Raw genomic sequence first — 144,179 nt, 5'->3', positions numbered from 1 at the left:
TTGTTTTTTTTGAGACAGAGTCTTGCTCTGTTGCCCAGGCTGGAGTGCAGTGGCATGATCTTGGCTCACTACAACCTCTGCCTCCCAGGTTCAAGCAATTCTCTGCCTTGGCCTCCCGAGTAGCTGGGATTACAGGCACCCACCACCAAACCTGGCTAATTTTTTTGTATTTTTAGTAGAGATGGAGTTGCACCATCTTGACCAGGCTGGTCTTGAGCTCCTGACCTCATGATCTACCTGCCTCGGCCTCCCAAAGTGCTGGGATTACAGGAGTGGGCCACTTGTACTGCTATTTTTTAGCAATAAAGTTTTTGTTGTTGTTATTTGCTTTTTTAAGAGTCTAAGTCTTGCTCTGTCACCCAGGCTGGAGTGCAGTGGCATGATCATAGCTCAGTGCAGCCTTGAACTTCTGGGCTCAAGTGATCCTCCTGCCTCAACTTCCTGAGTAGCTAGGACTATAGATGTGCACCACCACGCCTGGCTAATATATATATATATATATTTTTAGAAACAGCATCTCACTGTGTTGCCCAGTCTGTCTCCGACTCCTGGCCTCAAGCAATCATGTCACTTCAGCTTCCCAAATTGCTAGGATTACAGATGTGAGTCACCACACCCAGCAAGTATTTTCTAATTAAGATATTTACATTTTTTTTTAGATGCAGTGCTACTGTACACTTGATAGACTACAGTATAGTATAAACATAACTTTTACATGCACTGGGAAACTAAAGCACAGTTGGTGACTCACTTTATTGTGGTATTCTCTTTATTGCAGTGGTCTGGAACTGAACATGCACGATCTCCGAGGTAGGCCTGGGTGGGGATATCTCGCAAGACAGGACTGATCTCCTGTTTAAAGGCATCCTCAAAGCTCCTATTTTTATATTTGGATCGTGCTTTAGACGTGTCAGAGATCATCTCGACCTGTCAGAATGAAGACAGGTATGTTGTTGACCCCGAGCTGAAATGCCTCCTTCCCACTTTTAGGCCCAGAGGATGTGGACTGTAAGTGAAGAGATACCCTAACCCTTCCGAGGTGCCGTACCCAGGCCTTTCGCCTCTGTGCTCCTCAGTCTTTCTGGGGAGGAATGACGTGGCTGCTGAGGCCCCTTCCTTTCAGGCCATCTCTGGCTCTGAAGACCGAGAACTTTGGAAGGAAGTTGAGCACCAGGGATCCAGAGCCTGCCTTCCTCGGAGGGGCTCACTGTCCTCCCGCGAAACCAGATGGTTCACGTGATGGGGAGAGCGGCCGAGATGGTACATGCGACACGGGGGGTGGTCGCCAGCCGTTCAACACAAGGGGAAGGCTGTGGGTGTTAACCAGTCCTTTCTTTTTCAAATTAACTTTGTATTTTTTATTATTATAGGTACATAACAGTTGCTTGTATTCATGGGGTACCTGTGGTGCTTTGATACAGGCATACAATGTACAGTGGTCAAATCAGGGTAATTGGAGTATCCGTCACCTGAAGAATTCATCATTTCTCTGTGTTAGGACATTCTAATTTCACTCTTTTGGTTATTTTAGAAGATACAATAAATTATTGTTACCTATGGTCACTCTACTGTGGTACTGAATACTAGATCTTAATTCTATCTAACTGTAAGTTTTGTACTCATTAACCATCCCCACGTATTCCGCCTGGCCCCCACTACTACCCTTCCTAGCCCCTGGTAAGCATCATTCTCCTCTATCTCCGTGAGTTCCAGTTTTAAACTTTTTATCTCCACATAAGTGAGAAAATGCAAAATTTGTCTTTCTGTGCCTTGCTTATTTCACTTAACGTGACTTGTCTTTTCTCCTTAAAATCTGTCAGAGCCAGAGAACTTCTAGGGATGGCAGGAACCTTGGAGACTATCTAGTCTAGTGACCCCAAAACTTAGTAATGTGCCAGAATCACTACCTGTGGGCTTTATAAAGGTGGATTTCTTACGAAGCAGAGTTCCGGGGATAAAGCCTGGTTCTGACGGCTGAGCCAGGGTGGCCCTGGGCCAGCTGAGTCACTTGGACACCATGGGATTGAGGTGCTTAAAGGCACGAGTTTTACAGCCAGAGTGGATTCACCACTGGCCAGCTAGAACCTAAGACAAGACACTTAGCCGCATGTCCTCATCTGTGACACAGGGAGAACAGCACTTCACACTTCACAGGACTGTGAAGGTGCTGTGTGCATGATGCTTTGTGTGATACTATTTGAGATACTCTGCATGATACTATGTGTGGGATATTAGGTATGAGAGAATATGTGTAACACTGTGAGATGCTCTGTGTGTTACCATATGTGAGACAGATACTAAGTGAGATGCTATGTGAAATAGTCTGTGTGATACTATATGTGTGATACAGCATGTGAGATATTATGTGTGATGCTGTGTATGAGATACTCTGTGTAATACCGTGTGTGCTACTGTGTGTGATGTTGTATGTGAGGTACTCTGTGATATTCTGTGTGATGCTGTGTGTGAGATACTCTGTGTGATGCTGTATATGAGTTACTCTGTGATACTGTGTGTGAAATACTCTGTGATACTGTGCGATACTGTGTGTGAAATACTCTGTGATACTGTGCGATACTGTGTGTGAAATACTCTGTGATACTGTGTGATACTGTGTGTGAAATACTCTGTGATACTGTGTGATACTGTGTGTGAAATACTCTGTGATACTGTGCGATACTGTGTGTGAAATACTCTGTGATACTGTGTGTGAAATACTCTGTGATACTGTGTGATGCTGTGTGTGTGATACTCTGGGATGCTGTGTGTGATGCTGTGTTTGTTACTCTGTGATATTGTGTATGAGATACTCTGTGATACTGTATGTGATATTCTGTGTGAGATACTCTGTGATAGTGTGTGTGATGCTGTGTGTGAGATACTCTGTGATACTGTATGTGATATTCTGTGTGAGATACTCTGTGATAGTGTGTGTGATGCTGTGTGTGAGATACTCTGTGATACTGTATGTGATATTCTGTGTGAGATACTCTGTGATAGTGTGTGTGATGCTGTGTGTGAGATACTCTGTGATACTGTGTGTGGTAATCTGGTGAGATACTCTGTGATACCGTGTGTGATACTCTAGTGAGATACTCTGTGATACCGTGTGTGATACTCTGGTGAGATACTCTGTGGTACTGTGTGTGATACTGTGTGTGAGATACTCTGTGATACTGTGTGTGATGCTGTGTGTGAGATACTCTGTGATACTGTGTGTGATAATCTGGTGAGATACTCTGTGATACCATGTGTGATACTCTGGTGAGATACTCTGTGATACTGTGTGTGATGCTGTATGTGAGATACTCTGTGATACTGTGTGCGATGCTGTATGTGAGATACTCTGTGATACTGTGTGTGATACTCTGGTGAGATACTCTGTGATACTGTGTGTGATACTGTGTGTGAGATACTCTGTGTTACTGTGTGTGATACTCTGTGTGAGAAACTCTGTGATACTGTGTGTGATGCTGTGTGTGAGACACTCTGTGATACTGTGTGTGATGCTGTGTGTGAGACACTCTGGGATACTGTGTGTGATGCTGTGTGTGAGATACTCTGGGATACTGTGTGTGATGTTGTGTGTGAGATACTCTGTGATACTCTGTGTGATGCTGTATGTGAGATACTATGTGATTCTGTGTGTGATGCTGTGTGTGAGATACTCTGTGATACTGTGTGTGATACTGTGTGTGAGATACTCTGTGTTACTGTGTGTGATGCTGTGTGTGAGACACTCTGGGATACTGTGTGTGATACTCTGGTGAGATACTCTGTGATACTGTGTGTGAGATACTCTGTGATACTGTGTGTGATGCTGTGTGTGAGATACTCTGTGATACTGTGTGATGCTGTGTGTGAGATACTTTGTGATACTGTGTGTGATACTCTGGTGAGATACTCTGTGATACTGTGTGTGATATTATGTGTGAGATACTCTGTGATACTGTGTGTGATACTCTGAGATACTCTGTGATACTGTGTGTGATGCTGTGTGTGAGATACTCTGTGATACTGTGTGTGATGCTGCGTGTGAGATACTCTGTGATACTGTGTGTGATACTATGTTTGAGTTACTCTGCGATACTCTGTGTGATGCTGTGTGTGAGAAAGTCTGTGATACTCTGTGCGATACCCTGTGTGAGATGCTCCTTGATTACCGCAGTGTGTGAGCCACAGTGAGTGCACCGTGTGTGAAGGGCTCGGCATGTCGTTTGTGCGTGGTGAAGGTTGTCATCTGCTGCTGCTGCATGGAGAGCGTGTGGGGAAGATGCCATGAAGAGGGACAGGTGCCCTGCTCGTCCTGCGTTCCGTCCTCAGAGGAAAATGAGCTGCTGCAAGAAGTCTTATCATGTGAGTCTGGACACGGAGGGAGTGATTTTGTGTTCCCAGAGGAGCCCTTGCTCTGGATGTATCACTTGAGGAAATGGCCCAGGACTCCTAGTGCTATCAGCGGAGCCACCAGCAGGGCTCAGGGTTATCGGCCCCTCACCTTCAAATGCTGCCAACACAAACGGATGGCTTGTTACCTGGGACAGCAGACTGCATGGTTGATTAGGTGAAACCGGAGCTTTGTGCCCAGGGAGCAGCTGGAGGTGGGAGGCAGGCGGGAGGGAAGGGTTATGTAAATAACGGCTGAATAATGGGCTTGTGCGCTGATTAGATAAGGGCCCAGGACCGCAGCCCACTGAGCAGCACTGTGCCTCCAGGGTGGTCATGGCCCTGTCGGAAAGTCTGGGGCAGGACACTCCTGGCTCGGGGTGAAGGGCAGATTTCCCTGAGGTGTCTGTGGCTGCTGAGATAATGCCTGGTGACAATGGGACCGAAGTGCAGGGACCGGAGTCCACAAGCAGAGGGGCCTCTGCCCTGGCCCTGCTCGGTGGAATACAAAGAAAGTCAGACATGCGCTTTCCCCCGGAGTTTAAAATCCTCGGGAAGCTTAAATCAAGAACTGTAGGTTATCCAAATCCCATGTAAACATTTGTGGGAGTCCCCAAACATGAGCCGGCATTTGCAGGCTTGGAAGTCGCCCTGGGGGAAGAAACAGCGGGGCCCTGGCGCACACTTGCCCCGGCCGGGGTCTTTACACCAGTGACCTTCTCTGGGGCTCACTAAGATACAGGGCATCACCCTCATTTCATGGACAAGGAAATCGAGGCCCAGGAAGATTACGTAGCCTCTCATGCATCCAATCCAGGAGACAGAGCCAGGAGTCAAATCCTGTCTGTCTGAAGTCAGCACCCATGGGAAGGAAGGTGGGCAAGTGGGATATAAAGTCTCCTGAGTGAGTGATCAGGTCCGCTTCTGAGCGCTCCCCCAGTTCCTGACCCCCACGCTCTTGAGCAGTTCTGAGTCACCCAGGGACTCTCCCTGAGGCTCAAGTCAGGGCCTGATGTGCGGGCTCAGTTTTACCCCCCAGAATTCACAGTCCTAACCCCCAGCATGTCAGAATGTATTTGGAGATAGTGTCTTTAAAGAGGTAATTAAAGTGGGCCCTCATCCAAACTGACCGGAGTCTTTGCAATTAGAGGAAATGAGGACACAGACACACATGGGGAAGACCCTGTGAGGACATCGAAGATGGCTGTCTGCAAGCCACAGACAGGCCTCCGCAGGAACTGAGCCTGCCGGCACCTGTGTCTCAGACTTTCCGCCTCCAGAGCTGCAAGGAAATATACTGTGCTTAAGCTGCCCAGTCAGTGGTGCTCGGTTCAGCCTGATCAACTCATTCACCAGCTTGTACCAAAAGGCAGGCAGACGACACCTCCTGGGACTTCTCTCCCCTCTGCCACAGATGCTGATGTTACACTGTTTGGGGGTGGCCTCAGATATGAGCGTGACAGGAATTCAGAGGCGTGGAAGCCACTTGGAATCAGACGCGTGGGAGGAGGTTTTAGAGAGCAGAATGATGAGGGCTGAGTTGAGGAGAGAAGACAGCAAACCTTCCAGCCAGGCGGGGTGTCAGCTTGAGCAAGGGCCCCAAGGGGCCTACGATTGGGGCATGAGAATAAGGGGGTTCGGGCCAGGAGTGTGCAGTGAAGCTGGGCTGATGGAGTCCCCCAGGGGCTGGTGCTGGTGCAGCTGGGAAAGCCATGTTTAGGAGCACACAGCACACAGCAGGGGGTGTCTTAGATCAGTATCCCCAGAAGCAGCCTCTGCGAGGAAGACTCAGGGGTGAGTGACTGATGAAGGCTCAGGTCCCAAGAGGAACCAGCAAGGGATGTTGGAAGTGGGAAGGGAAGGAGGAAACCAAGCAAGGGTTTGCATCCGAAGCTCTAGCTGCTGCGAGCCCACAGAGCAACTTTGGAGTGCAAACCATGTCTCAGTTTTGTTTCCCATCAAGCAAGAGAGCTGGGTCTTTATACTTCTGCACCCGTCAGGCATTGGCTAAGGGTTGCCTCGTGGCGGGTGTGGGTGGGATGTAGGTAAACTCTCCAATAGCTCACAAGCTGCAGGTATGGGCCACTGCAGGCAAGAGCATGCAAAAGCTGTGCAGTGGGCTCACAAACAGTCGGAGGGGTCCCAGGGGACCTGGGCAGAGCACCAGTGGGATCGGCTATAATCCACGTCCTGCAACTGCTCGGCTATGCTTGCATCTCACGCCAAGCTCACTCCTCCCGGTCAGGGCTCCTTCAAGATGGTGGCTTGTCACAAATCCTAGGGAAATACTTAAAAGAGGAAGATTAGTGGGATAAGTTATAGCCTCTGCTGCTGAAATGGCTCCCGGCACTGTTAACTGATATTGATCGTGCCCCACCTCTGCCATCGCTCTAGATTCCCTCCTTGTCCTGCACTTCTGCTGCTCTCCGTGGCTTGCCTGGTGGCCTGACAGACCTTTACCCCCGAGGGGTCTGCACCCCTACTTGCTATGCTCTCTTCAGGCTCTGGTGTGGCGCATGCCCATTCCCAGTCAAAATTAGGTGTGAGAACGCCGAGACATGTCTCTGTGAAACCAGCTCAGTTTTCCAGCAAGCCCACAGAACTGAAGCTTGAGAAACTTACATTTGTACAACGAAAGGCATCTGCTGCTGCTTGACCGACTCTTCTTCCTTGCCCCTCCTGATGTGTAAATCCCTCACTTTAGTTGGGGGGAGGGGGTATGGCAGGATAGATTTGAGGTTTGGCTCCCATCTCTCCAACTGATGTCACCTATAAAATCATAAAGCCTTCTTCCCTGGCTTGTCTCAGTGATTAGTTTTCGGTGTGGCAAGCAACAGGAACACCAGTGGATCCTCTGAGTTCCTTCTCAGTGTGGCACCAGTCCCGTCTCTTCATAGCAATGAGGGCCAATGGTTACCAGGAGATGGTAACTCTTTTATTTGCCTGCTGGTCTTCTGTACAAAGATGCTCTTCTGTCAGCTTATCATAGGACATGCTGTCAAGTCCATAGATACAATCTAAGGTGGACGCTGTGTCTTTAGGTTTAGTGGGACTCTTACTGTGTCCCTGCTCTGGGACTCACCATCTCTAGACTCATAGAACCCAAGTTACAGGGATGAGAAGCACAACTCCCCAAATGGACTACTGGGGGTGACGATGAGTGGGACGACTTCTCCCTCCACCCCTTGGTTCTTGGATGCTAAAGGAGCCTCCATTCTTTTCCCACTTTCAAGTCTATATTCCACACTACTGCTGAAATAATCTATCTAAAGTGTAAATCTGATAATGCCTGTTCCTTTACTTATTGGAAAATAGTAACAGCATCAGACAATGGCCATTGGCTTAAAATATATAACACATCCTGAAAAACCACACACCAGCCTCACAATGTTAGTGCCTCAGCAGCTCCTACAAGAGGCTGATCCAAGGCCCTCTCAGGCTGGCATCTTCTGGAGAAAGCAGGATGTGTCAGGATCAGTGAATATTGTGGTTTTATGCCTTTTCCTATACCTTCTTCACCATAAAGTGGATTTCTTGACCTAAGACGATGTTATGTGGGATCTCAAGTTGGTAAATCAGACACTATGGATCTCTGGATAGTGGTGCTACTGAGGCACTGAGGGCAGGAAAGGCGAATTCACACCTGGAATGCATGCCAATTTAAGACAAAATGAATCACTGCCCTTTCCCAGGTAGAAGTTGTCTTATGTAATCCATTTGCCACCAAGTGGTTGGTTGGTCTCTTCAGGGATGGTATCATCTGGAGGGCTCTGCTGGACTCTGAGGTTGACAGACTGGACATTCAGTGGCAGTCATTAGATCAGCTTTGTGAGGGGCCAGAGCCCATGGTGTTGGGCCCTGTATAACCTCCATCCTTGCCACCATAGCTACTCCATTTATGGGCCCATTGTATAAGCACTAGGGTGGTTAAAGATCAAACTTGTTTGATACCCAGAGGCTGAATGTGCCAGCCCATTTGGTTGCCTAGTGCCTCTTGTATACTGGATGCTTTTCAGTGGACACTAACATGAAACACCAAGATTCTTACACCTTGTGCCCAGTCCCAGAGGTCCATCTACAGCTCCTTACCCAGATCCCCTTGTGCCAATCTTCCAATACTGCTTCTTCCAGGTCCCTGACCAACCAACCAAACCACTTACCATTTCCCAGGAGTTCAGGCATATCCTCATCCCAGGCCATCTCTTTTTCCATCCAGAGTTGCTGACCCATGGTGCTGGCCACTGGGAGAATCTCCTCTCACTGCAGGCTTTTGATATCATCCCTCAGTGTGACTGTGGTAAAGCAATAATCCGTTTTAGGCCCTCACTGACGTGTAAAGTCAATCTGTTTTTGAACCAGGCCTAATTTTCCCCTCTCTTCTGCCAGCTAGTCATAGGACATGCTATTCAAGTCCATAGATATAAGCTAAGGAGGAAGCATTGGTGCATCAGGGACGATTACCTGGGAGCCAGAGCCAACTGTCTGTGCAGCTTACTCATGCCTCATGCCTCTGCACCTGCTTGGGGCCAGTATTTAGATATAGCACTCTCATTGGATGATGGGCTGCTGTTCCACCCTACCTTATGGCTTGGTGGATCTCACAGCACCCAGCTAATGGTGGGCAACTCCATTCACACAGTCACCTGATGTCCCATGATTAGATGCTCTGTCTCTACCCAGGTCCAGCAGCATGCTAGGGGCAGTCTTTTCAGTGGTGCATAATTCTCTGAACATGTTCAGCCTATTTCTCAAGGCTCTTCCAGTTTCTAACCTTTGATGGCCTTTGAGCTGTTCTGAGTCTGCCCAGGGACTGCTCACTGAAGCTAACTCGAAGGCCTAATTTTCGACAAAAAGCAGGCAGAGGCCCCATTCCAGTACTCTAGGGGTCTGTGCTGTGACTGTCCTATTGGAGATTTTCTTAGACTTGACGTGGCATTACTGTCCATCAAAGATACCTTCAGTACAATAGGATCTTCTAGGTTTGGTGGGTTATATGGCCCAAGCAGCCTGGACCTGCTGCAGGGCTCTGTCTTACGCAGTGACCCACTCAAGACTGAGTGCCTTCTGTGTCACCTAATAATGGGCCAGAGAAGTATTTTCAAGTGCCGCGTATGCTGCCTATAAACCCTGAAGAATCCTACCGAGCACTGTGCTTCTTTCTTAGTGGTGGGAGGTGCAAGTTGCAATAACTTGTACCTTACCTTGGGCAGTATTTCCTGAAGACAGATAAATCTGGGGAAAATTATATTGGTCACCCGATCTTCGTAAGTCCCTACTCTACTTGGAGGGTGATGATGGTGCTTCAGTTCTCCTGGTATCAGTATCAGCTCTGACCCATGTCTAATAGTCCTGGAAGGATCTGGCCAGACTCTCTTCCCAGGGCTTGTGATTTTGGCAAATGTTCTCGGATCACGTGGGAAAGAATTGGGGGAATGTTTACTATAGATTATTTGTGATGGTGTTGCCAAGTCTTTCCTCAAAGAAATCTACTCTTCTTCAGTCAGTCGACTCTAGGTCTGTTAAGCATTTTAATCTGAAAATTGAATAAAGGACCAACTCTCAATCTTTTGTATGCAAAGTTGAATACCACCTTAGTTGACTATCCATGTTAGGAGAACACCATGACCTGGCAGCTGTTGGGGCAAAGGGGAAACTTCCCCTGTGCCCACTGAGAGTCCACTGAAAATCACTCGCAAGGTGCAGCTTAATAGGAGAAAAAGCATACAAATTTATTTCATCATAGTTTACATGACACGAGGCCTTCAGAATGAAGACCCAAAGACACAGGGGAAATTGTCCATCTTTAAGCCTAGGTTTAGCAAACTATGGACAACTGTGTAGAAATATGATTGGAGGAAAAGGATATGATCTGACGCTAACAGACCCAGTGGGACACCCAGCAAGATCTGTCTGTCTAGATTCTTCCTGCTGTCTCTATGTGGCATTCCTTTCTTCTGGGTGTGGGGCAGGGCCATCTCTGGAATGGGGGCATCTCATGACCTACATTCAAACAAGGTAGGTCAGATAATTTCTTTAAGGCTAGTTTTTACACAGAAAGGCAGGTGGGTGCAGAGTGGCAGAGGCAGTTAGAGTCGTATTTTTAGGTTTTATGGCTGGCTTTGGCTGTGTGGGAAAAGGGTTCTGGTTTCTATGACCTGCCTTGGGGAAGAGGGATTCTAGTTTCTCTGTCTAACCTTGCGGGCGAATGAGACTGACAGGCAGGAGGGCAGAAGAATGTCAGAGGAAAACTTCTGCTTCTGAGGCCTTCATTTTGGGGAATTGCTTTCTGAGCTCCAACATAGCCAATAGCAATTACCATAGGTGTCCGCAGGTCATGGCACCCTGATGGCTAGTCCAGTCTTGCTGTCCTTTGGGGTAATTACACTCTATTTTCATTTGAGATTTGAGTGTCTCCTAGCCTCGTAATTCTATGATCCCATTATGCTTACTGATATTAGGGAGTCCATTTCTATGATATCATCTTTAACTGTCAGCTCTGCTCTAAAATGGACAATCATCCCTGCCTCCAGAACTGTAAGAAATAAATTTGTTTTTTCATATATTTAAAAAGGTACAACCATCTTCAGGCTTGTAAGAGATATCAGTACAGGCATCACCAGTGCATTCCTTATGATGGTGGAGAAGGGTGTGTCTTCTAGTCTGCCCTGGGGAAATAGACAAGCGTGCTTTCTCAGGTCTGACTTGGTAAATCCACTCTAATAAGCTTATCTGTCTGAGCTCATTGCACTTTCCTTGATGCTATGATAAGGATGGTGATAGCTCTGCTTCATTTCATGTACATTTCCTTTAGGTCAGATCTTCAAGGAGGCATCTCAACAGACTCGTAGGACTGGCTTCAGGTATTTTTACCAGAACATTGGATCCCAAGTTACCTGGGAGGTCTCCCATGTCAATCAATCCTCCCCTATCCAGCCTGATGTTCTCCTTGCTCCGATTTGAAAACCCTCAAAATCTATTTTCCCGTATTTCCCCAGGTCTTGGTAGTGTTTAGTAGCCAGGACTGCAATTCCCTTGCATGTAAACTGTACTCCGGAGCAAGGGCTTTGATTTTCCATTCAGGTGGTGCTGAGACCTTGCCCACGTTTTGGTACTGGAATCAATGAGGGGAAGCAGAAGGGAATCTTGAGGAGGGCCAGCGCCTGCCTCAGGCAAGGCCCCTCGCTGCTCAATTCCAGGCACAGGGGCACTCTTGTCATTTGCGAAGGAGGATGAGGCTGCTTCTGGCGGCACACTGGGTTTTGTACACTATAGGGACTTTAAATTCTTAGGCTTGTCCACTCAAATATTCTTATTACAGTCTCAGGGTTTCACTTTTTTTTTTCCTCACCAGGGCCCTGACTTTAACACAGAAAACCTATGAACATGCAGATTAATCTTCCCTATGGCTCTCACAGCTCTGCCATGCTAAGACTTTGACCCTGGACCTGCTGCCCCATGGCTGCAGGAGACAAATGTCTCCTTAAACGCTGCCGTTGAGGTCTTTTTACTTTCATAGTGTACCAGTGGGCCTGAGTTTGTTATTTTTTAAAAGGATTCCAATGCAGTTAAAAGCAGTCAGCTTCCTCTACAATTCTTATGGTTTTAATTTAAGTATATTTACATAGGGCTTACTAGGCTTCAGGCTCTTGTTCATGGGATATACAAACATTAAATCATTTATTTCTTGCAGCTCCATCAGGGAGATGCTGTTTTCACCCCTGACGACAAATGAGGAAACTGAGCTACAGAGAGTTCGAGAATTTCCTCCACATTCCACAGCTACTCAATGGCAGAGCTGGGATTTGAACCAAGGAGGTTCAGCACCTGGGTCCATACTCTGTCCTCCCCTTCAAAAGGAGCCACCTATTATGTCACCCATTAAAATAGTTTTATTATATTTTGTTTCAGTTGTTGCTAGCCCTGAGTCTTCAGCGAATGAGGGTCATCATCATCTTCTAATGGAAGAGGTAGGAGAGGGAGAGACAGAGACAGGAGGAGTTTCAAAACAGGGGTCTTGCCTAGAAAATAAGGGGGCAATACTACAATGCATCTGGGCCCACTGAGCAAGTCTGTGCCATGAAATGGAGCACACAGGAAACTGGGTTGAATGTAAAAGGATCAATACCTCCACCTCTCTTCACTTGAACACTAGGTCCCACAGCTAGCGGTGGATAGATGCATTTCATCACCTGATAGATGCATTTCAAAGATTTTTCTTTGTTTTACGTCTTTTAAAAGTCACAGGCTAAGATCCCTCTCACATGTGAGAAAAATGCATGCTGCTATGAATTGAATTGTGTCTCCTGAAGAATTATATGTTCATCTATCTCAGATTGTAACCCTGTTTGGAGGCAGGATCATAACAGAGGTAATCGAGTTAAAATGAGGTCATCAGAGTGGACCCTAATCAAATATGATAGATGTCCACATCAGAAAGGGAAATGTGTACACAGAGCCACGCACACAGGGAGTACACCATGTGAAGATGAAGGCAGAGAATGAGTGATGCATCTTCAAGCTAGGGAACACCGAAGACTACCAGTAAACCACAAGGAACAAGGGGTGCGGCGTGGAGCAGATTCTCCCTCACAGACCTCAGGAGGAACCAGTTCTGCTGACACCTTGATCTGGGACTTCTAGCCTCCATATGAAATGTATGACACGATAAACTTCTGTTGTTTAAGTCTCCTGGTCTACAGAACTGTGTTACAGCAGCCGGAGCAAATGAATACGCATACAGAAACATCTTAAATATCCATGAGAAGTGGATATTTACATATCATAGGGAAGTGGATATTTACATATCATGGGGAAGTGGATGTTTACATATCTGTGTAAATATCTATGTCTTCCTATTTTCTTAGTCTCTTTTCTCTCTTATTTTCATTTTCCCTGTTTTCTACACATGTGCTCTCTGACTCTTGCAGTCTCACTGCACCACTAACCCTTGCCATGCAGAGTTTTATACTCTTGGTTGCATGTGGGACTGTCTGTTTCAAGTGCATTGAGGATCCAGGGAGCCATCTCACCTTAGGGACAGATGACTCATCCTTCAGCTCAGTTAACACATTGCCTGGCTTTAAAGAAACACATCAATGGCAGATGCTAATGCGACCACTGGGGCAGGACATGTTTTGAAGTGTGGGTAAAACAAAATGAAACAAAACCTGAATAAACTTGGCCCTTTTGATTTTCAGAACTGCTGTCTGACTTGGAGGTGTACTATTTGTGAGACACTTTGAGCCCACTCACAATGCAGCATGGCTCTGTGCATCTCGCCGGGCCCTCCTTCAGCTCTCTCCTGAAGTAGGCAAGGTGAGGAAAGGCACGGAGAGCCTCTGCCTGTGATCCTGCCTGCTCCAGAGCCCCCATCCTTGCGGGTTCCCAAGGAGAGGAAAGAGGGTCAGGATGTGAGCCCAGAGTCAGCTTTCAGGGTTCCAGCCTGGTTCCACCACTCACCACTGTGGGATTTTTTTTTTTGGGGGAGGGGGGGCATCTTAGTTTTCTCATCTGTGACATGGAGACAACAGTAGACCTCATAAGATGGCTTTGGGCATGAACTGAGATGAGATTCGTAAGTCACTTAGAACATGACCTGGAAGACAGGAGCAGCTAAAAGAAAATTATGTGACCTGTTATTCTTCTCAGCTCTGAAATGGGGGAGGACTCATTTGCCACCAACTGTCCACAACAGGGCAAGGAAGCGCAACCTGTGCCGAGAGGAGAGGGAAGGGAAGGGTGGCAGACCCGGGGTCCACCTCCTGCCGATAGGAGCACGGCATGCTTACGGTCATCAGCGCCGACAGGCAGAAACGTCTCTTGGATATGAGTAGGGTGCTACCATCGGTCAAGGTTCTCTGAGAGAGGTTGGTGCTTGTGACCAAGAACTTGCTCTGCAAGCATGAACCCTCCTCCTGGTTCTCACAGCAGAAGCCGTGCCCTGGGCTGATGGACTCGCTTTGCAGCCCCTGCTGGTAGCAGGCAGCAGGCAAGCCTGGATAGCCTTGTCACAACCCTGTGTCCCCGGGCCTACAATAAAAAACCCAATGGCCACTACTGACCTTAGGGCTGTTTATTTCCAACTGGGCTCACTGCTACCCAGAATTACAAGAGGTGGATGGAAAAAGTCTTGTCCTGAGTCACAAAGTGATGCTGAGACCTCTTCTTCCCCCTATTTCTCTGATCTTGCTTGGGCAAGTTTCTGTCCCATCCCATTTTGTGTCTAACTTTAGCTTTATTTTGATTCTGGCAAATACATTTGCAAAGAATAGTGATTTAGGATAAGAATTCCTTTTCTCCCTGGCATAGTAAACATGTAACCGGAGATGGTTATACCAGTGCATCTGGTTGAGCTGGGAGGAAGGGCTGTGTGGATATTCAGAAGGCTTAGAAGGGTGTGCAGGCAATAAACACCATCCCTGAGTCACAAAGCACAGAGTACTAGGGATGCATTTTGAACTCTTCTCTGTTCCTCCAGAAGGTAGGAGAAGGCAGAACCATCGCTACGTTGGCAGCCTTAGATTTTGGATTTTATTGCTTGAGGGTGGCCGGTGTCAACTCTGCTTCTCAGAGTAAGTCTTCATACTGAATGGACAGTGAACACCTGACAATGAGTGTTCTCATAAAATTGTCAGCTTGTAACATTTCGTGGCCCCCATCCAACTACAGGTTCTGATATCTGGGACCATACTGACCATTCAGTCACGAACTTAGCCCTCTGAGTTTCTAAGACACCCTGATTAGCAGGTGGGCTCTGTGCTACGTCTCCGCAGCAGCTGAGGTCTCAACTGCTTGTTGAGACTCCAGTCTCACACTTGGTCTCAGGACCAGAAGCCACCCCATATGCAAATGGCCCAGGCTCCCGATGGGATCTTGATTCCCTGATTTGCAATCCATATTCAATAACAGTAGCAAACATTTCCCGTGCACCCATTGTGTGCCAGGCATTGTTTGCTCCATACAAAGATGAGTCAGTCACAGATGTTATTTCCAAGGTGCATGTATTCTAGCTGGGCAGGTAGATGGGTACATGGATGATTCCACTGCAGGGTAATAGAAGAAGAGGTGAGAATAGGACACTGCAGGAGGCTTCAATGTGACCCTAACCTAGATATGGGGGAGGGGGAGTAATCCAGGGAGGAGTTCCCAGAGAAAGTGAAATCCTCCCACACTGTTCCTGCCACAGAAGCCCTGATTTAAACCTTGTCCAGAGTAGCTGGGCACAGTGGCTCATGCCTATAATCCCAGCACTTTGAGAGACTGAGGTAGTGGAAGGATCATGGAGCCTAGGAGTTTGAGATCAGCCTGGGCAACATAGTGAGACTTCGTCTCCACAAAAAATTTAAAAATTTAGCCAGGCACGGTGGCATGCACCTGTGGTCTCAGCTACTTGGAAGGTTAAGGTGGGAGGATCACTGAGTATAGGAGGTCAAGGCTTCAGTGAGCCATGATGACACCCCTGCATTCCAGCCTGGGTGACAGAGTGAGACCCTGTCTCTAAAACAATAAAATTAAAAATTAAAAAAAATAACCATTTCCCAGAGGCTACTTCCTGTTCCATTTATGCTGTAGACGGCTGGGCCTTGCACTTCTTGATCAACAGCCCACGTAGACCTAAGATGCACCATTGCATGTGCCCTGCCTAGGACTGCTGGGGCTAGGCTGCAACCCCAGATGCAGCCACCAGCAGGGCCACTTGGGGGCCTGGCCCACAGGTGCTTGTGGCTCTGGGTCCTTCCCTAGTAGCCTTGCTGAGATCCTCCTAACCAAGTGCATTTAAATGAAGGTAGGATCTTTTGTAAATGGTGGGTTCACTTCCATTCTCACTACACCCAAAGAATTCTACATCGTTCCTGGTAATACAGATTTCTGTAATATATCCTAACTATTTTGGCCACTCTCTTCAGCACTAATGATGTCATGTTGGTATTGTTCTACTCTTGACTTGCAGTGGGCTGGTTTTTGAGTACCTCATATATGCTTCCAAGTGCCACAAAAACAGATTTTCAGGAGGCAAAGAGGAACAGCCTTGGCTGGCTGAGGAGATGGCTGGTCCTCTTGCTGCCTTTGAAAAAACCTGTCCTTAAGAGCTCTTAGCCTGCCTCCTGGGGAAGTGTAGTGGCCCAGCCATCCTGACTATGGGGTCCAGATGTTTTTTGAGAACAAAGGGATGTGGATTTTGGTGCAATTTCAGTAGGTTAGGAGTACACAATTAAAATACCTAATTGAAAAACAAACAAACAAACGAATCTTTTTCTTTGATAAGAGCCCATTCAAGACCCATGACAATTGCAACTTCTGCGTCACACTCTATTCTTTCGTTACTTTAATTCTTCACCAAACTGAGACTTGATCTGTTTAACCCACTTGGAAATTGAATCATGGCTTGCTTTGCAGTACTTTTTCAATTTATAAACTCTGTCTCTGTAATAGATGATTGAGGCCTTGAGGGCTGTGTCCTGCTTCTTTTTATTAGCCTTTTCCCACGCCAGCCATCCTTTCCTAGAACTTTGCTAGGCTCATTTGAACCTTGCTCACTAGGCACTGGATGATAGATGCCATCTGTTTTTTCACCTAATTTTTTTTTTTACATGAGTGTATTAGTCCATTCTCATGCTGCTATGAAGTGGCATATCTGAGACTGGGTACCTGAGACTGGGTAATTTATAAAGAGGTTTAATTGACTCACAGTTCCACATGGCTGGGGAGGCCTCAGGAAACTTACAGTCATGGTGGAAGGGAAAGCGAACACATCCCTCTTCACATGACAGCAGGAGAGAGAAGTGCAGAGTGAAGGGGGTAAAGCCCCTTATAAAACCGTCAATTTTTGTGAGAACTCACCATCATGAGAACAGCATGGTGGGGGACCTCCCCCTTGATCTAATTACGTCCCATGAGGTTTCTCCCCCAACATGCGGGGATTACAATTCAGATTACAATTCGAGATGAGATTTGGGTGGGGACACAGAGCCAGACCATATCATTCTGCCCCTGACCCCTCCCAAATCTCATCTTTCTCACATTTCAAAACACAATTATGCCTTCCCAACAGATCCCCAAAGTCTTAACTTGTTTTGGTAGTAACCCAAAAGTTCAAATCCAAAGTCTTTCATCTGAGGCAAGGCAAATCGCTTCCATCTAGGAGCCTGTAAAATCAAAAGCAAGTTAGTTACTTCTTAGATACAATGACAGTACAGGCATTGGGTAAATACACCCATTCCAAATGGGAGAAATTGGTCAAAACAAAGGGACTACAGGCCCTATGCAAGTTTGAAATTAAATGAGGCAGTAATTAAATCTTAAAGCTCTGGAATAATCTCCTTTGACACCATGTCTCACATCCAGGTCATGCTGATGCAAGAGGTGGGATCCCACGGCCTCGTGCAGCTCCACCCCTGTGGTTTTGCAGGCTACAGCTCCTATCCCAGCTGCTCTCATGGGCTGGTGTCGAGTGTCTGTGGCTCTTCCAGAAGCACAGCATAAGCAATAGGTGGATCTACCATTCTGGAGTCTGGAGGATGGTGGCCTTCTCACAGCTCTGCTAGGCAGTGCCAGTGGGGACTCTGTGTGGGGGCTCTGACCTCACATTTCTATTCTGCACTGCCCTTGCAGAGGTTCTCCATAAGGATTCTGCCCCTGCAGCAAACTTCTGCCTGGACATCCAGGCATTTCCATACATCCTCTGAAATCTAGGCAGAGGTTCCCAAACCTCAATTCTTGACTTCTGAAGAACCTGTAGGCTCAACATCACATGGAAGCTGCCAAGGCTTGGGGCTTGCACTCTCTAAAGCCACATCCTGAGCTGTACCTTGGCCCCTTTTAGACACAGCTGGAGCTGACTGGGATGCATGGCGCTAAGTCCCTAGGCTGTACACAGTAGGGGGTCCCTGAGCCCAGCCCACAAAACCATTTTTTCCTCCTAGGCCTCTGGGCCTGTGATTTGAGGGGCTACCTCAAAGGTCTCTGACATGCCCTGGAGACATTTTCCCCATTGTCTTGGGAATTAACATTTGGTTCCTTGTTACTTATGCAAATTTCTGCAGCTGTCTTGACTTTTTCCCCAGAAAATAGATATCTCTTTTCTGTTGCATCATCAGGCTGCCAATTTTCCAACTTTTATGCTCTTCCTGCTCTTGAATGCTTTGCTGCTTAGAAATTTCTTCCACTAGATACCCTAAATCATCTCTCTTAAGTTCAAAGCTTCACAGATCTCTAGGGCAGGGGCAAAATAAAACATAGCAAGAGTCACCTTTTTTCCAGTTCCTAACAAATTCCTCATCTCCATCTGAGACCACCTCAGCCTGGACTTCATTGTCGATATCACTATAAGCATTTTGGCGAAGGCCACTCAACAAGTCTCTAGTAAGTTCCAAACTTTCCCACATTTTCCTGTCTTCTTCTAAGCCCTCCAAACTCTTCTAACCTCTGCCTATTCCCCAGTTCCAAAGTTGTTTCTACATTTTTGGGTATCCTTATAGCAGCACCCCACTACCTCCTGGTTCCAATTTACTGTATTAGTCCATTCTCATGCTGCTATAAGGAACTGCCCAAGACTGGGTAATTTACAAAGGAAAGAGGTTTAATTGACTCACAGTTCCTCACGGCTGGGGAAGCCTCAGGAAACTTACAATCATGGAAGAAGGGGAAGCAAACTTGTCCTTCATCACATGGAGGCAAGAGAGACAAGTACAGAGTGAAGGGGGAAAAGCCCTTGTAAAACCATCAGATCTCACGAGAACTCACTCACTATAGCAAGAACAGCATGGGGGGACCACTCCATGATCTAATCATCTCCCATGAGGTCCCTCCCCTAACACATGGGGATTACAATTCAAGATAAAATTTTGGTGGGGGACACAGAGCCAGACCATATCAGTGAATTATATTTTCAGTTTGAATCATCTTTCAGGTAGTCTGCTTTTGAAACTTATGTAATAGCAGTGAACTATCCTAGGGGGGCACTTTTCCCTTTTGTCCTGATGTTTGAGTGTGCTTTTAGAATTTTCTACAAGACAAATTAAGAGACTCTAGGGACCTGCCACCTCTGGGAACTGTGAATTGTAAAATGTGTGCAAAGAATAAGAATGCCAGCAGAAGAGAGCAGCTGGAATGAGAGGAGCAGGCTGTTCTCATCTTCCATGTGAGGGTACCATGTTCTCTGAGAGGTGGGAAGTTTGGTAGGTTTCCCTGTTCAGAAAATTGATGCCCTGTTGAAACCAGTCTCTGGGCAGGAAATGGTCTTATTTGGCTGTGAGGAGGTGGGAATGTGAACGATTTAAGATGCTGACTTAACTTGGACTCCAGTGGAAGTGATCTCACCTATTCATATCATTCTGTCTCCACTTCCTCATTCCAAGGCACCACCTCTGCCTCGATGTCCCAATGCAGTCCACCACTTAACCTATTTTTCTAGTGATTCTGACCCCAATTGGTATATTGCTATTCAATTTTGGCACTAACTTCCTGGAGTTAGAACCGACCCCAAAGATTAAATAACATGATCCACAACAACAATACCCCTACTTCTGACTGACCAGCCAAAAATCTAGGGGTGCCCTTGATCTCCCTCAGGTTCAATAACTCACTAGAACAACTCACAGAACTTGGGCAAGTGCTATACCTTTGATTACAGCTTTATTATTGAGGTTGAAATTCAGAAACAGCTAAATGAAGGGGTACATATGGTGAGGTATGGGAGGGCCCCATCTACAAAACCTTGATGCCCTTTCCTCATGGAATTAGGATTCTTATCCTCCCAGCACATCAATGTCTTCATCAATGAGAAAGCTCCACTGAGCTTTTGTGTTTAGAGTTTTTATTGGAGTTTCATTACATAGGCATGATTGATTGGCCATGTGACTGAACTCAATCTCTAGCCCCCACTCTCCTCCCTGGAGGATGGGAAGTCAGACTGGTATTCCATGTCTCAAAGTCCCAGCCCTCTTATCACATGGTTGGTCTTTCTAGCATGACCAGCCCCATCCTGAGGTTATCTAGGAACCACCATGGACCACTTCATTAGCATAAAGTCAGGTGTGATCCAATCCAGGGCCTCTTGAAAAAGAAAGACATTCCTATTATGTGGGAAATTCCAAGGATTTAGAGTTGCCCTCCCAGGAGCCTGGGACAAAGGCCAGTCATTAAACAAAAATTATTATTATACAACATTGCCTGTTCGCCTTCCTATTTTATTTTTCAGATTATCTATTTATGAAATAGAAATGGTGTCTTGCTGTGCTGCATAGGCTGGTCTTGAACTCCTGGGCTCAAGCAATACTCCTGCCTTGATCTCCCAAAGTGCTGGTATTACAGGTGTGAGCCACTGTGCCTGACCTACATTTTAGATTCCAATTCATGCATTAGCTTGGGAAAGTAATGATATTCTCTAAAGAAGGAAACAACCAGAGCTGTTCTCCACCTCCTGAATTGCTCGGGACATAGAGCTCCAAGATATGGGTGGCTTTACTGAAATAAAGCATTGTAGTTCACCTGTGCTATGTGGACCTTGTGAGGTGGTACCACTCTGTTACTCAGGCTCATGTGGCAGCCTCCTCAGGAACATGGTCAGTCACAATGGCAGAGGGGAAAAGGATCATGGTGAAGCAGGGACAGGCCCTTGAGGCTCTGCCAGAAGTGACAGACATCACTTTCAATCACATCTCAAAGGAAGGCTTGTGTCAAGGGACAGTTAGAACCCAATCTAAGATGTAGAAAGATGAATAGCATTAGTGGTCACATAGGTTGACAGGAAAGAGACAAGTATGGAAGCTGCAGTTACTGTCTTGGTGAGAAAGGACCAATGAAGAGACAGGAGTAAAGGAGAGCAGGGATGTGAGAGGCAGAGGTCAGGTAAATAAGATGTTATCTGGGGAGAAATTACACAAGGAGGTGAGGGGAAGGAGAAACTAGAGGTTCCTTAGGGTCTAGCTTGGGTAAGGTGGGAGTGCTGCCACCCAGGAAGCAAGGAAGAGTAAATGGAATGTTCTCGGCTTTGCAGGATGGTGCGGGTGGCAATTTTCACTTCCCAGACTCCCAGCCAGTAGTAGAATATAGAGAAAAGATGAGGTTTCTTCATTTCATAAACAATCAACTAATCAATAAGCAGGCAGCCCTCTTCATCTGAATGTCCTGTGTTAATTGAAAACCAGAGGACTTTGATCACTGAGGATTGTGTTGCATAACTGGTTTCAATGCACTATTGTTTTCCTCCCTGTTTTTTTCCATGATGGAAATGATTTGTTTGCCACACTGGGCAGGAGATCATATTTAAATGTTTCTTGGGTTTGATCTCCAAACAGGGGATTAACTAATGCTTGTGCTAAAGTGCAGAGTAGTGGTAAACAGATTTAATAAACTCTAAGTATTTAAGCTGCTGTCGAGGGCAGGGGTAGTCTAAGGTGTGGGCACCTGCTGGTTTCCAGCTTGGTCAACCCCAGAACGTGTCACATTTTGTACTTAAAAACTCAGAGGAGTTTGACAGCAGAAGCAGCCAGGGGTGAAGGTAGAGAGGCTGAGAGCCAGGTGTTTCTAACTTAGTTCTGCTTTTGCCATGAACCTGGGCAAGTGATGATATGTTCTAAAGATCTTCCAAGTGTTCAAGGGCAGAGATGGGGAGGAGGTGGGGGGCCACATTTGCTGAGATTCAGACATTTATGGAGAGCTCCTAAGAAGGATTGTGAAAGCCAAGCTACCTGCTCAAGAGAAGGAGATTCACGTTTCCTCTCTTTGCTATGGGAGCGAACAGAGACCATGATTGTTTGCAATAGGAGCCTTCATAATCCCTCTGCCCTTCACCCACCAAAGTGGATTCTATCTTGGCCAGCTCCATTTCTCAGCTTTTACCATTTATAATCAGGGCAAGGCAGAGAGAGAAAGAGAAATAGAGAATCAAGAAGGCAGGTGGTGTGGAGACAGTTGGGAATTACGGCAGAAGAATCAGGGATTCCCTTGCAGGATAGAATTAAGAGTACAGGTAAAATAAAAGAAATAGAGAAGAAAATCAGGCACCCACATGGGCTGCCAGGAGGCAAGGCTTTGCTGGGAGCAGAGAGTAAGAGAGAAGTTTTGGAGAATCAGTGAGAGAGCTGGAGAAAAAGGCTTGAGAAAAGTTTTGCTACAGGTTAAACTTCACCCTGTGGTGTGCCTTGAAAATCTAAATAGTAATGGAATCGATTCTCATGAACATTTCCAGTAAAACAGCCTTTGAGTGGGTGCATTTTGGAGCCTCTCTGGAACCTGAGATGCTCTGAAGCCTGGATCACTGTGGAAGTAGCCTGCTGGCGGGTGGAGGTCGGCACAGGATGCCAGGCAGGTGGTCACCCCCAGGCCTCAGCTTACCCATCTGTAGCACTGTAAGGACCCTGCTTGTTCCGTTCTGTCTTTGCGCTTCTCAGCTCTAGCTTTCTCATTGGGTGCAAGGTCTTCAAGGCAGGCCTGTGTCCTCGTCCCCTCATCCCTCCCACTCGCTGGTGTGCACAAGAGAAGTCAATCGCTCCAGGTCTGTGGAGCAATAGGGTAAGTGTCATGGCCAGCATGACCCCTTCTTCTCCACGACAGGAACCCTTCAGCCATGTTTCTTTTGAAGCTTTTCTTCCCCCTTTCCCCTTCATGCTTCTCCCCAGATGATGGGCTCACCAACCACATCCTGAGTCCTCTATACAGGAAAGCAAGAAGGGTTGTTTTTACCCCAATGCCCTTCCCTTTCCCTTCCCCCACCACCAGTAGCGCAGAAGCCAAAGGCCTCTGTAAATAGGACTCTTCTTCCTTTGCTAACTTGCGGCTACTGGGGGTACGTGGCATCCACTCCAGCTTCCTCCTCTGTGCTTTCAGTTCTGCAACAGCTGAAAAGCAAGACCGCACTTCCAAGCACCTTTGTGCTAGGGTTCTGGATGTGATGTGGGTTCTGCCAATCAGGTTAGTCCCATCTCTCTGTCATGAGACTAAATTTGAGGCTGGGTTAAGCTGAGACACAGAGGCAGGGAGGGACACACCCATGTAGGGGCAGAGCTCCTAGAAAAAGCACTACAGTTTTAGCCCTGGCTTCCCGGTGTCACTGGGGCCTCCCTCCTTGTAGCAGAAGGCAGGTCCTTCCCCATCCAGCCCTGTGGTATGGCTTTGGGAAGCGAACCTGCCTCCTAATGATTCCGGGAGTCATGTAATTCCCCGTGAGCACTCCCTTTCTGCTTTCAGAAAGACCTGTCTCTCTGCTGCTGAGTCCTGCCTGACACCTGCGAGCACCCCGGTTGGGTGGACAGTTGTAAGAGGCTGGCCCCCATCCAGGGGAGGCTTTATGACGAGGTCCTGGCCATGGGCAGGTCTACAGAAGTTGCTGGTGGGGCTTCTGGGGACGAAGCAGAAACCCCAGTTGGCTGCTCAGCTCCTTAACTGTCTGCCATTTGCCCTCTGGGATGTGGTCGTGATGCCTCAGCTTGAGTGCTAAGAGGCAAGCAGCAGAGGAGAATGTGAGCTCAGGTGTCGGGGCAGGAAGAGGAGCACCTGGGGCTCCGCAGCTAAGCTGCTGCTGCCCTGCACATGTGTGAGGTGCAGGGCACCTCTCTCTGCTTCCACTTCCCTGATGCCCTCTCCAGCCCAGCACTAGGGAATCTTTGCTCGTTGGGCCTTTTATTTTTAGCTATATGGTTCAATGAAAGCCTTTCTGCTTTCTCTGCATTGATTTTGCAGAACAATCCAAGGGTGGGTCTGATGCTTTTATGGCTCAAATGTCCTGGGGTTTATTTTTCACATGAACAAAAATAAATATTAAAACTCCGATTTGTACCTTTAGATAACCAACTTACCATGGTGGTTAAGGTGGGCGGGTAGAGATGAGGGAGACAGAGAGATTTTGGAGTCAGACTGAGTAGCTTTCATCTGGGCTCCATCACTTACTAGCTGTGTGGCCTTGGGGGAATAAATAAGCCTCTCTGAGCTTCAGTTTCCTCATTTATAGATTAATAATGGCAACACTACCCAGCTCATAACCACTCAGGTTGTTTGTGAAATTCAAATAAGGTAATGTTTGTAAAACTGAGAGGCCGGGCGCGGTGGCTCATGCCTGTAATCCCAGCACTTTGGGAGGCTGAGGCGGGCGGATCATGAAGTCAAGAGATTAAGACCATCCTGGCTAACACAGTGAAACCCCGTCTCTACTAAAAATACAAAAATTAGCTGAGCGTGGTGGCAGGCACCTATAGTCCCAGCTACCTGGGAGGCTGAGGCAGGAAAATCACTTGAACCCGGGAGGTGGAGGTTGCACTGAGCTGAGATTGCACCACTGCACTCCAGCCTGGCAACAGAGCAAGACTTCGTCTAAAAAGAAAAAGAGAGAGAGAGAGAGAGAGGTTGGGGGAGAGAATAGTTCATGGTACTTATTAAGAGCTTAATTTTTAAAAGCAAAGTTCTTATTGTAATTACCTTTAGTTTTTTCATTTATAAAGAGGACAGAGAAAATCACCATACACTCACTAATATAGCACTGGCTCTAGCACAGGGAATTCTATATTAGGCAGACCCAAGTGGGCCTTGTCTCTACAAGTCAATAGCAAAATAGAGGGTAAGAGGAGATCTGAATGGTTCTGGGAGCAGGAAAGCAGAAACCAGGATCATTTAGAGAGATGTGGGAGGATGAGCTTCTGTCTCTGGCTGGCCTCTCTTCCTTTCTGGAAGCTTCTTCTGCAGCAGATGGACTATGCAGGATTCCCTCTCACCATGCACAGACCGCAGAGGCTGGCCCAGGACTCCCACTTAGTGTAGATTTTATGTCTGTTAAACACCCATGACCCTTCTTTGGTACAAAGAAATTCTGAGTTTAATAGAAGTTCATCATCAGGCTAAAAACAATCGAGTGAGGCCAGAGTTGGGTGTATGAGGCTCTTCTTGGTCCACAGAAAGAAAGGAAAATTCACTCTGCCCGCTGATTATATAGGCCCCCGAATACTAGAGGTTTGGGTGATCTTTTTGTTTTACAAAAGTGCAGCAGGCCACTTAGAACAAAATCACGGAGTAGTTGAGGGCTGGGGAGAAGAAATACATTTTTGTTCCTCTAAATCTCTTAGAATTGTTTTCTCAGCTTGTTCTAGATCCATATTGATTTCAAACTTGATCTCTAGGTTGAGAATTTTTGAAATTTAGCTGAATCATTTGAATCCATCCCCCATGTCGACCATCTGTAACTCAAAACTTAACTATAACACAAACAAGTGTTTGCAGAGGGGAGGGTCAAGAATGCTGAAAAGTGTAATTGAAGGCTTCGTTCATTGTTCTCAAGTTTGCTCTGGGATTCACTGAGAATAATTAACATTTGCGGATAGTGTGGGCATCAGAGCTGGACCTCTTCTGTACAAGGCTTTGATGCTTCCAGCAAAGGGTGGCTGTCCGTAGTCCACTTGGCTGTGGCTTTGAGTTTGAGGGCTGGCTCCAGGCCTCCCGGGGGCTTCCCCATCCCTCCCTCCACCTTCCCACCAGCCACTTCCTTTGTGGTTTCCAACATGTCATCTCATGTTGAGTGCTGCTCAAATCTGTTTTGATTGGGGTGGTCAGTTCACAAGTTAAGAATGTGTATATTTGATCAAAACTTGCTCTGCTCCCATTTTGAAAACTTCTAAGTTCTGATGTCTGTCATTAAGAATTATGTTCATTGTATTTGACAGTACAGTAGGAAAATTACAGTTAACAGTTGTTTATTGTAAATTTCAAAATGACTAGAAGAGAAGAATTATAATGTTCCCATCACAAAGAAAGGATAAGCATCTGAGCTGAGGAATACCCCAATCACCTGGACTTGAGCATCACACACTGTAGACAAGTATCAGAATCTCACACGTACCCCCAAAATATGCACAACTATTATATATAAATTTGAAAACTGTAATAAAAAAGAATAACGTTTATTGAAATTAATTTTGAGGGGACTTTTGTCCTTGTTGTCTGACTAAATCTGCTTAGTCAAAATATAGCCTATCTTTAAATTCCTTTGCCCACGTATGTTCTTCAGTTAATTTTTCAAACCTCATTTCCCTCCACATCACCTTCCCCCTCCTCTGCTAACTTGTCTTATGTGCGCTACCGCCTCCATCTTTCTTCTGACCTCTTTTAGTGGAGGCATCCTTACGCATTTTGCTTCTCATCTCATATCCGATTTACAAAGAAAACCGGTACTGTCACACCCGCTATGCTTGCCTGAGTTACCACCTAGCGAAAAACATTTGAAAGTAAGTTTGCAGGTTCCTTCAAGGATTATTTTGTCTCTAGTTACAGCACATGGAACCAGATAGCAGATGCAATACATTTATTTTCTTCATACTTAAAAACACTAACCGCGGCTGGGCGAGGTGGCTCATGCCGGTAATCCAGCACTTGGGGAAGCCAAGGCAGGTGGCTTGCTGGAGCTCAGGAGTTCGAGGCCAGCCTAGGTAACATGGTGAAACCTCTTCTCTACAAAAATTACAAAAATTAGCCAGGCGTGGTGGCAAGAGTCTTGTAGTCCCAGATCTTCTGGAGTCTGAGGTAAGAGGATTGCTTGAGCCTGGGAAGCAGAGGTTGCAGTGAGCTATGGTGGCACCACTGCACTCCAGCCCAGATGACAGAGACCCTGTCTCAAAAAACAAAAACACCAAACAATTCCCAGGGTGAAAAAAATTAAAATAAAAACACCAACTGCATCTTTCTTTATTTGATCTTATAGTCGTACTGACCCTCCGTCTAACTTTTTCTGTCCTCCATATCCCACATCTCCTAATTTTGTCTGTCTAAAAACTTCCCACAGGAACATGAAAACTTGAGCTCTCAAGATGTCCATTGGTTTAGGGAGGAGAAACTGGCTGAGAGGATAGGACATGGACGAAGGTGTAGAGAACAGCACCACTTCCAGACTAGGACTTTGGATTCAGGAAAAAAATGCGAGTTCTCCTTCCAATTAGGGCGCATGGCAATGAGCGGGAAATGTGGCTTCTTTAGGGAAGGAGCCAAAGCTTCCTAGCTTTATAGTTTGGATGAGAACTAAAATTAAGATTTCAACTGGGGGCTGTAGTACCCAGGTCTTGGATGCTCAGTGTGGCTTCTTTGAGGGCCAGTTTTCCATTGCACACCATGGGAGTGACCACATTTTGATTTGGGGCTTTAGTAGTCATTTCAGAAACATTTACCAAGTGTGTGTTGTGGATAAACCACACAGTGTTTAATACAAAGTATAGATGTCCTAGCCCTAGTGCCCCTCAGGGAATAATAATTTAGTGAGATGGCGAAGCAAGTTCATCCACAATTATATTCCAGAAAGGACATAACCACCAAGACAGAGATTGCAAGAGGGGAAGTGGGTGTTTGGAAATGTGGCAGATCACATCCTTTTGAGGGCAGAAAGGAAGAGAATTCTAGAGACCCAAGAAAGCAAGATAGGAAGGATTAATTTTCCCAGCATAAATTTTGGTAGTTGGGGAATTTATGGGAGCAACAATAAAGTGTTTAAAAATCCTGGCTGTATAATTCAAGATCGTATTACTTGGGTGTCTATTCTACAATATGTATTTTACTTAAAGAAAAAATGAGTATCTCTATAACTGACTTTAAGAATAATTAACTACAAGGCTATTTTCAATTCTGCTGCTCAAGACAACAGTTTTGTTAGGTCAGCTTTCTCTCCGCTTCCATTAAGAAGTCATTAATAATTTCTCACGAAATCACAATTATTAATAATTTCTTAATGACTGTGAAAAGAAAGCTGCCCAAAGAATGTTGTCTTGGGCAACAGAATCGCAAATAGTACTGCAGGTAATTATTAATGAATCAACCCTTTAATCCTTTCAGAGATTTACCATTAGCCAGGCTTTATCAAACCACCTTCCCACACTGCAGTGCACGTGAAGATGATTTCAATGGAGTAATTGTTCAGCTCTTCCCTCCCGCTCTTGTGTTCAGGCTGGGGAGCCAGTTACTACATGGCATCAATTCTTTCTAAAGAATAGTCACTCCCACTCGGAAAGCTGCCAGGAGCGTTGGGGCCCTTGGATACTCAGAGGCCATGTGCAGGAAAATAATTTTATTCCACGAAGATCAACTTTTCCTGAGGCTTCTCTCAGGGCTTTCCAGGCTGTCCTAACTGGCAGAGTCAGGATTCTGCACTCTGAAACTTGGACTCTGTCCCATTGAGAACATGGTTAGGAAACCAGACTGCAAGCCCCTGCCGTGGAGTGTCCACCTGCTCAGGAGAACCCATCCCCATGTGGGGAGGTACTGCTCCCATGAATGTCACCATGGGGTTCCAGGGGTTCCAGAGCCATCACCTGCCTCCCCGGCTTGCAAGCCATGCTTCCTAATGGTGGTCCACTCTTTAACAGGTGAAGTCCAAGCTCCTGACAGGTCCTGCATAACATTTGCTTGGAAGCCCTTTACCAATGAGTTAGTTCTTTCAGAGCAACAGTGGGAGACAGCAATATTTCTCAGGGAGGAATAAGGATCCTTCGATAGTTCCTTTTTTGCTTCCAAATTAGAGTAGTTTTTAAGAGTCAGTGTATTTAATAGGGGTCAACCTCTTCTTTTCTTAGTTTGCAAACCACGCAATCTTCTCTGTGGCTTTTCACTCATCTGCAGGTCTGGATAAGCAAAGAGGAGCCTCCCTAGCCACTCCCTAGGGAGTGGGCAATCTCTTTGGACTCGAACCACCAGGGAATGAACCAGCAATGCTGGGGTCTGGGGTATAAGCAGTGGAGCAGAAAAACAGAGACAAACAGATGGGCATTAAGGAAGGGGCAAGTGAGAAGGTAGGAAGGCAGCAGCAGCAGCCAGATGACAGGAGGGCTGAGGAATGGAAAGCGAGCCTTTTGCAGAGTGCCACCTGCGGAAGCTGCTTCTGGTCTGCCAGCAAAGGGGATGCCCAGGAGAGGGCAGTGCCTGAAAGAGCTCCACACAAAGGGGCAAGAACCCAGTCTGGCTGCCTTGGTCCACCTGTGTGTCCTTACACATGGCATTTCCTGAGGGGCTGGAGGCTGGGTGGGTCATGTGTACGAGAAGCTCTACCTTTACTACAGCTGCTTTTCATGGACCCAAGGATTTCCCTACTTAAGCCCAGGCAGGGGAAGTTGGGAACAAAGAAAGGTACCTTGGCAGGAGACCTCTTTACCCACCACACGTGGGCCTGATAAGGACCAGGGATTCCAAGTCAGAAAGGCCCAGCACTTCTTCGGAGGGCTGCACATAGATCCTCTCCAAGCCCGTTCCCTCACCTTTTTACAACCTGTAAGCTCCCAAGGTAAGAAGAATGAGTCTCCACAACCAAGCTAAAGAGGTTGCCTCAGGGCTCCTGTACCCTCCCCGGGGCAGGTTTGCCTGCTGCGAAGCGAGTGAGCATAGAGACACTCCCAGGACCTCACAAGTGACCAGCCGCCTCTGTCACCAAAAGTGCCAACAAAAGCACAAGGGGAACACCCTCTGGGGCTCAGTGGGTGAGGAGCTGCCTGGCACAGAGCAGGTGTGCAGTAATACCTGTGACCTGAACCGATGCAGTGATAGCCAGGCTTGAGGCTCAGACTCAAATCACTGGCTGAGAGGATGAGAAGGTCCAGGCCAGCTCAGGGGTGCTCGAGGTATGTGGCCACAGCTGGGCCACTGAGACTGGGCTTGTGGTCAGGTCTTCAGATGGAGGGGATTGGGACTGGGCAATACCTCAGTGCTGGAGGAGCCAGACCGAGGGGATTATCACAATCAGCTCCTAACCCACCTTCTGCCTTCCTTGTCCCTTCTAGCCTCTCTCTCTCATCGGATGGTGAAGATACTTCCCTAAAGCTCCCATCCGACCACATCGTTCCTCTGCTCAGATCCTTTGATGGATGCTTGTAACAGGAAAGATGGTTCCCGTTTATTCACTAGATGGAAGTCCAGGAATGATGCTAGGTGCCTGGTGGAAAGACAAATGTCAAGGAGCCTGCAGGCCACTCAGCACCAAGGCAGGAACGCACTGGGGAGGCAGGACCGTGTTGGGGAGCAGAGGCTGGAGAACAGCTCCGACTCCTCCCAGCACCGATGCTGCCTTCCCATGAGCACCTCTGGATTCCTCCCAGCCCGGCCTCTGCTTTGACTGCAGGATTTGCTCCGTCTCCTCTCCAATGATGCCTCCATTTCTGCTCAGGTCTGAATTCTCATTACACTTCCCTCCAGCCCCCAACTCAGACACGATCTCCTTTCTGGCTTCTCCTGAGCTTTAATAGCTGTCTGTCCCCTCCCTGTCCCCAGACACTTCCCAGGCAGAATTCCCCAGCTCCTCTTCCAGGAGAGAAACTCTGTCAATCCATCATGGTAACCTCTCAGTGCCTCGCACAGCCTGGGCCTCAATTCGTATATGTGGAAATTAGGCAAAAATTGAGAAAGTGCCCGTGGAAAGAGTTATTTGGGAAGGTGACAAAGGAAGGCTTGATACAGTAGAGCTCCCTTTCCCAGGGGATATGTTCCAAGACTCCCCAGTGGATGCCTGGAACCTCAGATAGTACCGAACCTTATTGTCTGAGTCTGTTCGTGTTGCTCTAAAGGAATACAGAAGCCTGGCAATTTAAGAAAAGTGGCTTCTTTGGCTCATGATTCTGATGGCTGGAAAATGTCCAGATGGGGCATCAGCATGTGGTAAGGACCATGGGCTGCTTGCACTCTCAGCAGAAGGTGAAGGGAGCTGGTGAGTGCAGAAGTCACGCTCGAGAGAGGAGGTGAGGGAGAGAGGAGAGGTGCCAGGCTCTTTTAAACAGCCAGCTCTCAAGGGAACTGACAGAGCAAGAACTCCCCACTCTCTCAGGGGAGGGCATTAATCTATTCCTGAGGGATCCGCCCCCACGACCCAAGCACCTCCCATTAGGCTCCACCTCCAACACTGGGGATCAAATTTCAGCATGCGGTTTGCAGGACAAATATCCTAACAATAGCGCCTATAGGCCTCTACGTTGCTGTTTCCTTTGCACATACATACCTAATACGAAGTTTAGTTTATAAATTGGGCTCAGTAAGAGATTAACAATAATCATAAAATAGAACAATTTATGACAATATATTGTAACAAAGTTACGTGAATGTGATTTCCCTTTCTCTCGACATATCTGACTGTACCATACCGACCTGTCTTTGGACCATGGTTCATTCAGCCGCAGATTGGTGGCTGCTGCTGTATCTTCCAGGGATAAATGGGTCAGATTTATGTGGAGCAGGGGCCTGAGGGGTGGGAACAGAATTGGTGAAGTGAGAAAGTGTGGTGCGGGGGCTTCACCAGTGGGGTCTGCCTATTGAATCTGGGTGGTCTAGGGCTGGCTCAGCCACGAGCAGGATCTTAGGCAACAGGTTAGCGGGGGCCACCTGACAGCGAGGACCAGGCATACGGTGTCACCAGCTCATCCAGAATGTTCTCTCAGGTGCCAAGGCTACCCTGGCGTCTGAGGTGCCAGGCCCAGGAGAGTCATTTCAGGTGAGGCGTCATGTCTTGGAACGAAGTCTTGGGAATTTGAGGGGTTGATGAAAGCACACGTATAGAGAGCAGGGAGGCTGTTCTGTGGCTCCCCAGAACGAGCACAGCGGGGCTCCCGTGGCTCCAAGGTGCAGCCTCGGTCTCGGGGAAGGCTCGGCGTGTGATTTCTATTAACTGGGAAGGTTTTATCAGGGTACTTGGAGTCCCTGTAACTGACTTTGCCCTACTTTATAAATCCTTTCTCTAAATACTTCTGGGAGGTTTGGCTTGGCTTGGAGTGTGTGGGAATTAAAAACAATCTGTTTCTCGGCCTCTAGAGTGGGTTCCATTTTCCTCAGCAGCCCTCCAACGTACCCAAGAAAAGGGGGTGGGTTTGTAGGGACTTAATTGGCTCACCTGACCGTTCTGGGCTACAGTTAGACTCGCATGGCTGTGAGGTGGCCTGGTCTGCACACACCGGCTGACACCAGCCTCTCAAATGGAAAACCCACTCAGGCAGAGAGATCGTCTCTTTCTAAATCTGCAAACAAGCCTCCGCTATTTCTGTTTAGGATTTCCCAGGTTCTCCACCCTCACTTCAAAAAGATTTCACTTTCCTCATCAAGGCAATTTCCCTTCTTCCTCTCAGAGTGGTCTGACTGGCCCACACGAGGCACAGAAGCTGTAGGTGGCTTACAGGCCTCTGTCTCCCCTGCAGAAATGCAGCCCAGGGTCTGGGTCATGGGCAGGCCAGGACAAGCTCCGTGCCCAGGACACCCTTCCTACTGGGAGACAAGGCCAGGGACAAAGGCAAGGCTTGGAGGAAGTGGAACCTGATGCAGATCCCAGCTGATTCGTGGATCTCTGGGCCCAGAGGCACTGTGCCTGCGAGCTCCAGTCCTCAGCAGCGGGGACTGAGCTTAAAAACAGGACCCACCTTACACACATTCCACACACTCCATCTCTCGAGAGGAGCCAGGCAGCTGGGACACCTGACTGAGGCAGCCAGCCATTAGCGTAAGGCCTCAGACTGAGTCTGGGCCCACACTCAGGGGAGTGTTTTACCTGCTGGGTTTCATTTGTAAGAGCCCTCATTCCTAGAAGGTGCACATTGACAGGACACGGACCAGCTCATTACTACTGCCCTGGAGGCAGCACAAGCTGTTTGTCCCACGGCCTGAACTCCCACCCCATCCTTCTTTTCTCCACTGCCATCGACATCAACGTCTATACCCCTCAGAGTGCCCCCATGGCGCCGCCGGAGCACGAGGTAATGAGCAATGGAAAGCGTGTCTCTGGCCCATGCGAGGGCAGCAGCTTGTGGGTGGCAGGTCGCAGGCCATGGTGGCCACCCTGACCCTTCTCCTCCTAGACTTCACTCACTGCTCAGGACAACTATCAGTGACTGGGAGTCGAGGGCAAGAGAGAGAAGCAGGCAGGTGTCCATTGCCCAGGTCTGGGTGCGGCTCTGACTTAACGTACCTTGTGGCCGTAGAGGCTCCTCTTCATCTCTCAGCCTCGGTTTTTCATCTGCAAAATATTCAAAATTGTTGGCCCATGTGGTTGTATATGAATAAGTGTGTTCATGAATGTAAGTGTGTGGGTGTGAGTGTGTGTGTGAATGTGAATGTATGCCTGTGTGTCTTAATCCATTCAGGCAGCTGTAATAAAATGCCTGAAACGGAGTCATTCACAAACAATATAAATTGATTTCTCACAGTTCTGCAGGCTGGGAGTTTTGGTGTCTGGGGAGGGTCAGGGGCCTCTGATTCCAAGATGGCGCCATGTTGCTGCAGTCCCTGGAAAGGAGGGCGCTGTGTCCTCTTGTGGGGGAATGAACCCACTTCCTTTAGCCCTTTTATAAGGCCTCCAACCCCACGCAGGAGGGCTCTGTCCTGGTAACTTCATCACCTCCTAAAGACCTCATTTCTTCATTCTATCACATTGGCTACTAAGTTTCAATGCACGAATCTGGGTGGACAGTCAGCCCCATAGCACTGTGTGAGTGAGATAGCGTGAACACGCGTGTGGGTGAGAGTATATACGAGGGCGTATGAGCGCGGGTGTGTGTGGCTGCAGGAGCGTCAGTGTGTGGTGAGAATCATTTTTGCATCTCCTTTTTGTTCTACATTTCACCGGGTGTCTTGAGGGCAGATGTGGGGCGTCTGCCTCCTTCTCCCAGAACAGAGGTAGCCAGAAGGTGGGAGTGTAGGCGATGTCTCTGCCTACCTATCCTGGCTGCCCCAGGTCTTTCAGCCATGAGGAGCGGCTGGCACAGCTTCCCTGACCACGTGGCCTTCTCCTCCTCATCCCACCCATGCCCTTCCTCCAAGCCCGGACCCTTCTGACTCACAGGTCCTGCCAGCCACCTGGGCAGCTCCTCGGACCACTCAGCCTCCCTGACTCTCCTTTGCCCAAAATTTCTGGGGTGAAAAGGGCCTTAGGAACTGAGCCCTTGACACTGAACCTGGGCCAAAGCCCCTTCCAAGGGCTCTTCCTTCTGCACCTGAGCACATCTGGGTGACAGCTCATCCGTTTTGACTGTTGTGCCTGGCTGCCTTGAGCTGAGCTCTGGGTCCCCAGGAAGTCTCCACCTCCCCTCCTGGTTCTGACCAGAGGCCATCGAGCAGAGCAGGAAGATGATTTTCTCAGGACAGTCCTGTGGCTCTCTCCAGTCCCTCCTGAAACTCTGCCCCAGACCTGGCATCTGATGCCACAGGCTCAGCCACCTGTCGGCTGCACTGTGCAATCTAACAGCACTGAGCAGAAGAGACACTTGAGCTTGGAGTTGAGAAGGTCCGAGTTTAAACCCCCAACTCTGCCAGTTTCACCTGCAAACTGGGGACTGAAACCTCACAAATTCTCAAGAGGATCCAGTTAAAAGGCATGTGAATGCAGTTTGTGAAGTATTAACTATTTTACAATTAGATCATAAGACTCCTTTCTGAGAGAGTGCTTCAAATTATTTCCTGAGTGTTCCTTTTGTCTCTGTGATTTTGTTAAGTTGTAAAATTAGTATTAATGTAATCGAAATTTAATTGAATCTTAATATTTAACATTTAAAAATAAGTTTGGCTGGGTGCGGTGGCTCATGCCTGTAATCCCAGCACTTTGGCAGGCCTCACCTGAGGTCAGGAGTTCAAGACCAGCCTGCCCAACATGGCGAAATCCCGTCTCTACTAAAAATATAAAAAATTAGCTGGGCATGGTGGCAGGCACTGGTAATCCCAGCTACTCAGGAGGTTGAGGCAGGAGAATCGCTTGAACCCAGGAGGCAGATGTTGCAGTGAGCTGAGGTCGCACCACTGCACTCCAGCCTGGGCAACTAAAGCAAAAGTCCGTCTCAAAAAAAAAAAAAAAAGAAAAGTTTTCTGCTTCTTCTGGCATGGAAGCTGCCGTCCTGGCCCCAGGGCGAGGGCTGGTGCACCTGGCTCCTTTCCCAGGCTGGCCTCCTCTCTCAGTCACTGCCCCCTGGGTCTCCTTGACAAGTCAGGTGGCTGACGCTCTTGGTCAGCTCCCCCGAGCTGTCCCCACCCATTTCCCCGCTTGCTCATTTCTCACAACGGAAGCCGAGACTGCACCTCACCTTGCCACTGAGGATGGCACATGGAGTGCAAGGCCAGGGTGCCGGGCAGCGAGGAGGACATTGGGGTCCCTCTCAGCCTCCTGTCCATTCCACCTTGGAGCCTGGGGAGGAAGGACGGGAAACTGCAGAGGTGCCTGAGTCACAGTTACCCAGCCAGTCCTGGGATCTTGCCAGGGATTTCTGTTAAGTAAACAATGAATGTTTTCATGGCTTAAACCATGTGGGCCAAACCCAGACTGCTGCCTGGTTTTGCGAATTGTGTTTTATTGGCACACAGCTACCCCCGTGCTTATATTTCATCAGTGGTGTTTTTGCGCTTCAGGGATAGGCATGAGTTGTCGTGACAAAGGCTGTGTGCCCGGAAGCCTCAAATATTTATGTTCTAGCCCCCTGCAGAAAAAGCTTGCCATCTCCTGATTTAAATCATTGGCTAGTTGGTGTTTTGCTGACTGTCAGCCAAATACATCCTAACTGGTCCAGTAACAGAAAAAGCAACCCCCAAGAGCTCAGCCAAGGAGGTGAAAGCATCATCTCCAAGAACATGCGGCGAGAGCTCGTGGGCCGGTTGGCTTCGAGGCTCCACCACATCGTCGAGCCCCATCTTCATCCTGCATCTTTGTCGCAGGCCCACTGCATGGTTGTAGCGTAAATGCCACAGTTCAGGACCCCTTATTCTACAAGAACGTTCAGTGGAAGAAGACGTTGATTTCCTGCCAAGCATTTTTTTTTCTTTTTAAATTTAGACCAAGGAGACATTCCCCACATGCCTCTTGGGAGACTTCTCCCTCTCCTGTCACAGCCAACAGAGCTGGGCCACATTTCTACCCTTAAACCAGCCGCGGGCACATACCGGTCACTGACCAGAGGGGTGGCTTCACCATAATTGCTTTGGATGAATTCAGATCCACAATTATGCATTTTACTCTTTTCCGCACGGAGAACTCTTTTATATAGAACTTGTAGCCCCAGCCAGTCTGGCAACAAGGAGTGGCCCATCCACATACCGTATTCTAAGTATTGACCTGGCACTAGGCTCTGTGCTGGTCACCAAGGAGTTGGAGTCCAGCTGAGTGACAGGGTTGCACCCCAGGGGCCGTGGGCCTGACCACCCAGATAAGGACTGAGGATGGTTGGGGATGGGGATACAGAATCCTGGGAGGCATTATGTCTACTGCCTTTTTTTAAAAAAAATCACAAAAGCCACCAAGGTGAGGATGTGGAAGAAATATTTGGGGAAGTCAGGCAAGGAAAAGGCTTCCAGTAACACCTGCAACATCAAACCCTGCCCCTCCCGCCAGGCCACTGTGTGTCCTGCCTCAGTAGGAGCAATAGCTGACACCCATACGGTATTTGTCACGTGTCAGTGCTTTCTCAGTTCTTTGCGTGTATTAGCTCATTTAATCCTCCCTATGACCCCAGAGGCCAGGCATTATTACCATTCCATTTCACAGAACAGAAACTGAGGCACAGAGAGTTTAAGTACCTCGCTGAAGGACCCCACTGTCCACGCTTGGGTGCCACACGTCGGCCCGGGGTCTGGTTCCAGAGGCTGTGTGCGTTCCAGTGCGATACTCGGCCTCTCCTGAGGGATGATGGACTTGAGTGTGTGCCCACAGGAATGCAGCCTGAACGCACTGCTCAGTATCCAACAACGTCACTCGTCTCCATAACACATCATTACGGATCCTGGCCCGTGCACACTGAGATAGACCAAGAGCTGGGTGCGAAGCCAAGACTGTCTTCAGTCTACAGACATGCCTTTTGTGTCTTTAATAAATCTGAGAGAAGGTTGGAATAAGAATTCAGTTCAGCAAAAGTTTACACAACATTTTCTATGTGCCAGGGCCTTCTGTTATGAGCCGAGGTTTCAAAATAAACAAGACACCATTCTGGTCCTGAGTGACCCCTTGAGGTAGTGGGGGAGTCAGACACGCAGCAGATAACAGCAGTGAATCTGCGGGTGCTGTGACTCGGCGATGCACCCCAGGGCCTCCAGTGGATGGGGGAGGCTTCTTAGAGAGACAACGTTGATTCTGTGCCTTAAACCATGAGTGGGAATCCCATCCCCTGAGAAATCTGGAAACTCCTCCAGTTTCTTCTTGCCATGCTCTCAGTCATGGGGATACTATCACCGTCATTTCTGTGTATATGGCCATATGGCTTTGCTGAGCTTTCCCATATGCAGTTCTGATTAAAGCACACGGACCCTGTGTGGAAAGCAGCATCCTGTTATAGTGACAGGCAAGGGCTCCAAGTGACTGCCCAAAAGCATGTGGTTGGTGTTCCAGTCTAAATAGACTCAGAAACCCTTGCCTTTGTTTTCTTCTTTTCTTTTTCTTTTTTTCTTTCTTTTGTTTTTGAGATGGAGTCTAGCTCTGTTGCGCTAGAGTGCAGTGGCGCGATCTTGGCTCACTGCAACCTCTGCCTCCCAGGTTCAAGTGATTCTTCTGCCTCAGCCTCCCGAGTAGCTGGGATTACAGGTGCCCGCCACCACACCCAGCTAATTTCTGTATTTTTAGTAGAGACGGGGGTTTCACTGTGTTGGCCAGGCTGGTCTTGAATTCCTGACTTTGTGATCCCCCTGCCTCAGCCTCCCAAAGTGCTGGGATTACAAGCATGAGCCACCGCGCCCAGCCTATCCCTGCCTTTCAAACAAATCCTGTTGCACCACCAATCTGATGTATCTCCCCACCCCACCCCTGAGTCCTCAGCAGGGCCCCATTTATTTGCAAAACATTGACTAAGTCCCTGCTGTAAGCATGGCAGTGTGTTAGGGACTGGAGATACAGTGGTCTCCCAGGCAGGCAAGATTCCCGTGTGCTTCCAGGGAGGGATCAGATTTCAGGAGGGGGAGCTTGGTTTGGAAGGAGGCTGAGATAGCTCCCACTTGAGGAGTTATGGTGATCCACAGTGCCACTGACATCTGTGCACGTCCAATAAAGGTGTATCAGATGAATAAATGAGCCACAATACACAGCTGGCAAGGCACTGATGAGCTAAGCCAAGTGGAAGGGTCCTTTGTCACATTCCGTAGATAGAGCAGCTGTGCAACATTTCTTGCACTGAGTGAGAGGAGGAAGGCAGCTTACCTTCTCTGATCTGCTTTATGCTCCCTGAAGACGAGATGGAGAATGGGTCTTTTGGGGGGACACACTCATATTGCCATGGGTCAGGTATAGGAAGTACAGAGAGAAATCATAAGTGATCTTTTCCCTCGGGGAGCTCAGGGTCTGGTGATGGGCAGATGAAAAAGGAACGCCCACAAATATCTTCAGTGAATGTGCATGGCCTGCCTGTGGCCTCTTGGGTGCCCTAGCAGCCCAGGTACAGAGTCCTCGTCCTCATGGTGCATGCTTTCCTGGCACTAAGTAGTGGTGCGGACCTTGGCCAAGCTGCCCTGAACCCCTTGCCTGCATTTACTACCTCATCTGTCACCTGGCACCGTCTGCAATTGTCCATCATAGTGTCTGTGGTGTTTCCTGTTTCTCTTCTCAGTTGTACCAAGATGTAACATCCTGAGAGCATGCGTCCCATCTTTCTTGTTACCATTGCGTCTGAAAGTGACTGAAATGTAGCATGAGTGCAATAAATACTTTTTAATAAGCAATAAGTCAGAGCAAATGTAAAATTACAGCTGCTCGAACACAAAGAGCAAATGTAAAATTACAGCTGGTGACGAACACGGAGAAGGAAATAAGCAGGATTATTGGAAGGCAGAATGGGAGAGGAAGCGGTCGGGGAAGGCTACTTGAAAGAAGTGGCATCTGAGTTAGACCCAGAAGGACAAAGAGGAGACAATGGCTTGAAATTTGAGGGTGATGAGCACGAAAGTGTTCCAGGCAGAAAAACAACTCCATCACCTTCCTAAAGGAAGTTTGTCACCTTCAGAGGAGTGTGAAGGAGGGAGTCATTCACTCTGTAGGATAACAAGAAGGGAGGTCCCTCTCAAATGTGGCACTGGAGCTGGTCCCTGAAGGAAACATAAGATCTGGCTAGAGAGGAGGGAAAAGGTATTCCTGGTGGGAGGAACTGCAGAAGCGAAGGCCTGGAGTTCTGAGTAAGAATGTCGTTTTCTAACAGCACACGACCTGCCTGCATGGTGTGGAGGGGCTGTGGGGAGTGATGGGTACATTGGAGGGGTTCTCCAAAAGGTTTGACTTCTAAGTTAGGTTCCTCTGCACAGGTCTGGTGGGAAGAGTTGGTGGTGACAGGCCCTCCTGAGCTTTCATCTCTCTGACCCTCTGTGCCTGTCACTTCCATGGATAGTTGAGCTTTGGCTGTGTCCCTGAGCTTCTGCATCCTCATCTGTAAAGCGAGGGGCATGCCAGATGGTTTCTAAGCGTGCATCCAGACCTAACATCTGCGATTCTCTCATGACCTGAATAATAAGGCTGGAAAACCAGTTACCCTAGAAAAATCCCTTAGTCTCCATGAAGCTTGTGCCGCTGGATGGTTCTTGAGGGGAACTCAACATATGCCCCCCTCCGTTGCAGTGTGCTTGTGATGAAAACTCTTCCTTCTTCCTGGCTGGTCCTGATGGCGGGTGTTCTGAGACATGGCAGACAGCAAGCGCTGGGCATTCTGAGACACGCTGGGGCCTGGGGATCTTGCCAGGCCCAGGTTTAACTGGCACAATTTCTGATGGCTTCAGAGAGGATATGTGTTAGGTCCTGCCTGCCTAATGGAATATGTCACCATTCTGCAAACAGCGTACCTGGAGCTGAAATATCTTTGGTAAGCAGTGAAAGAGATTACCTGGGTCAAGTTAAGAAAAGACTGGTGGAAGTCAAGGAAAGATTGCCCCTTTAAACAATATCTCCTTTGTGGGTAGACTGGAGAGCTGGAGAAACTGTATGAATGTCACCCCATGCGACCATGCGGTAAGGCCTAAGAAGTTGTTAGGATATGTGATTTTCCCAGGTAGAGGGCATGCAATGGTCAAATACTTTTCCTTGGCTATTCAAAACACCCAGCCAATCAATAAATTCCTGTCTTTTTTCAGGAATGTTGCACGTGGTTGTGCAGTGCACAACCTGTATAACCATCCATGGAACCCAGGCTATTCCACAATTAATTTGTTCACAGGGTTTATTTAATTGCTGTGTTGTGCTAGGCATGTACTAGGCCATGGGGATAAATGGGTGAAATGCAATGGGTCCCAGCCCTCAGGGAAAGACAGAAAGATAGCATCGTAGGTGCTTTGATTGAAGGCTCAGGGAGGATGCTGTGGGAGGGTAGAGGAAAAGCCTTTAGCCCAGAATTGGTGGGAATGGAGGAGAAAAAGAGGACAGAGCCAGGAAAGTGTGCTCTAAAGAGAGAGTGGTGCCCATCATTTGCTCCTTTCTCTTGGCCCAGAGAACTTGTCTTTTTAAAACTGTGCTGTTGTCCTTCCAAACTCTACCACTAAATACCCATTCTTTTTTGTAGTTTTTTAGAGATAGGATCTCACTCTGTTGCCCCGGCTAGAGTGCAGTGGTGCAATCATGGCTCACTGCAGCCTCAAGCTCCTGGGCTCAAGGGATCCTCCTGCTTCAGCCTCCCAAGTAGCTGGGACTACAGTCCTATACCACCACGTCTGGCTAATTTCTGTATTTTTGTAGAGACAGGGTCTCCTGAATACTCACTCATTCTAGTAGCATAGCATGGCATTATTCTCGGAAGAGGATGTCTGTCCCTGCGGATGTGGTTGGGGGAGGCGGGCTGGGGGTCACCAGGCGCGGCTCCCACCTGCTGCAGGTGTGCCTACTCAGCCGGCCCCGTCTTGCATCCATGTTTGGGGAATGAGCAGTACAGTTTTTCCATCTGACTCCAGAGTCTGACTCCAGTTGCCAGGATTTTAATCTCACCCTGTTTTCTGTGGTAATCTTTGTTTAAACAATGTGTCAAAATGTTGTTTAAACCATGAAAATACTGCACAGTGGCATATCTCCTATCCACAGGGTACTACTGATCTGGTAACCGACCAAGACGCCAATAAGTAAGCAAAAAGGCTTCCAGGAGCCAGAGCAATTATTTTTATCTCTAGGCAGTGACGTGAAGACATCCCACTCAGAGGGGCCACAAAGCCCACACTCGTGAATGTGTTTACTCCTCACACAAAATCCCACACTGGAGGCTGGGTAAGGTGGCTCACACCTAACTCTCAACACTTTGGGAGGCCAAGGCAGGAGGATTGCCTGAGTCCAGGAGTTTGAGACCAACCTGGGCAACATAGCATGACCCTATCTCTAAAAAAAAAAAAAAAAAAAAAAAAATAGCTGGGTGTTGTGGCATGCACCTGTAGTCCCAGCTACTCCAGAGGCTGAGGTGGGAGGATCCCCTGAGCCCAGGAGGTCGAGGCTGCTGTGAACTGAGTTTGCACCACTGTACTCCAGCCTGGGTAACAAAGTAAGACTCTGTCTCAAAAAACAAAACAAAAACAAACAAAAAAATCCCACACTGAGTTATTGGAATTAAACCCAAGAAATATATGTGATGGAAATAATCATCTTCTCCAGACCTGCCTCTCTCTGAGACTGACATCCTCTCCACACCTCCAGCCTTCATCGTTCCCCACGCCATGTGGATTACAGCCTCCACATGGAAACCAGCCCCATGGCTACTCCCTACAGCACCCTCTCTCCACTAAGTCACCATGACAGTGACTTGCCCCTCCACCAAGCACTGTGAAGTCTGATAGGGCTTTCTTTCTTTGTTTTTGTTTTTGAGACAGGGTCTCCCTCTGTCACCCAGGCTGGAGTGCAGTGGTGCTATCATAACGCACTGCGGCCTCCAGCTCCTGGGCTCAAGCCATCCTCTTGCCTTAGTCTCCTGAGTAGCTGGGACTACAGGCACGCACCCTCATGCCTGGCTGATTTTTAAAAATTTATTTGTAGAGATAGTCATGCTATGTTGCCCAGGCTGGTGCTGGCCTCCTGGCCTCAAGTGATTCTCCTACCCCCGCCTCAGGTGAGCCACCTCACCCGGCCCTGATGGGGCTTTCTAAACTGCAGATCTGATCAATTGTTTAAATAAATCATACAATGGTTCTTCACTATCTGAAGATAAAATCCACATTTCTTCACATGGCTGTACAGGACCTCCAGCAATCAGGCCTTTGTTTGGTCTGATCTCCAATCTTTTCCCAAATAGTCGCTTCTTACAGCTCTCCAAGGCATCAGCTCTGTGCATTGCCAAATTTGTGCATGTGCTGCTCCTGGGCTTATATTGTGTATGCCAGCTGGCAACTCCCTTTTTCCTTTAGGGCTCAGTTGGGACGTGGCTTCTTTGGGAAGCTTACCCATCCCTTGCCCAGCTGGGTAAGGTGCTCTAGCATTAGTGGTCCAGTGGCATATTGGGATAATCTCTACGAGGCACTTACATCTGAGGGCTGTGATTCTTCACTGGGTCTTTTAGCTGCATGAGAGCATGGCTCAGTCTTTCATTGATCAAATTTGTAGAGCACAACACACAGAAGGTATTCAATCAATACAAATTAAATGAATGAAGAGATGAGTTTCAATTCCCATGGAAAATGAGAAGAAATACATTCTTAGGGTTTGGGACACTTGATGAAGTCAAACATGCTGTTAATTAGGAATATTTTTAGCTTAGATTGACATGAAGCCTCCAGTGGTGGTGGCTTGGGAAAGAACTTAGTTCTTCATTCTTGTGCAACTCCCGTGGCCTATAACTGCAGAAGCAGTGAGGTCCCGGTGATGTTGGAAGAGGAGCCATCTTCTGAAAGCTGCGCCTATGGCCTGTTTCATGTTCAGCCTTCCTGCAAATTCTATGAGTTGTCTAGATCTCTCAATAAATTACTCGTTCTGCTTTAACTAGCTAGTATTGATTCCAGTTGCGTGCAGCTAAGAACTCTGGTAAACACAAATCTTTGTCTGACTCTCACAAATATCTCAAAGCAATAGTAATGCCTAGTTTTGTAGAAGTAACCACAGAAGCTTAGAAAAGGCAGTTTGGGAAGCAGTTGAGGTGCTGCAAGCTGATTTCCCAGAGGGAACTGGTCTATGCTGAAAACCTACCTGCAACCTCAACTTTGCTTCTCTCCTGTGTTCGACTGCTGAATGTTGAAGCTGGAAGGAATAACAGGTTTCCTAGTGGAAATTTATGCATTTGATAGAGAGCGCCTGAGGTGCTCAGATTGCACGGCTTTTTTTTTTTTTTTTTTCTAGAGACAGGGTCTTGCTCTGTCACCCAGGCTGGCATGCAGTGGCATGGTCATAGCTCGCTATAAACTACAGCTCCTGGGCTCAAGAGATCCTCCTGCCTCATCCTCCCCAAAGTGCCAGGATTAGAGGTGTGAGCCACTGTGCCTGGCCCCACACAGCTTCCTAGCAGCTGAACTGGGAGGTCAGGTTATTTCTGTCGCTCCGCACTGCCAAGGGCTGACAGAACAAAGAAACAAAGAGGAACTGGAAAGGCTGATCATGGGGCCGAACCATGGCTAACTGGCTTAAATCGCAAATCTGTGTAACCATAATTTGCCGACTTGTAAATGTTTTATACCCCAAGGGAGCCTGGAACAGCCTCCTTGCATTTAGAAGGCCCAGCCGGGCCAGTGCTGACGCCGACTCCTTGGTGGACAGGACCCCAGGGGGTGGAAGGATAAGGGCCAGGCTGGCCAGAGCCTGGGCGTCAAACCTGGGAAAGGGTCACACTTTTTTGCTTGTCAGTTTCCCAGGCTTTTCCATTACAGCATTTTTACCTGGGAGGTTTAATGAGCTCCCCTGAGTTTTCCCCTTCCAGGAGCTTAACTTAAAGTGTCAGTGTCTTAAGCATTTTCCCAGTAGTGGGCCTGGTACCTTTGGAAGCTGCATTTCCTTTTTCAGGCGTTGAGGGGACGGCTGGGTTCTGGGAAGGAGTGACCGGGCGAATGGCCCCAAGCAGCAGCAGCAGCTTCCGGGCAGGGCTGTGCAATTCAGGCCGCCTGGGGAAAGGTGCTGTGAGAGATGAGGGGCAAGAACAGCTTTAAAAGTTAATGAGCTTGGCTGAGCTCCCAGGACCCTTCTTTCCAGGCGGCTTGACTTCTCTCTGCATTTTCTTGCCCTCCGAGCACCCAACTAACTTTTAACCCAGGATCTTCCAAAGCTCTAGGGAAGAGGCTGCTCCCCTGGCTTCCTACAGAGTGAGTCTCCGCTCCACGCTCTGGACATTGCTCTGGGAAACCCCTGCTTCCCAGACCAGCCACATCATGAACACGCTTGGAGGGGAGCTCAGTGCTGTTTCCTGCTACTGGTGAGGCTGGTGCCGGTGTGCACTGTGCAGGCGTCAGGACTGGTCATCGCTGTCCTTACAACCCCCTGCCTGCCATCCTTCACCCACTAGTTTGATCAGGGTGCATCTCCACTGCCGGTCTGTGCAGGGTGGGGCTGAGTGCTTCTCTCAGCCTCCCCTTGCCCCAGAGCCTGCCTCTAACCGCAGTCTGCCCTGTGGACTGCTAGGCCATGAACAGCCCTGGAGGCTTGGTCCCACCTTTGGCTTGGGGGAATACTGAGTGGGGGTCTCCAGCCTGTGCGGCCTCAGGGCCACATCTGCAAACATTCTCTTTCTTTTCTTTCTCTCTCTTCCTTCCTTCCTTTTCTTTCTTTTCTTTGACAGGGTCTTACTCTGGTGCCCAGAGTGGAGTATAGTGGTGTCATCATAGCTCAGGACAGCCTCAAACACGGGGACTCTCACAATCCTCCTGCCTCAGCCTCACTAGTATCTAGGACTATAGGTGTGCACCACTGGACTCCTCTAATTTTTTACCTTTTTGGTAGAGATAGGGTCTTGCTATGTTGCCCAGGCTGGTCTTGAACTCCTGGCCTCAAGCATCTTCCCCTTGGCCTCCCAAACATCTTGGGGCTACAGATGTGAACCACCATGCCCCACCAACATTCTCTTTCTCGATCCCTGAGTCCAATAGCAGGAAGGTAGGGGGTGAGGGAAGGTTTCAGCATCACTGGGAGCTTTTCCAAAAATCTCATGTTGTCCTTCTCTCTGGAGAGCATTTGAAAGGGGCCACAGTGGCTGAGAAATATTGGACTGTATTACTATTTGCAATCTTCTGATTGTCTATGAGAATTCCTTGGGTAAGATTTGTTAAGAATTCAGATTCCTGGGCTCCTTCTCAGACCTACTCAGCTGAAAGCCCTGGGGCAGGACCTAGGAATCTGCATTCGAATAGTCTCCTGGGTTGTCTTCATACTCAGCAGGTTTCAGGCCACTGAGTAAGGGGCCTTGCAGTCCTCTAGTCCCTTGTCGCAGCGCCGGAAGCAGGACGCTCCAGATTTGGGTCGTGTTTGGGCCCCTTTTTAGAGCAGCCCTTCAGAACTTCACAGTGAAAGTCCTGCGTCTGCCCTGGCCTGGGAAACTCACCTGCCAAGTCAGTTCCTGGAGCACAGAGTGAAAGGGTGCCCTTGTCTGATTAGAAACCCACACAGCTGTGCTGTATTCTGTAGCAGGGGAGAGGAGGAAGGGTGCTCGAATAACGCCATGCCCTGTATACACGTAATGCAAAATCAACATTCCCTCTGCTTGTTCCCAGCGGGGAATAAGAGATCCCATTGCACTCCTCAAAGGAACCACCCTCACCCATTGCCCTGGACACTTCCCTTCAATGCAACAGACTCAGATGTCCAGAGCTGTGGAGAGTCCTTTCTAAAGGTAGAATAGCTGCTTTGTCCAACTCCCCAGGCCCTCTCCTCTGAGCAAATGACTTTCAGATCCCTGAGAGATAAGCTATAGTTTGGCTTCAGAGTATTGATAAAGGAGAGGAGGGTTCTCTTCAAGAGCAAACACCCTGAGGTTTGGGCCAAACCTCAGGGTATTGGGCAATGAGAGTGATCAAATGATACAATTTCATTATCTCTGCCCGTCTGCGTAGATCTATTGGCTTTGGGAGGCCAAGAAGAGTTTCAAAAGAATAGTTGAAAAAAAAAATCAGCAAACAACCAATTCACAGCTGTGTCCTGGATGGTAGGCCAGGTGGTAAAAGAAAAAAAAAAAAAAACCTGCCAAGATCACATTTAAAATGGAATGAGTTTCATTTTACAGTGAGAAAGGGATGAACAGCCAACACCCAGGGACTGGTCCCAGGCGCCCGGCCATCATACTGCCTCCAGATCACTGGGTGCTCTCCTGTTGAACAGTGTCTGAAATGTAGACAAAGCAAAGGCATCTTATCACATGGAGGAAACTGAGCGAGGCTGAAACTGCACCCTTTTTACACTTGCCATCCTTTGTGAACATCTAGGGAAAGTAAGACACAGACTCAGGGGTGGGGGCTGGGAAGAGATGTGAGTGTGTAAGTGCGGGTGGTTCGGGGTGAGGGACTGCACAAAACTAGTCTGGAAAGTTACCAATTAGAAAATCAGTTTTTCTCCCATAACCTCAGGAGATGGTTGTTTAATTCAGCTTTCTAATTATAATCCAAATATTCCCAGGTGTCATCAGCCTGAAGATCCAGAAAAACCATCCACATTAACACTCAGTTGGAAGGTTCTGACCCCTCCTCAGTGTCCTCCCAACGCTCTCTCAGGTGTGCTCACCTGAATTCACATCATCCAGACACTGCTGCTTTCCCCCCAGGAACTGCTGGGTGCCTGTGTCCAGGGTAGTCGGCAGCCACACTCTGGGGTGGGCGTACCAGCTGTTTACAGCTGGGTACGTTAGTTATGGCTGCTTAGTGCTGGCTTTAATGTCATGCTGGGCATTAAATATTTTGAATATAACCCTGCCCCTGTCCACAATCTGCTGGAGGTGGAAGATGACGGAAAGGCCCTCCACCAACTGTGGGTTCATTTGGTCTTGGGGGCCCAGAAACAGCATTGATTAAACTCCAACCTCACAAAGTACCTCCTGAGAACCCCACAGGCTGGACTGAAGGCTTCATACTCCTTGCTTCGCCTCCTGTCCTTGAGCCACACTGGGACACAGGCACAAAGTCCCCTCCATTTCCCATTGGCTTGAGCCACCTAAACTGTCCCTGCTTCTCCTTCAGGTGAAATCTAGAAATGCCTAAGTGGATCAGCTGTGCAAATAAATCTTTCCAGGTTCCCCAGTCCCCAGACTCCTATGTGGTCACGTAGGCTCAGCTGGGACCACCATGCTCCATAATCAAGGAGACAGACAAAATGTTCAGCACTGAACACTCCACAATAAGAGTTTGTGGGAAGAGAAAATGAATAAACCAAGCAATTGTGTTAAAAATTGCAGAGGGCAAGCCACAGATTCTAAATTTGGACCATCTGAATGCAATTCCTGGATCTGCGACTTCCAGCTTCAACATATTATGTACTTTCTGAGCCCCAGTTTCATCTTGTGAAAAATGGGCACAATAACAGTACTTCCTTGTTAAGAGCTGTTGGGAGGGTCAAACACGATAATCTAGGTCTAGGGTTTGTCGTAGGACCCGTTGTATGCTAAGCGCTCCATAAATGTTGACTCTGATCATTATTATAAATAATCAATGAATCCACATTTTAGAAAGAAGACATATGCAGAGATGATGGGAGAAATGGAAAAGATGATTTGCTTTAAATTAAATCTGGCCAGAGATGGAAGGATACTAGGGTGCCCCGTCTTCAAAAAGCCAAATTAAACACGGCTCACAGCTCCCTGACCCTTGCCCTCCATTGACCAGGTTTCTTGCTGTGTCAGAGGGTGGGGAGGAGGGCAGAGCAAAGGAGGCTGCAGCTGGGCTGTTGAATTTGGCCCTCCTACTAGCCTTAGCCTTAGCAAGTGAGGTCAAGGCTTTTTTGTCCTACCGAACAGTCAGCCTTGTTTTTCTTGAATGGTGATTGGCCAGGAGTCTCTCAATTTGGCTGCACATTTCTGTTTCTGTGGGCTTGGGTTGAGGATCAACAGCCACATTTCCACTTGCATTAATACATTTAGGTAGACCCAGCCATCTGGAAAAAACCTTGAGATCAACTCCAAGCTGATAAGATGCTAATGGTGGCAAGAAAACCGGAAAAAGCAAAAATAAAAACATCAGCTCAGCTGATGAATTTAAGTTTCACTCTTTTCTTTCTACATCTATTCTCCAGCACAGGTGTTCATTGTCAGGAAACTGACTGCAGATACCATAGACTGGGTGGCTTAAATAACAAACGTTTACTCTCACAGTTCTGGAGGCTGCAAAGTCCAAGATCAAGACACTGGTAAATCCGGTGTCTGGTGAGGGCTGGCCTCCTAGTTCACAGACAGCACCTGCTTGCTGTGTCCTCACATGTTGAAGAGAAAGTCATCTCTCTCATGCCTTTTCTTTTGTTTTTTTTTGAGACAGGGTCTTGCTCTGGCATGGGCACACCAGCTCTGTGACCCGTGCTGGAGTGCAATGGCATGATCACAGTTCACTGCAGGCTCAACCTCCCTGGCTCAAGTAATCCTCCCATCTCGGCCTCCTGAGTGGCTGGGACTATAGTCATGTGCCACCACACTGGCTAATTTTAGTTTTTTGTAGTGGTGAGGTTTCACCATGTTTCCCAGGCTGATCTTGAACTCCTTAGCTCAAGCTGTCTGCCTGCCTCAGTGTCCCAAAGTGTTGGGATTGCAGGAGTGAGTCACTGTGCCCAGCTTCATGTCTTTTCCTAAAAGGGCACAAATCCCATCATGAGGGCTCCACCCTCATGACCTAATCATCTCCCCAAGGCCACATTTCCTAATACCATCACACTGGGGTTTAGATTTCAAGGTTTGAATTTTAGAGGGACACAAACATTCTGTCCATGACATCAACTATTGTAGTATTGATATCTATCCATTTACTCGACTAGATCTCTGATCACTGCACTGGCATCATCCAAAAGTGTCTTCTGGGGCCTGGATGTGGTGGCTCACACCTGTAAGCCCAGCACTTTGGGAGGCCGAGGTGGATGGATCACTTGAGGTCAGGAGTTCAAGACCCGCCTGGCCAACATGGTGAAACCCTGTCTCTACTAAAAATACAAAAATTAGCCAGGTGTGGTGGTAGGCGCCTGTAATCCCAGCTATTCGGGAGGCTGAGGTAGGAGAATCCCTTGAACCCAGGAGGCGGAGGTTGCAGTGAGCTGAGATCGCACCGCTACACTCCAGCCTGGGCAATAGAGCGAGGCTCCATCTTTAAAACAAACAAACAAACAATAAACAAAAATGTCTTCTGGTGTATGGAGCCTGAGAATTAGAAGACCTGGTCTTGATTCTTGAAATCATGCTCACAGCAAAGTGTGTCATTGTCCTGTGTCATCTCTAAGACCATAAGAAATTTGAGGGCAGGAGCCTCACCTTGCCCTTTTTAGTATTCTGCACAAATGCTTAACAGGTATTTGCTGATTGACTGATCTCCCAAATTAACTATTTTTAGACCACAAATCCATCTAAATATCTTTCTCTGTTTCATTTTCAAGACACAAGCCCGTGCTTTACTGTAAGTTTTATATGGTATGCAACAAGTGAAGATAATGGAAAATATGTACCTATTACCATAGTAAGCAATAATTGGTCAACCAATTCACATTTCTTCCAGTGAAACTGAAGGAAAATAGATAATCATCTCTCCAATCAACTTAGACAGTTTTCCAAATAGCAGTTGGCCATTTAAAAGGTCTCTTCGCTTAAGAATATCAGAACATAAAGTTCTGTAGGCTTAGATAGCAATCCCGAGGTTTACAGAGGAGGCCTGATAGCTGGAATTGAGAAATCCTTGGACAACCAATGATCTCAATGTTATTCCAGTTTTAAGTGAAACACTCTCTTGCTGATACAATGCTAATGTGGTTATAGAAAGTAAGCGTTTTTAATGGAAACTCATGTTTGGTACCTTGGCTTACGTGGAGTACATTTGTTATTAATTACTCATTCTTTTTCAAAGCCAAGTCTAATGGGTGATGACAACACAAAAAATTGGCAAGGTCAAAAGTAGTTCAGCAGTTATTGGTTTAAGAAACATTAATTGAGCAGTTTTTGGGTAGCAGGCAGTGTGCTGGGTGCTGGGAGGTCATGTGGTAGGAATTTACAATGCCCCGCCTCCCAGCTCCATTTTATCCAGGGGTCATGGGCCGTAGGTGCAAATTATGGCTCCACGTGGACACCCAGCTGGACCAGAGCTGATCCTGTGGGTGGTGCTGTACTCTCTCCCTCAGTACCTGTCCCTGGAGGGTCTCTGAAAGTCCAGGTCAGCCCCTGGGCTGGGTCCCCACAGTAAGAAGGGAATTGTGATGGGCAACACCCCAGAAAATAAGACTCGCAGCCTCACAGGTCAGTTCGCAAGGACTGACATCACACAGCAGGCATTCGAAGATGCTGCTGACCCAGGTGGATGACACAGGGCACTGGGGTTGGAGGAAGGTGAGCGGGGAGGGGAGAAGGCCGTATATGATACACCACAGACATACATTCCTGGGTGATAAATGGCAGCCTCTGACCTGTCTCTTTGGGCTGTCAAGGAGATGATGAAGCTTGGGATGGGACGGAGAGAGGCAGTGCTCTGGGGGAAAGACTGGCATTTTCCTGGGGGAATAGAGGTGGTGGTAGGGGATGAGAAAGTATCTCTTGGGTGAGAAGTCAATGGTCCATTTCCAACACTGGACTGTAATGTCCTTCTAATCAGTACTCTGTCTATCTGATTCCATAATGGCATTGAAGGAATGGGGACACCATCTCATCTTTTAGGGAGGAAATGATGGTCTAGAGAAATCAATGATTTTCCAAGGTCTCTCTTAAGAGACCCATAGTAGTACTGGGATTTTAACCTTTGGCTCTGTTTGAAATAACCAGAGTGAGAATAGAAATCTAATATAATCATCCAAACCCATCATCAAAGGTACTTTCAGCAGACTGAGTGATTCATTAAAAACAAAATCAACCAACCAACCAAAAAATGAGACACAGAGATGCGCTGAGCTGGTGCAGGGGAGGAGATCCACAGAAGCCTGAGGAACAATCCTTGTCCTCAAGGACATGAGCCAAAAACCCAGGTGAAAGGCAGCCCCCAACACAGGTGTTAAACCAGCCAGCTCCAGTCCAAGGTGGAATAGAGCAGGCATTCTGGGGTGATATAAAAATTGAAATATGGGAGTCTCTGGACCATGTCCCCGTGCCGTAACTCTTGTGCGCTTCCAAGCCCTCTTTCTTACTAACACCAAGAAAACAATGAACATGTCACTACCTTGCTTAGATATTTCCGATGGTCCCATCATCAACAACAAAAGTTGCTCCTTTGCGTGGGAACATGCCCTTTGTAATTTACACCCTGCTTTCCTCGCCAGCTTCCTTTCTTCAGACCATCCAGCTTGCTGCTTGCCCAGCCATGTGGAGCTAATGAAGATGTGCTGTTCCACGCCTCTGTGCCTCTCCACATGCTGTTCCTTTCCCTGGAGTGCCAACCCTTTCTGCCTGCTGTCCACCTATCAAACTTCCACTCATCCTTTACAAACCAGCATAAGCGTCAGCGCTTTGGGGGTGTGCGAAAATACCAATGTGTAAGTAGAAATGGAATTTTTAAAAAATCTGCCCAGAAAGAGTCAAATACATGCCTTTCATGGACTTTTTGTGAAACACGAGAGGAATCCAAGGTTTCTTTAATGAATGCATAAGCCAAATGACACGCCAATAATACAGAAAAAGAAGTTCTAGGAAAAAATGAAGCCAAAGTATTTGGGGCAATTTAAGGCATCCAGAGAGCTGAGCTTTCTCTGTCTTCCCAGGTGTGTTCCGTGAACTATAATTGCCTTTCCTTGCCTTGGGGAATGACAGTAACCTATGATCAGAAGCTGAACAGGCCACCCCAGCCTGAGGGGGAGATTTCACACTGGAAAAGCTTGCTGAGGTGGCTTGTGGAACATGAGTTGAGTTGTAGATAAGCAGATAGATGGGAATGGAGTGGGATGACTTGGGAGAAAGGCACAAGCAATGGTGTAGAGGGAGGAAAGTGAATCTGGCAGGGGGCTATTCCTGCCTCCTGAAGCTGCCCACTTATATATGGTGACAATATATGTGCCATATTTGATATATTATATATCTATAAGCAGACACAAACACATCATAGTGCCCGGCTTCTGAATCTGGGAATATACTCACTACAATAGCTATACTTGGCCGGGCGTGGTGGCTCACACCTGTAATCCCAGCACTTTGGGAGGCTGAGGCAAGTGGATCATGAGGTCAGGAGTTCAAGACCAGGCTGGCCAAGATGGTGAAAGCCTGTCTCTACTAAAAAAAAAAAAAAATACAAAAATTAGCTGGGCGTGGTGGTGGGCACCTATAATCCCAGCTATGGGAAGGCTGAGGCAGAGAATTGCTTGAATCCAGGAGGCAGAGGTTGCAGTGAGCAGAGATTGTGCCACTGCACTCCAGCCTTGGTGACAGAGTGAGAGTCCGTCTCAAAAAAAAAAAAAAAAAAAAAAGCTATGTTCTGTGGATGTGTGTGTGTGTGTCTCATATAGTCACTATGTATATTCACTGTAGTATATATACAGTGCGTGTACATATATCTACACACACCACATTTTAGGATCTGGGAGTATAATCACTATAATATCTATACTGTGTGTGTGTGTATATATAATATACACAGCATATATATTTAGTCACTCTCTCTATATATTCACTCTAGTATATATGCTCTACTGAAAGTTCTGTACAGTCCTTGTAAAGAAAATGAATTCTGGCCCAGTGTGGTGGCCCACGCCTATAATCCCAGCAGTTTGGGAGACCAAGGTGGGCAGATCACGAGGTTGGGAGATGGAGACCATCCTGCCTAACACAGTGAAACCCTGTCTCTACTAAAAATACAAAAAAATTAGCCAGGTGTGGTGGCACATGCCTGTTATCCCAGCAACTCGGGAGGCTGAGGCAGGAGAATTGCTTGAACCCAGGAGGCAGAGGTTGCAGTGAGCCGACATTGCGCCACTGCATTCCAGCCTGGGCGACAGAGTGAAACTCTCTCTCAAAAAAATAAAAATAAAATAAAATAAAAATAAAAAAAGAAAAGAAAATGAATTCTTTTGGATCCTGGGACGAGTGTTTCAGGGCTTCAGGGTCTTCAGATCAAGGGAGGCCACCCTGCATTATTAGTTAAGGGCTTTAGGCAGGCGCTCGTGTCAACCTGGTCATAAGTAGAAACATTAACACTGCTACTAAAGTCTCCTAGATCACCTAGATGATCAGGATAAGTTTATTTTGAATTTTTAGAGTATTGCAATGAAAACAAAATAAGTTTAAAATTAAGATTAGCTAGCACACCTTTAGGAATATGCAGCTCCCCAGACCCACTTTGGGAGATGAAGCAATTCTGGTCTGGGACAGTTGTAAAGTTCCTTTTAGGGAGGAAATGTTTCTTGGGTTCGTGAAACATCTTTATGGCATTTTTTAATTTTAAGACAGTGTCTTGCTCTGTCACCCAGGCTGGAGTGCAGTGGTACCATCGTTGCTCACTGAAGTCTCAAATTCCCGGTCTCAAGCAATCCTCCCACCCCAGTCTCCTGAGTAGCTGGAACTACTGGGGCATGCCACCATGCCCAGCTAACTTTTTTATTTCTAGTAGAGATGACGTCTCACTATGTTGCCCTGGTTGGTCTCAAACTCCTGGGCTCAAGCAATCCTCCTGCCTCTTATTCCCAAAGTGCTGGGATTACAGGCAGGAGTCACCATGCCTAGCCCTTAATGGCTTTTTGGTTATTCAAAGGTTAACCTTTGCCTTGTCTGTATAGGAGAGGTTGAGATAGACAGTTGTTTGCATAATGTTCTGTTTTCTATGTGGTAGCAGGAGAGACCAAAGATCTGGCCCTGGGACCTGGTGAGGTGGAAGGCCAGCAGGCTCCCTGTGGAGATAGGAGTCCCAGCAATATGGTGGCCGCTGGCACCACACAGAGGAGGTCAGTGTGCGAGTCGCTGGCAGTGGACATAACCCGTGAACCACAGGAATATTGAATCCAACGTTCAGTCTCAGATCTTCCTAATCCTACCCTGTCAGTGACAGACTTTGGACCCAATAGTACACTGCCTGTTGTATTTAGAGAATAGAGGGGAGGAGGCTGTGTCCAACCTGGAGGAAGAAGAAAGAAAAAGCGAGCAAGCGTACGAGACAGCGAGAGAGAGAGAGAGAGAGAGAGAGAAGCTCCAGATGATGAGAGTTGTGATAAGAGCAGGAATTTGGAGTGAGAGTAGGGAGGCATCACTGGGTATTACCAGGAAGTCCTGGGAAAGGCATGGAATGTCCCACAGTCCTGTGGGAGACGTGGGCGGGGGTGATTTAAATTTTTTTTTTAATAGAAAGGAAAGGATGATCATAGACAGCCTGACAACTAGGATAGACTCAAGTTACTTGTATGGGTCAGCGATACCTCATCCACCATCATCTGACCCCTATTAGTATGATTCACCTGCATTTGTTTTATAATTAAACTCTCTCTGTGTGTTAGTGCCTTCTCTTCCTCGGTAGTTCTGGATTCTTTGGAGGCTACCATGGACAGTTTCACTTGAGTTTGGTGGTGCATACATAAGGAGTAATTGGAGATAAACTGGAAGAAGTTGGCTAGGGCCAGATCATTGCATGGCATTGCTTACCATATATTTCAGAATAGACCACTGTGAACCCTGTGACATGTTTATGTGTGAAGTTAGCTTCACAGCTTAGGGTCAGTTAGTAAGCATTCAAGAATTAACACTCACAGGAGGCTCTAGCAAGTACTTCCAATGTCAATTTTTCACTGGCGAAATAGTGGGATTCAGGACATGTGGGTTGTATAAGTACTTGCCCCATTACACAGTGAGGTGTAAAGACACAGCACGCTCAGTTGCCCACCCCTGGAGTGCAGCTGTCAGTGGAGAACTCTGCTTGGTCCTCTGCCCCACCCCAGTTCATCCTTCACAGAGGACTCACCGACCCCTATAGACAGCTTGCTGACAGAACTCCTATAGCATCTGCTTTAGAGTGGATCTTTCATGCAGGATGCTTGCGGGGAGCCACAAAGGACAGAGAACAGGACCTCACTGAGGTTACAGGAGCAGATTGTATGACTGTTTCTATGCCTGTTTGATATCGAAGTTTCTACATTTGGCAGATCTGAGTGTGGTGCTCATTGTAACATTTCCTGTTGCAGGGACAGGAGCCACCGCTGATATTTTCTGATCAGTGTGCAACACATGAGTCGTTTTGACATGTATGAAAAGGGTGTTTGCAATCGAAGACACTGACCATGAAGGCTTTGAAGCAGGGAATGACTGGAGAAGGTGCTCTGTGCTGAGAGCGGGAGGTTGGGGCAAGGATTCAAGTTAGAACCGGAGAGTGGAGCCACGAACCTCGTGACCCGAGCTAGAACCCCTGCAAGGTCAGAATCCACGGGCTCCCCCGAACTCCTCTGAACCCTGGCACTGGCCAAGGACTTCCTGAGTTAGAGGGGATGTGCAGGCAAGCCAACTCCGTCCACCGTGACAAAACCACACTTTGATGAGTCAGGAGGAGATCCATCCCAGACACAGATCACATTTCCCCTCATTACATTTGCCTCCATGCATGTGGAGTTGGGGGTTGGAATTCAGAGAAGGGCAAATGTGAAAGGCAGCTTGACCTTCACCAAGGAGACACACTCACAGAAACGACGCTGAAGCAGTGAGCAAGGCTTGGAGCCCCAAACTTTCCCAGAGTGGCCCTGTTCTTCCAGAGGGGGCCCATTCATTGTCCCCGGTGAGATCTTTTGTGAGTCTATTTTAAGTGGCCTTTGGAGGCAGTCAGTATGAAGGATCCTTTTTAAGAAGAAATTCACAAAGCTAAGAGGCCCCCTGCAGATCACTTGGCAAGATGGGGTGGAGTTAGGCTCAGGACCCTTTCTGATTTTGGCTCTTCTTCCTCTCTCCTCTCTGGTATGGTTGGGCATTATCTTCCCTTTGGGCTCCCTCCCTGAGACTCATTTCCCAAGCATGGCTTCTTCTCAAATGGAGGCTATACCTTTTCTGATCAAAACTCATGAGCTGTGCAGTGTACTAGCTATTGCTTCCCAGGTTGGGTTTTCAAAATATCCAGAAAATGAATAGGAATAAATAGGCTCAGGAACAGCTTGGTGCCCCCTGCTCCCTTTCTCTCTTTTCTTTCTTTTAGTCCCCTTCCTTCCCCTTCACTTTTCTACCCTCCCCTTCCCTCCCCTTCTCTCTTCTTCCCTTCCCTTCCCTCCCACTCTTGCTCTTCAAGTTAGGCTTACAGAATGGAGTGGAAAAACATTTAGAAATCTTTAGCACATGGCTCTTTCTCAGTTGTCAGGTAGGTGAGGACATTTGGAGATCAAGGCTCAGGCCATCTTTCAATGCCTTTTCATGTTCAGTGCCCAGTGATTCTTTTCTCTCAAGACCTCTACTTCTCTCTATTCACAGTACTGTTGTGAGGAAAGAAAGTTGATACTTGTGAATAATAATAATTATTAAAATAGTTTAGCATGATTGAGTGGATAGTCTGTGCCACGCAGGTGCCAGGTACTTCACACAGAACAACCCATTCAATCCTCATAGCTCTTTGAGATAGCAACTACAATCTCCCCATTTTACAGGTGAGGAACCTGAGATTTAGGTTAAAATATTTGCCCAAAGTCATTTTAGTTGGTTAAATAGTGGCCCCAAAAAGATGTGCCCAAACCCCTTAGATCTGCAAATATGACCTTGGTTGGGAAAAGAAAATTGTATTTTTGTAGATACAATTAAGTTGAGGATCTTGGGATGAAATTGTACTGAAAAACAAGAATGGGCCCTAATCCCAATAGTAAGTCTCCTTATAAGAGACAAAAGGAGAAGGCCACGTGAAGACAGGGTTAGAGACTGGAGTGATGTGGCCACAAGCTAAGGAATGTGGACAGCCACCAGAAGCTGGAAGAGGCTGGAAAAGTTTCTCCCCTTGAGCCTTCAGAGGGAACACGGCCCTGCTGACACCTGGATTTTTGGACTTACGGTTTCTATAACTGAGAAAGAATGAGTTTCTGCTGTTTTAAGCTACCCAGTTTGTAATAATTTGTTACAGGAGCCCTAAGAATCTAATTCAGTCAAATAGCTGGCTCGTAAGTGGTGAAACAAAGATGCTATCAATATTAAAGCTGTTATAATAACCAAATTTATTTTATTTTTGAGATAAGGTCTCACTCTGTCACCCAGACTGGAGGGAAGTTGCATGATCATGACTCACTGCAGCCTCAATCTCCTGGACTTAGGTGATTCTCCCACCTTGCCTTCAGGGTAGCTGGGACTATAGGCACATGCCACCATGCCCAGCTAAGCTAATTTTTTGTACTTTTGTAGAGATGGGGTTTCATCATATTGCCCAGGCTGGTCTCGAACCCCTGGGCTCAAGCAATCCACCTGCCTTAGCCTCCTAAAGAATTGGGATTACAGGCATGAGTCATTGCACCCAGCCAATAACCAAATTTCAACAAGTCATTATAGAAAAATAATGAATAACATACAAAAAGAATTATTATATATTATCAGTTGAAAGGAGCATGCTAAGAAAGAAAGAAAGAAAGAAAGAAAGAAAGAAAGAAAGAAAGAGAAAGAGAGTGAGAAAGAAAGAAGAAAGAAAGAAAGAAGAAAGAAAGAAAGAAAGAAAGAAAGAAAGAAAGAAAGAAAGAAAGAAAGGGAAATAAAGAAAAAGAGAAAGAAAGAAAGAGAAAGAAAGAAAAAGAGAAAAGGAAAAATATAATACTAGTGGGTATTCCTGAATAATAGAAATGCTTAATATTCTTCTTTGGCTTTTCCTGAATTTTCCAGAATTACCGATGAATATGTACTTTGATAACTAATATTTTAGAATGTGTTAGAAGGAAGTTCAGTGGACTCAGAGGACTCAGACAGGCCTGTTCACCACTGACGATAGTAATAGGGCTGCAACTTGGGTGGTTTCCTGCAGTGCCCCAGGGAGTAGGCTTTCTACAAAGTCCCACTCTTTCATGAGTCATCACCAGAATCCCCACATTCTCTGCAAAATCAAGCCTGGAGATTCCTCTTTAGGGTCACAATGTCTACAGATTCATTGCTTCTATTTAGGAATTATTTACATATGCTTACATTCACACCTCACATTAAGTAAATGTGTCCCAGAAAGGTTGTGATAAGTGAAATTTTTAATGAATTAAATCATCCTGAAAACGTGGCTGAGTGGTTTCTCCGAAGCCCAGGCCGACAGTTTTGTGAAGTAGATTACTATCTCTCTCACACCCACTCCTACTTCAGCCCTCTCTGTTCTTGTACTGGATTTCCTTAAAGGAGAGGCCTCCAGGGTGCCTCATCAACCACACTTAGCTCTTAAATGCAGCTACTCACAGAGGACCCAGGCTCCCCCCTGCCCTGTGACACCACGTGGGACACAGACCTTCACAGGTGACAATCAACCCTCGCACAGGCGAAGCCTCTGGAAGCTGTTCTTGTCTTCATGGACACAGTGTGGCAAAGAGGCAAGGCCCGTCCATGCAGTCCTAGGAAGAGCTGCAGAAAGGCGTGGCAGGGTGGGCAGGCCTGTGGGTCTGTGTTCAGGTGACGGCTGGTCTGAGCAGTGCACTGCCTGGTCTCCTGCCTGGGCGGCAGCGAGGGCAAGTAATGCTGGACTGGGAGTCAAGCTATTCCACATCCCTAAAATCCAGTTATTTCCATTGGCTTTGCTTTGTTAACCAAAAAGTATCTGAGACAGATCTTAATCAATTTAGAGATTTATTTGGCTGAGGTGAAAGATCATGGCCCCTGACACAGCCTCAGAAGATTTTGAGAATCTGTGCCCGAGGTGGTTGGGTTACAGTTTGATTTGATAAATTTTAGGGAGACAGAACAGGCAAAGACAAAAATCAATATATATAAGGTATACATTGGTTTGGCCTGGAAAGGTGGATTTGCCAGTCAGATTTCCTGATTGGCAATGGGTTGAAAGGGCTAAGCTCTGCCTGAATAGTTGAAAGCAGCTTGCAATAAGGTAAAGGTGGGTTGGGGGAAACTGTGGAAGCCAAGATTCTTATCATGTACATGAAGCCTCCAGGCTACAGAAAGAATGGATGTGAATTTATCTCTTATCAAAGGTGTCAGACTCAGGAGAGACCTGGTCAGGGAAGGAGATTCTCTACAGAATGCAAATTTCCCCTACATGAGACAGCTGAATCGATTTTGGGGTAAAATACTTGGATTTCTCTCAGGGCCTGCTATCTGTCATGCGATGCTATGCTGGGGTCAGGTTGAAGGTTGGTCTCTTATTGCTGCTAGGAGTCTGTTCTGTCTGTCTCAGGATCTCTAATTTAATGTTAATGCTGGTCAGCTGTGCCTGAACCCCAACAGGAGGAGGGTGTGATGAGATGTGTCCAACCCTCCCTGTTTCCTGTCATGGCCTAAACTGATTTTTCTGGTTTCTTTGGGTCTCCGTGGCTAAGAGGAGGGTCCATTCAGTCAGTTGGGAGGCTTGGAATTTTATTTTTATTTTACAGTTTGTAGGTGATTGAAGCCCTTTAAAAGATGAGGGTCCAGCTAAGAAGTGAATTACTCCATAGCTGACTTCACATCCTTTCATCTGGATTCTTTTTTTTTTTTTTTTTTTTTTACATGTAATGGGTTCTAAAATTCTATTGTTAGTAAATAAGGCTTTATAGACAAAACTGTCAAAAATTTTCACGTGACATCCAGGCTAAAACCCCACATCCCAAGCTGGTCGCAGGCACTGTCTGTCTCTCAAGCATTCTTTTTAATTGTTCATTGTTCGGAGGAACAATTTAATATTGGACTAATTGGAACTGGTGGAATCTCCCCTCCCATCCCAACAGCCCTGTCTGTCTAGTTTAACCGAGGGATGAATTCCTTGCATTGTTCTAGGGAATTTGAAGAATCTCCAGGAGGGCCAGAGAGGAGACTTGGATGCCACCCAGCCAGAAATAGAGAAGTTGGGACCACCCAGCCAGGCACAAGGCCACACCTCAGCCATCACCACCCACAAGCAATGCAGCATGTATGAGTTGGGACAGGACACCAGAAACCACCTCATGATTGCTCCGGAAGAAGCAGCTGCAGGTGTTCAGCCATCCTTATTTCCTGCCATCCCCAAACTATGAAGACAGCAAAGCAGCCTGTGGAGAGACTGTGCACAGAGGCAACCCTGCCCTTACTTGGTGATGGCACGTGGAACTCTACCTCCCAGGTGGAAAATGGAAAAGTTGTTTCCTTCTCTGATCTACGGCCTGAGCTGTCATCAGGATTTTGAAGGACTGACTTAATGAATAAAATATAAAAGCTTAGCGTGAGCCCGGGATATGCATGGTGGAAGAGAATAAATAGCTCTTTGTACATCAAAGATACTTTCTGGATAACCCAATCTGAGAAATAGCTACTTCAGCCGCATCTGCTGGTAGGGAAGGCTGAGAAAATAGTGACTATAAAATGAAATGAGGCTTGTAGGTGAACCACATGAAATCCTGTGGACCGGGGAGAAATCACCAGCTATTACAGTGGAGTCTAGCTAAGAAGGGGCACGTGGGGGTGGGGAAATCGTGACCAATCAACAGTGTAGCTTGAAAATGTGGGTTTTCTCTTGGGAAGCTTCATTCCCTGGGAAGGAAGAAGCTATAACCAAACAGGAGCAATGAAGCTTTGCCTGGAGAGAATGCTGCTCACATTTGCATGTTAAATGAACTGAGGCCTCTCCTGGCTCCCCTGGGAGGGCTCTCAGAGGCAGCTCTAGCCTCAGAGGGTTTCTTGCCCACATCTTACTCTGATTCAGAGCCCGCATCCCCAAAGAGAGCCTTGAACACAGCAGGTATTCAATCAATATTTGAATTAAATTGCATTTTAAAAGCTGATTTCTTGAGTGACCCCTTCCCCTACCCAGCCCCAAAGACTGTCCTCCGATATCTCTTTGTGCGTATCCTGAATTCAAGCTGCAGTGAGAGGCTTTAGCAAGAGAGAGAAAACCCACTCTCAAAGCTTCATTTGCGTCAGTTTCCATTTTATTTCTCGCCTCCGCCAGCCTTTAGATGAACAGGTCCTAAAGAGCTATGGAAACAGCATTGTGGAAACAGCAGGGTGCATTTCAGACTTGTGTGCCTTGGCAGGGCAGCCTCGTTTTTAGTTGTGGTGGCTTGCCAAAAAGGCTGGCTCTCCCTCAGCTAGCTCCCCTGGGCACTGTCACCTCCAGTAGAGCCTCTTTACTCTGAGGGGTGGCCCCTACAAGGAGGGTCCCTGCTTGGCAGCTTTGTCTTGCTCATACACCCGGTCTACCTGGAGGCGTGCAGGAGGCTCTCGGGTGGCCTTCATTCTTACACACCTGCGTACACCTGTGTCCAGGTACCACCACCTACACACTGCCCAGGCCTCTAAGTCCACATGCTCGGATTCTGGTTGCTTTTATTTACTTATTTATTTTTGGACAGTCTCATGCTGTCATCCATGCTGGAGTGCAATGGTGTGATCATAGTTCACTGCAGCCTCAACCTCCTGGGCTCAAGCAATCCTCCCACCTCAGCCTCCTGAGAAGTTGAGCCCAACACCATGCCTGGCTAATTCTAGTAGCTTCTGATAAATAACATTCTCTCTGTTTACTCAAAATATAGTTACTGAATGACTGGTCTGGGCCAAGCATTATTCTAGGCACTGGGGATGCAGCAGGTACGAAATAGAGAAAACCCTCTGCCTGTATGGGAGTGGTGGGGATGGGACAGACAAACATCTAACATGATAAGTAAGTCAATCTGTTTTTCTTTCTTTTTTTTTTTTTTTGTGAGATGGAATCTTGCTCTGTTGCCCAGGCTGAAGTGCAATGTCACGATCTCAGCTCACTGCAACCTCCACCTCCTGGGTTCAAGCGATTCACCTGTCTCTTGAGTAGCGGGGACTACAGGCGTGTGCAACCATGCCCAGCTAATTTTTGTATTTTTAGTAGAGACAGGGTTTTACTATGTTAGCCAGGCTTGTCTCAAACTCCTGACCTCAGGCAATCCGCCCGCCTTGGCCTCCCAAAATGCTGGGATTACCAGCGTGAGTCACCACGCCCGGCCCGTAAGTCAATATTATGACAGGAGGTGATACTCTTTTTTTTTTTTTTTTTTTGAGATGGGGTGCTGCTCTGTCACCCAGGCTGGAGTGCAGTGGTGCAATCACAGCTCACTGGATCTTTGACCTCCAGGGCTCAAGCAATTGTCCCACTTCAGCCTCCCAAGCAGTTGGGACTACAGGTGCGTACCAGCATGCTGGGCTAATTTTTGGATTTTTTGTAGAGATGGGCTTTTGCCGTGTTGTCCATGGGGCCTCGAACTCTTAAGCTCAAGTGATCCTTCCACCTTGGCTTCACAAAGTGCGGGATTACAGGTGTGAGCCCCTGTGCCTGGCCAGGTGATGTGTGTTTTGGATAAAAATAGCAGGATAAGGAGTACAGGGGGAGGAATTTTGGTATGTAAAAGAGGTCATTTTGGTAAGTCTTGGGAAACCTTTTGGTAAGTGCTGGGTAAGCCTTCAGTCTAAGGCAAGCTCACCGTAGTTTCGGAAGGAGAGCCGTGGGCCTGAGGAAAAGAAAGGAACCAAGGGCAGCTGTCCAGTAACTGACAGGACCCAGATATCTTTACTGAGATGGAGAACTAAGGGAAAGGCTAGATTGGGGCAGGGGCTGTTGGGGGAGCACAAATAACTTATTTTGGATGTTATTTATGCAATCTTTAAAAACAAACATTATGAGTGGGGAGGAGAGGCCAGGCATGGTGGCTTATGCCTGTAATCCCAATACTTTGGGAGGCTGAGGTGGGAGGATCACTGGAGGGCAGGAGTTCGAGACCAGCTTGGGCAACATAGTGACATCCATCTGTAATTTAAAAAAAAAATTTTTTTTTAAAGTGGGGAGGAGAGTGAATGAAGGAAATACAACTGAGATGGGCAATGGAAAGAAGTTCTGCCCAGACACCAAGGAGGAAGGAGGGTGGAGGGTGCAGGAACAGAATGATGCCTCTGGAGCACTCTGTCCCCCTTCCTTCTGGCCCCAGACGGGACTCAGGCTTGTCTGGTCCAGAGCTTCTGTGGCTCAGCTTGTGGAGACTCTGGTGGGGATTGTGCTCTGATGGGGGTGAGGACCCCCCGGAGGAAAGCCCAGGGCTTCTGTTCACATCTCTGTCTACCCCCCAGGGGAAATGCAAAGGGATCTAACATTTATCTCTGGTTTGTCTATTTCACAGGGGGCCTGGATCATAGTCAAGATTACTAGACACTTGTTACATGAATGAATGAAGTCATCCAGTACTCATTGGCTCCACCGGGCTTCGACTTGCTGGACGTGGCAAGCCCACCAGGGAGCCCTGAATAGCCCTCCTCTTTCCAAACAGCTGGGGAAGCTGGTCACCCTGGAAACCTACTTTAGGTGGCAGCATCTTCCTCCAGGAGGTGGAGGTGTCTCCTGGACCTTAGAGACTCCAGGACACAGGACAAAGGGCTCTGAACTGTGGAGCTGGGAAACCTGGTTCCAGCTCAGCCCAGATTTACCAGCTGTGGACTTGGTCAAGTCGCTCACAAAACCCAAAGGATGAGGCAGAGCTGGCCCTGCCTCCATGGCAGGGAGCTTTTGAGAACCATAAAGAGAGTCAGGAAGTGCCTGGGGAACGAAACCACCGAGCAGTGCAGGGCATGGCTCCCCCACTTCTCCACTGGGGAAGAAAAAATCCAGACAAAGACAGTAGAGAGAATACTGTAGCCAATACTGCAGCAGTTACCACCCGGAAAAACAGATACTAATACAATAACTTGTGATTTTTGCTTCATATCTCTGTGGCATAAAATCATGACACATAAAGTTTATGTCCCCTTTTAACAATTCCTCAGTGCGATTCCCCTCCTGTCTCCCTCTCCCCAACGGCAACCACTGATATGTTCGCTTTATTCGATGCTTTTCATATTTTAAATATGTTGTTTATGGGAATGATCATAAATAAGAAATACACTGTTTGTTTTAAACATTTGCATAAATAATATCAAAGTAAATTATTTAAGTTTCCCCAGCAGTCCCTGCCCCCGTCCACCTTTCCCTCAGTTCTCTTTCATCACAGTAAAGAAAACTGCCCAAACCCAGTCACCACCCCGGACTTTCGAAGTGGCTTCCTACTTGGGGCCCTGCTTCCAACATTGGCCCTAAGAGTGACGAGGATCTCATTCTTTCTGTGCTCAAAGCTCTGGCCTCTTTCTCCCTCCCTGGCCTTGCCCAGCCCAGCTCCACCCTCTGTGCTCAGAACCTCACACCTGTCGTTCCCCACCTGGGGTGCCCTTCCGGCTGGCTGGCCCCTTGCCTCTCTCAGATTTCTGCTCTAATGACAGTAGCTGGAGAGGTCTTGCCCGATGTCCTTTCCTCTTTCTCCTTACCTTGCGTTTTGGTTACGCATCCTCCTCCTAATGGCTTTATTGATTTATGTGTTTAATCACCATCTTGTTACTTTTCTAAGGCTCGTCCTGAGTGTTTTCACAGCCTGGTATGTGAGCCAGCAGTGATTCTATACCTGGCAGCGGCCAGTGCACCAGAGCTGCATGTAAAGGAGTCCATGCAGAACCCTGGGAGAGCCCAGGGAGAAAGAAAAATGACGAGCTGGAAAGTGGACCAGAGCCTATCATTCCAACCTGCAGGTGCCTAAGGTCCATCAGAAGGTTCACCAGGAAAGACCAAGAGAATTGTAGTGACCCTCCCACAGTATCAGTGGGAAGGGAAGTACAGCAGTGCAGACCAGCCCCGCAGGTGCTTAGCCAGGCCTTTGGTTCTGCTAGGGAAAGGAGGGTGCCTCCCACAGCATGAAAAATCACACCATGTCCCCATGTGTCCGGGACCTGCTGCCAGCCACCTGCACAGAAGTCAGGTGGATGCCACCGGGGTACAGCCCACACTGATTCCTGACCCCGGGGGGTACAGCCCACACTGACTCCTGACCCCGGAGTGGGAGGGGCTGGCTCAAGATGAAATCTCGAAGGTGGGTCAGGCTAGGTCCTGGAGTCAGGGGAAGCATGGGGTTCAGGCCAGGCCTGGGTTCTCCCTGAAGTGAGGCTGACTCTGAGCCTTTCTCGAAACCCCAAATGTCACAGCAGTGCCCCGAAGGCAGGTGAGGCTCTGTTGCAGGGAATGCTGAGGAAAAAGGGAACATCAGGGATTGGTCTGGCCTGAAGCTGTGCTCCCCTAAATTATACCCTGGTTTGATTTGGGCTTGCCGTGGAGTTACCTCAACTAACTTGAGGTCCTCAGGGGAAACAGAGATGGACAGGGTTGATGTATATTTCAGGTTGATTTGGACTCTAAGGATTATCCCAGCTCAGACCTCGCTCTCAAGGAATAGGAGCCTGGCATTTGTCTATCACTCTTTTGGCCCGGGGTATGGTCTGGATAAGCAGAGGCATACGTGTGGCCCTGAGAATCCTATCCTCTGGCTCTCTCCTCCCAAGACATTCCGGAGCCATGACATGTCTCCCAGGAAGGGAGAATTATTTTTGTCTGTGGCATAAATAAAGCCAGGAATGAGTTCCAATAATCACAAGCACATGCCAGTGTGTGGAGGCTACTCTGACAGCAGCAGAAGGTTCCAGCACTGCCTGCCCTGCTGGTCCTGGCTGCAGGGAGGTGACCGGGATGGTCAAGGGTCAGGAGCAGGAGGGAGCCTCCAGGATTTTATTTAAAATGATCAGATTTTTCAAACAAATGGAAAAATAAAAAAATCTTGAAAACAAATCTTTAAAAAATGTACCCACTTCACTCCAGATCTTAAGAAATCAAAATAAAACATGACTATTCCTCTGGAAACCTGACCCATACCATACCACTCTCTTCTCAGAGGTCATTGCCAACATCGATTTATGTTTATTTTTCTCATGCTTGCTTTAACATTTCTACTATATATGTATGCATCTATAAATAAACTCTATGTGACATTGTTTTGTGTTTTAAAATCCTTTGACTTTTTACTGTATATATGATTCTGCAACCTTCTTTTCTTTTAGAAAATTGGGGCAAAAAACCACAAAGCCTAAAATTCACCCTCCCAACCATTTCTCCCTGTACCGTACAGTATCATTAACCACACTCAAAGTGTTGTGCAACAGATTCCTAAATCCCCTTTCTCATCCTGCATGACTGAAACTCTGCACGGACTGAAAAGCAACTCCTCTTCCCTACTTCCCTAGCCCCTGGCAACCACCATTGTGTTTCTGTGAGTTTGATTACTCTAGGCACCTCTTACAAGCGGAATCATACACTTTTTGTATTTTGTGATTGGCTTATTTCACAGCCTCAGGGTTCATCCATTGGGTAGCATGCCACTGAATTTCCTTCCTTTTTCAGGATGAATAATATTCCACTGTGTTTACAGAGCACACTTTCTTTATTCATTCATCCATTGATGAATATTTAGATTGCTTCCACCTCTAGGCTCTTGCGAATAATTCTGCTGTAAACGTGGGTGTACAAATATCTCTTGAAGATCCTGTTTTCAATTCTTTTGGATACATACCCAGAAGTAGGATTGCTGGATCATAGGGTAGTTTTATTTTTATTTTTTTGAAGAATCTCCATACTGTTTTTCACAGTGACTACACCATTTTGCATTCCAATCAACACTGCACCAGGGTTCTAATTTTTTCACATCCTTGCCAAAATTTATTTTCTGTTTGTTTTTTGTTTTTATAGTAGCCATCCCAATGGGTATGAAGTGATATTTCATTATGGTTTTGACTGAATTCCTTAGTGATTAGTGATGCTGGGCATCTTTTCATGTGTTTGTTGGCCACTTGTCTATTTTCTTTGGAGAAATATCTATTTAAGTACTTTACCCATTTTTAATTGGATTATTTGGGTTTGTTGTTGTTGTTATTGAGTTGTAGGAATTCTTCATATATTCCGACTATTAACTTTTTTATCAGATGTATCATTTAAAAATATTTTCTCCCATTCCATAGGTTGTCTTTTCACTCGTTGATTGTTTTCTTTGCTGCAGAGTTTTTAAGCTTGATGTCATCCCATTAGTCTAGTTTTGCTTTTGTTGCCTCTGCTTTTGGTGCCACATCCAAGAAATTCTTGTCAAATTCAATGTCATGAAGTTTTCTTCATGTTTTCTTGGGCTAGAATTGGGTATTTTCCCCTATGTTTTCTTCTATGACTTTTATACTTTCAGGTCTTAACATTCAGGTTTTCAATTCATTTTGAGTTAATTTTTGTGTATAGTATATGCGATTTGGTTTTTAAACTTACTTTTGTTTTTGAGATTTACCCACATTGGTACAAGTAGCTCCAGCTCAACACACGTTGCTGCTGCTGGAAACCCCTGGTAATGTTAGTTATCCATAAGTTGTTCATTCATTTGTAAACTCTTTACACACAGTGCTGTGATGAATGTTCTCTAAGGTTCCTGTGCACATATGCGACAAGCAGAATCACTGGCCCTGAGGTTTTACTTCTTCCCTATTAACAGATAATCCCCAGTTGCTATGCAAAGGGGTTGTAGGCACTGGATATATACCCACTTCTGTAAAGACTGAAGAAAAACTCCTTGTATTTCTGGCAGGGGGAGAAGAAAAGTAAGCATTTTAAAATACACCAGAATATTCTGTTCTTTTTAACAAGGCTTCCCCTCAGGAGAAACTATTTAGCCAGAGTCTAATCTATTTATCAGAGCCTAACCAACGTGGAGGAAGGAAAATACCCAATTCTCGCCCACGAATTAATTTCAGACAAGTAGACTTCAGAGCAAGAAAAATTATCAAAATAAAGTAGATATCAAAATAAAGATATTATGTAATGATTAGGGTCAATTTTCCAAGAAGACATAATAATTCTTAATGTGCATGTACCTAAAAGAACTGACATGTGAGACAAAATATGTGAGAGAAAACTGATAAAAATCCAAGGAGAAATAGGTAAATTCACTTTTATAGTTGGAAGCTTCAACCCTCCTCTATCAGTAATTGACAGATCCAGTAGGCAGAAGATCAGTAAGATATAGTTGAACTGAGCAACATCATCAGTCAACTGCATCTAATTGACATTTATAGAATACTTCATCCATTAATAGCAGAATACACATCCTTCATAAGCTCCACAGAATTCACCAAGAGAGACAGCATTCTGGTTCATGAAGCACACCTTAACAAGTTTAAAAGAATAGAAACTGTATAAAATTTGCTCTCAGATGACGATAGAATTAAATTAGAAATCAATAATACAAAGACAGTAGGAGAAACCCCCAATTACTTGGAGATAAAACAATCCACTTCTAAATGGCACACAAGTCAAACAAAAAGTCTCAGGAGAAATTTAAAGATATTTTGAACTAAGTGAAAATGAAAATACAGTCAATCAAAATGTGTAGAATGCAGCGAAAGCAGTGCTTAGAGGGATATGTATAGCATTAACTGCATATATTTGGAAAGAAGAAAGATCTAAAATTAATAATCTAAGCTTCCACCTTCAGAAATGAGAAAAAAGAAGAGCAAATTAAAATCAAAGTAAGCAGAAGAAAACAAGTAATCAAAATAAGTATAGAAATGAAACAATTTAAAATAGGACATCCTAGAGAAAATCAATAAAACCAAAAGCTGGTCCATTGAAAAGATGAATAAAACTGATCAAGCCAGGTTAATTAAGAAAAAAGAGAGAAGACACAAATTATTAATATCAGAAATAAAAGAAGGCTGCCATTACTGATCTCATGGACTTCTAAAGAATAATAAAGGAATATTATGAAAAAGCCTATGCCCACAAATTTGATAAGCTAGACGAAATGAACCAATCCCTTGAAAGGCACAATCTACTAAAATGCATACAAAACCTACACAGAAATAAATATATAATCTGAATAGGTTCATATCTATTAAAGGAATTGAATCAGTAATAAAAGAAAGCACCAAGCCCAGATGGATTATTGGTGAATTCTACCAAACATTAAACAAAGATACTCTACCCATTCTCTACAATCTTTTCTGGAAAACAGAAGCAAAAGGAATACTTCCTAGCTTATTCTGTGAGGCTAGGGTCATCCTAATACCAAAACCAGACACAGACATTACCAGAAAGGAAAATTACCAACCAATATCTCTCACAAACCCAGATGCAGAAATCCCCAACAGGTTAAGCATGGTGGCTCACTCTGGTAATCTCAGCACTTTGGGAGGTTAGGACAGGAAGATAACATGAGGTCAAGGAGTTTGATATCAGCCTGGGCAACACAGTGGGACCCTGTCTCTATGGAAAATAGAAAAAAATAACTGGGCACGGTGGTGCATGCCCATAGTCCCGTCTATTCGGGAGGCTGAGGCAGGAGGATCACTTGAGCCCAGGAAATCAAGGCAGCGAGCCATGTTCACAACACTGCACTCCAACCTGAGCGACAGAGTGAGACCCTGTCTCAAAAACAAAACAAAGCAAGCAAACAAACAAAAAACAAAAGAATAAAAGGTAAAAATTAGAAATCTTCAACAAAAGATCAGCAAATTGAATTCAACAATGAATGAAGATAATTATTCACACCACAACCAAGTGGGATATATTTCCAGGTATGCAAGGCTGGTTCAACACTTGAAAGTCAATTAATGTAATCTGTCTGCTCTAGCTGCTAAAATGCCACAACTGGGTGGCCTAAACAATAGAGATTTATTTTCTCACAACTCTGAAGCTTGAGGAGTCCGAGATCAAGTTGGGTTTTTGGTGAGGGCTCTCTTCTTGACTTGTAGGTGGCCACTTTCTTCCTATGTCCTCACATTCCTCAGTGTGTGTGCATGGAGAAAGAGAGGGCATGCTTTCTGATGTCTCTTCTTACAGGAACACTAGTCCTATCAGATCAGAGACCCTTCTGATTTTATTTAACAGTAATTACTTTCTTAGAGGCCCTATCTCCAAATACAGTCACACCAGTGGTTAAGGCTTCAATCTATGAATTTTGAGGGGACACACACATTTAGCTCATAACATAATCCAACACATCAATAGGCCAAAGAAGAAAAATCATATGATAATATCAACAGATGCAGAACAATATTTGACAAATATCCATTCATGATAAAACAAAACATAAACAACTCCCAGCAGACTAGGAATAGAGGGGAACTTCTTCAACTTCATGGAGAACATCTATAAACAATACACTGCTAACATCAAACTTAACGGTGAGAAACTAGATGCTTTCCCACTAAGATCAAAAACAGCAAGGACATCCCCTCTTGTCACTCCCATTTAAAGTAATACTAGAAGTCCTACTTAATGCAATATGACAAGAAAAGGAAATAAAAGGTATGTGGTTTGGTAAGGAAGAAACAAAATTTTCTTTGTTCACAAATGACAATAATTACCCAAAACTCCTATAATAGGAATTATAGCAAAGTTGCAGGATGCAAGGTTAGTATACAAAAGTCAGTTATTTTTTTATATATATGCCAGCAATGAACACTTGAAATTTAAAACTAAACACAAAATGTAACTTACATAAGAACTAGAAGAAAAAGAAATATGTAGGTACACATCTAACAAACTATGTACAAGATCTGTATAAGAAAATAAGAAAACTGATGAAATAAACCTAAGGAAATCTAAGTAAGTGGACAGATAGTTCACACAACGTGGAAAGAGACTGTTTTAGTTTGTTATGGCTGCTGTAACAGAATACCACAAATTGGGTGGCTTAAATAACAGAAATGTATCATTTCACAGTTCTGGAGGCTGGAAGTCCAAGATCAAGGTGATGGCAAGCCAGGCACTGTGGCTCATGCCTGTAATCCTAGCACTTTGGGAGGCTAAGGTGGGAGGATCACAGGAGTTTGAGACCAGCCTGGGCAACAAAGTGAGACCTGTCTCTACAAAAACAAATGGAAAAATTAGCTGGGTGTGGTGAAGTGCTCCTGTAGTGCCAGCTTGTTAGGAGGCTGAGGTGGGAGGATAGATTGAGCCTGGGAGGTCAAGGCTACAGTGAGCTGTGATCACACCACTGCACTCCAACTGGGGGAAAAAGGTGAGACCCTGTCTTAAGAAAGGAAAAAAACTTGTTGGCAGGATTAGCTTCTCCTGAGGTCCCTTTCCTTGGCTTGCACATGGCTATCTCCTTCCTGTGTCCTCACATGGTTTTCTTCTCTGTGCATGTGCATCTCTGCTGTCTCTTTCCTTGTGCCTTTATCTCCTTTTCTTATAAAAACACTAGCAGATTAGGTTAGGGTACATTTCAACTTAACTACCTCTTTAAATAGCTCTATTTTAACTTTAAGGTCTTATCTTTAACTGTCCTATCTCCAAACATATTTACATTCTGAGCTACTGGGATATCAATACATGAATTTTGAAGGTGGGGGGACATAAGTCAGCCCCTAACAGGCTAACTCAATATTATCAAGATGTCAGTTCTTTCCAATTAGGTCTATGTATTCAATATAATCTCAACCCAAATTACAGAAAGTTATTTTGTGGATATTGAAAAACTGATTCTAAAGTGTATATGAAGAGGCAGAAGACCTGAAGTTGGAGGACTGACTCTAAGGCCACCATAATCACAGCAGTGTGCATTCACACAGAAATAAACTGATCAGTGGAACAGAAAAAAGAGCCCAGAAATAGACCCACACAAAGATAAACAACTGACCTTTGACAAAGGAGCAAAGGAAATTCAACAGAGAATCTTTTCAATACACGGTGCTGGAACAACTGGATAGTCACATGCAAATCAATGAATCTGGACACGGATCTTTCAGTTTTCACAAAAAATTAACTCAAAATGAACCATAGGCCTAAATGTAAATCAAAAAACCATAAAACTCCTATAAGATGACACAGGAGAAAATGTAGGTGACTTTGGGTTTGGCAATCACTTTTTAGACACAACAGTAAAAGTACCATTCATAACACAGAACATTGGTAAGTTGGATTTTACTAAAATTAAATATTTCAGCTCTGTGAGAGATAGTGTTAAAAAAATAAAACAATTCACAAGATGGGGAAAAATATTTGCAAAACACAAAGCTGATAATGGTCTGGTATCCAAAATAGACACAGAACTCCTAAAACTCAACGATAAAAAAATGGACAATCTCAATTTAAGAATGGGCAAAAGACTCAAACAGACACCTCACCAAAGAAGGTACACAGATGGCAAATAAATATATGAGAAGATGCTCCACATCATCTGTCATTAGGGAGTTGCAAATAAAACAATGAGAGACTACTACGTACCTATTAGAATGGCCCAAATCCAAAACACTGACAACACCAAATGCTGATGAGAATGTGGAGCAACAGGAACGTTCATTCATTACTGGTGGGAACATAACATAAAACAGTCACTTTAGAGTATAATTTTGTGGTTTCTTTTAAAAGTAAGCAGTTACCATATGATCCAGCAATTGCACTCCTAGGAATAAACCCAAATGAATTGAAAATTTATGTCCTCACAGAAAACTACACATGAATGTTTATGGTGTTTTTCTTCACAATTGCCAAACCTGGGAGCCACCAAGATGTCCTGTAGTAGGTAAATGGATAAACAAACTGTGGTACATTCACACAATGAAATACTATTTATGATAAAAATAAATGAACTATTCAGCCACGAAAAGACTTGGAAGAATGTTAAACGCATAGTACCAGTGAAAGAAGCCAATCTGAAAAGGCTACGTCCTGTATGATTCCAACTGTATGACATTCTGGAAAAGGCACAACCATGGAGACAGTACAAAGATCAGTGGCTGCCAGAGGCTTAGGCAGGGGAGGGAGCGATGAACAGGCAGAGCATGGAGGATTCTTAGGGTATGAAACTACTCTGCATGACACTAGAATAGCAGATACATGTCATTACACATTTGTCACAATTTGTACAGTGTACCACACAGAGTGAGCCCTAAAATTGTATCGACATTGGCTCACCAATTGTAACAAATGCACCACACTAATGCAAGATGTGAATAATGGCGAAAGGTGGGGAGGAAGAAAGTAAACAGGACTTTGTATTTTCTGTTCAGTTTTTCTGTCAATCTGAAATTGCTCTCAAAATTTGAGTCTCTTGGTTTAAAAAAATGTAAGAAAAGCAGGTGGTTTTGGGAATCAAGAGGCAACTGAACAGATGACTAAATCAGAATCGCAAGGCAGATGGGAAGACAGAAATGATGCGGGTATTGAAACATTACACACAGAGTTGAGCCTGAGGAACAAACATGCTGATAGCTAGGAACTTGTAACTCATCCTGACAATACAAACTGCTCATGAAGGATTTCTCCACCTGAACTTTGCCTGATCAGAGAAGTGCATTTCAATGGCAACCACTGGACTCCAAAAGTATTAACTACTCAGAGCAAAAAGCTGGCTGGGCTTGGTGGCTTATGCCTGTAATCCCAGCACTTTGGGAGGCTGAGACAGGAGAATCACTTGAGCTCAGGAATTGAAGGCTGCAGTGAGCCATTATCATGCCACTGCACTCCAGCCTGGGCTACAGAGCAAGACACTGTCTCTAAAAATGTATTTTTTAAAAAAACAAAGTAAGCTGAAGAACCTATAAAACACTGTCTCCTAATTAAGTAAACCTTAACCTTGTAGTATTTTTGCCTTACTACTTGTTTAGCAAAACTTTCCTTTCATAGGTAATTCTAAAGTAAACTAAAAACAAGCCTCTTGGGGATTCCTGGGGCCCACAGAAGTGAGGTTTTATCAATTACTATTCTACACTCAATTGTCCCTTTCTGTAATGATAGCACAGTTTCCTGTTTTTGAGTATTGTAGAGGATAAGAGAAAAATGAATACAAGCTCCACTCATTCAGCTCTGGGATCAGCCTTTGGCCATCAGTAAAGCTTTATAGAGGTTGAAATTGTTTTTCAGGGATCTTGAAACCCTGATTCTTGCCTCATTGTGTAATAATGAGAAGAAATACCACTGACAAATCTCTGCCACAACTGGAAGAACACAAGAAGGCAAACTGTTCAGCCCAGCATGCTGGGCCTTGGTGATCAGCCTCTGTGTTTGCTGCCAAAATCTTACATCCATAGGGCTTAAGACCCTTTTAACAATATCTGATAATGGGCTCAAAATACAGACTTCCTAATTTTTTTTTCATTACAAAGAAAATACACATGCATATGGCTTTGAACTTGAATTGGCCTTGGAGATGTTCTATCTAGTTAAACTCTTCATTTTAAAGAAGTAGATATTCTCAGAGTTTGACTTGTCTGGGACTCACCCAGCTAATACTGAGAAGAACGATTAATAATTGCAAAATTCTTTGTTAGGATATAGATCTATTGAAGGCAGGACCTAATTCCTATTTGTTCTTGGACACCCAGCACTTAGCACCTTCCACAAGATAGGTGGTTAGTGAATATATATTGAATGAACACTCAAATGAATGGATGTATGAGCCCATTAATAGGGTTGGAATACATGCCTCCAGACATCCAGGCTGTTATTTGCCATTTGCTCTTGTACTTTGAATCCACCAGCAGCTCTGGAGTACTTTGATTGTCCAGCTAAGTCTTTGGTGTTGATTGGTATTTTGGGCTCATCAATTTTATCATCTTTTAAAATCACTATGTTAAAAGAGTTTTGAGTATGATATTTGGTACCTTCTTGATGCTCAGTAAAAATCTGTTGATAAATGTTAAGAAAGGATGATTTTCTTACTCTGTAATTTTTGAATACTTACTGCTTGCTTGGAGGAAAAGTTCGGAAGTTAAGGTCCCTGACATTGATCATTCAACTTCTTATAATTGAAGAGCAGAGTCAGAACTGCATGGTCCTGACAATTTCAGGTTCTTCCAGCCATGAAGGAAACCTCTATTGTTTTGTTTTATGTTTTGTTCAACATCCCAGGATCTGCCACCACTGGTCCCATAAAAAGTGAAGGTGCCCAGGCACAGTGGCTCACACTCATAATCCTAGCACTTTGGGAGACTGAGGTGGGAGGATTGCTTGAGGCCAGGAGTTTGACACCAGCCTGAACAGCATAGTGAGACCCCCATCTCTAAAAAAATAAATAAATAAATAAGAGAGAGAAAGAGAGAGAGAAAAAGTGAAAGTACAGCAGAGTGATTAAGTAGGTACCAAATAGCAGTTACTGACCCCCCACCACACACACACCTTTTTATCAATGTGCGAATGTTCTATGAATGTTCAAGGTAATACAACTCAGTTTCTATGTGGATTATTACATTTGGATAGTAGAGTCTTCAGAGCACATTCACAACTATTTGATCACCATATAACCACAACAATGTAAAAAACAGTAATAGTATCAGTAGCTAAGTGTTTTCTACTATTTACACATTTAGTTCTTCCAACCTATAAGAAATGTTCTAGCATTATGTTCATTTCATATATGAGGAGGCAGAAGCTTAGAGAGGTTTTCACCTAGGTTGTCCAATAAGTGAGTAGCAGCTGGATTCAAAGTTACATCTCAACTATGCTGTCCTCCAGGCCTCACCCCCAGAATGTGCTTCCACATCCTGGTTCTGGGTGGTCTTTAAATCAGTCCTCCCTACTGTTGTCTCTTTCCAGATTCACAGCCAAACCGCTTGAAAGCGGGGTCTACACCGGGCATCTCTGCTTTCTCACCAATTAACTCGTGGCTCTTTGATATTCACCCCACCGCTCTGTTCCAATTGCTCTCACCCAGGTCTGCATTTTTCTTTCAGAAATTTGGGCAGCGACTAAGTTGGATTAATGGCCTGGAATGTGCCAGACCTGTTGGAAGCCCTGAGTTTCAATGGTGCTCAAACAAGGCCTCTGTCCTTCTTGGCTTACCTGGCTTACTTCATGGTCCTAGTCTGACTTTTCTTCTGGAAACATTTGAATCAGTATTCCTCTCACTTCTTGGAATGCTCCCACCTCCACCCTTTTTTGACAACCAATTATCCGGGTTCTCTTCCTCTCCTCTCCCTGCTTTTCCTCTCCTGTGGAGAGGCCCTCCTTTGTACTCCATTTATCCCGTAAGTGCTATGTTCCCAGGGCTCAGTGGTAGGAACTCTTCTTGTCTCTCTTCTGCTCTTTCCTACTCTTTGCTGAGCAACTTCATCAAGCCGCAAGGCTTTATTTCCACCTGTGAACTGACAACACCTCATCCCCTTCTACTGACCTGTGGAACTATGCTGACCTGCCAGCTGGACAGCTCTTTCTGGATGGCCGTGGGTGCTTACACCCCACGTGCCCATCACTGGAGTCAGCTCTGCCTCCTGTGATCTGAGATCTGCTCTTGCTCAGAATAAAACCACCATCCTCCCAGCTACTTCAGCCAGAAAATGTCCTCTCCCTTCACTCCTCCCTCCTTCCCCTTCCACACCCAAGTATCTAGGACATTCTTCACTTCTTTCTCCCTTCAGAATGACCCCAGTCCATGTCACTGTTACTTCTCATTGCAGGTTCCTTTGCTAAATGCTGTCAAAGAATCCTATCCTTCTCCATTAGAAAACCGACCTCTGTTTGTAACTACACATTCACTGTTGTGGTCACCTGATTTTTGGATCCCCCTTTGAATCGTAAGCTCCACGAAAACAGAAGTCTTTCCCTTTCTGCTCACTGTTTTATTTCTGGTACCTGTGCAGGGCCTGGCATAGACTAGACCTGGGTCTAGTTTATTGAAACAGCTCCCTAACTGCTCTCCTGTCTTTGCCCTTCTCCAATATCTTCTCCCAATAGCAGCAAATACACATATCTGATCATGATGTCATTTTCTTGCAGAAAACATTTCAACAGCTTCTCATTGCCCTTGGATAGAATGCTATGCTTGAGACAGCTTAGGATCTGGCCCTGGTCTCTTCTGTCCTCACTCTCCAGCAGCATCCCTAGGCGCTGGGAGACGTTCTCTTCTTTGTTGCCATCCTCGCCACCTCCCTTGCTTCCAAGCCTTCCCATCAGTTGTTCCTGCTGCCTGGGATCCTTGCTCTTCTGTCTCCTTTTGTTTAACCTGATTATTGTTTCTCATTTCAGCTTGGATGTCACCCTGCCAGAATCGATGCCATCCCTGACCCCCTCCAAAACATCAGCACTCAACACACCACAGAATTTCCTCTCTCCCTTGACTTAGCTTACCGTATTTCATTGACACAGGTAATTGCCTGATTTCTTTATCGTATGTAAATCATCTGAGAGCAGGGACAGCTTCTATCTATCCATTGAGCTTATGGCACAGTTCCTGGCTTGGCACAAACCCAGTAAACCTTTGCTGAATGAATGAATAAATAAGTAGCCCAAGGGTAATGCGAATATTGGCTAATACTGCTAGGCTTTAGAAATGGATTGGAAGGTAGAGTATATCCAACGTTTATTCAGTGATTATACATTGTATCTTGAGAGTACAGTCAGTGTGTCAGAGACAGTGTCTCTTAAGACTACTGTCTTAAATAGTGTGGTGAGCACCTCGTGAGCTCAGAAGGGCACCCTGGCTGATGCTCCCAGAGGAGACTTCCTGGGCTCTCAGAAACACCAGGGAAACCTGGGTGTACTCCACCATTCCCATCCCTTTGCCCTAGACCTTGCTGCCCTAGACAGCAAGTTCTCTTGCTGTGCATGGAACATTCAATAATCAGAAAACAAGGGAATAGGAAAGCCATTTGGTTAGTCTGCTTGCAAAAAAGACTGCTCTTTGTTTAAAGGCAGTGAGACAGAGGCCCGTTACGGCTTCCATCAAGTCCAGAATTCAGTGAACCTGGATGCCAGGAAGGTTTTCCTCTTACAGGTGATCTCAATCTTGCCTGCTGTAATTTGAGTATTTTTCTTCTGATTGCACCTTGTTGGTGACACACCCAGTCCCTCATTCGTGCTGTCCTCTCTCTCAGCAAGGACCTCCCTTCTCTCATGACTCTGCCTAGATGCTGTCCTCCCTGGCACCAGCCCCTAAGAGTGAGGACAAGGGACTTCCTCGATCTAAATGACTTTGGGGGAGATAAAAGGAATGAACTAAATATCAGTGTTTCAACATTGACAGAACTCAGAAACATAATGCTGAAGGAAGAAAGTTAAATAATGAGGCCGACAGTAAATTATTTATGTAAATCAAATATATACAAAGCCATACTACACATTTGGTAGCCACACGTGCATGCACACTTACACACAGACAGGCATTGGGGGAGGGCGGGAGGGTGCTGATCCATAGTAAGAGAGTGTGATGATGGGAAGGTGGGACTGGGGGCAGGGATAAAGGGCACAGAGGAGAATGAGTGTCTGCACACAAAAGCCAGCCTCATCTGAGCAGATGATGCTTTTGTGCCACCAACTGAGGAAATGGTAACTTGAGCTTATTCAAGTCCAGCCCCCCAAAGGAAAAGGCATGACTAAAGGCATGACCAGGATTCAAAGGCTGGCCGTCTCTTCACTCTTCACTCCTTCCCTTCCACACCAGAGCACAGTCAGGTAAGTGAGAACGACTGGAGAAAGCCCGTCTGGTGAGAGGCACCCAGCGAGCTGCGAGCAATGTGGAGGCTCTGGGACTTCTGCTGCTTGGTGCATCCATCCACAGAGGGAGAGAAAAAGGAAAGCCAGGGATTCTAATCAAGGAAAAAGGATCCAAGTTTTCTGGGATTAGAAAAGACATATAGCATGTCCTCCATAAAAGAACAGACAAGCCCAAAAGGGATCTTTAGCTTCAAATATCAGGAACGATGACGTAAGCTGAGGAAGGTTTAACTCCATGATTTAGAGAGGGAGCATTTGATTTAGTATGTTAAGGCAATGTCAGAACAGATTCACAATCCTTGGAAGAAGGTCACCCGCGGATAAAACACAGCCTCCTGAGTGTGGACTCGCCTGGCCGCCTCCAAGCTCCCTCTGCCCTCCTGTGGGCTGGGGTGCCCACTCCTCTTCCATACTCCTTCACATGTGCTCTCTCCTGCCTGCAGGCCTATGTTTTTCCTTTGAACTTTGTGTATTTATAAACATTTTATGTGATTATTATTAATCATATTAAAACATAATGTGATTATTTTATTTTATTTTTTTGAGATGGAGTCTCGCTCTGTTGCCCAGGCTGGAGTGCAGAGGCACAATCTCGGCTCACTGCCACCTCTTTCTCCTGGGTTCAAGTGATTCTCCTGCCTCAGCCTCTCAAGTAGCTGTGATTACAGGCATGCACCACCAAGCCCAGCTAATTTTTGTAATTTTAGTAGGGATGGGGTTTCACCATGTTGGCCAGGCTAGTCTTGAACTCGTGGCCTCAAGTAATCCACCCACCTCGGCTTCCCAAAGGGCTGGGATTCCAGGCGTGAGCCACTGTGCCCAGTCCATAATGTGATGATGTTTTGCTGCCTTAACTGGTCTGTCCTTGAATAGGATTGAGTACATGCCATAGAAAAGCATGGTTCGGTTCACCAAGCCTATGGGAGTGAAGGTCTTCAGACCACAGAGCCCTGAGCCCACGGTGCTGGCTTGCCTGGTCCCAGAGTCCCGTGTTTAGGAGGAAAAAGCTACTCTCTCCTATCAGCCCACAGAGAGTGATTGCCGAGCCCAGTTTCCCTGCCCACCCCACTTCTACCCTGATAATGTGCGTTTATTTATTTACTTATTTTGATTTTTATATGTTTTATTTGTATAAATTTAAGGGGTGCAGTGCAGTTTTGTCACATGAATATGTTGTGCAGTGGTGAAGTCTGGGCTTTAGTGTAACTGTCACTCAAATGTACTCTGTACCCACTGAGTAACCCCTTACCCCTCACCCTCCTCCCCTCCTTCCCTCCCAAGCCTCCATTGGCTATTCTTCCACACTCTATGTCCACATGTGCGATTCTGCCTCAGTCTCACGTGAGGCACAAGTCAGTAAGTACCCAGCACCCCCATGTTACAAAGATGGGAGCCAGCCCCCTCCAGAGGTCTCTGGACCCAGGGTGGTGCCATCCTAGAAAAGAGGCTAGAGATCCTCGGGCAGTTGAAGAATTTATTTATTTATCTATTTATTTTTTTTTGAGACAGAGTCTCACTCTGTCACCCAGGCTGAAGTGCAATGGTGCAATCTCGGCTCACTGCAGCCTCTGCATCCTGGGTTCAAGCATTTCTCCTGCCTCAGCCTCCCGAGTAGCTGGGATTACAGGTGTGTGTCACCACACCTGGTTAATTTTTGTAGTTTTAGTAGAGACAGGGTTTCACCGCATTGGCCAGGCTGGTCTCAGACTCCTGACCTCAGGTGATCCACCAGCCTTGACCTCCCAAAATGATGGGATTACAGGTGTGAGCCACCGTGCCCAGACAAGAATTCTCTGGAGTGTGTGCAGCCAGTCCTTCCCCTTGTGGGACTGGTCTGCCCCGGCCTGTGGAATCTCGGGGGTGAGGGAGAGGGAGTGAGACCAAGAGTGCCGGTGGGAAGTTGTCCACCCTGGGAAGGGATGCACCTGTGTTTACAGCAGAGAGGATGTGACAGAGCAGGCCCAGGCTCTCCTCCCTGTCTTGCCCTCGACACTCCTCAGAGAATGTCCTCCTGCTGCCCTGTGTGGATGTGAGCCTCTGAGAATCCAGGGCTGAAAGGGAGTTGATGGTGGCTACATGAACGGTGCGTCACCCTCATCAAGAGAGCTGGGGGTGAGAGGTTCCCAGGAATCAGGAGAGGCTCCCCAAGGACCCAAGAAGACGTTCCTGAGAGGAAAACAGTTTTCCTATAGGCCATGGCCAGCATTCCAAAGCTGGATCTCAGGCCGACAAACACAGTCCCTCTCTGCCTAGTACAGCGCTGCCCATCCCTGCTGTGGTCCTGGAGAGGTCAGCGTGAGAGAGAGATGGGGGTGGAAATACCAGCAAGGAGAGAAGCTCATGAGGCATTAGGGGCTGAATTGGGTCCCCTCAAGCTCACATGGTGAAGTCCTAACCCCCAGCACCTCAGATTGTGACTGTTTGGAGACAAGGGCTTTAAAGAACTAATTAAGATAAAATGAGGTCTTTAGGGTGGGCCTAATCCAACCCGACTGCTGTCCTTATAAGAAGAGATGAGGACACACACACACACACACACACACACACACACACACACACACGGAAGACTACGTGAGGAAGACAGCCCACGTGGGGAGATGGCCATCTCCAAGCCAGCGAGAGGCCTCAGAGGAAACCAGCCCTGCCAGTGCCTGGCTCTCAGCCTTCCACCCAGCCTGGGCCACTGTGATGGGCAGCCCCAGCAGGCAGACTCACTAGGTCTCTGCCATTCTCTTTGCATGCTTCCTGCCTACAACAGGCTGAGCTTTCACTTTGAATGAAAGTCACACAAGATATATGAATAACTGAACTATGATCATGACCATAGTTCTCATGACGAGAAAACTTTTTGTCTCATAAGCTGCAGCCTGGCTTTCCAGACCCGGGAAGAGCTAGCCACACAGCTGGGTTTACAGGAGGGTCCAGATAAACACTGGGATTGCTTCACGGCCACCATTAGGGGCTGTACTCTTTTAGGGTCCTACTGACATCCTTCATGAAGGCAGCAGGCCCATCACTGTCATCCTAAGCAGCTCTCCCACATTTGGCAGAGGAGTTCACACTTCCTGGGTTAGAGTTTGGCTGCACCAACTATTCTTTGGAGAAAATAGAAGGTCTAAGTCCAAAGGAATGAAGGGACTAAAGCATGCCTGCTTTCAGCAGGGACCAGGCTCCAGCTCTGTTCCCCGCATCCCATGTCTGTTGAGTCTATTCTACTCTAAAAGACTGTGTTAGGGCCTGGTGGGGGGAAATGAGTTTCTCCTTTCACCAGGCTGCAGTGGGGTCTTAGTGGCCTCGCCTACAGATCTTTTTCCCAGATTTCAGTCTGTCTGGCAGATTTTCCTCTATGACGTACCTATTAAGGCTTGTCTTAAATTAAATCTGCTGAGCCAGGCTTGTTGCTGAAGTGACCCCACAATCCCCTAGAGGTGTACTGTGTCCTCAATAATATGAAAACTGACCCAAACAGAGAGGGAGGGATTGGTTTGGCCTTGTTCTTCAGAGTAGCCAGGGGGAAGCATCGGGACTCCACCGCCCTAGCAGAATGAGGCTGCAGCAAGTTATTCGTGTTGAAATGAGTGCATGACACACTGAACAAACCGAGAACAGAAAACTGAGATTAAATCCCACCAATTCCCATCAACCAGTGCTGAAGTGGGAGGATTGCTTGAAGCCAGGAGTTTGAGACCAGCCTGGGCAACAAAGCAAGACCCTGTCTCTACAAAAAAAAAAAAAAAAAAAAATGTTTTAAAAAATTATCTGGGCTTGGTGACACAAGTCTGTAGTTCCAGCTACTTGCGACACTGAAGTGGGAGGATCGCTTGATTGCCCAGGAGTTGGTGGCTGCAGTGAGCTGTGATCACTCCACTGCACTTCGCCTGGGTGTCAGAGTGAGACCTCATCTCTAAAAAAAAAGTTAAAATAAAATAAAATTATAAAATAATAATAAAAAAGAGAAGGGTCACTCACCACAGAGAGCAATTAATGTCCAGAGAGTATGAACAGATCCTGGGACTGCTTTGCAAGACAGTTCAGTTAAAGTTGCTTTAACTTTGTAGGCGGACCAGCCTCTGCTCAGCCCTTGAAAGGAAAGCTGGGCACTCACCACGCTCAGTAAGCTGAATAAGAGCAGGCCACGAGGCCGCCAAGCCCTCCAAGGATAAAGCATGAGCCCTGGGGCAGCTGGGCATGTGCTGGAGATAGGTGGCTCAAGGCCAGTGCCTCTTCAGTGCTGGAAGCTGTTGACTCAAGATTCGTGCGTCACTGGGCCCTTGGGGGTGGGCCAGGGATCATGACTCTGGCAAGCTCACAGAGTGCCTGAGATTGAAGCTGCCATGCATGGTGGCTGCTTTATGTTCCTGCAATAACTGACAGGAACCAAAGCTGAAAGCATCCTGTGTATGGACTGAGGGTGGCTGGAATACACATTTGGAGGTTTGAACCTAACCTTTTCAAAAACAAAACCAATCAAATGAAACAACTCCTTGCCATCACCTGAGGACTCTTCACAAGCTTTCTGGTAGATTCCAGGAGTTTCTGATCCCCCAGGCTGAGGCTTTACTTGGTGGTTATTAACATCGTGCAGAACAAAATGAAATGCAGATCTTGAGGTCCTTTGGGATTTAGAACCTCAGCCAAAGTTCCAGAGATCCTGGGGTTGCTTTTCTGAAGTTCCAGTTTCTTCGGCAAAGTCACTCCCTATTTCTCAGATAGTGGATACACCTCTGGAGAGTGGCTCTCAGTCTTAGAAAGTGTGAGATGTGCCTGGAGAGCTTGTTAAAAGTTCACATTCTACACACCTAACAATGGCAAAAATCCAGAACACTGACAACACCCAGTGCTGGTGAGGTTGTGGAGAAACAGGAATTCATTCATTGCTGGTGGGAATGTAAAATGGTACAGCCACTTTGGAAGACAGTTTGGCGGTTTCTTACAAAACTAAACATATTCTTCCCATATGATGCAGCAATCGTGCTCCTTGGTATTTACCCAAATAAGTTGAAAACTTATGACCACACAAAAGCCTTCACACAGATGTTATAGCATCTATCTATTATCTATCTATCTATCTATCAATCAATCTATCATCCTATCATCTATGTATCTATGCATCTATCATCTATCTATATATCATCTATCTTTCATCTGTCTATATATCATCTATCATCTATCTTTTTATCTATGTATATATCATCTATCATTCTATCCATCATCTATGTATCTATTTATTTATCTATCATCTATCCATATATCATCTATCTTTCATCTGTCTATATATCATCTATCATCTATCTTTTTATCTATGTATATATCATCTATCATTCTATCCATCATCTATGTATCTATTTATCTATCATCTATCTATATATCATCTATCATCCTATCATCTAGCTATCTATTATCTATCTATCTATCATCTATTACCTATCTATCTATCTATCTATCTATCTATCTATCTATCTATCTATCATCTGTCTGTGTATCTAGGTATCTATCTATCAATCATCTCTCTCTATATATATATCTCCTATTGACTGTTTCTTTGGTGAACCTTGATTAAAAACATTGCTCTAAAAAATCATGGTTTTTTTTTTAAGAAAGATTATATGACTGGGATCTTCTCACGATCCACAAGAAATTTTGATTCATTAGTGCTGGAGCTGGGCCTGGGAATGTACGTTTTGATGACTTTCCTCTATTTTCTGATGCCAGTGGCATGTGGGTCACCCTCAGAGAAGCAAAACCTCAGAGCTTCTCCCTGTAACTGGCAGAGACAGAAAGAGCTACAATGTGAGGTCCCCCTCCCATGGGACTCTCTTTTTCCCCCACCCCACCCCAGCAACTGAGATGGGCTGTGTACCCTGGCCTGGGGTGCACTGCAAGACGTTTTGGCTTCTCATTCTCCTAGCTATGGCCTTCCTATCTTGTGCATCAGAGAGATCATGTGGTAAACTAGGGAGAAGACCTGTGAGTGCTTCACCTACCCGGCAAGAGGCTTCCTCCTGGCAGAGGCCGGATGATTGCAATGACCTCCTCCTCCCCGGCTGCTCTTGGACTGTAGGCTTTCCCCCTCTGCAGCACTTGTTTATACAACTGACCACACAGTCTTCCTCTCCCAACATTTCCTTACATCATCTCCTTCCTCAAGAACCCTCCCCGCCCCCTACCGTCTTTAAGGTCTAATCCGAATGCTGATCTCTGTGCAAGTCCCTTGTCTGCACGTGTCCCTCCATCCAGTGTGCACATGCCCCCCACCCCCACCACTGTTTTCCAACACTCCTTGACCCTTGGGGCGCTCAGCACTCAGCTTCAACTTGCCTCTTTCCAGTGCTTCTCTGCCTGGTTCCCAGGACTCTTCCAGCTTTGTCAGTGCCAGAGCATATTGCAGGGTCATTACTGAGGGGTCTTTTTACTTGAATTTGTCCTAGAGTGTGCTCCTACCTGCCCTGCCCTGCCTCAGAGAAGGGGCCGGCGTTTATGCAAAGCAGGGAAGCAGAAAGACCAAGAGCACTGGACTCAGCAGACCTGGGTGCAAGGACACACGCAGCCCTTCAGGAGCTGTGAGACCAGGGACAAGTTCCTCAGCTTCTCTGAGCTTTTGTTTCTTTGCCATATACATGGGAATAATGGGACCTGTTTCCCAGGACTGTTGGGAGGAGGAAAGTACGATGGTCATGGAGGTGAATGTGTGGGAATCACAAGGCACTTCCCAGGAGTCAGCAGCTGTCCCGCTCAGTGGCATGAAGCGGGCTTCAGCACTACTGGACAGATTTGGCTGGTGTGCTGGTGGCCAGACAAGGCACAGAGCAGACACAAGGGTCAGAGAAGGGGACCACTGTTGTCCTGATGCACAGCCTTCAGGAGGACCTAGAAAACAGCACTCAAATATATAAAGTCAGGAACGAGGGACAGAGTGCTGGATTGGAGATGTGCAGAAGCAGGTCTGCAGAGTTGAACAGGGACAGAGGCCGGGGACAAGAAAGCAAACAGGGGGAAGAAGGAGGGATGAGGACAGAGAAGGCCACTCCATGTGGCTTAGAGAAGAGCTTCTGGGACACTCTTCATCCAAGGTCAATTCTGTGGCTTACAACATCACCGGTACAGCCCAAGAATGCGTTCCGGAAGTCAGGAGCCCCGGAGACTGTGGAGGCTGGCAGCTCCCCTGTTCTATCTGGGGGTGGTGTGCTTGTGCAGGATTTGAGGAGACTGAATTGTGTAATCATGTGGAGCTTTGGCTTTGAAATGCTTTCTGTGCCCTGGACAATGATATCTCAAATGTTATTGAAGTTCTTGAAGCCCCGGTTCCTCCTCTGTATGACAAGAATCCTAGTGACCACTTCACAGGGTGGTGAAAAGATTTCAGTAGATACAGCACAGAAAGTGCTGAGGACAGGGCTGGGCACAAAGGAGGTGATCTTGGTTGTAATAATCATTCTTATGCTTATAAAGGCTGCTTAGGCAATGCATGGAAGCTGGAAAGATGTGTCTTCTCCATACAGAATATGGGTAAGGAAAAAGCTTACTCTCAACATCAAGAGATGCTTCCTCCGGGATGGGGTGGAAAAGGAGCCCCTGGCCTGCTTGCTTTGGTCTGGGAATGTCTCTGTGGCCTCCAAAAAGCGGATGAGGCTGGAGAGGGTTTCTTTTCTGGGGCAGCTTCTGGAGTTCAGACATTCAGGTTTCCCATCCTTCCCAGGGCGCTTATCTTAAATACCTGTACCTCAGTCAAGAGGTTCACTTCTAATAAGGAGAAGTTCCCAGAGCTGGCCACAGAGGGCGGTGAATACAAGTGTAGCCCCGTGGTGTTATGATAGATACTGGTTTTCGTCCGTGCTTCCTGGTTAATAACTCCCATAGCCCTCGTTAGTCTTTTATTATAATGTTGGGTGTGTTAGTCCTCACAGTCATGCTTCTGACCTTCTCCTGCCTTCCTCCCACTCAAATGCTCCCCAGCCTTTCTCACTGTGCATCTTAAGACCTCCTATGAGGGTCCCACCCTATACACTGGGGAGAGCAGTGCTGATGTCACGAAGTTTCCATAAAAACCCAAGAGGACGGGGCGTGGGGAACTTCCGCATAGCTGGACACATGGAGGTTCTTGGAGGGTGGTGCTTAAGGAAGGCATGGAAGCTCCGCACCCCTTCCCCCATACCTCACCTTACTTGTCTCTTCATCTGTATCCTTTGCAATATCCCTTATTATAAAGTGGTAAATGTAAGTGTTTCCCTGAGATCTGTGAGCCAATCCAGCAAATTAATCAAACCCAAAGAAGGGGGGTCCCATGATCCCCTCTTGAAGCTAATTGGTCAGAAGTTCCGCAGGTCTGGACTTTCGACTGGTGTGTTTGCGGGGGCAGTCTTGGGGACTGAGCCCTCAACCTGTGGGATCTGACACTATCTCCATGTAGGTAGTGTCGGAACTCAGCTGGTGTCCTCTGCTTGGAGTGTGTGGTAAAAAAAAAACCCACGTATGGTGACAGAAGTCTTCTGTGTTTGATGATCGCTGTGGTATGAGAGTAGAGGGGAAAAATAGTTAGAAAGAGTTCTCTCCATACAAACCCCCAGTGGGAAGGTTTGATGATTATCGGAAAGGTATGAATGGGCTGGAGGCTGGGCTGCAGGGAGAGGTACTTGCATGCGTTGTGGTCATGCTCTCAGCCTGGACACAGGGGCCAGAGGGCTGGTCCCGAAGGGTGGCAGGGCCGCCTGAGGAGGCATCTTACGCTTTGCAAACACAGGCCCCTCAGTTGCATACATTAGAGCAAAGTCCAGGGAGACTTTTTCTGATCCTTGAGATGGCTCCTTTGTAACTGAAGGAGAAAATGCATTTTAGAGGATTAAAATTTGGAAGTTGGCAGTAAAGTTGGCCGTCTCCTAATGGTCAGCACTTGGAAAAAGGAAGTAAGAGAGGGAGGGAGTGAGGAAGGGAGGCTGGATCGGCTCTTCAACTACAAAACTTTTGACAAGTTCCATCTTGATTTTCACTCCTCTCTTTCCCGTGCATTAAAGTCGACATCTAGGATAAATCACAGTGCAATTCATATAGATTCTGAAGATGAGTGTGCTGGACATTTCTTGCACTGCTGTTTGGCTGCTATGCACCCTTATAGGGATTTCTCTGGAGAGGTAGATTTCTCTGGAGAGATTGTATTCAAGTCCTGCTGGCAGAAGATGCTACCATGAGGTGTTTTTTCCTAGTCTAGAATGACATTTAACCCTAGGAAGTGTGCGGTTTCTGGGGCGAGCCCTGGCAGCAGCCTCCTGCCGCTCTGGAGCCTCAGGTGGTAGACGCGCCGAGGTGGCACCTCATCCCACTTAGCACTCGTTTTTGGAACAACATCACGCAGAACGTGTGGGCTTTTCTTTCAAAAGCTGTCACTTGGGGAGCAATCTGTGTGTCCTCCTATTATATAGTTTGATGTCTTGTTAGAATAGAAAGATTTCAAAATTAGCATCAACATTTGGGGAGAAATCAAATCTCTTCCATATGCTACTTTGCTTGGGTAGCACCAAAAAAAAAAGGCAGAGCTGAGCCCCAGAACGTGTCTCTCATAGCCCCCGCCCCGCGGCCCAAGCAGGTGTGTTCTCAGACGTGCCACCTCCACAGTGGCCTAATTTCAGCTTCTATGGCTCCTCCCTGCTCTTCATCCCCATGCTCTCTCTTCCCCCAGCATCTGGCTCAGTTCCCCCTCTGCTCTTGCTTCCCTTGCTGATGCAGTGGCATTGTAACTTGAAGGCCAGCAATCCAAGACCCCCCTCCTCACTACTGGGCTCTCTCTCCCTCATGCTGATTCTTATGGGAGGAAGGGTTGGGAATTGGGCAACGTGCCTCTGATCTGGCCACACCCTATTCTCCAGGGAGCCTTGCCGGGTCTTGTCTCACCCTAAACATAAAAACAAATGACACTGACCTCAAAGTCAAGGCTTCTGTAGAACTCTCAGATTAGACAGCAAATATTCCCAGATCAAAGAAGGCACAACTCTTTTATGGACCACTCTCGTCAGTGAAGGATTCTGTTCTCTGACTCTTTCATTGGAATCTTTGCAACCTGTTCATCTGCATATCCTACAGACAGGTCTCTGGGCATTTCATGGTGCCCTGTTGGCCAGACAAAAATCCTTAGACCTTGACCTTTTTTGTTTTAACTGGATAATCTCCTTGGTCTCATCTAAGTAAATATTTTTCTTGTTCACAAGAGTTCCTGTGGTGAGCAGTGAATTCTCATACAAAAAATACTATCAAGCAAGAATTTCTTGCCTTCTAGGAAATCATCATTTTATCCAGGTTGATCTATCTTGGAAAATTACCAACTAGTCCTAACCATAAAAATATCAGTAAATTGCTTCCCTTTTTGGCCTTTTGTGCTGCCAGAGCAGATAAACTTCAGCTCACAGGGTCCAAGCACTGAGTACTGGCCTTGGGCTTTTTTTTTTTGGTACCTTGAGACCAAGGAAAACAAAGCAAATTCAGAATTAATAAAAATGATTTCATATATTATAATTTATCATATTAATAGAATGAAGTAGAAAAATATGTTCTTTTCTTAATATACACAGAAAGAAAGAGACAATATTCAACATCAATGAGTTCTAAATCATTGGTAGCCAACTCGACATAGGACAGAACTCCCTTTTGGGGGCCCTTTGTCTTTGGTTCACATTAATTCATTGAATCAAATAGCTGACACCTTGGAGATTTTGGAAGTCTGAGGTCAAGTGAGTGCCAGTGGAGAGGGAAGGTGGACAAAAATAGGAGGGGGCAGGGGCCATCCAGGGTGGTTGTAAATTCCATGCTTACCTCTGGGCTCTCAGGGGTCTCACTGGCATATTGAAGAAAATCAAAATATTTCATTCCAAAATATATTTCTTTGACACATTTTGAGATGGCTGTTCACAGAGCCCACAAACAGAAGTGGCCCTGCAAGGCTGTCTTTTGTAGGGAAATTTGCACCTGCAGCGAATCTGATTGACGCAGCCGTCTCGGAGGCCCTCCCTTGTCTGGATCTAGGAAAGATTAACTGAGGTTTCTTTTTTTTTTCTTTCTTTTTTTTTTTTTTGAGATGGAATCTCCCTCTGTTGACCAGGCTGGAGTACAGTGGCCAGATCTCATCTCACTGCAAGCTCCGCCTCCCGGGTTTACGCCATTCTCCTGTCTCAGCCTCCCGAGTAGCTGGGACCACAGGCGCCTGCCTCCATGCCCGGCTAGTTTTTTGTATTTTTAGTAGAGACGGGGTTTCACTGGGTTAGCCAGGATGGTCTCGATCTCCTGACCTCGTGATCCGCCCGTCTCGGCCTCCCAAAGTTCTGGGATTACAGGCTTGAGCCACCGTGCCCAGTCTGAGATTTCTTTTTTAAAGAACTGACACCTTTAAAGATCTGAAAGAAACATTCACCTGCTGTGCTCTCTGAGGGCTGCCACCTGTGGGGCTTCAGGTATGTAACAAGGTGATCTTTGCTAGCCAGGCCTCCTCTTCTCCCCCTTCCATAACCTGTGTTGCCACCATAACCTGATGAACCACCATTACTTGTTTTTGGTCATATTCTGAGTCCTCTTCTCTCTGTAACCTCAAGATGTACCCTACCGGGTGGCTGGGTAATCGCTTTGTGATTTTCTGCTCTGTGCATGTTAGTAACTTTGTATACCTTTTCTCTTACTGATCTGCCTTTTGTCAGTTGATTTTTCAGCAAACCTTCAGAGAGCGAAGGGGAAGTTTTCCCTTGAGCCCTACAATGCTAAGGTGGCACCGAGACGCTAGCCAGTAGGGGCAGCTCTCCTGGCCTCCCTCTTCTCCCCAGCATCCTGCATTGTCACACTCCTCGCTTCTGTTCCCAGACTAGTGGGACTGGAAGAAAGTGTGGGAGCAGCCTCCAGTCTCTGTTCTTCTCTCCTGTCGTGCATGTGAGTGAGGGCACCAGGGCAGCCAGTCAGGATAGACTTTCATTTGTCTCTCACAGAACAGTCCAGAGGCAGGGGGGTCCTGGCAGTTTGGCTGGATGCATGAGGTCATCCTGAGACCCTGGTTTCTCCCCTCTTGATGCTCTGTCATCCCCTGGGTGGGTCACATCTCCACCTATAGCCCAGGGGGAGTAGAAGATGTCCCCTTCTTTTGTAAGAGACGTGACCCAGAAGCTGTCCTGGTCTACTTCTGCTCAGATCCCATCAGCTGGAACTCAGACGATGCCACATGCAGTCCCCAGGGAGACAGGGAGTGCTGGTCTCCAGCTGGGAGGCTGTGTGCCCTGCTGACCCCCTATTGAAGGAAAGAATGAGAGAATGGAGACAAGCGCAGCCAGCCACGCTCTCCCTCCCAGGTCAACTCAGATCCCGCTTTCCACAGGAGTTCTGGGCTTGGGCCCCTTCCCAGTGCTCCTGCTTGCCAGTGTCTGCGCCTGAGGGCCGCACATCCCCGCGGGTCCCGATTTGAGGGGCTGGCCGCTCCCTTGGCTTCTGGTCCAGATTACTAGATAGAGCTATAACACTCCTCCTGGCTGCCAGTTGCTGGCCTGAGCTTCGGGATCATCAGCTGAGCTGCTGGCGTCCGGCCCTGCCTATGCGTTGGCAGGGGCTTCCTGAGCTTGCAGGCCAGATTAGGGGAGGCTGCCCACCTCTCACTGCCCATCCTGTTGTGGCAACCCTCCGCCCCTAGGAGTCAGGCTCAGTTCTTCTCCCTTGGGCTCTACTCAGGTGGGCACAGATGAGAGGGCACTTCAAAGGGCACAGGAAAGGGTAATCGAAGGAAAAGTGGGCCTGGGGTAAGCCCAAAGACTCAAAGCCCTCTGTCCCCTTCGATTCTTTGTCTGCACAGGAAACCAGAGAGTGAGAAGGACAACTGGGGATATGAAGGCTAACCGCGATTGTGAAGTCCGTGCTTGCCCACCCCGCAGGCTGCCGCTGAAGAGCCAGACCTCTTGGATGAAGACACAGAATGTAGGGGCTGAAAGAGACCTCAGCTCCTCCCTGTGCAGCAATGCTCAAGTACCCCACCCAGCCTTGTGTTCACGAGCCACCTGCAGGAGCAAGGGAAGGAAAGGGGCACCCTGGACAAGGCTGGTCAAGGTTGTCCACCCCACCTTCCCTTTGCTGCCAGAGCGTTTCTGTCGTATCTGTTATGTGTTTGGGGGTTGTGTGCAATATTTCACTTACTAAAAACTATCCCACTGGTAGGAGGGAAAGACGACTTGAGAGCCACTAATCCAGGACAAAGCCTTCCTTTTACACTTTTCCTTCCTTCCTTCCTTCCTTCCTTCCTTCCTTCCTTCCTTCCTTCCTTCCTTCCTTCCTTCCTTCCTTCCTTCCTTCTTTTCCTTCCTTCCTTCCTTCTCTGTCTTTTCTCTTTCTTTCTTTCTTTCTTTCTTTCTTTCTTTCTTTCTTTCTTTCTTTCTTTCTTTCTTTCTTTCTTTCTTTCTTTCTTTCTTTCTTTCTTTTTCTTTCTTTCTTTTCTTTCTTTCTTTTTCTTTCTTTCTTTTTCATATAACCTACAAACATCCTTCCATATACTTAAATTTTTTTTTTCCAGACAAGGTTCTGCTATGTTGCCTAGGCTGATCTTGGATTCCTGGCCTCAAGTGATCCTCCTGCCTCAGCTTCCTGTGTAGCTGGGATTAAAGGTGCCTGCCACTGCACTCAGCTTATGTGTTTTGAACAGGCTCCATTGGTGATGCAGATGCTGCCTATGGGAACTGTGATGGTTAATTTTATAAGTCAACTTGTCTGGGCCATGGTACCTGGATAATTTGTCAACTATTATTATTATTATTTTAATACAGCATTAATTTTTTAATTTTTAATTTTAATTTTTTTTTTTGAGACAGGGCTTTGCTATGTTGCCCAGGCTGGAGTGCAGTGGTGCGATCATGGCTCACTGCAGTCTGGACCTTCCAGGCTCCAGGGATTCTCCCACTTCAGCCTCCCAAGTAGGTGGGACCACAGGCACGTGTATCACCACACCCAGCTAATTTTTGTATTTTTGGTAAAGATGAGGTTTCACTATGTTGCCCAGGCTGGTCTCTACCTCCTGGGCTCAAGCAATTCTCCCACCTCAGCCTCCCAATGTGCTGGGATTGCAGACGTGAGCTGCCATGCCTGGACAGGTCACATATTATAAATTTTTCTGTGAAGGTGTTTTAGATGAGATTAACATTTAAATCTGTAGATTTTAAGGACAGCAGATTATCCTCTGCCATAGGTGGGCCTCATCCAAACAGTTGAACATCTTAAGAGAAAAAGACTGAAATTTCCCAAGGAATATGGAATTCCTCCGGCAAATGGTCTTCGGTTTTGAACTGAAACTCTTCCCTGGGTTTCCTGCTTGTCTGCCTGCCCTACAGAGTTTAGATTACCCTAGCCTCTACAGTCATGTAAATCCATTCCTTAAAATAAAGTTTCTCTCTGTCTCTCTCTTTAGGCACACACACACACACACACACACAGAAACACACACACACACACACACACACACAGAAACACACACACAAAGTTTGTCTCCCTCTCTATGCACACACACACACACATGCACACACATATACACATACACACAAATACACACATGTACACATACACAGAAACACACAGACACACACAAACACACATAGACACATACATAGAAACACACAGACACATACACGTATACACATACACAAACACACACACATACACAGAAACACACAGACACATATACGCACACATATACACATACACACGCAGATACACATACGCAGACACATACATACACATACGCACACACATATACATACACATAAACACACACATGCACATACACAAACACACACACATACACACATGCACACACATACACATACACACAAACGCATACACATACACAGAAACACACACACATACACATAAACACATACACACACACACACACACACAGGCACACACACACATCTTTGCTTCTGTCTCTATAAAATGGAGATTATACATTTAGTCCAGTACCTGGCACTTAGGAAGCTATTAATAAATTAGAATACTAACCTTCATCAGGCCATGATGATTATCATAGTAGCGCTGGGAAAAACTGTAATAAGTCTTGCCCTTCCTGTTCTTCAAGAAATCTTGTCTCTATCCCTCATTCTAAGCAATGAAAATCTCACCTTTTCTTGAAAATCTCAAGGAAAAGAGATTGCAGAGGCATCCTTTGCTGAGCACAGCAGCCCCCCCGGCACGTGAGGGCCCCGATGGCCCCATCCCACCTCTGCCCTCACTGCCGGGCAGCAGGGAGGAAGCAGCAGAAAGTGTTTCCCAGTCAGGACATGCTTGTTGTCAGCTCTTTCCCGGACAGAGCCAGCTTTTCCTTTTTGTTTTACTTGGCATTGATCTGTGTATTATCTGTGCAGTTCTCTGGAAAAGAACAGAAAACCAACTTCCTATGTGAATAGGCAAGAGCACTGATCTCTCTGCTCTCTGGGTGTCTTCAGGACTAACTCAGAATTCCTGTCTCCTCCTGCCCCTGGCCCGGAAGACCTCCTGAGTTAGTGCACGGAAGCCTCAGCTGGTATCGGGAATGTTCTGCAGAACCAGGGGTGCTTCCAGGGTTTTTACATAGAAGGGGCTTGAAGACAGGAGTTTGGTTGGAAGAGAAATTGTTCTATAATTGTATTTGCAGCACAAACACACTGGTTTTATTTAGATGACATATCATAGAGCATGAGGGTGACAAAGAGGCCAGTGGATAAATCTAGCCCCCTACTTGTTTTTGTAAATGAAGTATTGTTGGAATGCTTCTATGCCGTTTCTATTGCCTATGACTTCTTTTGCATTGTAGTGGCAGAGTTGAGTAGTTGAAACAGGCTGTATGTGTGATCTACAAAGGTCTAAAATACTTACAATCTGGCCCTTTACAGGAAAAGTTTGCAAATCCCTGTAACATAGCAATAAAACAGCACATTTAAAAATAAGATGCTTCATTTATAACAATGTGCGTAAAAATGAGAAAGCATCCTTTGCTCATTTCAAATCATATTTTGGGGATGTCTTGGTGGGTGGGATAATGAGGTCCCTGGGTGGGGAAGGGAGTGTACATTTTCCCAAGTGACCTGTTTGTGCTGTGACCATGGAGACAGTCCTTCCTCGACCCAGGTCCTCTGAATCTCACAGAATGCCAACCTGTGGTCTGAGTTTCTGCTTCATTTTCAGGTTCTGGCCTCTGCCCAGCAGCACAGACTGTCCTCTCACCTTGGGTTGTTTTTCAGTTTTCTCACATCATGGCAGCTACGGAAAATGGCATTAATTATTTGTAAAAGGATGCGGCTGCTCACGGCTGAAGAGACAGCCACAGAAGCTGTCCCAGATCCCATCCCCAGGACTGAGGCATTGGCCTCTGCACACATGAAACCCATTAGCAGTCCGGAAGACATTGCAGCGGAGGGCTGGGAGGCTCCTGCTGGTGTGCTTCCCCTTGTTCCTGGTGACAGTGCTCTGGATCTGCCACTCAGGGTGTCAAGGAGAGTTAGTCACATTTTCCTGTTCCTGCTCCAGGATGGGCCCTCCTGTTCCCCAGGGCCCCAACCTTAACAAAGACCTGAAGGAGCATGCTAGGTCCTGGGTGAGTTGTTTTCTCCTACGCTTCATTTAAGCCTAATTAAAGTTCTGGCATTAGACCAGAGAGATATGATACTATTAGCTATGTTTTGTAATGGAGGAAATGGAACCTCAGAGCACTGCAGCAAGTTGCTCAGGTAAATGGGCTCTGAGCCAGAGGATCAATTGCTAGTGGTGTGCTGGCAATGCCAACAATGGGCTCTCCTTGCACAGCAGGGAGTGGGGAAGCCTCATCCATAGCATCTGCCCCAGCCCTCGAATAAATCCCCCACCCAGGGGGCTCCCCACCCCTGGACTCAGATCCCTGACCCTCACTGGGTCTCTATTCCCTGACCTGTGGGTTGAGAAGGCGTAGCGCCTGGAGTTGAGGAGCAGACCTGCACAGGAAATGCTGCAGAAACCTTTAAAAGTCACAGTCTTAGAAGGCGTGGGTCGGTGCCAGCAGAGTAGGAGCCCCAAGCATGAAAAGACCTGGCACGTCTCACCTCAGTCACCCATGTGCGACTAAAAGCAGATCCGACACTAAGCCATCTGTTTAAGAAGGCCAGTTTTTCTCATGATGCCTATGTAAATCATCACATTAAAAAAAAAGTGTTGGGCTCCCTATCTTGCTATTGCCCTAAGCATGTTCTTGGCCTTTCCATTGGGTGACCCAGCCTGGAGACAATATGTTTGAGAAAGATGGGTATCTTGTATCTTTCAGAACCCAGCTGGAAACACATAAGGAGAATTAGGGGTATCCAGTATCCAGCTTGGAGTAACTTCGATGGCCTGGGACTGAGTTTAGACAAATGGCCTGCAGAATTGTACCTAACTAGCTGTGTAATGACTCGTGAATTGTTTTCTGAGCACCTCTGGCAAGGCGCTGAGTGGGGAGAGGTGAGATGTTTGTCTTCTCTGGGGCTGGGGATGGGGTGAAAGACGCACGTGACAGAGGTCACTTATAACCCAGGGAGTGCTGCTGCCATGATACCTGGGCAGCATCCGAGGGCCCACAATGGCCAGGTGCGCTGTAAGGGGGTCAAGAGATCACTGTCGAAGTTGGCAGCTGCAGGAGGCTTCCAGAATGGCAGATGGATCTGGGCCTCGAAAGGCAGGTGGGATTCCAGCAGGGGAGGACGGAGGCTGAACCAGCACTCTTGGGGATCCACCGAGTGGTTTTTCCTTTCTCTGTTTCACATGGATGCCCTTGATTCTCACTTCCATTTTCTCTCCTGGTTTGACTCCTGAATTACATCCTCAGGTGAGAGGGTAGCCTTGACTCCCCTCTTCTGGGACTGGTTATTAGGCTAGGTGGGGGTGGACAGGAGGTGACTTCCTCCCAGAGGCAGGAGTAATATACCCAACCAACACTCCAACTCTCTTTAAAGGCATCTTCACATCCCTTTAATAAGTTCATTTTTCCATTATGTAGCCTAGAGGTGTGTGATTGGCTAACATTCAAAGAACTAGTATTTGGCCACCTTTTAGCAATTATTTCAAGTATGTTCCTTTAGAAGGTGCAGGTGCTTGTTAAGAGTTCTTTTCAGCAAAGATCCTAACACAACCGGAAAAGTCCAATGTAATATCTTGTTATGTTCTCTAGGTTGATTTTACATTCTGCCTATATGATCGAACACATTTCCAATGCAATTAAAAAATAGTTTGCAACAACTCAGCCGTGCCAATGTGCAGCTTCCTCAGTTGCCTGGCCTGTCATTTTCATCATTTTCATCAGGTTACTCTTAGGGCATTCTGTGACCCATGACACTAAGGCTATATGACCCATAATGTAAGACCAAGGCCTGCTGGCCTATAAGGTAAGGTGCTGTTACCAGCTTACTTGACGCCCCTGGCTCATCTTAGACATGAGGTCTCCTAACTCGTTGCTTAGAACCCTTTCACAAGGTTCTTTTGTTCCCTAAACAAAACAAAACAAAAAACAACAACAAAAAAAGAAAAAACCAAAACCAAAGCATTGAGACCTCACTTTTTGATTTGAATTTTTATTTAACCTAATGTCCTTTCATCTCTTAATAGTTGGCTCTGGGACCCACTATGCAGCTGAATCCTCTTTCATCGGCCCTTGTGTTTGTTGGTATAATTTGGTGTAAAGGAAAATAAAAAACTCTCAGGACCCCCAAAGTCCTTATGCAAAAGGGAAGGTTAAGCCTGGAGACTGAGTCACATAACGCTCTCTTCCAAATGAATAGCTGTTACTAGCATTATGCGGTTCCCCACTGGAAGGTAAAAGTCCTCAGGCGTCTACAAAGGACCACCCCACGGATCATTCATAAGTAAATTCTTTGCCAGCCTCCCACAAACAAGCACATGTCAATTATAACGTTAGATCTACAGTCTACAGCTAGAGCCAAAAACTAGTCCGTTCATTCTATGTTGACAATGTCAGTTACAAACTTACCTTCCCAGGTGCAAAACATAGACAAGATGAGACCAATCATTCCTCCACCTATCCGGAGAAGTCTGCATAATCAGTTCTTCATTTACTCCCTTTTTTCTCTTCAAACATTTACCTTATCTTATGTAAAATGTAGATTTAGTGGGTACTAACTAAAGTCTCACAATAATGTGACCATTTACCTTACCACCTACCTGCCCATCTTCCTACCTGCCTTCCCCTCTTTAAGGAAATGTATAAATACTAAACCTTCTGAAAACCTTTTTAGAAAAAACAGCCACAGATGTGTCTTGTGTTTTTCCTGGATGCTCCCTCAAGCTGGCTTAATAAAGCTTGATTGACTGAGACTTTTGCTTCAGTCACTCATTTCAGTTATCATCAGATTACATGAGAATATCCTCGTGATATCTAGAAAAACAGCCTCTGCTGCTATCGGGACAATGCTAGGAAAGTCTTCCCTCGTTTTCAGCGTCTGCCTGCCCTTCTGCAGTAAAAGCCACCCACTCTACCTGCCCACACTCCCCTAGCACCAGCCAAAGGATGCCTCACTGTGAAGACAAAGCTGGTGATGCCCATGAAGGAGTTCCCAGGAGACATCTCCACATAGGTAGAGTGTCTGGAAGAGGTAGGGTCCTCGGGTCCCACCGGCCAGAGAAACGTTCAGTTAAGGCAGAACCTGGCGTGTGGTCAAGGAATGCTTTGCTGAAAAAGAAATCTCGAAATAGACGTGTAGGTGTAACTGAGTAACCCCCTTTTTCTAAGAGGTAGAGAATAAGTTGTTATTATTATTACTTCTCTTCTTTTCTCTTTTCTCTATTTCTCCATGCTCCCCACTTCCTACTTAGTCTTTCAGAAATGCAATTATAACCTTCTACCTCCCCTTCACCAGACACTTCCTACAGAGCAAGTTCATCTACGTGCTTAGAAGCTCTAGAGTGGGACTGTCTCCCACCAGGAAACTGCCTTGAGGACAACAATCAATTTACAATTCAAAGTATGCCTGCTATGAAACTGTCTCCCACCTGGAGAGTTTCGGCCATCTTTATAACCTAGTTCTACCCACCAAGGCACCAACTTGACTACCTGGTAGATAAGGCACTGAAGGTAGTATGTGGACCCCTACCTGTTCACTTCCTGCCCTGCATGTCATTCATGCCAGGTCCCCTTTTAAAAGTGCCCACTTTCTTTTTATTGTATTTATTTATTTTTTTGAGATGGAATCTCACTCTGTTGCCCAAGCTGGAGAACAGATCTCGGCTCACTGCAGCCTCCACCTCTTTCCAAAAGCCTAAGCCCCAGAAAGGGAGAGCATTTGTAGGTGTAAACAAAACATCTTCGCTAGAAACAGGGAGAGAGAGGGGGGCTTCTCTCACACACCAGAAAGACGTTCTCCATGAGGAAGATAAAAGAGGAAGACAAGCAGCAATAGAAAGAGAAAAAACTCAATGAGGGTCCCTGTGGGCAGGATGAAGGAGGGCTTCACCATGACACATGCAGACCACGGGGTCCTGCCTGGTCTGATGACCCTCAGCTGTGAACAGTCCTGCGAACAGGGATGTCCACGGGGGAAGAGGGTGACTCAAGTAGAATTAAGTTAAAAATTTTAGACCGGGAAGGTGGGAGCGGCAACATGGCGGCTTCGGGGGCTGGTGACCCTCTGGATGCTAAGCCTGGAGAGGCCCCGTTCGCTCAGCGTATCGACCCGACTCGGGAGAAGCTGACACCTGAGCAACTGCATTCCATGCAGCGGGCGCAGCTTGCCCAGTGGCAGAAGGTCCTACCGCGGCGGCGGACCCAGAACATCGTGACCGGCCTAGGCATCGGGGCCCTGGTGTTAGCTCTTTATGGTTACACCTTCTACTCCATTCCCCAGGAGCGTTTCCTAGATGAGCTAGAAGACGAGGCCAAACCTGCCCGAGCCCGAGCTCTGGCAAGGGCGTCAGGATGCTAATCTGGATGGGTATTGATCATGTCCAACCTGCTGGAGCCCCTTCACATGGTGGAGGATGCCCCATGACCCTGTAGAAATTGAATCCTGCTCACAACATTGTTGGCCTTCTTACTAACCTTGGGCCATGATTAATCCCAAGAAACCAGGGACTTAAGCATTTGGCCACTGTCAAAAGAACAGAACTTTGCCCACTGCACACTTGCTGTGTACAATGACTGAGCCCTTTCCTGTAGTTTGTTTCCTTGAGAGGTGTGCATGCGACCGTGGCTTTTCCCAATGTTTCTGACTTTGTGGTTTACCCCCTTCACCTTCCAGGGATGTGATTGTTAAGAGGTTAGGCAAGGCAGCTCTGTGCGGTGTTTGAGCCTAAAGTGGGATAGATAGGGACAAATTGAGAATAATAAACGGAGTCATTCTCCTGGAAAAAAAAAAAAAATTTACAGTCTGGTGAAGTAAGCCTGGGGCATCTTTCTGTACCCATTGAACACTAATTCCCCATTCTGCCTCCTCTTAACCCCTGTTCAACCTTCTATCTCTATGCATTTGACTCCTCCAGGTACCTCATACAAATGGAATCATATAGTCTTTGTCCTTTGTGACTGACTCATTTCAATTAGCATAATGTCCTCAAAGTTTATCTATGTTGTGGCATGTGTTAGAATTTCTTTACTTTTGAAGGCTGAATAATATTCCATCGTATGCATCCACCATAATTTTTGTTTATCTATTGATCTGTTGATGGACTCGGGTTGCTTTCACCTTTTGACTATTATACATTAGGCTGCTATGAACATGAATGTACAAATATCTCTTCCAGTCCCTGATTTCAATTCTTTTGGGCATATACCTAGAAGAAGAATTGTAAACTGTATGATAATTCTATGTTCAACTTTTTGAGGAGCCACCAAACTGTTTTTAACAGGGGTTGAACCATTTTACATTCCCACTAAGATTCCAGTTTCTCCACATCCTCACCAACACTTGTCACTTGTTATTTTGTGTGTGTGTTTGTGTGTTTGAATGTCATCCTAAAAAGTGTGAAGTGGGATCTCATTGTGGTTTTGATACGCGTTTCCCTAATGATTAGTGACGTTCAGCATCTTTTTATGTGCTTGCTGGACATCTGTATATATTCTTTAGAGAAATGTCTACTCAAGTCTTTTGCCCATTTAAAAAATGAGTTAATTTTTTTTTAAAGAAGTGGGGTCTTTTTATGTTGTCCCAGCTGAACTTGAACTCCTGGGCTCAAGTGATCCTCCCACCTCATCCTCCCAAGTAGCTGGGACCACAATGTAGGAGTTAATATATTCCAGATATTCTTTTTTTTTTTTTTTTTAAGATGGAGTCTTGCTGTGTCGCCCAGGCTGGAGTGCAGTGGCATGATCTTGGCTCACTGTAACCTCCACCTCCTGGTTCACTGTAACCTCCGCCTCAGGCTCCCGAGTAGCTGGGATTACAGGCATGTGCCACCATGCCCAGGTAATTTTTGCATTTTTAGTAGAGATGGGGTTTCACCATGTTGGCCGGGCTGGCCCCGAACTCCTGACCTCAGGTGATCTGCCTGCCTCGGCTTCCCAAAGTGTTGGGATTACAAGCGTGAGCTACCTCATCCAGACTCCGGATATTGATTCTTTATCGATACAAGATTTACAAATATTTTATCCCATTCTGTGGGTTGCCTTTTCACTCTCTTGACAGTACCCTATTAGGCACAAAAGGGATTTTTTGTTGTTGTTTGTTTGTTTGTTTGTTTTTGTAGAGATGAGGTCTCACAATGTTGCCCAGGCTGGTCTCGAACTCCTGGGCTCAAGCAGTCTACCTGCCTTGGCCTCCCAAATTGCTGGGATTACAGGTGTGCACAAAAGTTTATAATTTTGATGAAATCCTATTTATCTATTTTCTCTTTTTGTTGCCTGTGCTTTTGGTGTAATATCTGAGAAATCATTGCCCAATCCAAGTCATAAAGTTTTCCCTGGTGTTTTCTAAGAGTTTTATAGTCTTACCTTTAGGTCTTTGATCAAATTTGAGTTAATTTTTGTAAATGGTGTAAGGCAAGGGTTCAACTTGATTCTTTTACATGTGGATATCCAATTTTTCCAGCACCATTTGTTGAAGACACTGTCATTTTCCCAGTGAATGCTCTGCAAACCCCTGTTGAAAGTCAGTCGACCAAATATGCAAGGATTTATTTCTGGGCTCTGTATTCTGTTCCACTGACATATTTGTATAGCCTTATGCCAGTGCTGCATTGTTTTGTTTTTGTGGTAGCTTTGTAGTATATTTTGAAATCAGGAAAAGTGAGAGTTCAAATTTTCTTTCTTTTTCTCTGTTGTTTTGGCTTTGTGGGGTCCCTTGAGATTTTATATGAACTTTAGGATGAGTTTTTCCATTTTTGCAAAAATCACTATTAAGATTTTAATAAGAATTACACTGAATGGAGATTGCTTTGGTTAGTATTGTCATCTTAATAATGTCAAGACTTATTATCTATGAACAAAGGATGTCTTTCCATTTATTTAGTCTTCTTTAATTTCTTGTAGCAATGTTCTGTAATTTTCAGTGTATAAGTTTTTTGCTTCCTTGGTTACATTTATTCCTAAGTATTTTATATTTTTTGATGTTAGTGTAAATGCAATTTTTTTCTTCATTTTCTTTTTTAAATTGCTCGTTGTTAGTATATAGAAATGTTACTGATTTTTTGTATGTTGATTTTGTATCCTAAACTTTGCTGTATTTGCTTGTTATTAATAGCCATAACAGGTTTTGTGTGTGTCTGATCTTCTGCATATAAAATCATGTCATCTGTGAACAGAAGTGGTTTTATTCTTCCCTTCCTTTCTTCCTTCTTTTTCTTGCCTAATTGCTTCAGTTAGAACTTCCAGTACTATGTTGAACATACGGCCAAAAATGGAAACCCTCGTTTTGTTCCTTATCTTAGGCTAAAAGCTTTCAGTCTTTCACCATGGAGTATGATGCTGGTGGTGCATTTTCATATATGGACTCTACTATGTTGGGAAAATTTCTTCTTACTCCTTATTTTTGGGGCATTTAAAAAACGGGTGTTGAATTTTGTCAAATGCTTTTTCTTCATCAATTCAGATGATCATGTGGGGTTTTGTTGTTTTTTTCTCTTCATGCTATTAATGTAGTGTATTACATTGATTTAGTATCATATGTTGAACCATTTTTACATTCCAAGAATAAAGCCCACCTGGTCATAGTGTATATTCTTTTTAATATGTTGCCAAATTTGGTTTGCTTGTACTTTGGTAGGCACTTTTGTATCAATATTCATAAGGAATATTGGTCTGTAGTTTCTTTTCTTGTAGTTTTGTTTTCTGGCTTTGGTATCAAAAATAATGCTGGCTTTATTGAATGTTAGGAAGTGCTTTCTCTTCAACTTTTGGGAAGAATTTGAGAATCATTGGTGTTAATTCTTCTTTAAAAATGAGTAGAATTCACCCGTAAAGCCATTTGCTCCTAGACTTTGCTTTTTTTTGTTTATTTCATTTTCAAAATGCATCACTTTATTTTCCTTATAAGGCAGCCACACATTAAGCACATGACAGTCACCTGATTTCTTCAGTGAGTCCCCTGGCTTCCACGAGCTTTCCTGGAGCCCATGGCTAGAAGAGTCCTGAGATTTCAAATATTAAAACTTTCTCCACAGCCACAAGTTCCTTTGATGTTTGGGTGATTGAACACAAACTCACTGGATCATTTGTCTTCAACATAGTCCATTTCTGTTCCTAGAAGTATTAGCTGTGCTTTCTTTTCAATGAATACTCTGACTCCATCTTGAATAACTTTTTCATCAGAATCTCCTTTTGTCTTTGTATATTCTAGAGTATAAAAAAGACCATTACAGACCCTGGTTTGGACACCAACATTTACACCTACATGCTCAGGCTTATCTTTAAAGTTGTTTTATCTTGTTTACTGCTGAAGGCGTCAGGGTGAAGGCAGCCCTAGTGGGCTGCAGTTTGCTCTTTCTAGTTTTTTTAGTTTTCCTAGTTTTTCTAGTTTTTTAGTTTTGTAGTTACGCAGACTAAGGAAGCCGACATCTTTGCTGTCCTGGAGCCCTGGTGCCTGGGAGCCCGGCTGCCTCAGCCTGTCTCCATGCACAGAGCGGGCGCACTCCTGGGCTTTTCTTTCTTGGAGGTTTTTGATAAGTGATTCAATATCCTTCCTAGTTATAGATCTAATCAGATTTTCTGTGTCTCTGTGAGTCAATTGTGATAGATTTTATGTTTTATAGGAATTTTAAAATTTCACTACTTTATCCAGTCTGTTGGTGTATAATTGTCCATCGTATTCTCTTTTATTCCTTTTTATTTCTGCAAAATTGATGGCAATGTCCCCACTTTTACTTCTGACTTTAGTTATTCGAATCTTCTCTCTTTTTTCCTTAGACAATGTAGCTAGTTTCTCAATGTTGTTGTTTTTTTGAATAATCAACAATTAATTTTGTCTATTTTTCTGCTCTGTTTTTTAAATTTCTGCTCTAATCTTTATTATTTATTAATTATGCTCCTTTTGACAGCTTTGGTTTTAGTTTATTCTTCTTTTTATAGTTTCTTAAGGCATAAAGTTAGTGAATTTGAGATTTTTCTTCTTTTTTAATGTAAGCATTTAAATCTATGCGTTTTTTCCTAACATCACTTTTACTGAATCCCATAAGGGATTTTTAATTAAAATGTTTAAATTTTAGATTCAGGGGATACGTGTGCAGGTTTGTTACAAGGGTATTTGTGTGATGCTGAGGTTTGGGCTTCTACTGACCTAGTTATCCAGATAATAAACACAGCACCCAATAGGAAGCATTTCAGCCCTTGCCCCCTCTCTCCTTCTCTTCTTTTGGAGTCCCTACTGTCTGCTTTTTCCATCTTTATGTCCATGTGTACTCAAGGTTTATTTTCCATGTGTAAGTGAGAACATGAGACATTTGGTTTTCTGTTTCTGCATTAATTCACTTAGGATAATGGCCTCCAGCTGCATCCATGTTGCTGCAAAGGATATGATTTTATTCTTTTTAATGGCTGCATAATATTCCATAGTGTATATATGCTGCATTTTCTTTATCAAATCCACGATTGATAGGTTGATTCTGTCTTTGCTATTGTGAATAGTGCTGTGATGAATGTATGAGTGCAGGTGTCTTTTTGGTAGAATGATTTATTTTCCTTTGGGTATATACCCAGTCATAGGATTGTTGTGTCAAATGGTAGTTATATTTTTAGTTATCTGAGAAATCTCCAAACTGCTTCCCACAGTGGCTGAACTAATTTGCATTCCTACCAACAGTGTATTTGCAGTCCCTTTTCTCTGCAGCTTCACCAACATCTGTCATTTTTTGAAGTTTTAGTGATAGTCATTCTGACTGATGTGAGATGGTGTCTCATTGTGGTTTTGATTTGTATTTCTCTGATGACCAGTAATATTGAGCATTTTTTAATATGTTTGTTGGTCACTCATATGTCCTCTTTTGAGAAGTGTCTGTTCATGTCATTTGCCTACTTTTTAATAGGGTTATTTGTATTTTGCTTGTTGATATGTTTAAGTTCCTTATAGATTCTGGATATGAGTCCATTGCCAGATGCATAGTTTGCAAATATTTTCTTACATTCTATAGGTTGTCTGTTTACTTTGTTGATGGTTTCTTTTGCTGTTCAGACTCTTTAGTTTAATGAGTTCTCACTTGTCAATTTTTGTTTTTGTTGCAATTGCTTTTGAAGACTTAGTCATACACTCTTTGCTAGGACGATGTCAAGAAGGGTATTTCCTAGGTTTTCTTCTAGGATTCTTATGGTTCAAGGTCTTACGATTAAGTCTTTAATCCATATTGAGTTATTTTTTGTATATGGTGATAAATAGGTGTTCAGTTTAATTCTTCTGCATACAGTTAGCCAGTTCTCCCAACATCATTTATTTAATAGCAACTTTTCCCCATTGCTTACTTAGGTTGATTTTATTTAAGATCAGTTGTTTGTAGTTGTGTAGCTTTATTTCTGTGTTCTCTATTCTGTTTGTTGGTCTATGTGACTATTTTTGTGCCAGTACCATGCTGCTTTGGTTACTGTAACCATATATAGTTTGAAGTTATGCATCCAATAGGTTTTGATATGTTATGTTTCATTATCATTTATCTCATTTCTTTCATTACTACCTTCTTTTGTATTTAGTTGATTTTTTGTAGTGATACATTTTGTTTCCCTTCCCATTTACTTTTGTGTATATTCTATAGATATTTTCTTTGTGGTTACCATATGTGGTTACCATATATAACCTCCTAAAGTTATAACAATCCAATTTAATTACCACCAACTTAACTTCAATCACATGCAAAAACTACTCCTACATAGCTCTATCCTGCCCTTCATGTCATTAAGGTCACAAATCATAAATGACATCTTTAAACATTGTGGGCCCAATGACATGGATTTATAATTATTTTATCCCTTCTTTTTTTAATCCCAGTAGAAAATAAGTTCAAAATTATAGAAATACTGGCTTTATACTTGCCCATGTATTTACATTTACAGAGATCTGTAGTTCTTCATATGGCTTTGAGTTACTGTATAGTTTTCTTTAATTACAACCTCAAGGGCTCCCTTTAGCATTTCTCATAAGGTAGGTAATGAACTCCCTCAGTTTTTGTTTATCTGGGAATGTCTTAATTCCTCATTTTTGAAAGACAATTTCTATGCATATAAAATTCTCAGTTGACAGGTCACTTTTCTTTCAGCACTTTAAGCTATCTGCCCATTGCTTCCTGAGATCCAAAATTTCTAATGATAATTCTGCTGATAATCTTAGGGAGCATTCTTTGTATGTTATGAGTTGCTTCTCTCTTGCTACTTTCAATATTCTTTCTTTGTCTTTTGGCAGTTGACTATAATGTGTCTTGGTACGGTTCTCTTTGAGTTTATCCTACTTAGAGTTCGTTGTTCATCAGATTTCGTGAATTTGTGCATTCAGGTCTGGCATCAAATGTGGGGAGTTTTATCCATTATTTTTTTTTCAGTTTTCTTTCTTTCCCTTCCTTTCTGTCTTCTCCTTATGGGACTTCCATAATGTGTGCTTGTCTGCTTAATGGTGTCCCACAAGTCTCTTAGGCTCTGTTCACTTTTCTTCATTCTTTTTTCTTTCCATTCCTCAGACAAGATAATTTCAATTGTCTTGTCTTCAAGTTCATATATTTTTCTTGTGCCTGTTAAAATTGAATCTGCTGTTAAATACGTCTAGTGAAGTTTTCATTTCAGTTATTGTGCTTACAGGTCCAGAATTTGTGTTTGGTATTTTTTAAAATTTTGATCTCTGGTTATATTGTCATTTTGCTCATCTATCATTTTTGTGATTTCCTTTAGTGGTTTGCCCATGTTTTCCTTTAGTTATTTGAACATCTTTAAAACAGTTGTTTTAAGATTTCTGTGTAGTAAGTCTGATGTCTGGGTTTCCACAGGGATGGTTTCTGTCAATATATTTTTTTTTCATTTTTTACTTGAGTGAACCATGTTTTCCTGTTTCTTTGTATACCTTGTGTTTTGTGTAAACATTGAGCATCTCTCTGTTACAATGTAGTAAGTCTGAAAATCAGAATCTTTTCCTTCCCCAGAGGTTACTGTATTTTTTGTAAAAATTATTGAAGCCTGTGGCATCCATTTCTGAGAGTTTTTCAGACTGTTTTCTCAAGACTATTCGTTGTCATATGTAATCACTGAAGTCTCTATTCCTTTAGTTTCTGTTCAGCTAATGCTTTGACAGAGATTTCCTTGAATGCTAAGGGCTCTTGCAGTCTTTTCAGATTGTCTCTGTGCTAGAGCACTCTTTCAAGACTAGCGAGGCTAATTCAGAGCCTAAGGATCAGCTTCAGGTGAAAGCCTAAGGCTTTCTTCGGACTTTTTGAGCCTGTGTCTTGCCTGGGCATGCACATGGCTTTCTAAATTCTCTCATAACGGCTGCTTTTGACTGTCCTAATTTCCCAGAGTCTTACTCCAGCTTCTCATCTGGGCCTTAGATGGTCTACTCTATGGCTCCACTCAAAATCTCTTGCCCAGACCATGAACCTGTAGTGATCTTGCAGCTTTTATTAACAGTGTCTACTTATTTTTCCAGCTGTGTTCTGAGTAATGTAACAGAGACTAGTGAGTCAGTCCTTCACTTATCTCCCAGGCAGTTTAAAAGAGATGTGTATAATAATTTGCAAGTAGTATCTGCTCTGATTCTTCCAGTTTGCAGGGAGGAAATTGGAACAAGGCTGGCTGCTGTGTTTCAAGACAAAGACTGCTGCCACACTGGGGAGAGGATAGGGCCAGGGTGAGTTAAAACACAAAACTTCCCTGCCATTTTGAAGATGACTTTTTCTTGAATGGGCCTTCACTTGATTGTTGTAAACATTCGACCGTTTTCCAGTGCTGTGACAAAATCGGTTCAGAAAGTTTCTAGGTTTTAAAAAATGTTTCTGTGGGGAAATGCAAATTAGGAGCTTCCTAGTCTCTCATTTTGCTGAATTCTAGTGTCAACAAAATCTTTAATCGTGTATTAACACATAGATATTGTCATATCTATTTTGCCTGAACGCCCCCTCAGATATTTGTGGAATGAAGTAGAGAATAAACACGTAAGCCCTTGGACAGGCTGCTATGTATCCTGGGACCATCTGCAAGGACACTCCACTGCAGGTGCCTGATCAGACTTCAAACTGATATTTTTGCTGAGAAGTTGAAAGAGGGAGATTGGAAAGGGGCCCAAAGTCCTTCTGGAGAAAAACTATTGTGAGGGCATGTCTCTCCTCTCCTTAGAAACTTTACTCAAAACCATTTTAAATTCTCCACAGCTAGTTTACCAATCTGGTGGAAATTTCAATTTTAATGTTATTATTTTTTACCCATTTGTGGTGTAACACACATATATGTTATGAAGTGGGCAGAGGGAGGATGACTAATTATTTTTCCTTGTCCGAAAGGGCAGAGAAATTCCTCCCTCACTCTGTCACTCCCCAACATTGATCAATCCCCTCTTTACCTCCCACTCTAAGAAACTCAGTACCTGGCCTCATTATTCCCTCTAAGGAGCTCACAGTTTGGTGAACTCCTTCCAACGCCCTCACAGTCTCTTGTGAGGCAGGTCTTTCCACCCACCCTTCCTCACCTGCTGGTTTTAGATCTCAAGGGCTTTACATTTAAGATCAGCCTTCTAGTTAGTTGCTGAGCTGGAGAGAGAACAGAGCTTGGTGGCTTCCAGTTGGCTCTAGTGCCACCAGAGTCTAAGTCAATTAAACTCCCACCATGACCAAGGATGGTGCCCAGCACTTTCCTTTTGAAACGTGTAATGCAGAGAACTCTGAGAAAGTTGCACTGAAGGAGGAAAAGTCAATCAGCTGGGCTCCACCTTTCCTGTCATTCCTCTTTTCAGTGCCCCATCTGCTGCCAAGTAGCAATGTGGGAGCTTTTGAAAATGAGTTTTAAATGGAAGAACTAATGGAAGAAAAAGTAGACAAGGAGAAAGGGTAAAGGAAGGAGGGTACCCTTTCTAACAGGTAGCTCCTCTTTCCTCTTGACCTGACCTTGTGAGACAGTGAGCCCAAGGAATTTCTGGGGTCACACTTGGGCATTGTGGCCTGAAAATTAGACAGACATGGAGTGGGTGTGTGAACCATTAAAACAAGTGAGAAAAAAACCTAAGCTTGTAGAGGACAGCTCCCAGTGCTGCGGGGACACACTTCCCAGATGAGGACTGGTCGCAGTGACTACTCGCAGGACCTCAGTTTGCATCTCTCAGTCCCAGCCCTCCCGGAGAATCAGAGGAGGGAAGGAGACCTCCCTAAGATGTTTGTCTGGTCAAGGCTGCAAGGCCTTCTGGTTTTCAGTTATGAAACAAAGGCATTTAAAATTTTCTCTCCTCACTTTCTCCGAGAGCCAGGTTCTCTTTCCTGGGACTATGGGAAAGAGGAGCTGCTCCAAGCCCAGAGGATGTGCATGATGACTCAGACGGCAGTGGCAACTGGGAGATTTTTATTTGATTTGGTCCCACTTTCCCATTTCACAGGTGGGAGAGCGGGCTCAGAGACTGAAGTGGTTTTTCCAATTTTACAGAGTAAACTTCTGTTGAGATGACAGGCCAGACTGCTGATAGCAGGCCAGGCATGTATGCTGTCTGATTAGTGCCTCTATGTTCCCCTTTACTCCTGTATCTTCCCACACACTAGCCCCAGTCAAATGAATTAGCTATGAGGGCAACAAACCCATGCTTTGCCTTCCTGCAGACTGAACAAGGTAGGGGCACATCCCCACCAGAAAACTGGGCAAAACCTCCTGGTTTAATCAGGCTGATTTTGGTGCACAATCTCAGCTAAAGGGTGAAGTTGTTTCCTTTTCTTTGGTGGCTGATGTTGTCTTTGCAAAGAAATAAACCAAAAAAACCACAGGCAGGGCTCCTGCTATTATGTCAGTGCATGACCGAGCAACCGATTTGTACACTGGTCAGGTTTGGCTATTTACATGTGTAAGGTCCTTCCCCGCAGGATTGGTATACAGACAAGTGAGTTTGCAAATCCTAGCTCCTCTGTGTGTGATGGAAGGATTTGGAAATTCCAGTTGGGGTGTTCTGCTGTGAAAATTTTATCAAGGTAGGACTACGTCTAAACATTTAACTCTGAAAAACGGGCCAGCAAACAGAAATACCATATGTGAATTTCCTATTTGCTCCTTAGCTCAGGATTACTGGTGGTTTCATCCTTACTCCACAGTACACCCCTCCCATCACTTTTTCATACTCATTTGAGTACAGAATTAGTCAAAACTGATTTAAAAACTATGACTCAGAGCACAGGGCCAGCTACCTGGGCATGGGACAGAGGGTCCTGCACTTGGTTTAATGCTTGGATGTTGCTGTCTTGAAATTCTTAGTAGTTTTTGGACAGGTGCCTGTATTTTCATCTACCACTGGGCTTTGCAAGTTTTGAAGCTGGTCCTGTTGGGATATATGACTTCCAATTTAGCTCAAACTTGTGTTGTGACTTTGGCCAAACTTTACTCTTTTTGAGACTCTGTTTCCTCATCTATACTCGCCACAAGGGCAGTGGCTACAGCCCTAACCATGGTGTCTGACACATGTAAGGGCTCAACAAATACTTGTAGAATAAATGAATTAATGTCAAAGAAAACTTGCTGCTTAAAGTTTGAGAAATGATGCTGAATAACCGAAGTGCATTTCTTAAGAGCTATAAAGACAAACATATTGAATGGCCATTATGAAATAAAGATGACGGTAATATCGCTGATCATCTATTTCCTGATGGCTACTCTGGTAATTTACTAAACAGTGGATATGGAGAAAAGAAAACAGTCTTCAGTAGATATAGCTGGGACTGATGCCAGACATCTCATTGAATCTTATAAATTCTTCATCTTTACATAAGCGTGCATGGAAAAAGGCTTCTCAAGCCATAAAGAAAGCTGCAAATAAAGCTCTGGATATTGCGTTTCAGGCCAAGGTCTAGTTCAAATCAGTCTGGGAAAAGTCCCATTTGGAAAAGCTGTCTGCTTGCAGAATTTTATTCCCCATTAGTACTTTGGTATCACTCAAAACACAGGCAGAACTAAAAGCTGGGCCTGGAAAGCAAGACGACTTCTCGTAAGGTTGCTTCCAGGCAAAAATGTGGGTTTGGACTGTATAAAAACTAAACGTCAGCTCCAGCAAATCTGGGAGGCATTCGGTAAATGGCTGAATTGGACCCTGTCTCAAGACTTCTTGATTATTTTTTCTGCCCCCTTTCCTGCCCCAGGGTGTGTCTCAGAGACGGAATTCAGGGTGAACTTTACTCCTGAGCTGCTGGGGGATGTGGGCACAACCCCATCTGAGATGTGAGCATGGAGCTCTGGTTAAAGCATCCAAGCTTTTGAGTTTCAGGGCTATAGTTAGAAGGGGAGGTCAGAGATCACAGTAGCTACTGATTATTTCTCACTTACCAGGTGTCATAAGTTTTTCATGTGTATCATGTTTAATCCTCAAGACCCCTAAAGGAGCTGTTATTACACTCGTTTTAAACGTGTGGAAAATGAGGCTCAGGTAGATTAAGTAATTTGACTTAGTTGATGCATTTATCAGTGGTAGATCCAGGATTTGAACCCAGATTGCTCAGGGTCTAAAGTAAGTGCTCATTTTCATCTACTATTTGTTTCTTTGATCAGGTTTGGCTATTTACATGTGTAAGGTCTTTCCCCACAGGATTGGTATACAGACAAGTGAGTTGCAAATCCTAGCTCCTCTGTGTGTGATGGAAGGATTTGGAAATTCCAGTTGGGATTGGCCATGGCTTGCCAATGGAATGTGGGTGGGCATGATGTGGGCACTGGTTCTAAAAGTGCTTGCCATGAGAGCATGAGTAACCACTACCCCTCAGGCTCAGCCCCAGCTGGGAGATGTGAACAGACTGGAGCCAACTATGAAGCCTGGAGAATCTCTGAGCTGTGGGGTCATTTGTTACACAGCACCATTGCAGAAATAGCTGATTAACACAGCTTGTTTTTTCACTGGGAAAAGACAATCAAGATGATATATGTATCAATTCAATAAATGTTTATTGATTACTCTGTGCCAAGTACTGGGCTTGGTTCTGGGGAACACAATAATCAATGGATCAGACACATGCTTCCTTAGTCTCGTTTGCTGATTTATCCTTCTCTTCCTGACTTATAAATGTTATTGTGAAGGTTCCATTCTAGACCCTCTTATATCTCTATATTCTTCCCAAATAATCCCATCCATGTAGGTCCATGGCTTCAATTCCAACCATATCTGTAGCTCTCTCTTCCTTTCTGAGCTCTAGATTGGCATAGCGAATCCAATTTTAACTGCCTGCTTTCCTTCGCTACTGGGCATCTATAGCCCCTTTCAAGCTCAACAATTCCCAAACTAAACTCATGTTCTTCCTCCCCCAGAGCTGGGGCGTCTCCTGTCGGTAACCACAGAGGAAGTCCTGTCCCCATTATCTGCTGTCAGAGTAACTCATACTTGTCCTTGGTAGGGCTTACCAAGGTTAATTAATTAAGTGCAACAGCTTAGATCGTTAATTGCTTGTCTTCCTCGTGAGAATGTAAACTCCTCCAGAGCATCCACAGATCTGTATGTGATTGTGGACACTCACCTATGGAATAAGGTTCAAACTCTCACAGCTTTCAAAGCTCACTGAAATCTGGTCTCAACTTACCATCAAGCCTTCATTTCTCTGCTCCGGCAACTAATACCCTTTACCTACTGTTGCTTTCTCCCTGGATAGGGAAACACGCGCACTTGTAGGAGGAACGTGGCCTATCACTGAAAATGCACCAAGAAGCTGGTGTCCTTGGCCTCACCTGCTGGCTCTGAGGAGCTGCGCATTCTGAGTCCCTTCTTCAGGGACAGAGTACTGTGGTGTTCCTCTTTACCACACTGTCTTCCATTATCCCCAGCCCTTTCTCCTCTAGCCTGTCCCTCCCACTTTCCAAACTATCACTGTGCAACAAAGAAAGAGAAAAAGGAAATGAAGCAATTTAAGTGGTATTGAATCCTGGAAATCTGCAATTGCAGAAGGAAAGGTGGGGCTGTGTGCTCCAACCCCCTCGTGTCAGAGTTCATGGCAATCCCCTGGGGCTGGTTTTTTACCTTTTATCCTTTTAAAATTTTAATGTACTGCAGATTCTAACCTTCTTATCCATTCCTGGAAATCCCCCCATTTTACTTCTTTTCCCAATGGGCCCATTTAAATCTTGGCTTTGCCATTAGCAATGTTTGAATCTGAACAGTTTTAAGGTAAAGTGATCCCTGAAATGGTTCAAGTTAACATTTTCTTTTGTTTCAAAATTTCTTGCTTATTTTTTCCGGTTAGGATCCCAGCCCAAACCCCACATTTCAGATAGCACATCTGAGCTGCAGTCTCAGAACAGTGAGCTCATGTGCTTGTGTTTGTCTTGGCTCAGCCTGCCTGACCTAGGCAGGGACTTGGTGTGTATGTAGGGGAGTGGGGGAGTTGGGGGTGGGTAAGGGCAATAGATTAGAGCCATAACGACAGCCCAGTCCTAGCCCTTGTTAAGCACAAGGCCGGCCAGCCTGTGGGGGCTCCAGGACCTCCTTCAGGGAAGCCCAGCAATGCCTTGTCGGTCCCTTTTTGGCCCTGATTTGCACCTCTGTGGTCTTTAATGTTGGTTTATGTTCTTTTTTCTTTTTTAGAGACAAGGTCTCATTGTCATCCAGGGTGGGGTGCAGTGGCACACTCATAGCTCACTGTGGCCTTGAACTCCTGAGCCCAACCAACCCTCCCACTTCAGCCTCCCAAGTAGCTAGGACTACAGGCCCGCACCACCATGCCTGGATAATTTTTATTTTTTGTAGAGACAGGATCTCACTGTGTTGCCCAGGCTAGTCTCGAAGTCTTGGCCTTGAGTGATCCTTCTGCCTCAGTCCCCCAAAGCACTGGGATCACAGGCTTGAACCACTGCATGTGGCCCTGGCTTATGTTCCTCTTCTGCACAACCAGGACAATGGTGGTAGGTGGTTAGAGACAGTCTGAGCAGATGGGGAGGCAGATGAAGAATCTGATGCATCCCCAAAGGTCTCTGTGCCTATTCTGGTGGGCAGATGTCATGGCCGTCCCCAGGGTCCAGCCCAGGCTTTTGCTTGTAGCCCATTTAGCTCCTGCCAAGTACAAGTCTCCCAGATGTATAGTAGAACCTGACTATCACTACCTAGCTGTCCTTTTCCATGGAATCTGCCTTCCCACCCCCGTCTGAGTCTTCCCTGACATCCATATACCTATCTAGAGCCCTCTGCTGCTATTGCCAAGGAACCCCCAGAGCCCCATGAAGGCCCTTCTTGCCCCTTCCCCCTAAAACCTATGCCAGCTCCACAGTAGCAGGGGCCTCATTAGCCAGTCTGAGAGTGAAGCGGCTTCGTTGTCTGGGGAAATACCTGAGGTTCATTGTCTCAAGCTGACAAGATTAATGACATGGACACACACCCACGGAGTAGGTTTAAGGAGTGGAGAGAGAGAGAGAGAGAGAAAGAGAGAGAGAGAGAGAGCTCCCTCATGCAGAGGAAGGGGGCGCCCAAAAGGGTTTCTAAGTTTGGGGTGGGATGCAGTTGATTATACGAGGGGCTTGAGGAGGCCATGTTTGGTTTACATAGGACCCAGGGGATTGGTCTGACCAGGTGTGCCATTTACATAGCCCTCGAAGAAACTGGCTCTCCCACCCTCATATTTTATTATGCAAATGTGGCCTCAACCTGGTGGCGCCATGACACCTGCACAGGTGACAACAAGGAGAGGGAGGGGAAGTCACCATGTTGCAATGTACTTGACTTCCAGGTACAGCTGCTAGCACTGACATATGTGAGCTTCCAGCTCGCTCATCTATGCTTGCCGCTTGGCTTTTCAGGCTGCTTTCTGTTAGAAAAGAAATGGTCTGGGGGCTACTTTTTATTAAAAGGAAATTCCACTGAGAACTCTTTTACCCACGCTAACTGCCTAAAATAATTTCTTAATAACTCCTATATCATTCATGATGGTTCTATAGACTCAGGGTCTCAGGGCCCAGAGAATTTGGGAGCCCATGGCCCCCAAGCCTCTAAATCTCAGGTCCTGAGGGCAGTTAGGGATAACTGCATTTAGGCTGGGGATATAATGCCATTCCTACTGCAGTTTGAAGTTTGTGGGCTGACATGGAAAGCCATTGCGTGGGGCCTCTCACAGAGCACTCAATAAACCCTAACAAACCTCATGATAACCTATTTCTACTTGTGGGACCATTTGTATCTTTCAAAGATCTTCCATGGAACTCTCTGGAAATACTCAAATACTAAAATAGAGATCTTTGTAAGGGCCACTGCACTGTAGTCTGGGCAACGTAGCAAGATCCTGTCTCAAATAATAATAATAATAATAATAATAATAATAATAATAATAATAAAGGTCTTAGAATCTGAGAGTGGAGTTCTGACCCTGGCTCTGTCATGCCACAGCGTGACTATATCATGCACAGCTGCTCTGGGTCCTGCTTTTAAGACGTGTGCAATGAGTGGCTTGCCTAGCGTTGCTGGTTTTCTAATAAACCCTGACCACACAGAGATGCCTGGGGAGGAGGAAAGGAGGGAGAGCTCTGTGTCCTCCTTCCAGCTCCTACAGAAGAATCTGTCTTAATCAGGCCTCCCCATAAGCTTTCATTTGAAAACAAGTTTTGCGCTTAGAAAGTAAAGCTCAAAAGCTGCAGGACTAGGAGAGAACCAAGACCTTCCCAGCTCTAACATTCTGGAACTGAGCACCACAGCCTGGCATATGACAAGCTGGCATTGCTATTCCCCTCAGAGATGTCACTTAGGAAAAAGCTGACTCACTCATAGGAGTTAAATGGATTCTTCTAAGGGAAGGCAACGCCAGTAGCTAACTCATTACTGAGCAGGCTGAGTAACACTGATTGTCAAAGGAGCACGTCTACTGGTTGCAAAGTGCCATATGGCTGATTGCGTCTAATAAAATGAACTCATGTTGAATTGACAATCTGTATATGTCTCTGTTGTCCCCAAAAAGACAGCTGAAAATGATTGAGGGCTGCAAGTCTTTGGTGACTGCACCATGGATACAGTAATTTAACTCAGCTGTCACTAAGCTTGTGCCTAGCTTAGTGTGGCCTAGCAGAGATTTTTGTGTTGATGGGGCATGTTTCTTGGTGTGGCTCACTACAGGTGATGGGGTCAGGCCCAGCCAAGGGGTCCACATGGACTCCCCAGCAGGGGCAGTGCATAGCTGTGAGAGCTGCTCACACATCTCTAAGTCCTCATCCATTCCTTCTGTTCCCATGCCCTGCCCATCTCCTCCCACCAGATACAGTGCCAGGTGGGGAAGGAAAGTGAGGACAGTGGGGAGGGGGGTGCAGTGGCAAAGCCCCCCCAACATAGTCTGCTTTGTGACTTGTGGCTGGAGGACTCCACCTAGCACCTTCCTTCTGAGCTGAGCTCCACCCTGGGCCCCAGTCGCCCCAAGTCCTGGTTAGAGTTCAGAGCTGCAACTCAGGGTGGTAGCTGCAAGCCCCATGTGGCTACTGAGCACTCTAAGTGTGGCAATTCCAAACTGACACTGGATTTCAAACCGTTGGTATCAGAAAAAGAGAATATAAAAATCTTACAAATTTTATACTGATTACATGTTAGAATGATAATGTTTTTGATATATGAAATATATGAAGTATATTGCTGAAGTTAATTTCACCTGTTTCTTTTTACTTTTTTTTTTTTTTTTTAGTTAGCCACTGGAAAATGTAAGATGACATGTGTGGCTCACATTATAATTCTGTTGGGCGCCACTGATCTAGAAGGAATTTGATTTGTAAAGGGGCCCAGATGGACCATTTCAGGGGATTCGGCAAGTGTTTGCCGAGCACCTTCTGTGTGCAGCTCATCTGCCACACAGATGGCTGGCTGAGCTGCTGGGGGAGATGGGAGGTGGGGTCGGAGCGGGGAGCTGCCCCGTTGGAGGAGTGTGGGGAGCAGTGCCCATCCCTGAGCTGAAGCATGGACGTCTTCCTTAGGAAGCACTTCGAGTGTCTGGACCCAGCGCAGCCGGGAACCCTCCTGATACCTCTAAGGTTACAAGTAATTGTCTAAGGCCTGCATCATTCCTGCACACCCAAGCACAGCCCTCCGCATCTCATGGGAAAAGAGAGCCTTATCTCCAAGATGCACTTTGAAGTTTATAAATAAAAGGTGGGGGTGACCAGTGCAGTGCTGGTTGGCCTCAGCCCATGAGGGGGGCTTAGGAGAGTTTTCTTCTCTTTCTTCTCTTCCTCCCTTCCCTTCCTCCCTTCCATCCTCCTCTCCTTCCTTCCTTTCATCCTTTCCTGCATTCGTTCCTTCCTCCCTCCCTTTCCTTCCTTCCATCCTCTTCTCCTTTCCCTTCCCTTCCCTTCCCTTCTCTTCCCTCCCTCCCTCCCTCCCTCCCTCCCTCCCTTCCTTCCTTCCTTCCTTCCTTCCTTCCTTCCTTCCTTCCTTCCTTCCCTTCTTCCTCCCTCCCTGCCTCCTTCCCTTTGATGCTTGAGACTAAGCACAGGAAGAGAGAGCTCCTAGCAACATGAAAGCTGAAGATAAACCCCAAAGCCTCCTTTGTCTTCCCTTAATCTGCTTTAAGCTCCCACCAGCTCAAGCCTAATTGAGTTAGTTCTTGAGTGAAAGGGAGCTTTGGTGATGTTAAACTGTTATTTAATCACAAGTGGCAGGTGGGATGTGGGGCAAAGGGCAGGAGAAGTGGGTCTGTGGGAACGTAGAGCTGAGCAAAGCCTTCCTTCCTCCCCTCGCATCAGGGAAGGCCCACGATGCCCTTTCATTAGTATTTCAGCCAGTGTTTTCCAAACTGCTGACCATAAACCGTTAGGGGATTGGGAAATCAGTTTAGTGGATTTCAACGAGCATTGTTTAAATGTGGGGGGTGGTGTGGCCTGGGAAGAGTATAACAGAAAGTAACAGAAAGCTTTGCATGTAGTGAAAGGAAGTATTGCTTCCTGAAATTTTTGACTTAGATGTGAGTGTGTGCGTGCATGTGCACGCATGGGTGTGTACACTTAATTGCAACAGAAAATGCACTTTTTACTGTGGGTCATGAGCAAAAAAGTTTGAAAGCTTCTCTCTGATGCTCCCAGAAACAGAGTCCCTGCTGAGGATGGATCAGGAGAAATGATAAGTGACAGAGGATAGGGAACAGGAATCCTTGGCTGTGTGACAGAAAAGGCGGTGGGGAGGTGGGAGGTGGGAGAAACAGCAGGACCTGAGTGCCCAGGCCTGGGCCGCCTGTTAGACTTGATGGCCCCATGGTCTGTTTAGTGCTGCACCTGCAGCAGGGAGCAGAGGCCAGGCCCTAGGGGGCACGTGGCTCCACATTCTGAAAATCGAATTAGAGGACGAGGGAATGGAAGCTGTCTTTGAAGAGCTCTGTGCCACATGTATTCACCTGGGATGGGGGAGGAAGGACAACAATGGAGAGAGTGTTCTGGGAGGAAATTCAGTCCTCACCTGAGTAGACTGTCTGTGGGGGCTTTGCAGGGGCTCAGTGTGCCAGAAGGTGACCTTTCTATTTCCATTGTTAAAGAACCCGTCTTGGCTGGGTGCAGTGGCTCATGCCTGTAATCCCAGCACTTTGGGAGGCTGAGGTGGGTGGATCATGAGATCAGGAGTTCAAGACCAGCCTGGCCAACGTAGTGAAACCCTGTCTGTACTAAAAGTACAAAAAATTAGCCAGGCGTGGTGGCACGCACCTGTAATCCCAGCTACTTGGGAGGCTGAGGCAGGAGAATCACTTGAACCCAGGAGGCAGAGGTAGCAGTGAGCTGAGATTGTGCTGTGGGCACTCCAGCCTGGGCAACAAAGCAAGTCTCCGTCTCGAGAAGAAGAAGAAAAAAAGAGGAACGCGTCTTATTCTTTTGCCATTCATCTTTCATGTGTATAATAGTCAAAGAATATGATGAGCACTGGGATTCATACTAACTCGTTTATTCTGTTGCTAAAACAATTTTTACACTGAACTTTTTCTTTTGGTTCCTCTTAAATAATATCACTATTAAACCCAAAAAATCAGAAAGTGAGCTATTTGGGAAAAAACAAGCACAAAGATGAACTCAACCCTGGTTGAAATATAGCCCTGGGGAAGGAACTACTCGGTCTCCCAAAGCACAAAGATAGGCGACCTTGCAGCACTTTGAGTGTCTGGGCCTGGCAGGTGGCTCCGAACGTTCCTGTTGCCTCTAAGGTGACAAATAATTGTCTAAGGCCTACATTATACCGTCACACCCATGTACGATACTCAGTATCTCATGAGAAAAGAGAGCTTTATCTCTAAGATGAACTTTGAGCTTTGAAAATAAAAGCAGGCCTGCTGTTTCCCAGGGCTGCTGTTGAGACTGCGCAGAATGGGCTATTTCTTTACAAATAAACAAACGTCTCACAGGCTGACCAGCTAAGTGGCATTTCAGGTGGCTGCAGTCTCTTCCTTTGAGGCCTGCCCAGGTGAAGGGACATTTACTTGGGTTTAGCATGTTTGCATCTGAGGAGAAATTTTTAAAAGCATTTTTCTTATGAAGAAAGGGACACATTTTACTATTTATTTATTTCTGTTTTAGAGATGGAGTCTCACACCATCACCCAGCCTGGAGAGCGGTGGCGCGATCATAGCTCACTGCAGCCTTGACCTGGGCGCGAGGGATTGTCCCGGGAAACTGTTCTTTTCAGATGGCGGGGAGACAGAAAATGCTGATGATCCACAGGGCTGCCCAAGTTTAGAATGCAGCAAAGAAACAGCCAGTTGTTGTGAAATTATTCACCAATCATTACACACAATGACAGGAAATTATTATAGAAAAAAACCCAACACGAGTTCTTTCCCCAGCGTCCCAGGGGATGAACCGGGGAAGGTAGCACAGGAACGAACCCAGCAGTGAGCTGTCACCTGCGGTGCTGCTCAGCCACCTGCTGTGTCTTCAGTGACTTCCCTTCAGGCGTGCGGCTTTCTTCCTGCCTGTGTCTTAGTGTATCCCAGCAGGATGAAAGCAGGTCTGAGACAGATGCTTCTGGGTTCTGGTGTTTCTCTGTGCCCTGCCCTGGGTTTAGTATACACACACCCACACTGGCGTTGCTCCTAGACCCACGGCCTATGTCCTGCGACCTTTCTTGGCCTTTACCTCTCATGGTATGAAGGAGGGAAAGGCCCAAAGAAGTGAAGGCCCTGCATAAGCCAGGTGGCTGGGGAGGGGTTGAGCAGGCTCGTAATTAGGAATATGACAGACAAGGATGCTGGCATCCTTCACACTGACGTGCTGTTTAAGGTCCGGCTCACAGTGTGACCCCGTCATCCCCAGAGGACCAGGACCACTGAGTGGCACTTTCTGACTGGCACAGCTCCTTTGAGGCTCTCAGAGGTGCAGGTTTTCCTCCAGACCTGGTGGCTCTTCCTGGAGGGGATGGTGCCACCACCCTCTCTAGCAGTCCAGGGTCTGCACAGTGGGCTTGGTGGGGACAGTGTCTTCAGGTCACAGCTCCCAGCAGAATTCTGCTTCTCTGCTGCCTATGGTAGCTCCTCCACCAGGACCCAGCCAGTGCCAGGAGGGTGGAGTGGGTCCTGGAGGCAGGAACGGGGTAGCAGATCCCTGGAGAGCTGAGCCTGAAGGGACCATGGGCCAGCTTGGGAAGTAAAAAGAGCGGTAGAGAGGCTGAAACCCAGGTGTGGGTCTCAAGTGTGGGTCTCAGGGCAAGTGAGGGGGTGTGTCCCCAGAGGGATGGGAAAGTGGGCCCAAAGCTGAGTGAAAGCACGTTTCCAGGAAGAGCCACGGGACGGAGATGGAGCCAGAGAAGCAGAGGACTCGTCTGCTGTCCTGGGGACCTGCGGGTCACTACTGCTGAATCACTAGAGCTGCCTAGAAGCTGCTCGGTTGAACCCAGGAGCAGAATGCCAAGGACCAGAAAGGAAGTTCTTCTCCTTCTCGGGGAGCCTGGAAAAGGATCGTGGGTGTGACTGGGCCAGGCGGCACCTCAAGGGCGTCAGCCTCAGGTGGAGCAGGTCCTGGTCAAAGAGCTCCGTGGTCCAGGCCAAGCTGCTAGAGCAGAGCCCGAGGCCCCTGGCAGTGCGATGCGGGTACCGTCAGCATGCACTGACCTATGTTCTAGACCCTTCCTGCCACATCACCTTTACCACCTCATTCACTTCTCACAGGAACGGGTGAGGCGGTGACTAGTTGTGCTTTCACTTTAGAGGTGAGGCAATGGAGACCTGGAGACTTGCCTGGGGCCATAGAGAGTCAGAGGCGTTGGTCCTCCAGAGCTCATGCTCCCTAATCACTTCTCAGAGTCCGCAGTGATCAGATCCTGGAGACGCAGTGACGAGACCTTATCATGCTTGTATTGTTAAGGGCCCAAACTGAGCTAAATGGCCAATTGAAGGATGGATAGATAAATTCCAAGGCTGCTGTCATTTGATGGCAATGCCATTTGATTGGCTGATGTATTTATGTATTTGGGGGATCTTTAAACCTCTGAATAAGTATATAAATTTTTACCATGCTCATCTGAGGAGTTGCCAGGCCTGGGAAATAGGGAAGGACTGCGCAATTTGCTGTTTCTTTAAGAAGTGGAGCATCTGCCACCATTCTGTGTCTGGCTGCTCTCCCAGAACCTGGTGCACTGACAAGGCCGGGCTGTGGCTCAGGTCCACATCCCAGGAACTGCCCTGCCCTGAGTGCGTTGATGGCAATGTTGGACGTGAAGGGGGCTGTGGGCCTAGTGTGCATACTCTGCCCTTTAGAGAAGTGGATGCTGGGAGTTTTATGTTTTCCCATGCTCCTGGCAGGACCCAGTCACCTGGATGCTAGTGTGGCCTGGGCCGACGAGTATCTATATCAGCTGCCGTTTTAGTGCTCTAAGATTTGCCAGTTCCCTTCCTGGGCTGATGGCCTGCAGGCTGTGCCGGCTGTCTCCATGGGAGCAACGCTGTGGACTGCTGGGTGTCCTAGAGAGGAAGTGGACTACTGAGCTATGTGCTTATGACAGCCTGTGGTTTCTCTGTAGGCTGCAGCAGACCCAGCAGACAAGCCAGGGAGACCCTCCTTGCCTCTGCTCCATGCCCTTCACCATCCTCTGATTCTGTCCACCCCACAAATGAGAAAACCGAGGCTCCCTGAGGGTCAATGCATTGATCAAGGTCCAACTGCTTGGAAGCGGCATATCCCAAACTCAAAGCTAAGCTTTTTAATGCAAAAGCTGGTGCTACACTGTTGTACCAAGTGCCTGTTACATCTTGTCAGTAATTTTGCATTGGCAGGACAGACCAGCAATCTAGAAATCGTTTCTCAGTGATGCTGAAGGGCACCATGGTGGAGTCTTTTCTTTCAGGACCAGAGTGATGTGCCTGCCCCAGGGAGCTCCTGACCTCTCCCTGGACTAACCAATGATGTTTGCAATGAATTATCGCACCCGGGATTTCCTTCCCCAAAGGAGGGGTTTTGCAGGGGCTCTGTTGTTTGGATAAGGCGGTGAGTCAAGGTAAGATTAGAAGCCTCTTGATCTGCAGAGAATAGTGCATTGTGGGCTCTGGCTGCACCCTACAGGGTGGGGACCCAGGCACTTCCTTTTCTGTATTGCTTGTTTGGAAGGAAAGGGCTCCTATGTCATCCACAGAGACCAAGCGAGTGATGACAAGTGTTCTTGCTCCCATCATGGGTGTCTCTGGCCTGGACAACCAGGAAGAAAATAATGATTAACTTTGCGCCAGCTTTCCTTTCTCTGGTTGATTTGGCAAAGATGCTCTGACTTTCCCTTTTGTTCTGTTTGAGGACATTTTAGCAGGAGGAAAGATTTTGTCAGGATCCAGTTGTGTTTCCAGGGCATCCAAGCCTCTCCCTGCGGCCCTGGCCCGCCTCCTCCCCATGCACCAGGCTCTGGCTCCCGGGTACTCCTCCTGCCGTGGAGTCCAGGCAGCAGCTATAATGCATGCTTTGTTCAGGGAGCCCTGGGGAGCCAGCTGGCTACAAAAAAGTTCCTCCACTAACTGGGCCTGTCCTTGACATCTGGCTTCTCTCCTAAGACCTCACTTTCCCCAACTTAAGTGGGATTTTGAATGAATGAAATTATAGCCGTTTGAACTGACTTGAGAATTCTCTCCCAGGCTCAAATTACATCTCCACTCCGTGTGTCTAGATGACTCCAACACTTTCACAGAACATCCCCTCCCAACCCCTAGGAGATCATCTACATTGCTGTTTTCTAGTTGTAGAAGAATGTGATTCAATAGAACCTACTGCCTGAGACAGTGATAGCATGTGTGCATTTATTGAGAGCCCTATACTAGGCATTTTATACTCATTTTCTCTAAAATTCATAACCCATAAGGTAAGTAATGATACAGTATCCTAATTTTTCTGACAAGACAAAAGACCAAGGCTTTTGTCTACAGTTACTCAGCTAGAGGGTGGCAGAAACTGGATTTGAACCCATATCCCTCTAATGCTAAAGACTGTGAGGCTCCACAGTAGCCCTCTAAGGCACAAGTGGTCTGTGAGTGTATATTCACAAACACACGTGGATAAAAATTTCTGATAGTAGCATCTACAAACGTCACATTGAGACGTGAAACAGGCCTCTAATAAATCAAATCGGGATGTCTTCCTTGCTTCTCACCTGACATGACGCTGGGATTGTGGCAAGACACAAATATGTATAAAGCTGGCCTCCTGTTGCCTCAATACAAGATGCCTTTACATCCTAAAATTGCTATTACTTCAGTTAAAATGCGTTACACAGTCTACTCCAGCTTGCTTCAGGTCAACATTGTGGTTGTTACAGGGGCCAGCCTCAGAGGTAGACAGAGTTTAGACCTTTCAGTCTTGCCCCCAGTGTTCTTCTTTTCTCACTGGGACTTTCCCTTTGAAACTCCCAACCAGTACCTTTGCCCTGGATGGAGTCGTATTCTCTGAAGTATCTTCCATTCAAGGGTCCTAAGAGTCAAGGTCATTCCTGATGGAAATACATGCCCAGGAAAAGAAAATCAACCCTCCATGTGATCTAGGTCCTTTAGATCTAATTTCCACTTTTTAAAAAAGTCCAAGGGTCAGAGGGACATATTAAATGACACCATAAGAATACAGCAGCAAGTCCAGACTGGGGGAAACTGCAGGACAAATGACTCGGTTTCTTCTCCAATAAGAATCTGTAAAGGGAAAAAAAAGGCCAAGTGTAGGTGCCCGTGCCTGTAATCCTAGCACTTTGGGAAGCTGAGGTGGCAGGATCGCTTGAGCTCAGGAGTTCAGCCTGGGCCACATAATGAGACCTCATCTCTACTAAAAATTTTAAAAAATTCAGTGGGCACGTTGTCACCATAGTCCCAGCTGTGTGGGAGCCTGAGGGGACAGAATGAAACTGTCTCAAAAAAAAAAAAAAAAAAAGAAGACGACGAAGAAAAATAGAGGAAGGATTTATAGAACAAGTAGATAAAAAGAAACTTCAGAGACATATCAACCAATCTCAGTATATGAATTTCTTATTAAATCCAGAGTCAAACAAATGAAGTACAAATTACAAGACAATTGTGAAAATGCAAACATTGGCTGGGTATATTATAAGACTAAGGACTAACATTAGTTTCTTAAAAAGTAAGAATAATGTTATCATAATCATATATTTTTAAAAACAGCCCTTATCTTGTAGAGCCATCAATTGAAATACTTAGATATGCAATGATACGATATTTGTTCAAACTAGTATTTGTTATTACCGTAGTCAGGGTAGGCAGCAGTTAATTGCTGGGGGTACAGAAAAAATACTATCTGCCATGTGTTGATAATTGTTAAAACCAGGTAATGGATACTTTGGATTATTGGATTATTAAATATTGTCTGTAATTTTATATATATTTAAAATTTTCCATAATAATGAGTTTAAAAAAAAAAAGAAAAGAAGGGCATACCCCTTTATGCTCCATCCCCAGTGGGGGCCCAAGTGGAGGGTGGAGAACTTCGACTCTGGATTCAACCAGGCGAGTTGGGCTCGCTGTGCCCACCACTACCCAACTAGGAGCTCCACTGGATGGAGCCCTGGCCTGATGCAACCATGGCTCACTGAGGACCAATCAGGAGGAGAAAGAACTAGCACATTTAGAGGACAATCAGGAGAGTAACGGAAAGGAATTAGCAACACAATGGCGATCTATGAAAAGCATGTTGTAAATTGGGAATTAATACATTCTTTTTAGTTACAATTCATATATTCTTAGAACTAAGGATATAGCAATGTTCACAAATCCTCTTCCAAAGGAATTTAGAAAAAGTAATTAGAGAATGGTACAGAAACACAAGGATATAAATGATGTGGAAATGCCAGAGGGAGATCCTGGTTGATGGGTAGGAAACTGAGGAATGACCTCAAGCATGCCTGGATTACCTCTGGTCCCAGGCTGGTGGATTCAGGATGCACAGGGTAGGGCTGTCCTCCTTCCTGCCTGGCTAGTCTGCCTGGCAAGGCTAGCTCTTCACAGAACTGGCTCAAGAACAGAGATTGCACAAGTGTTTCAGCAAAGTGCTGCCACCTGGCAAGACTAGAATGCCAAGAAAACTAGAAGAGCCAGCAGGAGCAGAGAAGTCCTGTCCAAGTGAAAGTGGGGAAGTGCCTTAGCCTGAGGGTTCAGCTCTCAGACAGTCAGTGTGTGCTGGGCGAACAGTGTTGGGGTGGGCCATGTCACCCTCTTTCTGCCTCCAGCCCTTGCCTCGGGAGCTACCTCTCTGGTCCTCAGATATCCCAAGAAGGCAGGATGGGGAAGGGGCCGGGTTCCTAGTGTTGAGCTGGGAGGGGATCACTTCTCATTTGTCCATTCAGACAGGCTGGTGAAGGACTTAGGACTGCCCTGGTCATGCTGGGCTGATGTCATGCACTCAGGGACCAGGTTTGCATCCTTGTCTGCTTCCTATTGGTTTCTGTCCTTGGACAGATTATTCATTTACCTCATCTGTAAAATAGGGACTCCCCTCTGCACTGCTATCATAATTGAGATTATTGCCACATGTTTCCAGGTAGGGGTTTGAGAGGCAGGAGGCAGTGAGGTGTGGGGACAAAACTTGGGCTCCAGGGACAGACAGAGAGGAGAGATAAATCCCTGTTCCTCTTCTTGCCAGCACTTGGATAGGATTTTTAGAAATTTACGTTTTCCCCTTGCTCAAAAATAGTCGTTGTTTTCTTTTGCATTTTCTGGACAAACAAGTAAAAGTTTCTTCCGTAATTCAGCTTCTGTGCCCCATCAATGTTGTAAAGAAAACCAGTAATACTTGGGAGAGGGGATGTCAGGCGTGGTGTGATTATGTGTGAGAGCTCTTGGGAAGCACTCAGTGTATTGAAACTTTCTTTCAAAGATAGCAAGTGAGAGAAACAAACAAATTAAGGGGACTGCTATGGTCTGAATGTTTGTTCCCCCTCACCCCAACATTCATGTTTTGAAATTTTAACCTCTAGTGTGATGGTATTTGGAGTTGGGGCCTTTGGGAGGTGATTAGCCCATGACGGTGGGGCCCTCATGAGTTGGATGAGGGGCCTTATAAAGACATCCCAGAGAGCTCCCTCATCCCTTCCGCCATGTGAGGACACAGAAAGAAGGTGCCGTTTGTGGACCAGAAAATGAGCCCTCACCAGATACAGAATCTTTGGCACCTTCTTCATGGAGCTCCAGCCTCCACAGCAGTGAGGGAGGAGTTTCTGTGTCTTGGAAGATGCCTAGCCCAAGGCATTTTGTTATAATAGCTGGAACGGACTAAGGCAGTGACCATTCTCTCTTTGCTGAAGTGTCAGTATCAACCAAAGCAACACAGGGTTTTGAAAGCAGTCAATAAATGAGTCACATTAAATCACAGAAAATAATTCTCATATGGAAAAGTTATCTCTTTGTCTCCTTTTGCCTGCTAGGAAAGGCTGTCTTCTCTGAGCCTCCTTCCAGTGATCACGCACGGGTGTCGTTTAGAGATTCACCCTCAGACTGTGGCTTTATTCACATCTGCTGCATCAGAGCTCAGCATTCGGGAGCCAGAGCCCATTGGGACAACAGACAGCCACCACCTGGGAGGCAGGGCTGGGAGCCAGAGGGCACCCTTTTCTCCAGGACAGGACCACCACAGGCCTGGCTGTCTCTACGCTGGGTCGCCATCTTTGTCCTCTGAAGCTTTACCAGAAAGGTTATCGGCTGCAGGGAGATGGAGATGTGAAGCCACTTTGAGGTCCTCAGAAGAAAGTTGCTCTAATACGACCAAACTCAGTATCTTTGAGAAGGTGGCCACTTACTGTTGTGAATGGGAGCCCTAAATGGTGACCTGGAATTGCAGCCTCACCGAGAGGCTTCCCCAGAGATCTCAGGCATGCAGCACTCACTCAGTCACAGAGATGACGTCTGAATTGCCTTCTGTCCATGGTGGGGCAACAGCAATGACCCCACGAAGTAGTAGGTGGGAACTGGCTGTGGGCAGACTGAGACAGGGCCTGAAATATGCCAGGGAGTGGCTAAGTGGCAAACGGGAGCTGGAAATGGAGGGACCTGGGGAAGGGCAGCTCAACTGAGCACAAGTGGCACTCTCTGAGCAAGCAGCAGAGCTGTGAGGCCATGCTTGTCGCGTCCAGCTACCTGCACAGTGGGTGTTCCCTCCTCTCCCTAGTCCCCTGCATCAGCCCGGTCTCCATCCTGCTGGCTCTCCACTTGCTGTGGTGCTGGAAAATTCCAGCTGAGGGCATTTCTACCAAGTTATTACTGACCAATAGCATTTAGCTTGTTTCTCTTCTCAGAGACAAACAAGTTTAAAAAATAGTTTGCTTCTGCTTCTGCTCCTCCTCCTCTTCCTCCTCCTCCTCCTCCTCCTCCTCCTCCTGCTTCTTATAGAGACAGGGTCTCGCTCTGTCACTCAGACTGGAGTTGGAGTGCTGTGGGGTGATCACAGATCACTGAAGCCTTGAACTCCTGGGCTCAAGTGATTCTCCCACCTCAGTCTTGCAGTAATTAGGACTATAGGTGTGCACCACCACATTCAGCAAAATTTTTTGTAGCAATAGGTCTGTTATGTTGCACAGGCTGTTCTCACACTCCTGGGCTGAAGGGATCCTTCTGCCTTGACCTCCCAAAGCACTGGGGTTACAGGTGTGAGCCACTGTGCCCAGCCAAAAAATAGTTTTCATTTATTGTACATCTATGTAGCATAACCTGAAATTTTTTCAAATCGAATCACTCTATCCAACTTTTATTTTGTCATGTGTTCTTCCAATTCTCATCCATTTGCACACGAACGGTTTATTTAATAATTTCTCATTTGACAAATACTAGTGCCTGCTATGTCATCCTAGAGTTTCACAATGTATTTTATGCTATTGAGAGCTCTGAGAAGTTCTGCCGTAAAAAATCAAACAATCTCTTCCACTTTAGCTCATCATCTTTTTTCCTTGATACAAATTCTGGTGGATTTATGCAACAGAATACGTTACAACTTCAGAGTCCGATATGGAGCCCCAAGACCCCGTCACAATCCAGCACTTGAACTGGGGCAGGTTTAAACTGAAATGTGCTGTAAGGCTAATATCCATGTCAAGTTAGGAAGACAGGGCAAAAAGAAGAACATTAAACCTCACATTAACAATTTTTATTTATTTATTTATTTTAGACAGGATCTCACTCTTGCCCAGGCTGGGATGCAGTGGTGCAATCACGACTCACCATAGCCTGGACCTCCCCGGGCTCAGGTGATCCTCCCACTTCAGCCTCCTGAGTGTCTGGGACTAGAGGCACATGCCAACACACCAAGCTAATTTTGTATTTTTTGTAGAAACAGGGTTTCACCAGTTCACCCAGCTGGTCTCAAACTCCTGGGCTCAAGTGATCCTCGCACTTCAGCCTCTCAAAGTGCTAGGATCACAGGCGTGAGCCACCGCACCCAGCACATTAGCAATTTTGAAGGTGGTGGTGGAGAGGGCAGGGAGGATGGGAAGACGCCCATCAAAGGGTACAGAGTTGCAGTCATGTAAGATGAATAAGTCTAAGAGATTTAATGTACAACATGAGGACCACAGTTAATAATATTGCATTGTGTTGTATACCAGAAATTTGCTGAGAGTAGATTTTAGATACGCTTAACCACACACACACACACACACACACACACACACAGTAGCTAACTATATGGATAATGGGTATGTTAATTTGCTTGACTGTAGTAATCACTTCACTACATATATGTATATCAAAATATCAGGTTGTGCACCTTAAATACATACTGAAAATAAAACAATTTTTATATTGATGATGGGTTGAAATGATAGTGTGTTGGCTATATTGGGTTAAATTAAATGTGGCTAAAGTTAACATTATTTGTTTCTTTCTTTTATTTTTTAGGGGAGTAGGTCTCATTCTGTTGCCCGGACCAGCCCAGACTCCCCTCCGACCCTGCCTCACTTCCACTGCCAGGATGTGATTTGTCCTTAGATGGCCCACACAGTCCTCCCAGGTATCTGCAGCTACTGCTGGAACCTCCGTCACGCCGGCAGAAATGGAGTTTTTGGCCCTGACATGGTGTCTTCTTACATTCCCCCTGAGCTGTCTGCTAGAACTGGGTCAGGTCTCTAAATGCCCTTCAGTCTTTCACAAAGCAGGGCGCACGGGGTGTGTGAAAGTTCAGGCTGTGCTGATGGGAACAACTCATCCCGTCCTTTCCCTTTGCTCCTCCCCAGTGTCGGCTGAAGCTCTCCTTTATTCATTGGCCAGGTTATCTCATAAAGAAGGCGCTAGCTTACGAACACAATCAGCACACCAGTGAAACAGCCTGAGATCATTTGAAGCTGGTTTCGGGGCTTTGTTTATTCTTTCAGTTTTTGTAAAGTTACTGAAGGAGGAGCATAATTCAGAGCAACTGAGAATTTTCTAGTAACTCTTTTTTCTCTGCCCCCTCCTCCCGCAGGAGGATTTAGATAGGAGCCATGACTTATTACTCATAAGTGAGTTTACCCTTTTGCTCAAGGATAAATTATAGTCAAATCTTATAATAAACTTATATATATATATGAGTTTATTAAGTATTAACTCACATGATCACAAGTTTCCACGATAGGCTGTCTGCAGGCGGAGGAGCAAGGAAAGCCAGTCCGAGTCCCAAAACTGAAGAACTTGGAGTCTGATGTTCGAGTGCAGGAAGCATCCAGTACGGGAGAAAGATGTAGGCTGGGAGGCTAGGTCAGACTCTCTTGTCACATTTTTCTGCCAGCTGATAAGATTGTGCCCACCCAGATTAAGGGTGGGTCTGCCTTTCCCAGCCCACTGACTCAAATGTTACCCTCCTTTGGCAACACCCTCACAGACACACCCAGAATCAATACTTTGTATCCTTCAATCCAATCAAGTTGACACTCAGTATTAACCATCGCATTCACATAGGGCCTGGATTGAAGTTACTGGTTCTTGTCAAACCATACATTGGGAAATACCTGTGGCAAAACAAAGGGTCCCAATTTCGAATTCCAATCCCATATTTGGAATATGTAGGTTCAACCCCTGGCTATACCAAGTTTTCCCAGTGAGGCCACTCATCTCTTAACCTTAGTTTACTCTCTATAAAGTGAAGATACTAGTAGATATACACCCTATGCCAAGTTGTAAGGATTCACCAAAATAGGGGAAGTAAAAACCTTTGTAAACTGCAAAGCTATGCAAATAAAAACGGTCATTGTTTATCAACAGTGTGCATGAAGAGTACAAACAAGATTGGGAGAAATGAAATGTTAAGACCGTGTTTTAAAACTCTATAAGCATTCTATCTTCTTATGATTGATGTGCTAATTCCAACACCTTGTATTATGACCAGCTCTCTAATGACCTCTGTTTGAAATCAGACCCTTCTCACTCTGTTACCTCCTAGAGACCCTGCCAGATACGCCCAGAATAGAAAGGGGACCAGCCAGTACAAAGGGGGGCAGCTTCTGCAGAGGCAACGCTTGTTTCTCTTGGTTTTATTCACTGCTTATAAGGAGAAGTTAGTTCCTGAAATCCCAATAATTGACTCACCATCACTTTAGAAGACTGATTTTTATATGGAAAAAATATGTTTTCCTGACAGAGTATAAAAAGATAAAAGAGCATCTAGCCCACTGCAGAGAGAGGTCTTATGAAATTCAAGGGCTGAACCCCAACTTTCCATGAAAAGAAAGGTCATCTTGGTCAAATTAAACATAGGCACTTGCAGTCCGTATTGTCAGCAGAAGGACGGCCTGCTGGTCCAGCGAGCATACTTCTTCCTTATGCTGCTTGCTCTCTGTCACCTCCAGAAGATTCACTCCCTATCTTCTTCCTCCCTCTTCCTCCCCTCCCCCTTTCTTTTCTGGTAGTATTTGTGTCTACTTAGCCACACATTATCTAAATCCTACTTAAGATAAACAGGAAAACGGAAATGGGATTTAGGAGTTAGTGTGGAAAAGTCCTTGAAATTTTCAACTCAGTGTATGAAAACAAAAGACGGTTAGGTAGGACACACACACACACACACACACACACACAAAAAGTGCAGAGATTTCTAAGAACTGAATTTGAGAAATATTTGCAAGCAAATCATACAAATGCATTAGCAGCTGGACCACACCAGAAGCACCTTTGTGGATATATTAGACGGTGTAAAAGAAGACAATTTTAAAAGGCTTAAAGTTTTACAATTTTTACAGATTACAATTTGAGAAGGCAAATTTTGGGGGTTATAGGCATTAAGAATGAGGAGTATGGATATCAAATGGACCTTAATGAAATGGCAGCTGGGTATGGTGGCTGATGCCTGTAATCCCAGCACTTTGGGAGGCTGAGGCGGGCGGATCACGAGGTCAGGAGATCAGGACCATCCTGGCTAACACAGCGAAACCCTGTCTCTTCTAAATATACAAAAAATTAGCCGGGCGTGGTGGCAGGCACCTGTAGTTCCAGCTTCTCAGGAGGCTGAGGCAGGAGAATCGCTTAAACCTGGCAGGCAGATGTTGCAGTGAGCCGAGATCATGCCACTGTACTCCAGCCTGGGCAACAGAGCGAGACTCCATCTCAAAAAAAAAAAAAAAAAAAAAAAAGAAATGGCATAGTTGTTGAGAAGGAACTTCCAGTGTGTTTAATTAATCCTGGATACTCACGTAGGATTAGAGATCTGTGATGCTCGTTTATGAGCCTCTACTCCTCAGTCTTCCTAACTTGTAGGATGGGTCCCCTCCCACTGCCTGCCTCAAATCTTGCAGGGTTCTGCTACAGCCTGTGCCTCCTCTGAGCATCTCCATCTCTTGGGAAAGATGTGGGGCAGGAGGAGAGAGGGGAAAAAGCAAGAGATGATGAGGTCACCCTGAATTGTCTTTTTATAAATAGAGGAAAAGATTAAATGACTATCTTAGTCTGTTCTGGCTGCTATAACAAAATACCATAGACTGGGTGGCTTATAAACAGGAGAAACTTATTTCTTACAGTTCTGAAGGCTGGAAGTCCAAGATCTAGGTGCCAGCAGGTTCTGAGTTGGGTGAGGGCCACTTCCTTGTTCCTGGGTGGTGCCTTCTGGCAGCATCTTCTCATGGTGGAAGGGAGGGGGGAGCTCTCTAGGGTCTCCGCTGAAGGACAATAATCTCATTCAGGAGGGCTCTGCCCTCATGACCTAATCACCTATCGAAGTCCCCACCTCTTAATACCATCGCCCTGTATCAAGATAGGCTATTAAGGATATTAATAGGATATTAAGATGGGATAAGGATCTCAACATAGGAATCTGGGGGACACAAACATTCAGATCCTAGCAAGGATGCTCCAAAGGTCACACGACAAGAAGAAAGGAGAGCCCAGTTCTGCCACTCCATTTCTCAGCTGAAGGAGGTTCACTGTTACTGCGGTTTCGTAGAGAATTTGTCAAGGGCGTGTGGAGTCAAAGAACAACAGAGCTTTCAAGGCAGGACTGATCTCAACTGTTCTGAGATTGTTCCCATTCTTGAGGTTCTTTGTTCCTATCCCTTCAGAGGTTGCAGGAAAAGATCTCCTTCTGACTGCTGCGTGGAACTGGCGTATTTTCTCCCTTTAGCTTCTTATGCCATCTTAAGGGTCCCCCAACCTGGAAGCAGAAAAGAGCCACCATCAATCTCTGGCTGAACTGGCCCCGTTGTGTTGTTAAACGTGGCCGATTTATGATCAGTTCCTTGCTGGTGCAGGTGTCATGGGCCCAGAATGAAAGATGGGCACAGGCCTTCCAGATTCTTCTCATGTTGTCCAGACACAGCCAAAAGGAAGCAGATGTGAGTTTAGACCCCTTCCCAGCTTGCTTATTTTGTGAGGCTTTGGTGTTCACACACAGAACTGAAGCCAATCAGTAGGATCCTTTCCCTAAAAGTGGACATGATTGCCACCCCAGCACCTCCCTTGACAACAGGCAACCCTGAGAGAAGCAAGATGACTACAATGAGTCTGCAGGAAGCCAAGAAGAGCAATAGTTACTCACTGTCATCAGCGCATGGAGCAGGTGTGTTTAGACAAGCACAGGCCGCCCCTGGAGGGTGGTGTTGTCAGGGTCAGTGCACCCCTCGCGGGATGCAGAGAGCCTACAAGGGAGGACACACACTTCAGTCCCAGCCTCTGCCTGCCCTCAGTGGCCACAGACTGTAACTCACCCATGCTTCCCATCATGATAGCTTCAGTCCAAATGGGGGCCCCGCTGGCATCATCAGCTGTCCAACATCCCAGGGCCAACTCTGAGCCTCTGATCTGAGGATGTCTCCAAACCTGGGGTCCCAGTTTGTCACTGTGTTGAATCAATCCTGTGCACAACCAGGGTCCAAGAGTGAATACCCTCTTTGAAGGAGAAAGGGTTGGGCTTAAGAAATCAGTCTCATAAAATTTTGTTTTGTGACCAAGAGGAAAAGGAATGGTTCTATAGTGGTCTTAGAGTTAAAATAGCCACCTTCCAGTCTGATATATCTGCTTACTGCCTCTGTAAATTTGATCGAGTGCTTAGCTTCTCTAAACTGGTGTATGGTCACTGATAAAATGGGAACAGTGACTTCCCTGCAGGATGATTGCAAGGATTAAATAAAGTAACATGGAAAAGCTTTGTGCTTTGCAAACTTTAGGTATATAGTCTAGACTATCTAGAACAGCTCTTAGCCTGGCATAGGGCACTGTGTCCACTCCATGCATGGCCTGGCCTCACCTCTGCTCATCCTCAGCCCACCCCTCATCCCTGCTCCCACCACCATTCTTACAGTGCCACGAATAGCTCTGGGCTATAACTCTGTTCCTATAGCTTCCTCCTTCTTGGATGCATGCATTCTTCCCCCACCACCCTATTTGTCCCTAAAGTGACAAGCTTCCATTCAAATACCTTTTCTAGGCACCTTGCTGGTCTTGTCACTGCTCGGGGTTGAGGTCATGAATCCTTGATTGGTTTAGCCCAGATGTCTTGCTCTCCTTCAGCCGACCACACACCTTCTTGGCACTGAGATGGCCAAGGCGTCTCCTCAGTCACATATGAGGGGCTGAACTGCAGCCCCATCACCTCCTCATGCTGTGCCTGGGGGAGCCTCCGCAGGCAGCTCCTCAGCTCTGGCCAGCTAGCAGAAAGTAGAAAGCAAGTTTGGCCATGCTACCTCGTGGTTAGCGTAGTCAAGGGAAATCAGAGATGCTTTGCCCCAACCAAAAGGAGCTCTCTGAGAAGTGGCACCACAGTGATGGCACGTGCTGATTTATTCACTGAGCCATGTTTCATGGGTGCTTGCTGTCAGGCCTGGCTTAGACACACAGAGGCCTGTTGCAGAAGGAGTGTACAGTGGGTAAGTAAATACATACAGCACTGTGCTGGCTAGGAAGGAAGTAGGAATGCACTAGAGACAGTGAGTGGGGCCATTCAGGAGGTGGAGCCCTGAGGGTGAGTTGTTCACAGACTGTGAAGTAGGGAAGGAGGCCCAGGCAGAGAGATCCAGGCAGAGGGGCTGTGCAGGCCAGAACCAGAGGGACCACAGGCCAGTGTCTGCCTCTGTTGCCTCTGCATCCCTTTGGGGTCCAACCATTGGGTGATTCTGTTTGTCAAAGCTCAGGCTCCTAGGGAAGGACCTAAGCCCTTGTGGTGGTGTTTCACAGTTCTGCAAACATTCGATTGGTGTATCGTTTGTTTTTTAATTGTAAAATATTTCAACCAGACAGAAAAAATACAGAGAATAACACAGCAAACATGATGTATCCATCAAACAGATTTTATAAATGTTAATTTCAGAAAATGTTGAAGATTTGAATGTATAGATTCAGATAAATCTCTCAACATGAAATTTGTATCTACTTCTTCCTTTTCATTTTCATTTCTCTCACACACACACATACACATACATATCTATATTCAATATATATTTTAATTATGAAAAGTGATACGGCCTTAGACTATTTTTTGCTGTTATAACAAAATGCCATAGACTGGGTAATTCATATAGAACAGATATTTATTTCTTACAGTTCTAGAGCCTGGGAAGTTCAAGATCAAGGGGCTGGCATCTGCCAAGGACCAAGGACCTTCTTGCTGCATCATCCCATGTTGAAAGGTAGAAGGGCAAGAGAGCATGTGTGAGCAAGAGGTGCTGAACTCATTTTTTTCTTTTATTTTAATTGACAAGTAATAATTGTACATATCTATGGGATATAGAATAATACTTCAATACATGTATACAATGTGTGATAGTCAAATCAGTGTAGGCCAGAACCAGAGGGACCACAGAGCAAACTCACAAACAAACCCACTCTCACAATAACAAACCCACTTCCAAGACAACATTAATCCATTCACACCACAGCACACACTTTGGTGGACTGTAAGCAAAATTTAGACAAACTCATCAGGCTGTTTTTGTGTTAACCTTAGAGTAAAGGCGCTCTTGCCCTTTTGTGCACTTCATTAGACTTTCTTAATATGAGCCAATGGTTACAAAGTCTGTAGCTCTATAGGTGGTCACTTACGTCAGTTTGTCCAAGTGACAACAGCGAGGTGACAAAAGCAGCAGTATAAAACAGCAGGCAGGAGCCTAGACTCCAGGATGGGTCCCTGTGCTGTCATTCTCTGTCCATGCAACCTCAGTTATCTCCTGCTGTCTCAGCTTCTTCATCTGTAAAATAGATACTAATCATATTACCTCACAGTGTAGTTGCGAGGGTTAAATAGCTAATTCGTGCAAATAACCTAGAACAGTGCCCGGCCCTTGGTAAGGCCCCAAAACCACTGGCTATGATCATTGTTAATTGATGTTATTGTTATCGTTAGCATTGCACCTGCTTGGCAGATGGTCTTGTCAAGGCATGACAGTGATTTTCACGGTTATTATACATTTTGCATGCTTTTTGTTTTACTTTTATATTTATGAATGCTTTGTGTTCAGGGAAAGTGGAACCATGATTAAAAACTGGAACTTGCCAGGCACAGTGACTCACGCCTGTAATCCCAGCACTTTGGGAGGCCGAGGCGGGTGGATCACGAGGTCAGGAGATGGAGACCATCCTGGTTAACACGGTGAAACCCCGTCTCTACTAAAAATACAAAAAATTAGCCGGGTGTGGTGGCGGGCGCCTGTAGTCCCAGCTACTTGGGAGGCTGAGGCAGAAGAATGGCGTGAACCCAGGAGGCGGAGCTTGCAGTGAGCCGAGATAGCGCCACTGCACTCCAACCTGGGAGACAGAGTGAGACTCCATCCCAAAAACAAAACAAAACAAAACAAAGCAAAAAACAAAACAAAAAAACTGGAACTTGATTACTTGTTTAAAATGAGAAATTAAATAAAGGACTTTCTGATACGTGCAAAGACATTGGCTAGGCTCATGGCAAAATGACGTCATACCAATGTGCCAATCAGTTCTCACTCAGTTGCCACCCATAATGACAAACTGTAAGACAGAAAAGCAAAGGAGTGGAAATGACCCCTTGAAGTCCAGAGAGTGAGGTCATACTTGCCTCTCTGGGCGCATCACTTATCATGACAAACATCTTTTCATTCCCTTAGTATGCTTATGCTGTTCCTGCCAAACTAAGATATCTTTTGAAGATAAAACAAAACATAAAAATAGGGCTTTCATCTTACTTCAGTGCGAATGGAATGTTACTGAAAAATATATAAAAACAAATTATACCAGCACATAAAATACATGCATGGGTCTGTGCAACAGAAGTTACCTCTATTACACACATCAGCTGAAGTTATACAATGAGAAAAAACCTAACTTATTAGGTAAACTTGGCATGAAGTGGATAAAATGAGCAGCAAAATATGCCACCATCTGATAACAGAGCCCAGAGAAGGATCTGAGAAGCTTGGCGCTGACTTGATGGCTGAGACCAAAAGCTGAGATTGGGACATTCTGCGGTTCATCTGGGTAAGAGTACCCATGTGCTGGGTTTCTTCATTGTAATGATTTTTGCGAAATATGTTCACCAAAATGAGCAAGATTTGTTGGATGTAAAACCTGACACGTTCAAGAGGGCCAAAAAGCAAACACTCCATTCAGCTAGTTTTTAAACACACCATGGAGTAAATCAGCAAAAATGCAGCAGCGTCTGTAGCCCCAGGGCAGCAGCACGAGGAGGAGGAACCACATGGGTTTCTCACACTCCATTGCCCCTGGGCCGCGTGGGTTTCCACTTGGTCCGGTCTCTGAGTCGTTTACACCTGAGGATGGCCAGGTTGTGGACAGGTGGTAGTTGTCGCTGCCTGCCCTCTCACATTGAATCTGGGTGTCGAAGGCAGGGGGCAGAGTCCTGAGAACAAGAGAAGCCCATTCTAGCAGCTGCTTCTTCCTTACCGGCAGCGGCTCTGTGGGAAACACAATGGTGGTTCTGAATTGCCAAGTGGTTCAGAAGACCGGGACTTTGTGAAGATGTGTCATGAACATCTCAACCAATTTTATTCTCCATATATTCCTCACTTTATGAAACAGTGCTCTGTGATTTAACATTGTTTTTAATAAGTTTAAAGCGTACTTCCAACAATTATAAAATTAACATTCTAAGATGTAAGAAAGTGGTCTGGTCTTAGTGGTGCTTAGGATAATGGTGCTTTCTTACAATGGTAATTTGCACAGATAAACACTGTGCTAGGATCTTTCAACTTGGCACTGGATATTGCTGTGGAAATTGTCAATTTTATTAACAATGATTTGTAAAGGTATGTAAAATTTTGCCTTTTCATAGTAAAGTCTGATGTCTATCTCTAGAGAAGATGTCATACCGGTAGGAATATTTAAATGACACTAAGTATATATAGTAACACGAAATCACTATATACATACCTACACACACACACACACGTATATACAGTCATGCATTGCTTAACAACCGGTGTATGTTCTGAGAAATGTATTGTTAGGTGATTTCATCATTGTGTGAACATCACAGAGCGCAGTTACACAAAGATAGATGGTATAGCCTATTACACACCTAGGCTATGTTGTACAGACTATTGCTGTCAAGCTACAAGCCTGTACAGTATGTTACTGTACTGAATCTTACTGTACTGAATTGTAACACAATGGTAAGTATTTATGTGTCTAAACATAGAAAAAAGACAGGAGAAACGTCGCATGAAAGATAAAAAGTGGTGCACTTGTAGAGGGCACTTACCATGAATGGAGCTTGCAGGACTGGAAGTTGCTCTGGGTGTCAGTGAGTGGTGAGTGAATGTGAGGGCCTAGAACATGATGTTCTGCTGATGTTATAAACACTACACTTAGACTATACTAAAATTATTCCAAAGTGATTGCTCTACAACTTTATGACAGCTACAATATTAGTAGGCAATAGGCGTGTTTCATCTTACAGGACAATAGACATTATAATCTTACATGACAACTGTCTCATCACACTTTATCATCGACCAAAACCATTGTTATGTGGCACCTGACTGGACACACGTATATATGTATTTTTTCCTTTTACAAATGTAGGAACTCTACCCAGCTAAATACCTCCAGATATAACATGCTTGCTCCAATTTGCATGTTTTGCGGATATTTTTAATGAACGGAACAAATTCAATTCAGGCTGTGAAGGTTGCAACGTTATGGTGATTACAACTTCAGAAAAATTGTTGGCAGTTAAAAATAAAAGAAAAACTTAAACTCAACCTGAAAGAGTAAAGAAATCTGACTTTTAAAACTTTGCTTAAATATTTTGCAAAGATGAGCATTACAGTATCTAAGATTTTTTATTTTAATGACATTGTTTAAGATTCAAAATGTTTCAAAAGATATATTAGAAGAATATTTTCACCAGAAATGGAGAAAGGTTCTTTGATTTTTTCCAGAGTGAATACTTACTAATTAATGATTTGAAACAGTCACTTAGAGCTTTTTTGGATTCATGATTTAACGTTGGAACAAAAATATTTTGTGAAATGTGAAATTTATATGAAATTAAAATTTGTGTCTGTAAATAAAGTTTTATTGGAACATGGCCCCGCTTATTTGTTTACACGTGGTCTGTGGCTGCTTTTGAGATACAAAGGCAGAGTTAAGTAGTTGTAACAGAGACCATAAGACCCACAAAACCTAAAATATGTGCTACTTAACCCTTTACAGAAAATTTTGCCAATGCTTAACCAAGATCAATTTGCTGAAAAAGCATCTCAAGGTTGCAAAATGAATTATTTAAAAAACATTAGCATGCACACTTGCTTATCTGAGTGGCCCAGACCTTTCTCACAGTGCTGCAACTAAAACAATGCATAGAAATAAGCTGGGTGGTAGGGCTGTTATTAGTATTTCAAATTCTTGTTAAATAAATAGCACTTCTTAATTTGCTAAATAAAATTTTGATTTAAAAAGTTGTGATATTTCTTTTGTTTTTTTTTTTTTTTGAGATGGAATCTTGCTCTATCACCCAGACTGGAGTGCATTGGCATGATCTCAGCTCACAGCAACCTCCGCTTCCTGGGTTCAAGCAATTCTCCTGCCTCAGCCTCCCAAACCTCTGGGATTACAGGAATGCACCATCATGCCCAGCTAATTTTCATATTTTTAGTAGAGACAGGGTTTCATCGTATTGGCCAGGCTGGTCTTGAGCTCCTGACCTCAGGTGATCCACCCATTTCGGCCTTCCAAAGTGCTGAGATTACAGACGTAAGCCACCACGCCAAGCCTCATTTCTTCTTCTTCTTTTTTTTTTTTTTCTGAGACAGAGTTTTGCTCTGTCACCCAGGCTGGAGTGCAGTGGCAAGATCTCAGCTCACTGCAAGCTCTGCCTCCCGGGTTCATGCCATTCTCCTGCCTCAGCCTCCCAAGTAGCTGGGACTACAGGCACCCACCACCAAGCCCAGCTAATTTTTTGTATTTTTAGTAGAGACGGGGTTTCACCATGTTAGCCAGGATGGTCTTCAACTCCTGACCTCATGATCCACCCACCTCAGCCTCCCAAAGTGCTGGGATTACAGGCGTGAGCCACTGCGCCTGGCCCAGCCTTATTTCTTGATTGAATCTTTAACTACTGTTGTAGATTTGAAGTAGCATAAATTTGTGCCAGTGAAATATCAATGTGTGGTTTTATATTAGGGGCTTTGGCTCAAGATTTCATTAAAAAATGGAGCCCACTCCTGTAAAACTGTGAAATTCATCAGAACATACGAAATAAAAGTTGAAGAAAGTAGGATCCCTGGGCACTGAAGTCCTATTCTTTGGTTTTTTTTTTAGTTTGTTTTGTTTTGTTTTGTTTTTTGAGTCGTTCTCTGTCACTCAGGCTGGAGTGTAGTAGTGTGATAACATCCCACTGCAGCTTCAACCTCCCAGGCTCAAGCGATCCTCCCACCTCAGCCTCCTGAGTAGCTGGGACCACAGGTGCATGCCACTATGCCCTGCTAATTTATTTATTTATTTTTAAATAGAGATGGAATCTGGCTATGTTGCCCAGGCTGGTCTCAAACTACTGTGCTCAAGCAATCCTCTCACCTTGGCCTCCCAAATTGCTGGGATTAAAGGTGTGCGCCACTGAGCCCAGACTGAAGTCTATTCTTCAAGGTCCATTTCAAATGCCCCCTTTTGTTTTAGGTGGGCACTGACCATGGCAGTTCCACATGTTCTCTTCTCTGAGTGTGCTGGCCTTGCTATTCCATCCTAGGCACTTCTTAGAAACCTGTTTCTCTGTTTGAGTCTTATCTCCCTGTTGAGGTTTTCAGTTCCTGAGGACAGCTGAAATGTCTACTCACAATGCTAAGCTCTTATTTCTCTCTCTCTTTTTTTTTTTTTTTGAGACGAAGTCTCCCTCTGTAGCCCAAGCTGGAGCGCAGTGGCGCAATCTCGGCTCACTATAACCTTTGCACGTGCGATCTCAGCAGATTTTGGAAGAGCTGGTCATAACTCTGTGAGTGAGGTCAGTGGCTTGGCCAAGGCTCGGGTGTCTGGTGAATGCTCGCTGCAGTCAGGGCCTGAATGTCTGGCTCCAGGTTTAGTGTTCACCACTGGCCTTTCAGCTCCAGCACTGATGCCTCAGGCAAGGTAAGACTGTTGGGGCTGAGGGTAGGAAAATGGGCCATGAGAGATGTCCCAGCCTCACTGACGCATGTCTGTGGTCTGTGGAGACACACAGGCTGGGCAGCTGTGAAAGGGTCCAGGTGTCAAAGGGACGGAGCCTTTACTGAGTGCTTCTCATGCATCTTCTCATTCATTCCCGAGACAACTCCGGGAAAGAGGTTCTGAATCCCCATCTCACAGATGTGGAAACAGAAGCTTTGTGAGTTCAGTAATCTACCCAAGGGGACAGCACCGGGGCACTGTGGAGTCCCGATTTGAGCCTATTGTCTGTTGGTGGGGTCTGTGTCCCTCCAGCTGCCTCTCACCAGTCTCTCCCTCATCCTGCCACATATGCCTCTTATACATAGGGCCGATGGCTGACAGGCGCTTATCTGAAACCAAGGAAAGAGCCAGTGCCCTCCCAGCGGACCTGACATGGGTGGCATTCCCCAGGACAAGTAAGTCCAGGCAGGTAAAGAGGAGATGGGGCAGCTTCCAGTCAAGACAGCAACATGAGGTGGGGAGAGGGGCTGTGCCCCCTGGGCCCCAGGAAACCCAAGGAGCTACGTCCACATGGGGCTGCTTGTCTCCTGCTTTGGGGATGCTTAGTGCCACTGTCTTCTGCTCTGGGACTGTGGAAGATGGTTCAAAACCTGCCATGTTCTGCCATGTTTACTCGGAAGGCTGAGGCTAGAGGATCGCTTGAGACCAGGAGTTCGAGTCCAGCCTGGGCAACATGGTGAGACTCCATCTCTTAAAAAATAAACAAACAAATGAATAAATAGCCTGCCATGGTTTTCCCATTCCTGGTTGCAAACTCTTGGTAGGCAACTGCTGCTCCTCTTTCTTTTCAATCTCATCCTAACTTTTCCTCTGCTCATTCTAAAACAAGAGAGGAGAACGCTTTTCTGCTTCAATGGAAGTGAGTAAGTGTTGAAGAAATATGCTGGATCACATGTATCCAACCCCATGGACCCTTCCCTTTGACTAAACGCAGAGTGAGTGGTTCCCTGGGAGAGCCGGGTGGATCTATGTGAGACGGACAGGCCTCTCCACTCAGGGGACTGCTCCATGGGATTGACCACGGCACCGTGCGTGCCGGCCAGTACACACTGCCTGGTTCCCTTTGCTCGCCAAACATTTATTATGCACCACCTATATACCAAGGCCTATAACAGGCCTTGTGGATACAAAGACAAATCACAAAACGCCTCTGCCTGAGTCATGGCTCCAGCAGGTTGCTAACGGAGGCATCAGTTCCAATTGTGTCACACAGAGCAGAATGCGTTTGCATCATCTGTGTTTCCTCAAGCCTCACCACAAGGAGGCTAAACATAGGGCCACCTTGATCATCATGATAAGAATGTTTTTCTGGTCCTCCTCCCCTGGAAGGATCTCATGTAGATTGTGAAGGAATGTCATCCTTTTCTTGTGACCCAGAGCCAGCCTCTTATTCCACCCTCTCCAGCACAGACTAGTTCTGACTCATGCCCATACAGGAGGGGAAGCGGAGACCAGGAGGAGAACTCGCTTACCTGGCCGATGCCTCCACTGCTCGCCAGCCACAGGGCCAGAACCTGCCAGAGGGGCTCATGAGCATCATCCACTTCCTTCTGCTTAGATGAGCTGTTTGACCCTAGAAGGCACCGAGCTCTTTCAGAGCCACCTGGCCATCCACGTGGGTTGCTGACATGAGGCAATACAGGCAGCAGAGGGGGCTTAAGATAGAAGCAGTGTAGGGTGAGTTCTCCAACGCCTGATCTGAGAGTCTTGCTTGGGATATTTGTTGTGTTTGGGAAGCACTGCATTCTATAAGCTCCTCTGAAAATCACAGTGCATGCCAGTGTAACAAAGACTTGAAGAGTCCTGCGAGAAAATCAAAACAAAGTAAAACACACTCGGACACAAAATCCTGTTTGTCTAAATTAGCATTTTCCTCAAGTTTTTTAATTGGATCAAGGGTTTCTTTTTTCTCACTGGAAACTTCTTCATCCTACAGAGCTAAGGCCTGTGGGCAGGCAACCCTGCCCTAGGGCATCAAGGCAGGAAGGTTGGGGGTGAGGGGGCACCCTTTGCTCTTCCTCCAGCTTCTACCTCCCAATGGCAGGACCCGGGACCCAGGATGTCCCACTCCCCACTCCACTCCTGGCTGTGGTGGTGTGTGTCCCACATCAGAGGCAGCTGTAGTTGTTGATTGAAATGGGACACACATTTCTACACATTGTTAGCTGAACTCACTGGTAGGAGGACACACACACCGGGGAAAGAATCTTGGCTTGGGAATTGGACAGACAAGGCCAGGTACTATAGCCTATTTATCATCTGTGTGATCTTGGGCAAGTTAGAAGTCCCTGTAATTCTCGATTTCCTTCTCTATGACATGAGAATAATGCAAGCTTGACAGGCTTGTGTAAGGACGAAATGAAGTCATGTGTGTGAAAACCCTAGGGATGTGTCACACAGGGGAAGTGTGCAGTCATTATTGGCCTCATGTACACAGTCACACACACTGTCACACTCACACCATCACACCCTTCACACCATACATCCTC

The 144,179-nt window shown here is 45.8% G+C and overlaps 1 long non-coding RNA gene and 2 pseudogenes across 2 annotated transcripts; 1 reads left to right on the top strand and 2 right to left on the bottom strand.

The window, feature by feature from the left end:
- Nucleotides 1-26,330: 26,330 nt before the first annotated feature.
- Nucleotides 26,331-82,778, bottom strand: LOC103230714 (uncharacterized). Of its 2 annotated transcripts, XR_012091303.1 has the most exons (6): nt 82,657-82,778; nt 72,484-72,565; nt 33,275-33,322; nt 30,092-31,563; nt 29,474-29,608; nt 26,331-26,971 (listed from the first exon to the last, which is right to left on the bottom strand). It is a non-coding gene; the product is annotated as an uncharacterized lncRNA (long non-coding RNA). The 2 variants fall into 2 exon arrangements; XR_012091302.1 differs by having other exon boundaries at nt 26,331-29,608.
- A 16,497-nt stretch (nt 82,779-99,275) lies between these two features.
- On the top strand, nt 99,276-100,105 carry LOC103230712 (cytochrome c oxidase assembly factor 3 homolog, mitochondrial pseudogene; annotated as a pseudogene).
- Nucleotides 100,106-103,127: 3,022 nt separating this feature from the next.
- On the bottom strand, nt 103,128-104,494 carry LOC119619746 (iron-sulfur cluster assembly 1 homolog, mitochondrial pseudogene; annotated as a pseudogene).
- Nucleotides 104,495-144,179: the final 39,685 nt, after the last annotated feature.

Source organism: Chlorocebus sabaeus, chromosome 25 (genome assembly GCF_047675955.1).
Source record: "Chlorocebus sabaeus isolate Y175 chromosome 25, mChlSab1.0.hap1, whole genome shotgun sequence".
NCBI classification, from domain to species: Eukaryota; Metazoa; Chordata; class Mammalia; order Primates; family Cercopithecidae; genus Chlorocebus; species Chlorocebus sabaeus.
The sequence above is the reverse complement of the archived record's forward strand: the minus strand, read 5'-3'. Positions and strand labels throughout refer to the sequence as shown.